The 118,791-nt window shown below is 38.5% G+C and overlaps 7 protein-coding genes, 1 long non-coding RNA gene and 1 other non-coding gene across 37 annotated transcripts in view; 6 read left to right on the forward strand and 3 right to left on the reverse strand.

Moving 5' to 3' along the window:
• The window catches only part of LOC131022416 (DNA-directed RNA polymerase V subunit 1), a 13,631-nt gene extending 10,160 nt beyond the window's left edge, over positions 1 to 3,471 (forward strand). The window contains exons 18-20 of the mRNA XM_057951884.1: positions 258 to 1,888; positions 2,064 to 2,178; positions 2,601 to 3,471. Coding sequence (XP_057807867.1) covers positions 258 to 1,888; positions 2,064 to 2,178; positions 2,601 to 3,197 — 2,343 coding nt within the window. The 3' untranslated portion in view covers positions 3,198 to 3,471. The remainder of the gene's footprint in view (positions 1 to 257; positions 1,889 to 2,063; positions 2,179 to 2,600) is intronic.
• Positions 3,472 to 6,995: 3,524 nt separating this feature from the next.
• LOC131022899 (uncharacterized) lies at positions 6,996 to 9,854 on the forward strand. Its single transcript, XM_057952442.1, has 5 exons — positions 6,996 to 7,524; positions 7,603 to 8,680; positions 8,782 to 9,168; positions 9,257 to 9,603; positions 9,706 to 9,854. Exons 1-5 carry the CDS (start codon positions 6,996 to 6,998, stop codon positions 9,852 to 9,854), a joined length of 2,490 nt encoding a protein of 829 aa, XP_057808425.1.
• Positions 9,855 to 25,070: 15,216 nt separating this feature from the next.
• On the forward strand, positions 25,071 to 36,934 carry LOC131022417 (uncharacterized). 3 transcript variants are annotated; one of them, XM_057951885.1, is made up of 18 exons: positions 25,071 to 25,221; positions 26,486 to 26,637; positions 27,145 to 27,384; positions 29,123 to 29,269; positions 29,396 to 29,474; positions 30,258 to 30,441; positions 30,702 to 30,767; positions 31,388 to 31,666; positions 32,290 to 32,496; positions 32,587 to 32,890; positions 33,577 to 33,736; positions 33,836 to 33,944; positions 34,433 to 34,568; positions 34,647 to 34,702; positions 34,779 to 35,078; positions 35,172 to 35,294; positions 35,491 to 36,174; positions 36,462 to 36,934. In XM_057951885.1, the coding sequence occupies exons 2-18, from the start codon at positions 26,508 to 26,510 to the stop codon at positions 36,633 to 36,635; spliced, it is 3,378 nt and encodes a 1,125-aa protein (XP_057807868.1). In that variant the 5' UTR covers positions 25,071 to 25,221; positions 26,486 to 26,507; the 3' UTR covers positions 36,636 to 36,934. The 3 variants fall into 3 exon arrangements, with proteins under 3 accessions (XP_057807868.1, XP_057807869.1, XP_057807870.1); XM_057951886.1 differs by having other exon boundaries at positions 25,191 to 25,221; positions 26,471 to 26,637; XM_057951887.1 differs by having other exon boundaries at positions 25,216 to 25,618.
• Positions 36,935 to 40,767: 3,833 nt separating this feature from the next.
• LOC131022418 (uncharacterized) lies at positions 40,768 to 46,048 on the forward strand. 2 transcript variants are annotated; one of them, XM_057951889.1, is made up of 9 exons: positions 41,124 to 41,247; positions 41,377 to 41,441; positions 42,608 to 42,892; positions 43,235 to 43,294; positions 43,381 to 43,590; positions 44,516 to 44,634; positions 44,722 to 44,819; positions 45,476 to 45,600; positions 45,682 to 46,048. In XM_057951889.1, exons 3-9 carry the CDS (start codon positions 42,803 to 42,805, stop codon positions 45,820 to 45,822), a joined length of 843 nt encoding a protein of 280 aa, XP_057807872.1. In that variant the 5' UTR covers positions 41,124 to 41,247; positions 41,377 to 41,441; positions 42,608 to 42,802; the 3' UTR covers positions 45,823 to 46,048. The 2 variants fall into 2 exon arrangements, with proteins under 2 accessions (XP_057807871.1, XP_057807872.1); XM_057951888.1 differs by lacking the exon at positions 41,377 to 41,441 and having other exon boundaries at positions 40,768 to 41,247.
• Positions 46,049 to 47,623: 1,575 nt separating this feature from the next.
• LOC131022419 (uncharacterized) lies at positions 47,624 to 53,549 on the forward strand. 16 transcript variants are annotated; one of them, XM_057951895.1, is made up of 7 exons: positions 47,624 to 47,834; positions 47,927 to 48,044; positions 48,406 to 48,504; positions 48,807 to 48,917; positions 51,287 to 51,467; positions 52,524 to 52,694; positions 52,869 to 53,549. In XM_057951895.1, exons 5-7 carry the CDS (start codon positions 51,306 to 51,308, stop codon positions 53,283 to 53,285), a joined length of 750 nt encoding a protein of 249 aa, XP_057807878.1. In that variant the 5' UTR covers positions 47,624 to 47,834; positions 47,927 to 48,044; positions 48,406 to 48,504; positions 48,807 to 48,917; positions 51,287 to 51,305; the 3' UTR covers positions 53,286 to 53,549. The 16 variants fall into 16 exon arrangements, with proteins under 16 accessions (XP_057807878.1, XP_057807880.1, XP_057807884.1 ...); XM_057951897.1 differs by adding an exon at positions 48,155 to 48,243 and having other exon boundaries at positions 47,932 to 48,044; positions 48,406 to 48,917; XM_057951901.1 differs by having other exon boundaries at positions 47,932 to 48,044; positions 48,377 to 48,504.
• Positions 53,550 to 70,340: 16,791 nt separating this feature from the next.
• On the reverse strand, positions 70,341 to 71,291 carry LOC131022900 (uncharacterized). The gene has a single exon (XM_057952443.1). It carries the CDS (start codon positions 71,289 to 71,291, stop codon positions 70,341 to 70,343), a length of 951 nt encoding a protein of 316 aa, XP_057808426.1.
• Positions 71,292 to 81,830: 10,539 nt separating this feature from the next.
• Positions 81,831 to 102,504, forward strand: LOC131022422 (uncharacterized). Of its 11 annotated transcripts, XM_057951906.1 has the most exons (6): positions 81,831 to 81,922; positions 82,018 to 82,172; positions 82,265 to 82,721; positions 83,059 to 83,164; positions 100,000 to 102,161; positions 102,241 to 102,504. In XM_057951906.1, the coding sequence occupies exons 5-6, from the start codon at positions 101,149 to 101,151 to the stop codon at positions 102,404 to 102,406; spliced, it is 1,179 nt and encodes a 392-aa protein (XP_057807889.1). In that variant the 5' UTR covers positions 81,831 to 81,922; positions 82,018 to 82,172; positions 82,265 to 82,721; positions 83,059 to 83,164; positions 100,000 to 101,148; the 3' UTR covers positions 102,407 to 102,504. The 11 variants fall into 11 exon arrangements, 2 of the variants coding, with proteins under 2 accessions (XP_057807889.1, XP_057807890.1); XM_057951907.1 differs by lacking the exon at positions 81,831 to 81,922 and having other exon boundaries at positions 81,929 to 82,172; positions 82,265 to 82,734; XR_009101280.1 differs by lacking the exons at positions 81,831 to 81,922; positions 100,000 to 102,161; positions 102,241 to 102,504 and adding an exon at positions 83,791 to 84,392 and having other exon boundaries at positions 81,930 to 82,172; positions 82,265 to 82,734.
• On the reverse strand, positions 83,234 to 84,163 carry LOC131022423 (uncharacterized). Its single transcript, XR_009101289.1, has 2 exons — positions 84,025 to 84,163; positions 83,234 to 83,942 (listed from the first exon to the last, which is right to left on the reverse strand). It is a non-coding gene; the product is annotated as an uncharacterized LOC131022423 (long non-coding RNA).
• On the reverse strand, positions 91,016 to 91,122 carry LOC131023982 (small nucleolar RNA R71). The gene has a single exon (XR_009101580.1). It is a non-coding gene; the product is annotated as a small nucleolar RNA R71 (small nucleolar RNA).
• Positions 102,505 to 118,791: the final 16,287 nt, after the last annotated feature.

A 118,791-nucleotide genomic window follows, 5' to 3' on the forward strand; every position in this document is an offset into this window, starting at 1 on the left:
GCACATTTCACATTTTTTTCTAGTTGCGGCTAATCGTGGGGGTTCAACCTCTTGCACTTGTGAGAATTTTCTTCTATCATTTTGATTAGAGTTGTCTGATCCCCTAATTATTTATTTGGATAGGATCACCTACATGTAGAGGTGATGTATATAATTTTAAAATATTGTCTTTTGAGTGTGTGTGATTAAGCAGCCATAGCTAGTCAATTTACTCTAAATCTTCATTGTGAAATCTTAAAGTTGACTTTTATGTACAGGATGATGGGGGATGGTCTTCTTGGGGTAAAAAAGTTGGCTCAGGGGTAAGCGATTGGGCAACAACAGCTGAAGATAGTGCCTGGGGTAAAAAAGTAGATTCTGAAGAAAATGGTTGGGCGGCAAAGTCAAACAAGGCTGAAGAAAGCAGTTGGGGTAAAAAAGTAGATTCTGAAGAAAATGGTTGGGCAAAGTCAAACAAGGCTGAAGAAAGCAGTTGGGGTAAAAAAGTAGATTCTGAAGAAAATGGTTGGGCAAACTCAAACAAGGCTGAAGAAACCACTCGGTGTAAAAAAGTTGATTCTTCAGAAAATGATTGGACTAAAAGTTCTGAACAGAGCACTTGGGGTAATAAGACTGCTGAGCAAAGCTCTTGGGGCAAAAATGTTCGCTCTGAGGAAAATGATTGGACGAAAAAGCCTGAGGAAAGCACTTCAGGTAGGAAGGTCAATTCTGAAGGAAATGATTGGAGGAAACAGCCTGATACATCCAATTGGGCTGAAAAGGTTAATTCAAGGGGAAATGACTGGAACAAAACTGCCGAACAAAGCTCTTGGGGTGAAGAAGAGAAAGGTAATTCAACCTGGGGAAAGAAAGTAGATTCTGATGGAGGAGGCTGGGGAAAGAAGGATGACCGGAACAAGTGGGCTGCTAGTTCGAGTCCAACAAAGCCTCGTGATCAGTCAGATTGGGCAGCTGCATCTGGTGGAGAGGGCCGGAGTAAAATAAATGAGCAGAGCAGTAGTTGGGGTGCACCTATGACTGATACTCAGTCTACTTGGGGTAAAAATACCACTAAAATAGACGATGGAAAATCTCAGGAAGGTGGCTTGTGGTCAGCTCCTTCTGGAGCTCAGAGAGAGGCAGCTCGTCATGAACCATCTAATGCTGCTGGTTGGGACCAATTAGGATCTGGTACTGACTCTCTCCAGTCAGATTCAAAGGATAATCCATGGGGAAATTCTAAAGCGGCTGATGAATCAACCCACGCGAAGGCTTCTGGTACTTGGGGCTCTTCAAACGACTGGGATAAGTTTATATCGCAGTCTCCTGCAGGAGAAAACAAAGAGTCTCAATCAAATAACTGGGGTTCAAGCCAGAAACAATCGAACGTCTCTACACCTGCGCAGGGTTGGGGTTCAAAGGACGATACCTGGGGAACTAAGGTGGCTGATGAATCAACTCACTCAAAGGTTTCTAGTACTTGGGGATCTTCGAATGACTGGGGTAAGTCTGATTCACAGTCTCATGCTGGAGAGAACAAAGAATCTCAGTCAAATAACTGGAGTTCAAGACAGTCAAGCGACACTACACCTACTCAGGGTTGGGGATCTCCAAATGTTGATACTTCCACTGACAAAGATGCAAGGCCTCAGTGGGGGGGTGGTCGTGGCCGAGGTCGGGGTAGAGGTTGGGGCCGAGGTCGTTCCAGAGAAGGTTCACAAGGTAGGGGCCCTTCAAGTGATGGAGAATGGAAGAACAGGAGACCTCGTCCAGTTGATGATCCTAATGCTCCTGGGCTTTTCACTGCAACAAGGCAGCGGTTGGATTCATTCACTGCAGAAGAACAAGATGTTCTTGTGGAGATTGAATCAATCATGAAGAGCATCAGAAGAGTAATGCATCAGACAGGGTAAAATCTTCTTCCTCATCCTTTTCTTTTCTTCCCGATATCTGTCCTTCATGTTGGAATATTATTCAAAGATTTCAGGTTAGATGGAACTGAGCCAACTGTATTTTTCCTCAATTGTTGGTTTTGCTCTAAATTGAACCAAAAATGTAACTTTCCGTTTTACATTTATGTGAAGGTACAACGATGGTGATCGGTTATCTGCTGATGATCAGACATACATCGTTGATAATGTGCTCAATTATCATCCTGACAAAGCTGCAAAAATAGGAGCTGGATTAGATTATATCATGGTATGGTTGTTTAATTTGCATTAATTTTATTACATTGTCATAATCCTGAAATTTATCATCAGAAGATAGAAATCAAACTTTTGTTACAGCTTTCCAAAGCAACTTCAAATTCCAGCCTAAAGCATTTGCCTAGTTTCTAGAACTTGGATCTCTCTGTTTTCTTATATAAGTGAACCCCAAGTTATGCCTATAATGTGTTCTCGGTCCCAATTCATTCTGTCTTGCGACTTTCTGTAGATTACCTGTTATGTTTGGAGTTTAATCACATTAGTTCTCCCTCAATTCACAGTTTTGTGTTGTCGAAATGAATCATTAATTTCCGATGGTTCTTCTGCTCAAAATGAGGCTAATTTTGGCCTTTGATGCGTTTTCATTCATGTAAATACATAAAATAAGCTAATCTCTTGGGACTCACCTCACAGGTTAGCAAGCATAGTGAGTTCCAGGACAGCAGGTGCTTTTATGCCGTCTCTGTTGATGGCGTGGAATCAGATTTCTCCTACATCAAGTGCCTCAACAATTTCATCAAGGAGAAGTACCCCGACAAGGCGGAATCTTTCATGCCCAAGTACTTCAAAAAGCAACAATCGCGCCCTGGGTGGAACAAAGACCGTGGTGGTGGTGGTCCTCCTCGTAGTGAAGCTGGGACGCCCCGTGGCTGGAACAGTGATTCCAATGAAGCTGGGACACCATCAACATGGGCACGGACCCCGGGCTCTCAAAGTGAAGCTGGGACGCCCCGTGGCTGGAACAGCGATTCCACTCTAGCGACAGAGGAAGCCGGGACACCATGGGCGCAGACCCCAGGTCCTCAAAGTGAAGCTGGGACGCCCCGTGGCTGGAACATTGATTCCACTCCTGCAACAGAGGAAGCCGGGACACCATGGGCGCAGACCCCAGGCCCGCAAAGTGAAGCTGGGACTCCCCGTGGCTGGAACAGCACTTCCACTCCAGCAACAGAGGAAGTGGGGACGCCGTGGGTGCAGACGCCAGGCCCCGATGACGCAGCTACTGGTTGATGTACAACACATCACCTTTGTTATTGATGTACAGCTTCTTTAGCTACTAACAAGTTGGAATTTTCCAGAATTACTGATCATTTTGTGGTTAGGTTGGTCGATGACATGAAGTTTTTCACTTCACTTTTTATCTCTTCATCTTCATGGCTGGATTTTTGGTTTATCTATGAACTTATTGTTACCATCTCCAATCTCATGCAGTGCCATTCATCGTGTTTTATTACCTTGTATTACTCTATTTATTTATGCAGGAATTGCTTCTTTTTCCATCTTATTTCATGTCTCTGTATTTTATATCGATGTGCTTATTTTGATATTGTGTTAAACACACTAATCTGTGGTAAACAGATAGCACATTCCTTACATGGTAGTGGTTCAAGTCCATAGATAATAATATAGTATTATTGGCAATTTTTCTTATGCTTGGTCGTGTAAAACATGAAACTGAAATATGATAAGGAGCAGAGTTTGGATCTCTTAACATTTAATTTTGTATTCCCTCCGTCCATGATCAATGTTACTCACTTTTTTCGGTGTGAATTTTAAGAAAAATTAGATGAGTGTATTGTGAGTGGAGTTTGGGTCCCACAATAAAAATGGTGAGAATTCCCACAAGTAATCAAAATGAGATAGTTTGTGACTTATATAGCCACCAAACATAAAAGATGACTTTAGGGGTCAAAAGGCATTGAAATGACAAACACACCCTTACTAATTAGTAATAAAAATAAAAGAAAAATAAAATTGACTTTAGGGGTCCAACAATGGCTCTCTCTCTCTCTTTCGAATGACTCTCTCTCTCTCTTTCGAATTCAGCAACAATGGCTCTCTCTCTCTCTCTCTCTCTCTCTTCGAATTCACCTTCTTCCTCATAAATGACTCTCTCTCTCTTTCGAATTCAGCCAACAACTCTCTCTCTCTCTTCGAATTGAGCTGATTTCTCATAAATGAAGTTATCTTCCTCAGCCATGAGAATTTCGCATGTTAAGGATTCACCGTACAAATCAATAAATGTGATAGTAAATGCAAATGTTAAGGTAGGTTGGTGAAGAAATAGATGAATATTTGGGTGTGTGTTCATTCTTCATCTCTTTCTTTATTTTTTCTATCGAAAACCCTCGAAAATTCTGAAAAAAGTATCGATTTTTTATTTGGAAAAGCTTGGGTCGGACGAAATTGTTTGGGCATTCTGATTGTATTTAGGTATGTATGTTAAATTCATAGCAAATGTATAAATTGTATGTTTTATTTTCTGATTTTGGTGAGAAAATTTCAGTACACAGTAGCCTCTGCGTAAATGACACAGTTAAGACTATATTGGAATCAAAATCGAGATTTATTGTTGCGTATTGATAAAATTTAGTTTTTTCACGTCTAAGACCACGTTGAGTGTGAAAAATATAAAATAAATGCTTGATTTTGAGGACACAGTTGGGAGATATGAATGTGTTCTTAGCTACACAGTTGAGCTAAATTGCACAGTGTAAATAATATGCACAGTTGAATAATATACACAGTTGGGAGATATGAAGGTGTTCTTAGCTACACAGTTGGGAGATATGAAGGTGTTCTTAGCTACACAGTTGAGCTAAATTGCACAGTGTAAATAATATGCACAGTTGAATAATATACACAGTTGACTATAATACTTAAATAGTTGTATAATAATAAAATTCACTAATCAATACTATTTAATTTATTTAATTTAGCTAGTTAATTAAATTAATACGTGCACAATAATTGATTCTATTTGTACACGTTTGATCAAAATCAACCGTATAAATGTTGTGCACATTTGACTATATACACAGTTGACATATTATTAATGAATTATCTTAATTATTTCTTATTAAAATTTAATTAATATTTAACTTTGTTAATATATCTAGTTAATTAATTTACTAATTAATCATATTATTTAATTTTATTATAATATTTATTTTGAGCACATTTGACTATAATGCGTACACAGTTGATTCAATTTGTACACGTTTGATCAAAATCAACCGTATAAATGTGTGCATAGTTGAACAATATACACAGTTGACATATTATTAATTAATTATCTTAAATATTTATTATTAGAAATTAATCAATATTTAACTTTGTTAATTTATCTAGTTAATTAAATTACTAATTAATCATATTATTTAATTTTTTATTAATTAAGTTACATATTTATTTATTATTATTATAATATTTATTTTGAGCACACTTGTCAATAATGCGTACACAGTTGATTAAATTTGTACACATTTGATCAAAATCAACCGTGTAAATGTGTGCATAATTGAACAACATACACAGTTGAGATATTATTTATGAATTAGCTTAAATATTTCTTATTAGAAATTAATCAATATTTAAATTTGTTAATTTATCTAGTTAATTAAATTACTAATTAATCATATTATTTAATTTTTAATTAATTAAGTTATATATTTATTTATTAATATTATAATATTCATTTTGAGCATACTTGACTATAATGCGTACACAGTTGATTCAATTTGTACACTTTTGATCAAAATCAACCGTATAAATGTGTGCATAGTTGAACAATATACACAGTTGACATACTCCCTCCGTCCCGCTAAAGTTGGCTACATTTGTTTCGACACGGAGATTAAGAAATGTAGTGTTATGTTTTAATTGAGTGGGGCCCATCAAAATTATTGAGTTAATTAAAATCTGCCAACAACCACCACAAATCTGCCAACTCACCGTCGCCGGCGACCGGAGCACCACCCCCTCCGACCACCCTCAGATTTAAGAGCACCAACCTCTGAGAACAACCACCACCACCGTAGCCAACAACCACCACCCTCAAACCAGCCGCCTGAAAACAACCACCACCCTCCGACCACCCTCTGAGAACAACCACCACCCTTCGACCACCCTCAGATTTATCGGCGATGGCAGAGCCACCACCTCCATTCACCAGTTCCACAACTTCGCCTCTCATCAGCCTCACCTCGATCTAGGCGAATCACCCCCAAATCGCGCCACCCTCAGAGAGGGGAAAGGTTCGGCGGTGGTCGCGGCGCAGACCCGAGAGGCGGCGGCCATGGGGTCGCGGCGCAGACAGACAGACGGCGGCCATGGGGTCGCGCCACCTCAGATCTGGGCGAACCATCCCTAAATCGCGTGAATCGAAACCCTAAGGTAAGCGATTGCTGCCTTGCTCACCGGAGACGACGACAGATTCAGATGGGGAAGCCGGCGGTCAGACGAGAGAGAGGAGAGAAGCGTCCGACGAAGAGAGAGCGGGAGAGCAGAGGCGAGAGAGGTCGGGGCTGGGGCGGAAGCCGACGGCCGGCGACGGTGTCTTCGCCGAAGAAGAAGAAAGAAGAAGATCTTAGAGAATGGCGGCTAGGTTAGGTGCAAATGATGGAAACATAGATTTAAGTAGGTTAAATTAGGGTTTTCTTAATAACTTAATTAATGACTTTAATTAAGTTAATTTTTTGCCATTTTTAGAAAGTGGCCAACTTTAGTGGGACACCCAAAATGAAAATGTAGCCAACTTTAATGGGACGGAGGGAGTATTATTTATAAATTAGCTTAATTATTTCTTATTAAAATTAATTAATATTTAATTTTGTTAATTTAGATACTTAATTAAAATACTAATTGAGCTTATTATTTAATTTTTTATTAATTAATTTATATATTTATTTATTATTGTTATAATATTTATTTTGCGCACACTTGACTAAAATGCGTACACAGTTGAGTTTAATTCTTGTGCACAGTTGAAAACACATTTACTAATTTATATGCACTTCTTTTGCAGATATGTCGTCAAGACGTGTAGCAATTCGCCATGGTGGTCATTGGGAGAGATCCAATTACATAGGTGGTGACGAGGTTCTTTTATACATGCCTGTGGGTTTGTTATCCTATGATAATCTAGTACGAGGGATTAACGAGCAATTGGATTGTGATGAAAGCGCCTCTGATTATTTGTTTCATTATCTGATGAGCATGAGCGATGGTAGGAGAACAAAAGTTGCCTTGAAAAGTGATACAGATTTTTTTCGACTGCTTTTGGAACAGAATGACTATCCAGTAGTCTATGTTGTCAAGAAAGGCAAGCAGCCAACCGGAGATGTAGAAAATCGCACAGAGTCAAGGTGTTTTGGTGATGGCAAGCGTCAAACAGTCGACGCGCATGCTCAGATAGTGTCTTCCGATGATGAGGTCGTCGACAAGCGTCGTGAAGAGATAGTGTTGGCGGCAATCCATGAATTTACAGGTTGGATTCGCCAACCTGGTCACCTCGAGAAGATGATTGGGAATCGTAAATTTTCTTCTGATGATCATGGTAACAAAGATGTGCCTGCTGAAGATGACGTTCCTCATTCAAGCAATGAACTCCGCAATTAGTTGATTGTTATCCCAGATTTTGATAGTACCTTACCATTGAATTGGGCTGAACCATCGTTTCCAGATAAAGACCAACTTGCGGTGAATGCCACATTTCGGTCTAAGGATGAGTTGGCAATTGCTGTAGGGCTTTATCACATGGAGAAAAAAGTGGAGTACGCGGTGGATCGATCCACCACCGAACGTGTGGGTTATATCTGCAAACATGACGACGAATGCCCTTTCATGTTGCGTGCAGTCCAGGAAGTTGGACTTTGGAGAATCATTAAGTTCATTCCAAACCACACTTGTCGTTCGAATTTGACTCGCACTGCTCCGAGAATGGTGCCGTCTAGAGTAGTTGCTGCATACTTTTCACGAAAATTATCGGTGGAGAGGATTGTTCTAAAACCGAAAGAGATGATGGATGAAATGCTTAGGCTATTTGGCATTCAGATGGGCTACAAGTTTGCTTTGCGGTCCAGGGATATTGCTCTAGAGATGATGTATGGTGGGTTCGAGCAGTCTTATCAGAGGCTCCCGACTTATCTATACTTGTTGGGGGAGCGTAATACTGGGACCATATATGATGTTCAGACTACTCAGACGGGTGAGTTCCGCTACATGTTTTTAGCTCTTGGACAGTCTATTCACGCCTTTCAAAATCATCTTAGGCCTGTCATTGTAGTAGATGGAACCCACCTTAAAGGAAAGAACAAAGGGGTTCTCTTTGTCGCAGTTACTAAAGATGGTAACGAAGGGGTCTTTCCACTTGCAATTGGTCTTGGTCCGATCGAGAATGACGAATCATGGACATATTTTTTCTCGATGTTGCGTGCGAGCCTAGGAGATCCACCGGATGACTTACTGATCGTGTCTGATCAACACACGAGCATCCGGAGTGCCATTGAGTCCATATACCCGAATGTTGCTCACGGGTTGTGCTTTTATCATATACAGAAGAACTTGGCGCGATTTGGCCGTCACGTAGCTGAAATATACAAAAATGCAGCCTACAGTTATCGACATGAAGTATTTAACTTGAGCTTTGCTGCTTTGGAAGCCCACCACCGGGCGGGTGCTTACAAGAGACTGACAGATATTGGGGTTGAAAGGTTAGTTTTTTTATTCACATACTGTACACAGTTGATTCACATAGCACACAATCAATTGAATTCTTCATACACAGTTGATAGATTATTATTGATTTAATAAGGTGGGCAAGATCGAAGTGTCCGGTACGGCGCTACAGTTTTATGACGTCTAATGCAGCTGAAAGTATGAATGCTCGATTGTTATGGGCGAGACGTCTGCCGGTTTGCGCCATGTTGGAAGTGTATCGCTCAACTGTAGAACAATGGTTTGACCAACGACGCGCAGAAGCTTTAGCCAGAGACCACGAGATGACAAAGGAGGCTTTCAGAAAACTATCTTTATCTGTAGAATCGGGTCGTCGCTATACTGTTCGGGGAACAACGACACATGTATTTAAAGTCGAATTAGAGAACAAGACAACCTTTGTTGATCTACAAAGCTGGACATGCGATTGTCGTGAGTTTGATTTGGACATGATACCGTGTCGTCACGCTTGTGCTGCTATACGGTATCTCAGTTATTTATTTCGTATAATGTTTCCAAGTTATTGATCCTTTTTACAATTGATCCTTTTTTATTTTTTGTTTTTATTTTAGGCATGCCAACCTCAACGTCTATGACTTTGTGGGACGTTATTTCAAACAACATGCCTTATTACAAACTTATGCAGCTCGGGTAGAGCCAGTTCCACAACCTGACACGTGGGATGTGCCGACTTCAGTATCTGGCTACATTATTCGACCACCGGTCATTAAGCGACAATCTGGACGACCGAAAGACAGCAGAGCTCAATCACATCTTGAGAAATCGTCGTCCACCACACCGCGTCAAATTTGTGGCAGGTGTAAAGGCCATGGGCACAATAGGAGATCATGCGCGGCATCTCTTCCTACCGAGGACGTGGACCCTCAACCACAGAAGGGCCGACAAAAGAAGAAGTGCAGTATATGTAAGAGTACGGATCATACGAAGAAAAAATGCCCTCCTCCTCCACAAGATGACTGTTAGCAATTGTGTATGCATTCAACTGTGTACTCTATTTAAGCGACTGTTATTGTGCACCGGATAACTGTGTATGCATTCGACTGTGTTCTATCATTGTGCACTGTCATTGTGCACCGTATAACTATTCCTTTTGGCCGATTTGAGGGCGTTTGGGCAATGGAAATTAAGAACTTGAACATCCTAAGTTAATTTCAATGGTCTACAATTCAAATTGGATAGTTGTTTTTAATGAAACACGTGTAAATTACTAAGATGCTATTATATGCACACTAACATATACACTTACTACACTTAAGTTACATATGATATATGTTCAATATGTTTGAGCGAGTGATGGATATGAACACAATTAACTCATTTTATTGAATATAATGTTTACCAATACATTTCAATACTTAATTTCACTTAATTGCATCTCAATTACTAAAATATGCCCCGTTTAAAGGGTAGTTAGCCCGCAGCTGTGTATGCATTCGACTGTGTACTATCATTGTGCACTGTCATTGTGCACCGTATAACTATTCATTTTTACCGATTTGAGGGCGTTTGGGCAATGGAAATTAAGAACTTGAACATCCTAAGTTAATTTCAATGGTTAACAAATCAAATTGAATACTTATTTTTAATGAAACACGTGTAAATTACTAAGATGCTATTATATGTACACGAACATATACACTTACTACACTTAAGTTACATATGATATATGTTCAATATGTTTGAGCGAGTGATGGATATGAACACAATTAACTCATTTTATTGAATATAATGTTTACCAATACATTTCAATACTTAATTTCACTTAATTGCATCTCAATTACTAAAATATGCCCCGTTTAAAGGGTAGTTAGCCCGCAGCTGTGTATGCATTCGACTGTGTACTATCATTATGCACTGTCATTGTGCACCGTATAACTATTCCTTTTTGCCGATTTGAGGGCGTTTGGGCAATGGAAATTAAGAACTTGAACATCCTAAGTTAATTTCAATGGTTAACAAATCAAATTGAATACTTATTTTTAATGAAACACGTGTAAATTACTAAGATGCTATTATATGTACACTAACATATACACTTACTATACTTAAGTTATATGTGATATATGTTCAATATGTTTGAGCAAATGATGAATATGAACACAATTAACTCATTTTATTGAATATAATGTTACTAATACATTTTAAATACTTAATTTCACCTAACTGCATCTCAATTATCAAAATATGCCCCGTTTAAAGGATAGTTAGCCCACAAATGTGTATGCATTAAACTGTGTATTGTCATTGTGCACTATTTTACACAATTGAAGAATCGTACACACTTCAGAATTTGGTACACAAATGAAAATTGGTGCACAGTTTATCCAATTTGTACACATGTAATTTAATTTCCTTAATTAATTAGTACACAGTTCAGTGGAAGACTCGTACACACTTGAGAATTTGGTACACAGCTGAAAATTCATGCACAGTTCATCCAATTTGTACACATGTAATTTAATTTTCTTAATTAATTAGTACCTAGTTCATTCAATTTGACCACAGTTAATACAATTAATACAAATGAAAATTCGAAAACAGTTGAAGACTCGTACACACTTGAAAATTTGTGCACAGTTAATTAGCACAAATGATGTAATAAGTGCATAATTGATAAATTCAAAATATGTGCACAGTAGCTAAATACGTACACAGTAGCTAAATACGTTCACAGTAGCTAAATACGTTCACAAAAACAGCCCACAATCCAAAGCAGAGTTCAACATCCAACCTAAATATCAAATAGTAAGAGAAAATATCCGACGAGCAACACGATGCCTATACTGGGACAAGTATATCTCGTCGATAGCCCCTCGGTGATGCTCTGTGCGCGTCAAGAGACGATCAAGTATCATGGTGCAAAAGGGGCCGCAACTAACCGAGTCCGTCTGACAAAATTGATCACGCGAAGGCATCACGGTCAATGGGATCTCGTACAGTTGCTCCAGTTTGGAATCGTGATGCTGCCAGTAACCTGCCTGCCTCAAGAGTCGGGGAAGGAGACGAGTAACCTAACCGAGTCCGTCTGCATGCTTGCATGGCAATCCATGCAAGCAACAAGAAGTAGATGGTTGTGGTGGCTCTGGAGAATGTGTCCTCTGCCGCTTCTCGGCTGCTGCACTACGGCGTGAAGAATCGCTGAGTCGGCGGGTGGACTTACGTGCAGTCTTACGCCCTGGCTCCTTTCTTCTCTTCCTATTCGGTCGCTCTTCTTCAGACCTCTCAATGATTTCAATGTCTTCATCAACAAGTTGTTTCTTTGCTGCATGCCTCTTCGAGGGCTCAAAGGTAACCGCCATGTGATCATCTCTCCTAACGCTCACATAGAACTCCTGGGCTTCCTCCATAGGAGTAGGAACCATAGGCTCAATCGTCAGCTACACAAAATCAATGAAATGTGTTAACAATTATCAACTGTGTATCAAGTAATCAAATGTGTAACAATTATCAACAATGTATCAAGTAATCGACTGTGTAACAGTGTAATCAATTTTGTGTCACTGTGTAACAGTGTAATCAACTGTGTATCAAGTAATCAAATGTGTTAACAATTATCAACTGTGTATCAAGTAATCAACTGTGTAACAATGTAATCAATTTTGTAAATGTATTCAACTGTGCAACCGTGTATCACTATCGAAAAACATAACAAAAACTCAATACCAATAAAACAACTTTAAGAAAGGTTACCTGACGATCGAAAAACTCAGAAAAATCATCGGAAGGAGCAGCATGTGTGTCCCAATGCAGACAACGAGGAATGCCCATCTCGCTGTCACGCTTCCCACAAGTGTTTCCTAATTTTGGTATCACCTCATAGGACCATATCTGCAATGCCCACACAGGACCGAAGATATGATACGTCTTTCTACTATTCTTGATGTAGTTTGGATGTTTCACCACCACACTCAATTGATAGCATAAAATAGAGAAAGTGTAGGATCCCCATGGAAAACTCGCCCAACCATCTTCGTCCTCTACTAAGGCCCATACCCAGTCATCAATCCATATGCTATCTCCACGATAAATCAAAAGGTTATATAAGCATAGTATGTTGGCAGCCTTCAACAAATCCTCCGGATCCTTCAATGATTCGGCATTGAAGTCAAATTCCAGGCCGCAAACCCTCACTTTTTTGCCTTTATAATGGCGCGTGTAGAGGCTGCTCTCGGGGGCGACATGGTCATCTTTATGGTCGAAGTCGGAAGGGCCGAACCTAAGACCCGTGACCAAGGCGTACTCCTGGGCGGTGAATCTAATCTCACGTCCACCCACAAAATATCGCTTCTCGAACTCTGAGAAGCTTTCGTCAGTTATTTCCCGAGCAATAAGCTCGGACAGCGCATTATTAGCGCTAGCCGAGCGCCTCAACTGGACCAGCCGTCCAAATACGTCCTCTAGAAACCTTTCTTCTAAGGCATGACCACCAACGTCGTAGAGTTTTTTCCTAATTCGATTGACCACCTCAACTCGCACATAAAGATTTATGCGCGCTTGGTATCCTTGCATTTGTTGCCTAACCCATCGAAATCGGCGCTGCAATGAAAAAATAACAACAATTAAGCATAATCATTTCAACTGTGTACGAAAATGTGTAACTATGTACTCACAAGTTCAACTGTGTACTAAGTATTGATTGTGCCCTCATTTGATTCAACTGTGTACAAATTTCAATTGTGTACAAGTAATAAATTGTTCATTATTCGATTCAATTGTCCACAAAATCAAGCATAATCACATGCATTGCTTCAAAATTACCCCCAAATAAATTACCCTATTCAACTGTGTATTAAAAGTGCAACTGTGTACAAGTAATAAATTGTTCATTACTAAGTATTGATTGTGCCCTAATTTGATTCAACTGTGTACAAGTAATAAATTATTCATTATTCGATTCAATTGTCCACAAAATCAAGTATAATCACATACATTGCCTCACAATTACCCCCAAATCAATTACCCTATTCAATTGTGCCCTAATGTATCAATTGTGTAGAACCAATTTCATTAAATCAATTGCAATATCTCTTCAAACACCACATGCATTGTAACACAAATCATCTAAACAACACCAAATCCTCATATTACAACTCTCAAATAGTCAAATTCGAACTGAAAATAAAAACCAATAAAAATTGAAAACTCACTTCTCCAATGGCCGTTTGCTCTTCTGATTGTTGCTTCGATGGAGCAGATGCCGTCGCCGTCATGGATGGTGCTTCAACAGCGGTGGTGGGCTGCTCCGATGGAGCAGATGTCGTCGCCGTCGTGGATGGTGCTTCAACGGCGGCGCTGGGGTGCTTTGATGGAGCAGATGTTGCCGCCGCCTGGGATGTGGTGGTGTGCTCCGATGGAGCAGATGTCGCGGTGGTGTTGTGCTCAACCATCTTTACCCAGAGAGAGGCGAGCGGCGAGAGGCGAGTGGCGAGAGGCGAGTGGCGAGAGAGAGAGGCGACGGGCGAGAGAGAGAGGCGATTTCTGGGAGGGAGAGTTGGAGAAGATGAACCGCGAAGAGAGAGAGAGAGAGTGTGACAATGACTGCAATTCAAATCATGTACTCTTATTTAGGCTTTAGTTTTCTTTTATTTTTATTCAATAATTAGTAAGGGTTGTTTTGTCTTTTCAATAGCTTTTGACCCCTAAAGTCATGTTTTATGTGTGGTGGCTATATAAGTCCTAAACTATCTCATTTTGGTTACTTGTGTCTTTCTCCCATAAAAATGAGTAGTGTTTAAAAATGAGTGGTGAAGGAGTGGAGTTTAGATCCCATATTAATAAATTATGTTGTGAGTAGAGTTTGAGTTACACATTAAAGGTGTTATTGTAGGGTAGTGTTTAAAATATGTGGTGTAGGAGTGAAGTTTGGATCTCAAATTAATAAAGGGTCAAAATTTAAAATACCCACCTTCATAACTTATCTATCAAAAATACCCACTTTCACAAAACATAAATCAACCATACTTAACTCATAATTAATGACAAAATTACCCCTTAACAAATCCTCTACATATTCATCATGAAACAGTTTCAGTTTTATAGATTAATCAGGCCCAACATGCTTCCGTAACACTTCAAAATAATTCTTAAATTTAACCAACATTATACCTTTGTCGACTGGTCTTCTTCAGGAGTCGGTCTTGTTGCGTTTTACGGCTCGTCTGCCCACCCAGCACGCACCAACCACACACTCGCAAGAGATGGTTGCAACCCTTCTCCTTCACTAAGTGTCGACTCAATACTTTGTTGGAAAAATAAAGAAAATATTTCTACTCAACCGGAATAGTTGGACGTAAACAAAGTGTTTATAGAGGAATTATATAAAATTTAATTTATTTCATAAAATACTCCACTAGGGAGGAGACTAACTTGTTTAGCTACCTATAGTAGCTAATACTTGTGTACATTAAAATAAAAAGGAAACTAAAACTAAAACGAAAACTTTGAAAACAAAAATTTAAATTACAAAGATAATTTTTTCTAGAGAGAGGAAGTGGTGTATGAAAATGTGTTGTGATTTTCGATGCCTTCTTCTCTCCAGAGCCTGTGTTTATATAGAGGTTTGAACCCCTCTATTGTTGCTCGGTTGTTGGCCTCGGATTCTCTCTTCGTGGCCAGCTTTCTTGAATGTGACCTCCACCTTCTTTTGTCGGCCATAATTGCCGACACTGGTTAGTGTCATCACATGGTGCTGGACCCTTGCTTTATCGCTTTGTGATAATGCTGGTAGGGGCCTGCTGCTTTTCTTTCCACTCACGTTTGTCCTGGAGCGTTTGGTGAGTGGTCCTCCTGTCATTCCACCCACTTTTGTCGTTTCTTTTTTAGTGGGTGGTCCTCCTGTTCTGAGTCACATGACTCCCTTTTCTTTGTCGGGCCCCTTACTTTTTTGGTGCCCGAGGTGCTCGTCCACGTGGAGTCTTGTGCTCCTCGTACTCATCGGACCAGAACTTCTTTTTGTTAGGCTTTGGAAAGAAGCCTTTGCCGAACTCCGGTTCTTTCTGCGTGGGACACTCCGCGCAGATGTGATCTGTCCAATAGCCTAAATGAGCCATGTTACAGAACTTGTGACGAGTTTCTTTGCTTCCCGCCACCTTGTTTCGCCAGAGAGTCTGCCTTTTCTCTTCGAAAGCCTTCTCAGCGAAGCTTGTAGTTTTTCCTGTCATAGAATTTAACAGGAAAGATCCAAGTCCTGCGTTATTAGAGAACTTGAACTGGTACTTCACTTTGTCCATCTCTGTGAGACAGACCCATAGTCCCCATGCACGTCTCGTGGAGATTTGATCCTCCGTGAATGTTGTGACAATGGAAACTTCATGATTAGGTGCCTTAATTCGGTTTAAGGCCTCCGTGTCGGGTCTCCGAAGCTTAATAAAATGGAAAGCTTCATGATTCCCTTTTCCTGCTGGTTCTGGAGCGGCGCTAAAAAAGTATAGCTCCAGGACATCTCCCCGGTTGAGGGACTGGTTGTTCGCCCAAGCATCATAGACTGTCTCTTGGATCCACCTGGGTAGACCCTTGATTTCGCTAAATGTTGGCGAAGTAGTATAAACTGAGGCTAATGCCCCGAATTCATACCACTCTTTGACCTCCTGAGGATTGGCTCCGGTGGTCATCCATATGCGAGGATATTTTCCTGCAATATCAACCCGGCAATAGCTCGGATTGAGCCCTTTTCTGGTATTGAGTTTTTCCCATCTGGACTGGTACAACTGCCAAACAGGAGAAATATCAATAATGTTAGTATCAATCTTAGATTTGCCTGTCAACGGCCTAAGACTGATCTCTCCCTCTTTTACCCCAGAGGTGGAGGGTTGACATGTTGGTTCGGGCGGTGAAGCCTTAGCAACATCTTTTTCTCGAGGATCCGGTTTTAACACCTTAGCCTCAGAACTTGTGCTAGGGGTATTGGAATCCCCTGCTACAGGTAATCTGACCTGTACGGTAATGCCTGCTTCGATCATGGGAGCCATGATCCCGCGCAGGAGCGGCTTATGGGTTGCATCATTAAGATTTAACATCTTTTTGATACATTCTCGTATGCGGTTGGTTACTTTGGATTCATCATCCGTTTGTATCCTTCCCGCTTGTTTGGCATGGAGTAAACACTCTTGCCATTCTTGTTGTAACATCTCCAGGTTGTCCAGGAGCTGCCTCTGGTTCTCCATGATAGAGTCAACCTCAGTTGGCTCCATCCCTTGTTAAGAAATCTGCAAGAACATTCTGATCAGATTTCAAAATGACAATATCATAATCATAATATTGGTATTCTGCTTGCCATCTAAGCAATCTAGCCTTTTCAGGTTTAGATTCAATCTTTTTTGTTAAGAAAGCTTTAACGTTAGTGTTATCTACTTTCAAAACGAATTTTTTAGCAAGTAAGAAAAGCGGCCATTTTTTAAACGCCTTTCGCACTGCAAAGAATTCCTTCTCGTTGATGTGCCATCGCACAGCTTCGTTGTCGGAGAAAATGCCACTACAGTATCTGCAAGGTTCTTCTCCAAAAGGGGTGATCTTGGTAAGAACAGCTGCCCACCAGAAATCACTCGCGTCAGTGTAGAGGACCAAGTCATCCTCGTCTTGTGGTATTGAAAGCTTCGGGAGATTTTTGCAAATCTCTTTCAACTTCTTCATACCCTCCCGATGCTCCTCCTTCCATATGAATGGAACATCTTTCTTCAGTAGTGGACTGAAAACCTTTCTGTGTTCTGCAAGGTTTTTGATAAACATCCCTGCAAAATTGACAACTCCGAGAAAGCTTTGGAGCTGCTTTTTCTCCTTGAGATCCTCCGGAAATCCCTGGACTTTTTCAACAATATGATCTTGTAGAATTATCCCAGATTCATCGATCTCAATCCCCAGAAACTCCATCTTCTGGGTGGCTATGACTGCCTTCTTTTCAGACAGCACTAGTCCTTCTTGTTGACAAACATCCGCAAAGATCTCCAGATGCCTGACATGTTCATGAATGTTTTTTGATGCAATAAGAATGTCATCAATATAAACAAACATAAACGAAGAATAATCTTTGAAGAGATTATCCATCTTCCTTTTGGAATATCTGAGGCGCATTGGCTAACCCCATTGGCATGACATTCCAGACATAATGTCCTTGTGGAGTTGAGAAGGCTGTGAACTTCTTACTCCTTTCCTCCATGCGAATCTGGTAAAAACCTGATTTGCAATCGAACTTTGAGAATACCCTTGCACTTCTGATGCAGTTAATAAGGTGTTCTCTGCTCGGGATGAAATATCCGTCAAACTCAAGAATATCATTAATTCCTTTGTAATTAATGACCAATCTTGGTTTTCCCCGCTTGATCTCCCCATGATTTCTCACCAGAAATCCAGGACTGCTGTAAGGCGACTTCCCTGGTTCGATCAGTTTTAAATCAAGGTGTTCCTTGATTATACTCCTCATATCCTGTTGATCTTGAGTGTTCATCAGGATAGGTCTGAACCTAACGAACTCATGTTCCTTTCCAGTTTTAACTTTCAAGGTTGCTCTGAGCTGGTTCTTGTTCCACCATGCCAAGGGATCCTCGTGGTAACACTTTTGAATCCTCCTTTTGACGTCGGCAATGGACACCTGTTCTTCTTCCTTGATATCTTGGTGTGATATCAGGGAGACTTTGAGGATTTGAATTTCTTCCTCGGAGAGATCTGGGAATCCCTCAGTTATGCATTTGAGCAAAACTTCTCCGAATCTCCTTTGATCCTTCATCTGGGGTCTCCGGAGTCTGCCATCATCACCACGCTTGCTGCGGAATTTGATTGGCATCGATCGATGAAAAGCTCCATTGAGCCTCTGCACAATGATCTTGTGGTCACAATTGGTTGTGAACACTAGCCTCCTGGCTTCATTGTCTTGTATATACCGCTTGAAGCTTTGCAGAAAATTATTTCCGAATAATATATCTGCTCCGGTATCATGGAAATAAATTGGTGGAGTCTTGACCTTGTACCAAGGTGTCTGTTCTGCTCCGCCGATCAGTATTTCCGTTTGTTTTACTCCTTTTGATAGAAGTAAAATCTTTTTGGAGAAATCCCTTCCTGCCATTCGAGGTAGCTCTTCTTCCCCTTCTGCTGGAAAGACTCCTCGTTTTGCTGTACAGATTCCTGCTCCCGAATCTACGTAAGCAGCAAAATATTCTGCTTTGAATTTCTCATATAACATCCCTACAGAGATGTATATCGAGAATGGACTTGTCATTGGATCATCACTCTTTGGCGTCCAATTGTAATCTCCATTCCCCCTGATTTCCATGACCATGGTTTATATTTGTCAAGGAAATCTCGTCCTAAGATCAGGACGTCCGCTTCTTGTCCGGCTTGGCCTTCGGTCTGAATTTCAAAACCTCCAACCTCCAGAGTTCCGATGTATCGATTGTTTCCTGGATTTGCCAGATAATACAACGAACTACAAGGAAACTTGTTTTCCCTGCTTGTTGTATCAAATCTTGTGGAAACTTGTCTCCATCCTTCGGGACATTTGAGCTTGACTCTCATGTCCGGAACTGGTGTTTCCTGGATCACCCTTCTCTCATACGTATGAGAGAAACTTCTTGTTATAGGCCCTGAAGTTAGCCTATTTCCTTGGAATGATAGCCTTGGTGCTCCCAGTCTAAGACTCTGGGTATGGTTGAGCACCTGCTTGTCTCCAATGTCGATGTCGATTTCTCCGATCTGAGGAATCTCCACTCGGTTTGGATTGACTGCCTTGGCTACCTCCTTGAATATTTCTGGAATTTCAATAAATTCTTTTCCCAGAAATAACTCGTGTGATGGGAATTTGATAAGGCATACGAGACTTGGTAAGTCAGTGAGTATGGCCTATTTCCTCCCGTCATAAGCTCCTTCTTTTTGTAGTCCTGATAGAGAGTCAGGGCTCGACTGAAGGATGAATCCTGCAGATTATAAGCGATCTGTGGGTAGAATTCGGTTATAATCCTCTTGGCATAGAGATTGCCCGAAAAGGCTCCAAGAACTGATGCTCTTGTATCTCTGATCCTTTTGTCGCAAAGTGCGACATCAATTGGTTGGTCTGTCCCCAGGGAGAGGGACGATTTGATTACCAACTGAATTGCTCCAATATGAATCCATTTCATCGTACTTGCGACTTCTGGCTTCATTTTCTTAAGATCCTGCATAATATCTTCGGCAGGAACCAGCTGGATCTCCACCTGATTACTTGTAATCTCAATTGGAAGCGTCATTTCTCGATTTGTGACACCAAAATAGACATGATGCTTCCTCTTGGATGGAATCAAGCTATTTAAAACTCGATTCAATCTCCCATTGGAAAACCCTTGGTATGTCTGTACCTCTCCAGTTTCCCTATTGAGTTTCTTCACGAGCTTTTTCACCACTTCTTCCTGTGGAATCAGAAAATGGCTAGTGAATCCATTCTGATCCTCCTTCTGGATGTGGTGGACCTCGTGTTCTTCTTTAGTCTGACTCGTCTCCGGTTGATCCATCGGTCATCTCCGAATCTTCAGAACTAAAGACTTCTTCTTGTTGTCGGGGCAATTGGTAGAGATATGCCCCTTTGCACCGCACGACCAGCAGTTGCAATCCTTGAAACTTTCATTTGCTTTGGCCTGGGTACGCCTGAAAGTTTTTCTCGCCGGGATTCTCTTTTGATTTGAGAATCGGTTCCTTGATGGTCCGCTCCGTTGGCCTGATTTGTAGGAGCGCGCCTTCTGTCTGGTCCACATAGTTCTTGGTTTCCAAGAACTTCTTCTGGACTTTCTTTCATAGGGTTGATACCTATGTTTCTTTCGACTCTTCCTTTGATATAGCAGTTCAGCACCAATCTCTGTTGGAAGATCAATGTTGTCGCACATCAATGGAGATTTCTTATTGAGTCTCCTCAATTTCTTGAGATTCCTCTGGTCCGCTGCCTTCTGGCACCATTCGGACAGCTTCTTGTGTACATAAGACCTCCTTCTTGAAGCGCTATCAAGTGGATATCCTCCTGGTGATACATACTCGTTGATGAGCATCTCTCTCCATGGACTCGGAAACTTTGGGAAAAAGAGGTCCATGGCTTTCTGATCATCAACCACCCCCATATGGACATATAGGGTGTACAGGCGCAGAAATTCATCGAGAGCTTTTGGTTCTAGCACCATCAATCTTAGATTGAATAGTGCCTGTTGATATTTCTTGCGCTTCTCCTCCGCGGATCCTTCGAAAAAACCCATTCCCAAGAAATGGATTTTTATTTGTTTAGTAGTCTCCTTTATGATTTCATAAATTGATGTGCTACTAAACATATCTTCCCTTGCTGAGACTTCGATTTTATCCCAGTATTGTTTTGCCATGCCTGCCAAGCTTGCTTCGAAGATTCTGGCAAATTCTTTTTTGTCGTAATCTATTGTGGCAATCACGACATTCAATGATGAAGCCCATTCGTCGATGAGACCCTCCCATTCTTTGAAACTGGCTTCGTCGAGGTTGAGAATCAATCCATATGGATGGATTGGTTCTAGTGTGACCTTTCCTACAGGAGTATCCTGCATCTGAGGCCTCCGTCTTTTGGTCCGCCGGAACTGGCTAGTATCTTCTTGAGCCGGTCCTTTCTTTGACGGTTCTCCTTCTTGAGGCTCGGTTTTAGGCACCTCATCTCCTTGGTTCATCTTTAGATCAACCATATTGAGGTTAGCAAAAGATTCTGCTAACTCCTGTAGATCTTCTAATCCGATTCTGTCAAGGCTATTCATGATATTTGCCTTTCATGATTCGGATTATGTCCTTCGGCTGCAACTCCTTGGGTACTGCATCGAATAGAGGTAGATACGTTGGGTCTTTGGACCATTGATTCCGAATTTTTCCGGAACATAGTTTTCGCCTTTCGATCTCCTCCACCATTTTCTGGATATCACGCAAGAGGGTTAGTATTTCCTCTTGTTTGAGTGATATTTTGCTCATCTCCATCGGTAGCTCATACAGCTTGTTGCCGTAATACTCCACCGTCTTTTGAATCTCCCGCAGGTTGACATTCTCGGAAGAGTCTGGCTCGATCTTGTGGTAGCTTGGATAAGCTACTTCCGCCTTGGTTTTTGGTTCCATCAATCGTGTGACTGATGGGCCTCGTCCATAGCTCGTTCTATCGCCATTCTGGTTGCGGCGAATCTCATGAGGTTCTCATGGTAGAATTGGATACTCGCGATGATCTCACGAATAAGCTCGATATCTCCTCCTCGTCGTAAGTTGGTAACGAGGACTCGATTGTTCCATCTGAGGTCGCCTATTAGGCGACTGGTTTCTTCCTCCAGATTTTGGAGAGAATTCCTGTAGTGTACACATCTCGGACACTCATCCGGATCCATGTTTTTCAGTGGAGTCTCCTCCCACATAGGTTAATTATAAAATAAATAAAAAATTACATAATTCCTCTATAAAAACCCGCTCTGATACCATTTTGAGAAGCGCGGGATCTAACTGTTTTAAACTGTTTTTTGCTTAAAAGTACGTGGCGTTGTCTCACAGTCCAGACCCAGATTACAAAGTAATCTATCGGGCACGAGGAAAGTTTCCAGCCGATATACCATTTAAGCTTAATCAAAATTATTAAGAGAGATTAAGTATAAGGGTAGGAATGGTATTTCACTATGAAGTGGGTATTTTTCATAGATGTTTTATAAAGGTGGGTAGATTTGATAGATGTATTATAAAAGTGGGTATTAAAAACCATTTGCCCATTAATAAATTGTGTTGTAGAATAGTATTTAAAAATAAAAAATGAATATCTTTTGTGAACATACTAAAATGGTAAAAAGGGAACATGGCATATAAAGGTATACTACTACCCCAACCACTTCTGACTTTTCAATTCAACAGTATAGCTTTCAAATTCAAACCATAACCTAGCTCTTGGTTTTCAAAGTAATTGACATGATAATTATTTAAAATAAAAATAGCTACTTACTACTTACAATAAAACAAAGATAAGAGTGATTGTGTGCGTGTGTTGGCCAAGTGGTAGGGGGTTATAATGTCTAATGTTGGGTCTTGGTTCGAGTTTCCTGTGACGTGGTCTTTAAATTTCTTTATTTAATACTGTTAATTAAAAAAAAAAGATGATTAGAGTGATTCAAGTTTCATCCTCTTTTCTCCTTGCCAAAGGAGGGAAACATACAGCGGATATAAATAAAAGTGTCAAGCGTTAATGTGCATCCGTTTTAATTAAATTCTAATTATAATATTAATAAACTTTAATTGATTATTGATGAATTCTAATTGAGGTGGATGGGTGTACATGTACACAAGTTGTTGCCAATTTCTTTTGGGCGATGAGAAAAATCTATATCCATTATATGAACATGCACTCTAAGAGCATCCACTATGGGGGGGTAGTTGTCTATGTGGAGGGGAGAGAACCATAGTGGGAGGTGGAAATTGGGGTAGCAGAGAACGAGAAGGTAGCAAATTTGCTACCTTGGTAGCAGCAGCAGGCGGGCCCCACGAGCAGCTGCAGCAGACGCGCGGAGGGAGTTCAAACGCGGCCCAGCGCGCACAGCTGGAGCGCGTGCATTGCACGCGCCCGCTGTGCGCCTGGGTATGACAGCAGACGCGCTGGCCCACCTCTTTTCCCCCTTTCGGCAGTTAGGCAGTTTTGGTTTTTTTTTTTTTTTTTGTGGTATATATATATATGTGGTGGTAAAAGTAATAATGATAGTGGGGTCCATGAATAGTTGAAAATGAGGTAGTACTATAGTGGAGAAAATATAGGGTAGAGGTAGTTGTTGAGGTGGCACATATGTGGCACCACTATGGGGTAGCACCACAGTGGATGGCCTAAGTAAATTATGATAATGTGTAATAATATGCAAACAACATATGAAAAGTAAATAGTAGACATTAAAAAATTCTAGTGCACTAGTGTTGGTTATTCTTATCACAAGCCACCCACTCCATTAGTAGGCCACCCTAAGAAAGTGTCGATTTTTATTTTATTATTAATTCAAGTTACAAACTGAATAAATATAATAAAAAAATCAAAGGGTTAATACTAAAATCAGTTTCAAAATTTATCAATTTTATCACAATCTTTGAAATTGATCAATTCTATCATAATCTTTAGCAATAGTATCCATTATATACCAATCTTTCCAACTTATCATTTCTATTCCAGTCTTTTCAATTTGTATCGATTTTATTAATTAATATATTCGTATACAACTTATTTTTTAATAGATCATCATTTGATACATCATATTACGATTCAACCGATGGAGTGAAATTCCGATGATAAAATTGATACTCCTACTGTTCATAATATAATTTCTACTTTTGTTATTTTGATTCACACATAATATTATTTTCACTTTCATTTATTGCAATAGGTTCCACAAACTCTATTCACAATAATAATGAGACTCAAACTCCACTCATAACAATATCCATTACCGTCAACTACTATCCATCATTTTTTCAAAATTAGTATCGTCCACAAAGCGAAAACAATATCGTGTACAGATGGAGTATACTTCAAAAAGTTGCCATACAATTGATAAACTTTAAAGATAGAAATAAAATTGATAAAGTTCGAGTCAACTCAAAAAAATAATTTCATACATAAATACGAGAGTCGATTATTTGATCAAATGATTGCAACTGTTATTCAGGAAATGCAACATTTAATTGATTGATTCAGGGGCGGATCCAGGATTCAACCTTCAGGGGCTGAATCTATTGGACTACGGCGTCTGAAAATATTTACACGGGGGTTCGGGGGCGGGAGCCCCCGAAGCAATTTTTTTTTAGCATTCCGTACACTTTATGGTCATGCATTTTTTTAACAATCACTTAATATAATAGATAATTGTTCGCAATTCAATTAACTCAACATCAAGTAGATTGAAAGCATATAAAGACATACTTTTATGCATTTTTTTTTTAAGAAAATGTTTCATCTTCTAAACAAATAAACTAATTTTCATAGTTAATAATTAGTAATTTTACTTTTACCTCTAGAATTGACTCAAATTCAACATTAAAAATTAACTAAGAAAGAAAAAATGATAAAAATAATATAAATGTAACAACTCAATGTGTTAAGCAATCAATATGGATAATTGAATACTATAAACAATGTATTACTATATTTTTCCTTGTATTTCTTATTTATATACACATATATATAGATATAAAATAAAATATATATCTATATTATTTATTTAAAAAAAAAAAAACTCAAAAAATGGGAGGGGGCTGAAGCCCCCCTAGCCCCTCCCGGATCCGCCACTGGATTGATTTGTATTAGTGGACGGTTACTTAGCCTCGTACCAAAACTAGTATATATCGATAACGTTTCCCACGTGACAGATACGCTGCTAATTTCTTAGAGATGCTTTTGCGAGATCCGACAAAATCCGAGGATCAAATTCGAATACTATACAAACAGAGGGATCGAAAAATAAATATAGTCTGCTGAGAGGGGAGTTTCGTTAAATTGAGCCCACTAACAAACACTCCACTCATCATTCCTACTTCAAATCATCTTACCTTCTGCTTGGTATACTTTCTCTCTCTGTTTCTCTCTCTCGCGATGTATGATTTGTGTGACTTTCTATGTTGGATGAAAATACAATATCCGACTCTCCTCATTGTTTGATTTTTTTAAAAGATAATTTTAGCTTCTTCAGCAAATGATTGTTGATTCTGATTCATAGCTTGACTGTTGATGTTTCCGAATTTCGTATACACGTTTGGCAAGTTCCAGCTGAGTTCAGTTACTTGGGGAGTTGTTTGTAATGTAGTTGATCATCTTATGATTTATATAACCGATGTATATGGCAATATAATTGCCATTAACTGGTGAAGAGTGTTCTAATTCATGTGATTTTCTGTATGTGTTGGTTAGTCTTTCTCGCCGTTAGCATGGATGGTATTATAGAACTGATTGTGTATTGGTATGTATTCCTGGTGGTTTTTGAGAATCATTCCGTTTCTAATTTTGTGGTTAGTATGGATGGCTGGGAAGTGTCTCAACAAATTTTCATTTACTATGTGCCAAGAAAGAACATGGAGTCTGGTCTCTTTCATCTTTGACATATTTTATGGACAAGAAACCTAAACAATCTCCTGTTTTGGAGATCCTTTATACTCGTCCTTTTTTAAAGTTTTACATTTGAAGAGTTAATTATGAATGAAGCCTTCATTTTGTATACAAATTGAGCTGAGATATGGAGCCTTCAATTGAGCAAATATGACATCCGGATTTTTATCACCTAATCTGACTGGTGTCCCATTTTGCAGCCCTTTCTTGATTGATACGCCATTTTGTTATTGTGATGCTTTTGTTCTTGTTGTTAGGGATTTGGTTTCCTTTAACTAATGAATTGATGAAGGAAAATTATTATTTCCTCATATATTTAGCAATTTATGTATTGATAGAGGAGATCATTTTTCTACATCAATGCATAGAGTACAGGACATAACAATTTCCCTATTAGTGCATCTTCAGATAGTTAGGGCATGTTTGATAGCCCTAGATAAAGCAAAATAGATAAATAATCATGTCTTATCTAAGCGTTTGATAGCAATATTTTGATTAACAAGAAGGCCCACATTAAGCGAGAGGCCCGCTCTCACTGTTCCACTGCGAAATTTAATATCTCCTCCCCCCTGATATTATTTATTTTATTTATCACCCTTTATCTCAATTTATATATCAAACACATCCTTATGATGTATATTTTGACAATGCTACATGTTTATTTTTTTTTATCCTTTTTTGCTTTTGCTGATTTACTCAAACAAAGTTCAAATATATGCAGCTATAGGTTTTGATTCTTGTACATGGGCTCATTGGTTGGTCAACTTGCTTTAACTCCAAAGAATGGTCACAAGATATGGGAAGATCCATCTTTCATTAAGTGGAGGAAGAGAGATGCTCATGTTCCTATGCACTGCCATGAATCTATTGAAGGTTACATGTTCTTTGGGTTTTCTCATATTATTCTGCGGTTACATTTAGATTGGAGTATATGATTTGAGGAGAGGAATTTCATCATATACAGTGGATATAATTCTTAGATGATCACAAAAATGGAGATTCTCGCATGGGGAAAAGCGAAATGTAGTTAAAAATGAGTGTTACTGGTTCAAAGTTCAAACTGCTTATAAGACGAGTTCATCCAAACATTTCAAAGGTTTTTTTGCTATAGATTTGAATTATTTTTCCTAAAAGTTCTTCAATCAAAATGCAGCCTAAATTATTTTTCATCCTGCTATAATCTGACTTGGCTGTAGAAAGAAAGATTGTCCATTTTATGATTGATTAGATCATGTTATTAAATGCTCACTAACATGCTATAATACCATAAACAATTCTGATTATTTTGTTGGGAGAGGTGGGTGGCAGTTGGGTTGTGCTTCATAGGATTTGAACCACGCAACCCTAATATTACCAAAATTTGATGTTGTTACTGCTTAGGTTCTTTAAAGTACTGGTATGAGCGCAACAAAGTGAGTATCTTGGTGTCAAAGGAAGCCGTTTGGGACGATGATGCTGTTGTAAAGGCAATCGACTGTGCTGCATATTGGGTCAAGAACCTGCCTTTCGTCAAGTCTTTGTCTGGAGATTGGAAATTTTTTTTGGCCTCCAATCCTAGTGATACTCCTTCTGAATTTTATGACAGTTCATTTCAAGATTCTACATGGAATACTATGCCAGGTAAATTTATGCTTTATTTGTATACTTGTAGTAACAAACATTTAAACATTACATGTTCTGCTAGTACACACTTACTTTACAATGTTCTTTAGCCTCTTATACGGGGAAACAATGCCACCCTTTCTGCTTAAAGGAATTCGGTACAAGTGGCAATTTTTATTGTATTATAGATTAGAAAAAACAAATTAGACTGGTTGCATTTATTTCTAGAAACTTGCATAACTTTTGGAGCTTATAAATACTTAGTTCATGGAATACAAGGATTGTGAATAAAGTTGTTACCCGTACATTTTACTTGTATGAATTCAATATTTATATACCGTTACTCAGTGTTCATTTCGCAAGATATGTATTGCATTGCATGGTTAAACTCTGGCTATTTATTTAATCACTTGACCTATCTAAAAGTTTTCATGAGAAATAATCTTCTTTGATTAGTAAATCCTCTATGTGACTAGGTTTAGGTAGAAACAGATTTCAGTACACTGGTTAGGTAACGACCCATATAAATCCACATGTTATCTATTGTACAAGAAAGAGATATACTTAAAATATCAATATTCCTATTACCTAGAAAATAAAATCCTAACCTGTAACACTCCTGCACTGACCAAACTATACACATATACACAGATAAAACCTACACTTCCCTTCAAGTTGGTTTGTATAATACTATGCTTCATGGAGACCCGACTTGCTGCTTATCATATCAAAATGTGGCTTAAAGAGTCCCTTTGTGAAGATGTCACCAATTTGTTGACCACTTGGTACAATGGCATGCATATTTATCTTCACCTTCAATCTTTTCTTTGAATGAGTGACGATCTATTTCTCGGATATGCTGCATGGGGTTATTAGCAATGCTAATGTCTGTCTTCTTGTGAAATAGTCAAAGTATGGTCTCGCCTCATAAGTGCTTTACGTGGTAGTCTAAGTTCAACCAATTAGCCATAGCAGTTCACAAATTCTGTTTGCCATTGCATGTAACTCAGCTTCATTTCTACTTCTAGCTACCACATTCTGCTTCTTACTTTACCTTGTGGCTGAATTATCTCATACATAAGAACAATATCCAGAAAGGGACCGCCTGTCAGATAGAGATCCTTCCGAGTCTGCGACTCTGCATCAGTGTAGATTTCTGTGCTCCATTGGTTGTTTTAATGAATATTAATCCCCTTCCAGGTGAATCCGTTCAATGCATAAACTATCCTATAAGGCTCATAGCGAAGGCTGTATTTCAGGTTTTGTATGGGATAAAATCAATTTCCCCAATCAGTCTCTGGGAAATGGACTGGTATGCCCAAGTTTATCATCCTTTGTATTATGAAGGAGACAACATGGTAAAAAGTTTCAGGTCCTAGGGTCTTGAAATCCTTGGATTGTTGGAAGCATGTAGTTTCATGTAGAAACATATTTCAATATATTGATTTAGGGTAAAGAACCCATATGAATACACATGAGATATCCCTAAAACATCTATATTCCTATAACCTTCAAGTAAAACTTATTCTGTAACACTCCCACAGATATAAACGCTACACATATTGACAGATCAAACCTACAGTGACATATAAATTAGCTCCTACGAAATTCTTTTTGTAAATATGATCTCCAACTTGTATGTCTCTTTTAGTATGGAATTGGTTCTGGCAGTGTCTGTTGTATATTTGTGCACTGAAATGATAGCGCCAGCTTTATTACTTATTCTGATACCTTTAATATTTTCCTGTTGAGCCAGTCCCCTCCAATTGGCAGATGCATGGATTTGACACGCCAATCTACACAAATGTTGTATACCCCTTTCCTCTTACTCCACCTGAAGTCCCAGAAGATAATCCCACTGGCTGCTACAGGACTTACTTTTTCCTTCCTAAAGAATGGGAAGGTGAGATTTTAGGGCTAGGTTATGTGCTGTAGATAGATTATTCTAGTTCTTATAGTCTCCCATAGATACTGAAAGTTGTTGTGCCATTTCCTTTGGCTGTCAACCATCCATCAAACTGCATTGCAGGTCGGAGGATATTCTTACATTTTGAAGCTGTTGATTCTGCCTTCTTTACATGGGTGAATGGACACCCAACTGGATATAGGTCTGTTTCATTTGCTCAAGACTTTTGAATGGCAATCTCATACCAAGATTTGATTGAGGAAATATTTTTTAGTTTACTAATGCTCCAGGACTAGTATGAACCTACTTTTTCATATCAATTCTCTAAGTGATTGAAAGAAGACAAAATGATAATTTGCTTCTAGTTGTAGAAAAGTATTGGAAAATATAGAGGGGAATATCCATGCAAATTATACATAGATTGTGTGACAGTCTTTTCTATTTCTCTATTATGGCAATATGAGTTATTATGTTTGATCGAAGCTGCTTGCTTGTATCACTATTTTAAGAGGAGAAACAAAATTTCTATAATGCATTGGTGGACGACAAGACAAGAAAGAGTTTGTCATCACATCAGTATAGATGGGAAAATGGATAAGAAAGTGGACAAAAAACTAAGAAGAATTACTGTATAGCGTCTTTGTTTTGTTATTTTCTTGGTTGTTGATTGGCGGCACTTCGTCAAGAAAGTTGTATGTTCCCTTAAAGGTGGAAGTATTCCAGTAGTTGGTTGCTGTCAAGTTTAGAGATATAAAACCAGTTTCGTTGTTCACACTTTGACTTGTTAGCATAATAATTAATAAGGGCCGGGGGGATGTCAAGCTCATATGCAATGTCTTCATTTACTAGCTTATAAACACTAGTTTTTTGCAGCATGTATGTCCCCACATACCACCCCCAGTCATGCACAGATACCCATGTATGTAACTGCATTGTTTTAATAGTATGTTCTTTAACACTAGAAAAACTATCCTTCTGTTGTCAGTCAAGATAGCAGACTACCAGCTGAATTCGAGATCACCGATTTTTGTTATCCATGTGGATCTGACCAGAAAAATTGTCTGGCTGTTCAAGTGATGAGATGGTCTGATGGTTCATACCTTGAAGATCAGGATCACTGGTGGTTATCTGGTATCCATCGTGATGTTTTACTTCTTGCTAAACCGAAGGTTTGTCCTTTAATACAGCGGCACTTAGTGTTTTGGCAATTTTGTTAACTTTGCTTAAAGAAAATGATATAGTGATTTCTACACTAACGTTTCGAATAATATATTTTGTGTAATGGGTGACGTTATTACAATGAAAGAAAATTTTTGAGAATTTATAGCATTAATATTTGAATGCAGTCCTTAAACACAATAAGCCAACTTTACAGAAGAGTATTAATACTTGTATAAGTGATCTGATCCACGTTTCAATGAATCTTCAGGTCTTTATTGCTGATTACTTCTTCAAATCGAGTTTGGCAGAAGATTTTTCTTTTGCAGATATACAGGTAAAATAGACAAACTGTGTGTTTACTAGCATATTGAAACTAACTAAAAATGGTCTCATCTCAAGTAATCCTCACTGGCATATCAGCTGACTGGGGCTAGCCGCATAGATTATCTAATACATTGAAGCCACTACTTGTTCAACCAAACTCTTTTCACACTTTGTGACGTATTAGTAACTCACAAGATGTTTCTTGGCTGGTGCTAAACTGCTGCTATCAATGCAGTACTATTATATAATTTCCTGATCATCTAACATGTAATTTTGACACAGAAAAATTAAAATTGATTAGAATCATCAGGGTGTCCTTTTTCTTCCACTATATCTACTGGGGAGAAACATAATTTAGGAAAATGAAGTATAAGAATTACATGCTACATAACTCATTAGCAACACTATCGAAATCTAGAGCTATTTCATCTGCCTTTGCATATTTGAATCATTGTTCTAAGCGAGGCAAAAGCTTATAGTTTGAGTTGCCAAGAAATCCTAATCCTATGTAGTATGTACAAGTGTTGAAACATGTCTTATTCTTTCTAATGTGAAGTGTAGCAAAATGTGGAGATAATGTGTGGCAAATGTACGAGTTCGCTAACTACGCTTTACTAATTTTCTGTTCAGGTTGAAGTGAAAATTGACAAGTCAGAAATAAAAACTGACAGCTCGGCAGAAAGTGGGAATTTTTTCAAAATATCTGAAGACAAGTTTATTGCAAGCTTCACCGTTGAGGCTGAAATTTTTGATTCAGAGAGTTGGTACTCCAGCAATGAACATCCCAATCTGCCAAGTACAAGCGTGGCTCGTCTAGAATTAACGAATTCTGTTGATTATTACCTTGGCTTCATAGGATATCAACTTAAAGGGAAATTGCAGATGCCCAAGCTGTGGACTGCCGAGCATGTAAGTATATTTTGACCTAGAATTTATATAAGCTTTCTACCTGCAGTATGTAGCTAATTATCCATCACCACGTAATTATATAACTATACAGGACTCTGTTTTTTGCGAACTCCTCAGGGCATAAAAGCAACCTGGTTCCTTTGCATGTAGAGAATTCTAGAAATATCATCAATTTTAGTAATTGCTTCTATGTTCTTTTGAATATGCTCATGCTAGTGAATTCAAGTATAAAAAAGTTGACACCGAACAGATTTTGCTGAACAAAATGTCAGTTTTGAGAATATAACCTTGGCACCTTGCTGCATACTGTACCATGCTGGAGAAGCTAGATCAGGAATCATGCATCCATGGATACCTAAATATGTTTATGAAATCTCATTATCTCAGAAGTTTAAACAGTCATCTATTGAGTAACCGTCGTTCAGCCATGCTGCTCTAGTCCCAGAAACTTCAATTGACACGAGATTTATCTTAGGTCATCTCATTGATAAGATAGGTATATTTCTGCCAATGTGTTTACTTGATCCCATCAATAGTTAACCCAAGTATACATGCATAGCTGAATTTCATAAATTTATAATTTCTTTTGTTGGACTTCTTATCATTAATTTGTATTATGACAGCCAAATCTTTACACTCTTGTTGTCACCCTTAAAGATGCATCTGGGAACATTGTTGATTGTGAATCATGCCAAGTTGGTATAAGGCAAATATCAAAAGCCCCAAAACAACTCCTTGTAAATGGACAACCTGTGATGATAAGAGGGGTGAACAGGCATGAACACCACCCTCGTCTCGGTAAAACAAACTTGGAGTCCTGCATGGTTCAGGTAATGGATCTTTTATTTCTGAGTGTCTATGCCTGCTTGCCTTTTCATAGATCTGGTGCAATGCTCACTGACATGCTTGTTTTTGTTTAGGATTTGATTGTGATGAAGCAAAACAATATGAACGCTGTCAGAAACAGCCATTACCCTCAACATCAAAGGTGGTATGAGTTGTGCGATCTGTTCGGCATGTACATGATTGATGAGGCCAATATTGAAACGCATGGTTTTCATCTTTCCTCCAATGTAAGGCATCCTACTAGTGAACCAATTTGGGCCGCTTCCATGTTGGATCGAGTTATAGGAATGGTTGATAGGGACAAAAACCATGCTTGCATCATTTCTTGGTCTTTAGGAAATGAGTCAAGCTATGGGCCCAATCATGCTGCACTTGCAGGTACCTTTTTTTCCCTACTTTAGTCTTGCTTGGCCTTGACTGTTTTTAAATATATTGCAAAGTTGCATGCCTCCGTAAGCACTTTGTCAGCTGGCTGTCTACTCCCTCCCTCAATATGTTTGGATAAAGTGTCCTATGCCTGATCTTGAATTCTTTACAAACATCATTGTTTGAAATTGAGTAAATTTTAAACTAGCTTCAGCTTCATATAGCTCTTAACCTGAATCATAGTGACAATTAAATTACTAGTGGAAATTAAACTGCAACTATTTCATAGTTTCTCACATCAATCTGCTTCTGATATTGTGGTTTCTGTAATATTTTCATGAGACGCCTTGTGAGGAGCAGAATGGCCACAAAATACACCACTATTTAGGTTTTGGAGAACAGAAATACTTAAAAAGAAATAATTATAGTGATATCCTGGAAACTTGTGATCACATTTGTGTTTATCAGGAATGTGTTATGAGTTATTGTAAGTGTGATTGTTTTCATAGTTGTTCATTCATTCATCTCTGATGTTTCTGGTATGAGACCACTCTTTGTCCTCTTAATTAAAGTTTTTAGACAGTTGATATGTTCATAAAGGTTAACATGCATGAGTCAGCTCAATATTTTCTGGTCATTTGGTAATCAAGATTGAGGATTAGCTTTAGTAGTTTGAATATGACTTTATTCAATTTTAGGTTGGGTTCGAGGTAAGGATTCAACTAGGGTCTTACACTATGAAGGTGGGGGAGCCAGAACATCTTCAACAGATATTGTTTGCCCCATGTACATGCGTGTTTGGGATATGGTTAAGATCGCTCAAGATCCAGATGAATTACGTCCGTTGATACTGTGCGAGTAAGTTCCTCTATTTTTTAAATGCTCGTCTCTAGAAATAGAATGATTTTTCCACCCAATCTCATACAAATACTGATTGAGATGCTAAAAAACTGCCAGATATTCACATTCAATGGGGAACAGCACCGGGAATATTCAAGAATACTGGGAAGCAATTGATAGCACATTTGGTCTCCAGGGAGGCTTTATCTGGGATTGGGTTGATCAGGTTCATATCTTATTAAGTTTTACTGTATGCCGCCTTTAATTAACCATGCTTGATTTAAAAGATTCAACTATATGTTGTATATCAGAGAAAGTCAGGAAGTTAGTGCAAAAAGATGCATGTCATAAGCAAATTCATCCTTTACTATTTCTTCAAAGACGAAATGATGCAATTTGAAGTTGTAAAAGATGATGTGATGGCTAAAGTTTATCAAAAGAGGGGAATAGTGGGATGGAAGCTTTGCCAGCGAATGTTATCTGTGCTTACAAGGTTGTTTTCTAATTGAATATGGAGGGTGTGAAGGACTTTTAGTTGAAAATAAAGCAATCTTATCTCTAATAACTAGATATTGCTTTCAAAATCTGGGTTTGCATTGCTACATTTTGGAGGTAAATTGAGAAAGATGGAAGCATTTAGTATTTACAATAACAACCATTTATGATTCCTTTCTTGTGAGTTATATAATTACTATTTTTTTTTGTTCTCTAAAGGCACTACTGAAGGAGAGTGCAGATGGTACCAAACACTGGGCATATGGAGGCGATTTCGGAGATACCCCTAATGATCTGAACTTCTGTCTCAATGGCCTTGTATGGCCAGATAGAAGCCCACATCCAGCTCTGCATGGTAATGAGTTCTCATCTTCCATCATGACATAATTTTTAAGTAGTGATCTTTATTCGATTCCTTTTTCGTAATTTTCAGAGGTGAAATTTGTATACCAGCCCATCAAGGTTTCACTTATGGAAGGGATAGTTAAGGTGGTAGCTTATATAATCATGTCATTTTCATATTTCCTTCTTAATCATACTCTTGGAACTGAAGTTCACTTTGTAGGTTACAAACACACACTTCTTTTCTACAACGCAAGATGTGGCATTCCATTGGGTGGTGCATGGGGATGGAAGTGAGCTAGGTTCAGGGATCCTCAGCCTTCCCACTATAGATCCCCAGAAAAGTTATGACATGAAATGGGAGGCTGGTCCTTGGTATGACCCATGGTGTACTTCAGATGCAACAGAATCTTTTTTGACAATTACTGTAAAGCTCTTGAGCTCCACTCGCTGGGCTGAAGCTGGCCATATAGTTTCGTCTGCACAAGTCCAACTGCCAGTAAAACAAAACATTGTTCCTCATGTAGGTGTTCTTGCTGTAATTGGCGATGGCCTCTGGAACTTTTCATGGTTGTGTAATTATTTACTAATATTTGATGAATGTTATGCTTTTCAGATCATTGATGCCAACCAGCATGCCTTGTTTACTCAAGTTCTTGATGATTCTATAGAAGTTAACAATTCAAAGCACTGGGGGATCAAGTTTAACAAACAAACTGGAGTTATCGAGAGCTGGAAGGTAATGTAACATCGAGCTACACTATATTCCGTGCTATCATTTCCTCTGTAACATTTTGGACATGCTTATATGCGTAGCTAAGCATGTCCTATATGTGATATGTTGTTCACATGAAATTCCAGTGTATGCAGCCATGCTGTGTGACAAACATAAAATATTGCGTATTAACCCTTCTGTGCAATGGAATGAACGATAGGTGGATGAGGTCCTGGTAATGAGCAAAGGTATACAGCCATGCTTTTGGAGAGCACCCACGGATAATGACAAGGGGGGTGACACAGAAAGTTATCTTTCTAAGTGGAAACTTGTGAAACTGAACGATTTGACTTTTGTGACTGAGAGTTGCACGGTTGTTGATGTTTCAGAGAATCTAGTGAAAATTGCCATAGTCTATCTTAGCATACCTAATGATGCAGATAAAAACTCATGTCAATCAGAAGCATGTTTATTCAAGGTTGATCTGTTATACTCAATTTACGGTTCCGGAGATGTTGTACTGGAATGCCATGTAAAACCAAATTCTGATCTACCACCTTTGCCTCGAGTGGGGATTGAGTTTCACTTGGACAAATCACTAGACCAGATCCAATGGTATGGCAGAGGACCTTTTGAGTGCTATCCTGATCGAAAAGCGGCTGCACATGTTGGCTTGTACAAGCAGGATGTTTGTAGCTTGCACGTACCATACATAGTTCCAGTTGAATGTTCGGGAAGGGCAGATGTTAGGTGGGTAACATTTCAGAACAAGAACGGTCGTGGGATTTATGCTTCCACATACGGAGGGTCTCCACCGATGCAACTGAATGCAAGTTACTACGGCACTGCTGAGCTTGAGAGGGCAACTCACCATGAGAAACTAGTTAAGAGAGATGACATTGAGGTACTGCTCTCTTTGCCCATCTCCTATATAATTTCCATCTTCTCCTAGTCAATTCTTTACTGTTTATGTTCCCACAAAACCATCATGTGTATTCGAAAGAGAGAAAGGAGCCATAGGATAGGCCTTAACAAACTCTTTGGTGATCAGAGCATTTCTCATTGACATTCTTTAGATGACTCAAGGTCTCTGGACAACGACAACCATAAACGTGTGGTTGTCTTGCCCAATGACCTTGAGTCCTAGGACGTCTGTATCCAAATTTGTTGGTGACATTGGTGATTGCACAGGTGCATCTTGACCACAAGCACATGGGTATAGGCGGAGACGACAGCTGGTCTCCTTGTGTCCATGAGAAATATCTTGTGCCTGCTGTGCCTTACTCATTCACCATCAGGTTATCCCCTCTGATTGCTCCCACTTCAGGCCAATCCATTTACAGATCCCAGCTCCAAGTTAAGTGAATTTGCATACTTTGTTTTCGTCTTACGTTTTATTTTCGTACTTTGTCACATGCCCTCTCTAATAAGATGAGCCATCATCAATAGCTTCATGTAGTTCTGTTGAGAATAAAGTGTGTTTAATTCCATTTTCCATAGTTTTTGGACGTTTGCTTCGTTGTTGCCTTTGTGGAAAAAAGCTACGCTTTGCTGTTGTATCAAGTATCGCAGAAGACATACTAACTCAGAGTATGTATATAATACATTATACTTTCTATTAATTTCTTTTGGAAGATAAAAAATAAAAAATATTTTTTCAATTATGTCACTAGAGCAAGCTTACGTGTTATTTCATCCAAAAATTAATTATAAAGGTGGAATTGATGTTTTCAATGCGAAATTTGGATGAAATACACCGTCTCTGAGTCTCTGACATGCCATGACAAGCTAGTGGCTTGTTTAAGGCTTCGTTTAAAAACGGCCACTTTCTTTTCTTCTAGATTAGGGGTGGATCGGTACGGTATGCCGAAAATTTTCCATCATACCGTATACCATACCGTAAATTGCGGTATGAGAATTTTCATACCGTTGCCGTACCGTACTCTTCGGTATACCGAAGATCGGTATACCGCAAATTTCGGTATGAGAATTTCCATACCGTTTTCGTACCGATAGTGCGGTATACCATACCGAAAGTCGGTATACCATACCTTACGGTATATTGAAATTATTAGTATATTAATATCAATATATGTAATATATAATATGTATATAGTTTTTTATTATATATAACATAATATATACGTAACCCTATAACTTTTAAAATTATTTTAGTACACTATAATTAAGTTAAATTATCAAATTAGATAACAATGAAATTATATATATTATGTATCTAATATTGCACTTAATAAATAGTTATATTATTATTTATCTTTTTATGAGATATATTGTTAAATAATGCATTATATTATTTTTATTTTTATTCAAGGATTTAATGAGTATTGAATAATAATTTAATGAAAATATAGTAAGTATTTCATTGTTTGATATTAATTGCTTTTATTTATATTAGGAAAATAACATAATTATATATTTTTTTCCCTTAATTAAATGAATCAAATATTTTTGGTTCAGTTTGGTATTCAATTCAAAGTTTTTATATTCGAATACAAAATTTTGTGATTAACTCGAATACAAATATGAATATTTGTTTGATTTGATTGGTTATCAAATATTATTTGAAAATCATAATGCTCGATTCAGTATTTAAAAATAAAGAATAAAATAGATATAAAGTAAAATAAACAAAAAATTAATATTTACTTAGATAAAAAATAATATTAATCAAAGCATTAAAATCATTGATTTAAAATTCAATTTATACGAAAGTATTTCATATTTTGAGTTAAATAGTAAGAAGTCAAATGAAATAGTAGGAAGTATTTTGATTTATATTGTTTAAACTATACTTGTAAAAATTGAAACGGATATTTGATTCGATTCGAATATTCGCGAATCAGTGTACGAATCAAATATGAATAGCAAATAAAATTTAAAAGAAATTCGAGTAACCATTGGAATATGCAATTATTTTTACGAATGTGAATCGAATCCAATAATATTCGCTTCAATTCGATTTGTTTACTTTACATCCGTAGAATTAACTTATTCTAAAATTATAGTTATAGTCTACACATATAATATAACTATATAGCTCACACATATATGTTATATATTCTAATTTACTATATATTGATATTCTAGTTTCATCAATAACCTAGTAGATCTTGTAATTATTGTTTGAGTTTTATATTTAATCAATTTATTTACTTTTCAAAATTTACTTATGACTTATTATTATCTATTAGTTTATTTTTTTTATAACATAATGTAACTTATTCTAGAGATATAGTTATTATAGATTTAGAATTATAGTATGTAGACATATAAGTATAGATATATATATGTAGCTCATACTTGTTATATAATATACTTGTATACTTTTCAAAGTCCTTTAGTTAAATAACATAGATGCAATTTATTTTATATTTATTCAATTTATTTACATGTTGTTAATTATTAATATATATATTTTATAAGTTGTCATTAATTTTTTAATAATTATGAAAAAAACTTTTTAATAATTTACCACTAATTAAATATATATAAAATTTATTTTGACGGTATACAGGTTTTTTCGGTATATACCGAAACAGCGGTATATACCGTAGCACGGTATATACCGGTTTTTCGGCATATACCGCGGTATCGGTATATATCGGTATACCGCGGTATGAGAAAATTGATACCGTTGCCGTACCGAAAATTTTCGGTACGGTACAATACCGTACCGAAATTTTCGGTATACCGAAATTTCGGTATTTTCGGTATTTTTTCGGTACGGTAAGTGCGGTATACCGATTTTTCGGTATTTTGCTCCACCCCTATTCTAGATAAGGAGATTAAAAAGAGGATTATTATGTTTTAATTATGTGTGATCTATCAAAATTAATAAATTAATTAATACTTCCTTCAACTTAACTTCTTCTGTTCACTGCAAGACAACAACCATTGTATTTGGCTATTTGCACACTACACCTTAATTTCGGCACACTCTAATGGATTCTGTACTTGCACGCTCTACACTTCAACACAACATTTTAATGGATTAATACTTCTCTCTCGCCTCCCCTTTGATTCCGGCGACCGCAACAGCGAGTAGAGCCAGCCACCGCACCTCCACTCTCAGATCTAGATATTGACGCCGCCCCACGCGTCGGCGACGGTGAAGATGCCGCCACCTCCCTCTACACACGACACCCCCGCTCCAGAAGCCACGACCACCGCCGCTCACGCTCCGGAACTCCAGCCGAAGCTCCCGCAAGCTCTCTTCGCCGCCTCGCTACACACGACGGCCGGAGGCCAGGCTATGTACAGCCGACCTCTGCCCTTCTTTCTTCGTTTGTGACGATCGAGAGCCGCCGATCTCGCGCTCTCTCTTCCCCTCTCAACCGGCAGCCGTAAGCTCCATCGATGAAACGTCGCCGATCTTGCCGAAGTCGAATAAAATTTAAATATGGAGTAATTAATATCCTCACAAAAAAATTGTGATGATAATGACGGCTTCCATTAACAAGGTTTGTCGGAGGTTTGTGGATACTCTTCAAGTTTCTTTTTTTTTTTGGGGGGGGAGGGGTGACGATGATGGCGTGAGGCTGGGTTGAGGAGATACGAAAACATTGAAGAAAAATTAATTACTACAGAAAGAGTTATCTCAAACGTTAATACCTAGCTAAAATTAAGAAAATAATCAAATCTTGCCATAATATATCAAGATATATTCGGATACCTCAGAATATGTTATTACAATTGTAACCTTTTCGCATATAATTAATTCAAATATATGGTTTAAAGATCAGCCGTCAGATTGCATGATTTAAATGAGTGAGATTGTTTCTTCATTCTTCATATATATGCCTTTCTTTTTTGATCCATTCCCTATATATATATATAGGGGAGGGCTAAAATAAGAGCATTTCTTAAGATATAAAATAAGAATCATTTTCAGCCCTTATATCTACGGTTGATTCGTAATCCTGTTTGATGGATTTATGGTCCTGAGTTTGAATCCCAAAAGTAGCAAAAATTTATTTTTCTCAATTCATACCTTCATACAGCGAATTCATACGTGTTCTACATAAAATTCATACCATTAAAAATTGCTCTTATTTCTTATTTTAAAATGTGCTCTCACGGTAGCCCACCCATATATATATAGGTTCGGTCGGTTCAAAAAACCGACCGAAACCCGAACCAATCGAAACCAATTAGTTTTGCCGGTTCGATTTAGGATTGGTTTTCCCCATATAAATCGGTTGGTTCGGTTTTAATTTTCTACCGTCGGTTCGGTTTCAATTTGTACAAAAATGGTTCGATCGATTTGTTTATGAACTGATGCACACCCCTGCGTGTATAACTAGTGTTTGCATTCAATTAATACTTTAAATAAAACTACAAAGTAGAGTGTTTGCAAAAAAAGAGAAAAAAAAACATTTTTAGTAAGAAATGATAATTTGGTTGGCTTTCATTTAAAAATTTAATGCGAGGAAGAGTGTAAAAACAAGCTTCGACACATGCTTAAAAAATGAGTATCGTTATTCGTTACCAAATTTTCACGTTTTTTCTACTTTATACTGTAGAATTTGAACTTAAAAACATTATAATAATGGCTAAAATACAAACTAAAATACTCCGCAACTCTGATTTGGCCGTCGATCATTCTCTCTCCAGATATTTCAGAAAAAGACAATATAGATATTTAATTATCCTGATTAAACTTATTTCACAAAATTACTAATTCATATGTTGAATTTGTAGTAGCTCAATAATCCCGGGAAATAATTAGTTGTCGATTGCAATTATGGCGTTTCCATGGATTTTATCGAACAGCTTAGCATTATCTTCCTCATCAACTTGCAATTTTCTTCCATGGACTCTGCCCAAATTCCAATTCCATCCTTCCACACGGAGCGTGAATTGCCGCTGTAAATGTGGATTATCCGCTGAAGATGATTTGAAATTTGTGCTTCATGATGCGCTTGATTTTTCCGGCATCGACACGTCCCACGCGAGGGTGAATTCTTCTTCCGATACATGTCTTATATCCAGTTATGGATTTTATCTGCTTTAAGTTTCCGTAATAGTAGTTAGAGAAAGTTCTTTTATTTTTATTTTTTTAATGGTTTGTTGATGAGTGGAACAGTTTGTGAAGTCAGCTATTCGATCAATTCTGTTGCGAAATTAGCCATTCTGGAAGGATAATTCTAAGTAGGTCGTGATCAATACTGAATGCTTTGATATTTTTTTTGGAAGCTTTGTTATGGTTTATAGCTATATCTAAACTAAATTCATAATGTACAGTAAATTGAGTGGGCTTGTATCTAATAGAAACCGCGGCCGGTCTTCTAAGTTCATATTTGATTTTATTGTACTTGGTGTGCTTGCTACAGGATCAGAATGCTACCATTGGTTTTGTGTTGGTTTTCATCACACTTAAAATTCTGGATTCTGTTAGCAAGTTTTGTGTGATAAGCTTTGTTGATGGTGGTAGATTGTGTTGATTGTCGCACTGAGAGTGATTACAGAATGTGCTGTGGTTCTTGTAGAGGAATGAGGTGGAAAATTGAATGATGTAGTCAATGGTAGTGTCCCTAACTAACAAATAAATATTTGCATATGGATTGAAGATAAGAACATGATGGCAAGGTGCTTAGACCATACTAACCTTTTGGTACTATACTAGATGAAGATTAATGAAAGAAGAATCACATTTTGGGACGAGAGTTTGACTGAAAAAATAATGTATCACACCCAGGGGGTGCTTGATAGGGGAATGATAGTGGTGATTGTGAGGAACCAGAATGGGAAGGATTTTCATTCTCCTCCATTTTCTAGGCGTGTGATTAATTGCCCACATTTTGAGTATCAAAAGTAGTATGGGGGAATGATTATTCCACGTAGAACCTTTTTCTTTCATTCCATTCGCATTACTAGTCCCCCAAACCATCAATAAGCCCCCCGTAAAATATGCTTCCTGTGAACTCACGTCCCCCTAGATGATTAATCTAGATTAAGACTGACTAGTAAGGTTGAGTCTCTTCTGTAGTGTTGTTTCATACACCTCCATTGTGTTTGGCCAGAATATTTATACTACTTTTCGACTTTCTGAAGTAAATGAAAGTTTGAGTTTGATAAAAAAATGCGCCTTTTGATGTCATGCAACTTGTTAAGGGAATTTACATTATGCACATAATGGATGTGGTTGATATTATATCACAAGATTGATATTTTGTTCGGTAGACTAAGAACATAACTTTAGTTCATTTGTTAGTTAACCCTGCTAACAGAGGCAAAAAGAAGATATTGATGGTGGTAGTAATTATTTTTATGTTTTTCTTGTGGGATTGATATTTGACTATGTCTCTGTTGAATAGGCTGCAAGGGTAGGTTTTTGCGCGCAGATAAAAAATTTCTCTGACCTTGAGAGAGGAACAAGTATCACTATAAATAGAGGGGTTGATTTAGCCAGAGCTGCTCTTCAAATTGCAGCTGAAGATGACTCCCTTATCTCGCACTCTTCTGTTCCACTTCCAGTTGATGATTTCATTGAGAGATTGGATACCCTTTCTATGGGCTATTGCTCTCAATACAGCTCCTCATTTAGATCCTCACCGGAGAATTTTCTTGACTGTTTAGAAAGATACCTCTACCTCAACAAAGTAAGTTAGACTCTCTTTTATGCATGACACAATTATAGTTGATTCTGTATTCTATTTTATTTTTTTCCCCACCGCAAGTTGCAATTTGGAGGTATTAGCTGATTATATGCCCTAACAATAAGCTTTTCCCTCTTGTCTGAATCTTTAAGAAACCCAGCTTTCATGGAACCATAATGACTTCTTCTTTCTGCCTTGGGAATTAATTGTTGTTCACAGAAAATGAGCATGTTTCTGGGATAACTGGTCTCTTTAAAGCTACTTTCGCGATGGTGTTAATCAGAATCTGTATATCTGACGCTACTATTCAGAGTGTCAACTGTAATGTGGCCTTGTCCTTTTCAGGGTTTTCGAAGAACAAGTACAAGAAACCATGTTGAGCACCGCGCCCTATATCTCAATTCAGTATGTGTCCTTTCAACATTCATGATTACTTTGCTCTTGATTCTAACGTATGGTTTATCATCCCTATGAACTGATTTCCTTTACAGGTCTTAACACATCGTTCTGGCTCTGTTACCATGCTCTCCCTTATATACTCAGAGATCCTAAAGATGCTTCGCATGTGGGGAGTCCTGAATTTTGATGTGGAAATCTTCTTTCCTCATGATTCACATAGTTCTCCAAGAGGATATCTAAAACAAAAGAGCAAAGAATCTGACCAGTCACATATTATGACATCACAATCTTTATTGGTGGAGGTAATAATTTTATTATTCATTTTCTAGTTAAATTTGTAGCATCCTTTTGAACATTTCCTGCATAAACTTGGGCTAGACTGTGTTTGATGGTTGTGTTCACTTCGCTTTTGTCTCTGGGTATTTGAAATCACATTGTAGAACCTTCTAGTCAAACCAAGTATGTAGGAGGACATTTTTGCTGGTTGGTTGTATTAATCTTTCATCTCAATTCAATTGTTTCACACCTTTGTTAAATATGACAATTAACGTGTTGGTAGGTGTCCAACATTGTGTTATTGTGCTTCCAGTTCACCTAGGCCAGCCAGATGTCATTTTTATCCTTTGCTGTAGAAGGAGCAGGCCTCTGACTTTGAACTTTAAATCTAATCTCTGATATTGTTTACCTGGGTAAATAACCTTGAATTTTTCTCATCTAAGACCTCAAGATTTCTGTTTATCCTTACATGTTTTGACCTAGCTTTAACAAACCGAGTCGACAACCAGTTTATTTTTCATCAAATTTCAAGAAATGTACTAGGGCAAAACGACAGTTCCTTAATTTACTCTAGCCATCTTGAAATTTAAAGATTTGGCGGTGACCTTAAGTTTTATGATGAGAAACTAGTCACACGTGCATGCTCTTAGGTTGATTCACTCTCTCTCTTCTTCTCACACACCCACAGATCATACCTGCTTGTATCATATCAATCTGTAATGCTTCAACTTGTTCTGTGCTTGATGTTTTAGATTTAATTGTTACTAATTTTGTGCAATTCTTAAAATTCTCCTCAAGATCAAGTTCCTGGGAAATTTTATACTGCATTTTGATCTAGTTATGGAGCTCTTTGCTCTTGTATGTCTTTAAATCTAGTCAGCTGTGCAGGATTATAATGTAAACATGCCTGCAACTATTTACATAAACATAAGTTGTTTCCATTTTGTGCAGATATTGAAAGATTTAAAAAATGCTTTCTGGCCATTTCAACTTGATCATGCTAGGAGTCCATTTATTAGGGCCGCTGAAGCTGCTCATTGCGTCACTGGTGCCAACAATGCTAACGAAAGGTAGTATCATAACTTAAGGACCCAATTTATATAACGAAAGATGCTTTCTTTTCTGTGCACCATCTTCCACTTCTTTGTTCAATACAGTGCCTCACAGCTTGCCTCTGCCAAGGCTGGCCGCCATCGGCTGCAACGAGGTGTTTGGACTAGTGTTCATTTTGGAGATATGCGTCGTGCATTATCAGGTATCTTACTATATGGATTCCTGTTCCAGTCACTTTAATTGGCCATCATCTACTGAACATGGCGAATGTTGAATTCTAACATAAATTTGGTCAAGGTTTCTAATAGACGGACTGATTTCAGAACTAAGCCCTAGAATAAAATACTAGAATTTGTTTGGTTAATTTTCTTTATTTTAGGAACACTTTCCTATTGCCTAGTTTACTTGAGTGACCACTTACATCTAAAATTTTAAGATATTTGTGAGGAAAATTGTCTAATATCCAGTGAATTACTTGACATCAAAGCCTTTGTAGTGGAATCCTTACAATAAGTTGGAAGTTCTGAGATCTAATCATGTTAACTTTTACTGAGGCTTCGTTGAATAATATCTTATTCAAAAGTTTAACTATTGGCAATGAGAACCATTGGATATTTATCGACAATGATGGGATGTAATCAAATTATTTGGTGTTTTTACCATCTGAACAACATAATATACCCCAAGATATGGTCTTCGAAGATTCTAGCTTGTGGATACCCATGTTCGTGAAAGTAGTTTTCCAGAGGGGAGATACTTGAATAAGTGCACTACTCAATTAATTAGAATCCATATATTTTCCAAGATCGTACTACGCCTTCTTTCAATATCATCTTAACAAATTATGCCTTGTAACAGCGTGTGAACGCCTTATTTTACTCAAGCATGATCCTAAGGAGCTAAGAGACTATGGTGTTCTCCTCTACCATTGTGGATATTACGAGGAAGCGCTGCAGTTCCTTAAGCATTACCGGGACACTGAGGTATGCTTTCTCAATTCCCAAAATCTGTACTTATTTAGTTGTTTTCAGGTGAGTGACTCAACGTTGCATTTCGTTTTGCAGCAATCTGGTTTGATCGACAATGTCGAGGAAGACGCTGTGGAGAAACTAGTAGTACGACTGAACCTGATCTTGATGGAGGTTGGTTGGTCTAGACAGCCGAAGCACAGAAATATCCTTTTCAACAACTCTGAACCATGGTGATATTCAGGATATCAGGTACAATTTCATGTAGTAAATGTTGTGCTAAGATAATGTATACATATATGATATATGTACCCTTGTATTTGTATAGCTGATGAGTTAATATATATAGAAAAGGGTTCAAATGAGACCCCTTCTTATTGTAGAATTGTGATAGCTACAATAATTTATTTTATACAGTGCAATCAATTATACCCGTTGTGTAATAAATTAACTTCGTGTTGTATATCATGAATTTCTCTAGAATAGAGTTATATTCAAGACCCTTATAACAACAAATATGTGCCTACACACCGTCCCCTTCCTAACAAGTAAGTTTCATGAATATGAAATGAAATCATCCAAGACATTGTACTTAACCTTGAATATGTCGACCGCATCTTCGTCGACATCATAACAATTTTCACCTTGAGATTTACAAACGAACAGAGCTACTCGCAAGTTATTCGAGATTCGGCACGAGAAAAGTTTGTTCGGAGCTCGATTTGATAGTAAACGAGCGGAGCTCGAGCCTAATTTCGAGCTCGAGAATTTTATCGAGCCGAGCTCGAATTTGACAGTACTCGGCTCGCTGAGCTCATGAACATGTTCAGATTCGATTGTATGCGAACATGTTCACGAGCCTGTTCACGAACATTATGGCGAGCCTTCAATCAAGCCTTAGTCTGCCCGTGGGTTGCTGAATTAAAAAAAGGGTTAAGGTGCAGATAGGCCCCTCAAGTGGAGGCCCTTAGAGCGTTTCAGTCCCCTTACTAACTGTGTGTGCAAATTGGCCCCCGAACTCAAAAAAACGGTGCAGATCGGCCCCTCTGACTTAACACCGTTATGGGCCGTTAGTCAAGGGGGCGATCTGCACCGTTTTTTCGGAGTTCAGGGGCTAATCTGCACCTTTTAACTTTTTAATTAATTCATTTCTCTCGCTCAAAATTTGATCGTCGTTGTCGCTGATTCAAGCTCCGGCGAGGCCGGCGGAGGGCGCCGCCCCTTTCTTTCTCTCTTGGGCCCTAAACCTCGGAGCTCGCTCGACTGCACACGCTTAGCGTCAAGGACGAGCCCTAATTCTCCCATTCCGTCGGAAATCGCCGCCGCAATATCCGGTGAACCCGCCGCGTGGCTTTTCTCGATGAGGAGTCGCCTAGTTTTTCTCGATAAGGAGTCGCCTCTTTCTCTCAAATCCGGCGAAATCCGGTGATAAAGGCCGACGATGCCCGTCGCCATCTACACTATCGGCGTGCTGTTGAAGAAGGACGCCTCCAAATCAGAGACCATGGCCAACATGATCTCGATCTCGATTGGGGTCACGATCACCGCCTACGGCGAGGCGAAGTTCGATTCGTTGGGGGTGATTCTGCAATTGGGGGGCGGTGACGTTCGAGGGAGAATTCGAGTTTTCATTTCGATTATGTGATTTTCGGGAGCAATGACACCGATTTGGAATTCCCGATTTGGGGCTTGGGAACTTGATTTCGTAATTTTCCTCATTTGACGGCGATTGACGCCGGAAAAGTTGGTCGGAGAAGATGAGATGTGATTTTTTTTAATGAACGGTGTGCAGATTAGCCCCCGAACTCCAAAAAGGGAAAATGTGCAGATTAGCCCTTGAACTCCAAAAAAACGGTGCAGATCGCCCCCTCTGACTAATGGCCCATAACGGTGTTAAGTCAGAGGGGGCGATCTGCACCATTTTTTTGAGTTCGAGGGTTAATCTGCACACACAGTTAGTAAGGGGACTGAAACGCTCTAAGAGCCTCCACTTGAGGGGCCTATCTGCACCTTAACCCTTAAAAAAAATATAATTAAATCAAAATTTAGGGTTTGCGCCTCCATTCTTCATACCCACCCAGGCCACATATCCACAACTCTCAGCCACCGACCCGGCACCGGTTACCTCGACTCGCTGCACCACCAGCTCCACTACGACACGGCGCTGCCTCAGCCACCACCACATCCGTCTCACATCTGCATTTGCCCGCCTCAGCTATCACCAGCACTGTCTCTCCCTAAAGCTTAAGGTATATGCAATATTTTTGTTGGCTGAATCCATTATACATCACAAAAATAAATCTCTCGAACTTCACCTAATCGGTCTTGCTGGAATGCATAGAGCAGATTAGTTCATTTTGCTGAATCTCAGGCACTTGAATATCTCTGTTGACAGCAGCCCCACCGTTCGGCCACTCCGCAGTAGCAGCAGTTTCCAACGCTCAACTAACCAACAACAGGTAAGCGGTAGGCTATTTGGGTGTTTTGGAAGTTTGATTTTATATTTTTTTATCCACCGTTTGAGTCGAGCATCTTTTAGATCTGAAAAAATACTATGAATATTTTGTAGGTCTATCAAAATAATCCAACATTAGACAAAGAAAACAAATTATGGTGTTGGAAATTCTTCAATGCAAATCTAGTTAGTTTAGATTTACGGTAAAAATTAACTAATTTCTTTCTTATGCGTCTGAATCTTCAGCAATAATTGTATTCTTTCTATTTTTTATTTTTGTGCAGACTAGAGAGTCTTATCTTCATTGCTTAATTCATGGATAATGTTGAACAATAGGTATTAACCAAAATTTAGCCAACTTTTAGATTAAACATTGTACACTGGGCAAACCGCTAGAGAATTTGGAGTGGATTGACACGCGGCCACCAACTCCGGTTACTCTACTTGCTCCAGCTATAAACAAGGTTCCACACCCAAATACGTCGTCGTTTTGCTACATCACTTAGATGTTGTGCCTTCTTTTCTCATTTCCCCCCTGTTGTTGTGGATTTTTTTGACAGAGAAGTAATTTCGCGGTTCAAGCATGTAAAATATATTGGACTTCACGCTGATGTAGCAGCTCGAATACTTTCTTTCTATTACTGTTTTAATTTCGCGTGTCAAAATGCTGAATTTAGCTGTTTTTAATTTTGTTCGGTGCTTGAAATATGAAGTTCGAGTGAATCTGCCACCAAGTACAATTTCTCTTTGTTTCTTTTACCAACAGATCTATATGAGAATATGAAGTTTCCCAAAAGCATGAAACAACTAAGAAGATGCGTGTTTGCTAACTGCATTGTTGGCATGGGCGGCATTGGAAAAATACGACTATCATCAGGTAATAAAAACATGGATTAGTTATGTTATTTGCTAAGTCGTATACACAACTTGCTACTTTTTTTTATTCAAACAATATGAACATCTACAAATCTCCATGTTTGTATTTAACCACATATAAAAACGGGAGAGTCCATCCTGCATGTAATGCAATACATGAGGACTGTTGGGATGTTGTCACGTGTAAAGTGCATTTGAGTGTATTTTTGCTTTAGTTTTAATGCTTTAATTTTCTTTACCATAGTCAACTAATCAACCATGGTCGGACACGTATTTCAAGAATGATTGCTTCCATTTTAATTTTTTTTTTGGCTGCAGATAGAAGTTGTGGTTTTACTTACACGTTTTTTCGCTGCTTTGTTTTATTTAACTAACTACTTTGATTTTATTTAATATGGTAAAAATTGTTTTATTACAAAATGTCCACTTTCATATTGTAAAGATAAAAAATGTCCACTAAAATAAAAAACATAAAACTGTTCTAGAATTCACAAGATATAAGTAGGGCTTTTAGTTGTCAAACTTTTCCGCCCAACCTTCGCCGAAACCCCAGCCTTCACCGCCATTAAAAAACTCGTGGGTGCAGCTCCGGTCTCAACTCCTCCAGCTTACCTCCCGTCGTGACCGCTCCACCGGCACCAGTGCCAATAAGCTCACCCCCAGTGCCGACGATGTGTCGGCGCCGATGGAATCCCCTTCGAAACAGCGCTGTATGCGCCGATTGCGATGAGATCGACGTAGTAAGGGGAGGAGAAGGAGATCCCCTCTCCACCGCCGATTGGGATCGAAATCACGTCGACGCCACTTAGAAATTAAAAAAAAAAAGAATTTAAGTTAACTTGCGCGTATACCCCCCATTCTTGACCTTGGCTCAAATACACCCCCAAAGTCTATAAAAAGGGTGCATTTAAACCTAACAAGTAAAAGGTAAGAAACGGCCGTTAACTTGCTAGGTTTAAATGCACCATTTTTATGGACTCTGGGGGTGTATTTGGGCAAAGGTCGAGAATGGGAGGATATACGCTCTAGGGGTGTCTAGTTTAGGAGTGAATTTGTACCTTAACCCTTATATATGAAAATTACTAACTAAAAATTGTATATTGCAGTAGAAGGAAAGACTTGAACCTGATGAAGTAGAAAATGAACTCGCTTATTGGTTATCTGTTGAAAAAGAGGGAACTCCACTTTGCTTTGGTTATGGGAAAGACAATTATGTCTATGTTCAAGCACCGGAAGATGAAAGCTAACCAACACAAGTTTCAGCAAAATTCTACACACCGAAATCAACACCAACAAGAGGAAAACTCACAGGACGACCAGCCACAAGAAGTTGAAACACAGGACGACCAGCAAGAAGAACATGAGGACACACAGATGGATGTCGAGGAGAAAGTACCAAAGAGACCTACAAGGGGAAGAGAAAAGAAAAGGGCATGAGGACACCTGTTTTCACTCCGATTGCCACTGAATTTTCAATCAAGCCAGAGGACATCGATAAGATTTCAAGCAGTGTTCATCAAAGGATAAGAAGCGACCCTAAATTCATAAAGGGAATAGCTTACAACACGTCAACATTGATTCTGACAGAATCGATACTAAACGAGAAGATAGCGGAATTTGTCTCCAAAAAAGTCTCTGAAATGATCAAAGAAGTTCAGAAAATGGCAAGAAAAGGAAAGCAAACAAGCACACAAGAAGAGGAAAGCAGACAATCACATAAAATTTCTACTATATTAGGTTAAATTAGTATAGTATAGCATTGCATTGATAAGTTCCTAAGGTTCAATTATGAATTAGAAAAAGTTTTGGTTGTGAATTTTGGCTTTTATAAGTTTTTAAGATTAAATTCACAACTACAAAAATCATTGGTTGTGAATATCACCATTTACAAGTTTCTGAGGTTGAATAAAATTTTAATGTTAAATAGTTCATTGTGAAACAAAATTTATTCATTGCTTATTCTACTTTAGCATATTTCTGTTGATTGTGAATTAATATGAAAAAAAAATTAATTCACAGCGAACATTTCTGTTGGTTGTGAATTCAAGCTATAAAGCTTCAATTCACAACTAACAGAAGAATTGGTTGTGAATTAAGTAATTTATAATTCGCAACCAACATTTATAGGAAATTCATAACAAACAATAATTGCGAATTTATTGAATTGGTATATAGGCTGAAACATTTCCTCGTGCCAAAGGATCAGTTTGTGATCTAGGTCTGGAATGCCACGTACCTTCAAATGAATTCACAACTAAAACTCTTACTGGTTCTAAAGCTCCAATTCACAACCAACAATATACAGACAGTGTTTTCTGTTGGTTGTGAATTCAATTTTATGAACATATATTCACAACCAATAAAATGTAGGCGAAATGTTGGGTTGCCCATGGCTGTTACGTCTTTTTTCTTCAAGCATATTGCGGATCCGAAAAAGCAAATGGAGAACATACACCTTGATGCATACTTGACAGTACTCTACACATCGTCGGAAATGGCTGGACTGAGAAGTTTCAAAAGAAGAGTGACAATAACTTCTACAAGCTTCATGGTAAGTAAATAATAATATAAGTTGAATTTATTTATATTTTATTCTATTTTTTCATGTTAAATTCAAAACTGGAATAAGTGTTATAGTTATGAAAGCTTAAATTCAAAAATTCACAAAATACTTGAAGATTTTAGTTGTAAATTCAAGCATGAAACTTAAATTCACAAACAACATTTCTGTTGGTTGTGAATTAAAGTTTGAGTGCATGAATTCACAACTGAAATACATATGCTTGTGAATTCAAAATCATAAACTAAATTATAGTTGTGAATAGGGATGACAATCTACCCGCGGGTAACGGATATCCGCGAAAACTCGAATCTATTAGGGTGGGTTTGGATACCATTTGATATCCACGGATAGTTTCGTGGTTGCAATTCACTATCTATTTAGTTCGTGGGTATGGGTTTGGATACTTACTATCCATACCCGCGAAACCCGTTTACCCGTGAAAAATATCCGTCAATTACCCGTCAAATATCCACAAAAATTTTCATAAAATATGGGCTTTGAATATATATTTTGAGATTATGAGCTAGCATATTATATCTTAAAATAGGCCCAAACAGAAACTGAACTAAGGCTCAAACTCTAATAGTCTAATTTAAATTTGAATTTTATTGAGCAATTATAGAATTTTGTTGGATTTTATATTTTAGTTGAGAATTTAAACATTGTTCTTTTTGGATTTCAACATGTGGATTTGAACTATGTTATTTGTGTTGATTTTTTTTCTATTAAATTTGTTGTAAATTTATATTTAAATTCTGTTTCATGGGTATGCAGCGGATAGTAGGTGGATTTGTGAATTCAAAATCAAAAGTAGAATAAGTGTTATATTATAAAAGTCTAAATTCACAAATTTAAAAACACTTCAAGATTTTAGTTGTAAATTCGAGCATCAGACTTCAATTCACAAATGCACAAAGACTTGAAGATTAATGTTGATTTTCAACTAAAGTTTGTGTGTATGAATTCACAACTGAAGTGTATTTCAACACTAAATTGCATTTGATATAAACTATGAATTAACAAAAAAATGTATTGATTTCGCAGGCAACTATCTTCCGAATGTGGATGAAGTACAACCGTGAGGAAGACACGCCCGAGTCAAGCACACAGAACGAACTTCAAATTGCAAACGAGGACTTGTTCGAGATGTCTCAATTCATCATTGGGGAGGAACCATCATGGGGCCATGTTAAGCCATGGCATGATTATGACAAGGTAAAAACAAGTTTACTATAGATTGTAGCTTCTGAATTACAGTTTATTGGAAATAACTAAAAACTGAGAATATGGTTAGTTCTGAATTCAAAGTCAAAAGCTTGAATTCACATAGAAAAATAGCATGACAATTTATTGGAAATAATCATTTCTTCAATAGTATTTTGATTTCAGGTTATTGCAATAGCAAATATCCTCAACCATTGGATAACACTTTGCATTAACCTCAAGGAAACATGTGTCATTGTGTATGGCTCACAACAACATGTATGGAACAAACAAGATTATGAAATCAGCAAGCAAAACAAGGTCCTGTTGGCAAGGTTGCTCCCACATGTCCTCGAGTATGCAGGTTTCTTTGACGCCAGAAAATACGTAACAAAATCTCTGAATCAGTGGAAGATTGATCATCCAGAAGAGGTCAATATCTACGAGCTAACTGATGACGTCAACTGCGGACCATTTGCACTGAAGTTCGCTGAAGTAATATTGACTGGAAAGTGGGAACATGGATTTGACACAAAGAGCTTGAAGAAGTACATGCATGACATGGCAATGAATGTCTATGGTTTCAGCACCAACTTTGATTGATTTTTGAATTTGCAGGTTTTAAATGGAGTTTTAATGGGTGGTGAATGGGGTTGGGAATTTGGAGATTTAACTGGAGTTTTAAGGGTGGTGAATACTCTCAACTGTTGTGAATTGTTTTTATTTGGTTTGCTTGACTGATATGAACTACTGGTAGGTAAGTAATTAGGTACTTGAATGGTTAGGAATTTGAATGCTTGGGTATGCTTTTGAAACTACTTATGTAATATCCAGGTGTTGCTAAAAATATATGATGCTTTTGATAAATTTTGTTGTATACCATCTGTACTTTATTAGGTGTTCAATTCACAACCAGCAACTACAGTTGGTTGTGAATTAAAAGCTTAGGGCTTCAATTCACAACCAGCAAGTACAAATGGCTGTGAATTATGAGTTTAGTTATTCAGTTCACAACCAGCAACTACAGTTGGTTGTGAATTACGAAATTAGGTCTTCAATTCACAACCAACAGTAGTCGTTGGTCGTAAATTCTACTTACATGGCTTAATTTACAACCAGCAAAACCAAAGGCTAGTGTTGGTGGTGAACACAAGCTTCAAAGCAAAAATTCAAAACTAAATTTCTTATTAGTTGTGAATTAAAGCTTTAAAAGTGGAATTCAAAACCAACGACTACTGCTGGTTGTGAATTGAAGACCTAAAGTTGGAATTCACAAACAAGGCCAGATGTTGTTTGTGAATTCAAACTTATAGCAAGAATTAACAACCAAAACTAGCCACTGGTTGTAAGTTCTCAATTCACAATTATTAGTATTATTGGGTATGAATAACACATTTGAGCTATGAATTCACAACCAATAACTAATAATGGTTATAAATTAAAGTTTTATTGTTACTGAGTAATGTATAGGCATGAATTAGCAAGCAGCAAATTTACTGATTATGAATTCATACTTAAAAATTGAAATTCACAACTAGCAATCTCTTTAAAATTTTAATTCACAACAACTAATTATAAAATTGTGAATTAACAACCTCTAATTATAATAGTTGTGAATTCAAAATCAACTATCAGTGTTGGTTATGAGATAAATACTAAGTCACAAATTCACAAATAACAACAACTAGTGAGTTGTGAATTAAAGTTTAAAACCTTAAATTCACAGCCTAAAATGTTCACAATTGAATACATCACCTGTTGACAATTCACACTTTAAAAATGAGATTCACGACCTACACTGTTAGAAATTGAAATACAATAACAGTGCACATTAAAAATTCACGACATAAACTGTTGGGAATTCAAATTCACAACCATAACTGTTAACATAGAAAATAGAACATAGTGACAATAACAAATGTCTTTAATGATAATATGTCTTAGAAAATTCAACCAACAATTTCTTCAAAAATAATAAACTCCAACAAAGACTACGAACCACTAGGATCAAATGACGGATACTTTCTCTTTGTATGTCCGGTCTCATGGCAAATACTGCAATGCTTAGCTCGACGATGACGAGAAACTTCTTGCTCTTCACTTTGAATTGGAATTGAAATTTCTTCCTTGCAACTTGACCTATAATGACCTCCTTGGTGGCATCGTGAACAAAAATTAACACGTGACTTTGTAGACGATTCTGCTGCAGAAGAAATTCTTGTTGTCTTTGGACGCCCTGCCTGTGAAGGATTGTTCGGTGTACCAACAACCCTTGTCCTCACATCAATATGAACATCCCACTCATCTTGATGTGGGATAGGGTTCACATCAAGAGAATACATCTCACGTAATGTGTCTGTGTAATAGTAACTAGACACATATGGAATACAAGACTGCTTCAATTTGCTGCAACATTAAAAGTAATCAATTTGAAAAAAAAAATATAGTGTAAAAATAACAAAAATAAGGAAAAAAAACATAACAGTTGTGAATTCACAGACCATTACTACTGCTGGTTGTGAATTTAAAGAATTAAGTCTTAAATTCACAACAAAAACTGTGAAATTGTACCTATCCAACAATCAATTGTCTCGGCCACACACAAAAAGAGTAAGCAGTGATACTCAAAGAAAATCAAGCGGAAAGTAAAGAACACAAGACACCAACAATGATTACCCAGTTCGGTGATAACACACCTACGTCTGGGGAGCCACGCCCAGTTCCAACAGTTCACTAGTGAAGATAAGAAATACAAAGGACTTACACGCGAAGACTCGATCTTCCTAGCCTCTATTTCTTCCCAAATCGTCACCTATGTGAACTACCGAGAGCAAGATAAGACTCACTCTCACAAACGTGATTGATACTCAATCCACGTTCAAACCAACAACAATAAACACTCCAACAAGCTGGAGTACAGATGAACGAACATAAAACCAACTCACGCTTCCAAAGAAAATTAGCAGGAATCAACAACACACTTACACACCAACTGTATGCTCTCCTACTGCACGAAAATACTCTCTCAAAATAATGAGAATAACAAAGAAAGCAGCAGCCCATTCGAAATCTCTTCATCACCAATAAATAGCCAAACCCTAGAAGAAGTTTGGGCTCTTGGAAGTATGGGCTCTTGGCGGGCTGCAGGCTCCAGAAGGCGGCTCATCGAAGGGATTACTTGAGGTGGCACTGAATAGGGTTCATAAAAGCCCTAGGAATAAAGACTCCTTAGCAAACTTGAAGGTCCAAGCCTATCTCAAACTAAAAACCCGTAGAGAGAGAAAATTGCCAGACAAGAGACTGAAGAAGCAACTCTGGTAGAAACAGTTCGAGAAACTCCTGAAGAGACTCACTTTAGTCTACACAATGACAACTAAAAAATTGTTAGGTCCTGAGGGTCTCGAATAGGTGTATGGGGGGGGGGGGAATACACCTATAGGCTATTTTTGACTTAATCTATTGACCTCAATCAGAGGGATCTCAGTCAAAGATCAAAACGAAACTTTGCACGCAAACAAGGACTTCTGTTTTACTGAAATCAGTTTTGACCAACAGGGTTGTCGACTGATACTGAAAGCTCTTCAGTAATGAGTTATCAGTTAAGTTACTGGAACTTAACTGATTCAAGTAAGGGCTTCAGTCGTGTTTGCAAAGATAGAGATGATATCACTCTTCATTACTATCAGAGGATAGTTCAGTCAGATTGATATCATACGCAGCGGAAATTAAACTTAGTTTCGTAATAGCCTCGGTGGAGCAGGTTGTTGGATTAAGGTTTCTCTTTGCAGTTATTCAGTGTTTAGTTTTATCAATTGAAATAGCACAAGTAAGAATGTAAAACTGAAAGCTGTAAATAACACAGAGACTTTTTACGTGGTTCGAAAAAACCCTTTCCTACATCCACGGTTGGTTGATCAGACCAATAATCCACTCCGCAAGTGCTTCACTGGTGCACTGCAAACCGTACCCGTGTGCTTGCCTGGTGCACACAACCGTAAACTGAAGAAAACCCTTCTTCAGCACCCACACACCTCGCGTAGGATTTCCCTGCTAAGCACACCTCATGCTCAGACTTTTCACTCAGAGTTCAGAGTACCTTCCTGAACTCCGAACCACTCAAACACTCTTATGGGGAGGAGGTTTGAACGAGTGCCAACTATACTTACAAAGAACAAGTTCTTTGAAGCAAGTTTGACCTTTGGCTTCTGGGTAAACAGATATATGCCTAGGGTCTAAGAGAATGTATGTAATCAGCAGTGACTGATTTTGGCTTCGGAATTCTCTTCTTCGATTCAAGCTTTGGGGCGGTTAAGCTTTAGGCTGAGTAGCAATTTTGGCAGGGCTTCAGCTTATGTCGTTGAATCGCTGAAGGTTGAAGTGATCCTCGAGCGCTATTTGTAGGAGAACTCTTGAATAGATCCGTTGGCGTAAATCGTCCTCAAGATTTCTTCCGTTGGAGAGCAATTCGAATTTGGGCTGAGGCTTCAATCTTCGAGGTTCCTTGTCTGTGTGGAAACGACTCTCTTTGATGGACAGGAGATGTGACATCTCTGAAAAGTAACCACCAGATAGGAATGACCTCTGCAGAGATAAGATATTCTGAGATCTCTGCATTTAATGCGGCTGTACTTGTGCGTACGTGGCTTCCTCTGAACGTTGGAAGATCAGTCCTAGGAGGAATGTTCAACTGATACTTGACTTTAGTATCAGTCCTTTGCGCGCATTAAATAATCAGTCTTCAACTGATTCTTCAACTGATACTTCAGTTGGTATCTGCAGTCTTCAGTCTTCAGTCTTCGTTCTTTAGTCTTCAGTCTTCAGTCTTCGACACCGCAACTAAACTAGAAACGAACTCTAACACTTGAGTTCAAAACGATTCTAGTCTATTACATATAAGTCCTATGAATTTTGGTATCATCAAAACAAGGGTTAGGATATTCCACAAGGTTCCCAACAATTTCCCCTTTTTGATGATGCCAAAACCACACAGCAGTTCTAGACAGCAAAAAGACTGAACTCTCAGTACAAGTTCTAAACATGGGGTGAAAACAGTTCCCCCTTAACAATAGAACCTAAAAACTTGTACTTAGAGTAAGAACGAAAACAGTTCTTAAAATAGAACAAAAAGAAGACAGAAAAACCATAATTAGAGCCTGGACAAAGAGTCATTGTCTTCAGGTTGAGATCAATAAGAAGTTGTTCTTTTCATTACGGAAAGACTGACAAAACATCAGTTTAAATTACAACTTGAGAACAGAAAAAGAACATTACAGAGGACATTCAACTGATTCAAGGTTTCTGATTGTAGAGTTTGAAGACTGCTTCCCATATCTTTCTGCCTTCCCTGGAGTATGGATGAATGCTCCAAATTCTGCAAACTGTTCTGACTTCTTTCTTGATCCTTTCTCTGTCGACTCCATTCTTGATCCTTGGTGGAGTCACTACTTTCTTCTGAGGGTCAGGAATGCCTTTTCCATATTCCATCTGAGCTTCCAGCATTCGACGAACAAGATCTCGCTCTTCCATTTGCATCAGGAAGTACTTCCAGGCTTCATTCCTGCGCTCCTTGTCACCTTGGATGTTTGCAAACACCATCCATTTGGTGTAGCGTTCCTTGATTTTCTCCCACCAGTCATTCAACTCTGACGGTATCCATTTATCTGGTTGCTCAAACTTTTCCAGACGAGATACAATCAATCCATTCTTGAGGTAATGTTCAAGCTTCTGTCCTTCCTCCAGAGTTGAAATGAAGTCGACAGTTTTCTTCTTCTTCAGTTCAGATTCATTTGAGGAGCTTTCTCTGCTTCTCTTTCTGCTGGCTTCTACTGAGGTGAAAGTGGAAGCAACCCTTGCAGTGATTTCCTCAGCCTTGTTTTCCACCCTATTGAAAATAGAGGGGAGCATTTTCGCTTCTCTTCGCATGCGCTCCATTATATCCTCTTCCCCCTTTTTGGCATCAGCAGGAGGAAGTCGGCTTTGTAACTCTTGAAGATCATTGAACATCTTCTGAAGGAGAGCGGAGTCAGGAGATTCCTTGGTTCGTTGGAGTTGCCTTTCCACATGTGACAGTCGTTCCAGGATAGGCTGTACTGTCTTTACAACTAGTTCCTTGACTTCGGTTCTTGGCATGAACGTCTGTAGGAACTCAAGTTCCATTTCCCGGATTTTGTCAGTTAGTCCAATGTATTGTGTCTTCCTTTCAATCTCTGATTCGAGAAAGAGTGTGTACAATTCCGCGTGATCCTTCTGAATTTTGGGGAGACCTTTCTTTGGGTCAAGCATTTCAACCTTGTATCTGAGTAGAGCTTTTTCTTCTGCCTCTATCCGTTGTTGGAGCTCATTGATCAAGCCGGCATGATAGACCATGTCTTCGGTTGCTTGTTTCTCGACTTCTTTAAGCTTCTTCACGAACTTTTTACCATAGATTTGCTGTAGTTCGAGCTCGTGTTTGAGTGAGTCAATTTCAAGCCCTTGATCAGCAAGCTGGTTCAGCAGTATATCCATTGGTCTTTCTTCACCATCAGAGATCCGTAATAGATGTCTGTGCGGCCGATTGTATTTCCAGATGGTGAGACGCACATCGGTTTCCGTATCCGAATCAAACAGAACAGGTCCTTCTGCGCGAGGAAGCTCGACGTGTTCTATTGGAACATCTGATTCGGCAGGAGAATTCTGCTCTTGCTGACGCTCTTCATTGGTTTTGGATGTGGAGGCCTCGGCTTGACTGGTTGAAGCATGGCGATCTGTTCTTTCTTCAAAAGACTGCGGAATTGTTTGCTCTTGACTGATGTCCTGGCCTTCATGTGGAATAGTTTCATCAGTGCTCAAGAGTGTTGACGAAGGCGGATGAGACTTGAGGATGTCGTCAGCTCGTTCTTCAGAAATTGGACGATCAGCATTGTCTGCTGATCTCTCTTCTTCTACTGAGAGAGGAGCATCAACTTCAGTGATGCTAGCCTGGTCTGCTTCAGCAGGAATTGTCGGATGAGAAGATGGTGACTCCGGTTGACTAATTGAATCAGTCATTGGTTGTACATCGGTGGCAGGGTCAGCAGCAGCTTCCGCCGGTTGTGCAGTGTCATCAACTGGAGAGCTGTGAGCCTCAGTAACTTCCTCTATGATGAGAGGCTCGTCAAACACCTTTGATGTCCCAGCATCGTCGTTGAGTGACAAGAGACGTCTGAAATGTTTGGAGGAGTACAAGTAATTCATGGCAAAGCTGTCAAAGTCATAAATTACATCCCAAACACTTTCAATTTGAAAGAGGCTGATCAGGGAAACCTCTTCCATCTCGAACGAGTCTTCAGCTTCAGGGCAGAGAAGACTGTTGATTCTTGGGCATGGCACTGTCTTTAGTAGAGTATACGTGAGGAGTCTATGAAGGTCCCGGTAGACTCCTAATGACGTATCGACATCACCAATTATGCGTTGGAGGTGATTGGTGGCATTTTGTTGAGCTTCAGACTGAAGTTCAACAGCTTCCTGAGTGCCTTTGAAAAAGGAGGTGAAGGCTGGTTCTGGGACATCTTCCATAACTGCTCTGCCTTTGGATTTTGGAGAGAGTTTCCAAGGCATCTCAGTTGGTATTGAGGGTTTCTTAGGGAGAATGGTACGTACATGGCGTGGCACATTTGTGCGAGCAGGAGGATTTGATGGAGGCGAATCAGGGGCTTCAGAATCAGATGATGGAGGAGAAGAGATATCAATCACTTTTGTCTTCAAAGAAGGTTTGGGATCCCTTCTTGCCAGTTTGAAAATACGAAGGCTATCTGTGAATGCGATCATCTTTGGCCATTGCACAAATTTGTGCTTTTCTGTTCCCTTGATAATGATCTGGGAGACCCTGTTCCCTTGTCGAACCATCGTCGACGGCCTTGTGTTGTGAGCCTCGTTGTAAAGAAGCTTCAGGTAAGCTTCTTCCCAGTTGAAGCATTCCTTTTCCATAAGAGCTGCCATGACATTCTTCTGAGGTTGAGAAGCTTTGTCGGGCGTCCCTGTAGCACCTATCCAGCACTTCTGGATAATTTTTCCCAGCGTGGTAAACTCCAAATGAAGATGGGATAGAGTAACTTGACTCTCTGTAGATTCGGATTCATCCTTCATTGCAGACTTGAGAGTTTGGTTTGCGTCTTTATCAGTCAGTTTGGTGAGGGAAGACCCACCGTTTGGTAGATTGAACAAATCCCTGACAATTTCGGAGACGTTGAGAGTCTCTTCAATGCATTTTGCCCCGTCGATGATGCTGACCTTTGAGATTAGTTCTTAGGAGTTGTTGAATCTGAGATTCTCGTAGAATTCTCTGACAGCGTCGTCGAGTAGGTACTTTGGTTCACTAGTGACAAACTTCATCCATCCGTTCCGGTGAAGAATTTCTGAGACCTTTGCATATTCTGGTTTCTTTTCAAAAGATTCTGTGTGCACCGTCTGCTCGTATCTAACATCTTTCTCTCTTGGAGTATCCTTTTTGTAATCAGTCCTCTTCATGTTTGTCTTGGCCATCTCGAATAAGAGATCTGAAAGAAAATTACAGGGTGTGTTCTCATAGTAGAGTGCTGTGGATTTTGAAAGTTAGAGAGAGAGAGTGAAAAATTGATGGAGAAAAGATGAATGGCAGTAATGGAGAAAATGTGATCGTGGGAGATGAACAGTTTCCTAGGGCAATCGAAAAGACGTGGGCGGTTTGAAATCTGCGCGCCAAATCAGTTTTAATGAATTTTGACGTCCGTAATAAATGCCCGTCAGAAAAGTGTCTAGAAAAATGAGATATGAAGTGATATAGAATATTTGTCATAATCTCTTGCTGAAAATAGGCGGCGTATAGTGCATGCAATGATTCGAAAAGATATGCTCAAAAATAGATTTTGGAAATTGAAAGTCTAATGTAGAACGCAATCTCGTCAGTTAATCATTAACACTCATAGGCCCTATTTTCATTACTAGTCCAAGTAATAGAAAATACGAACAAGTTCCCAACAATCAGTGAAGACAACAGACAAGTACTGAAAAAGCTTAAACATAGTTCCCCCTAAATTATAAACCATAGTCATCAAGAGTAAATTAGGCAAGGGGAACAAAGACTGAATAATCATGAATCAGCTTAATACTCAGTAAAGGACAAAGTTTCAAACTAAAGTGCTGAAGAACATAACAAAGAAAAACGAACTAAGACAATCTAAGAACATCATATTCAAAATAATGAGTTTCTGTTTAGATGACATTCCTTGATCTTCTTTAGTCCTTAGTTGATGCGGAGTTATTTGCTTGGCTTCCTTGGAGGACTTCCTTTTGGTTCTTCAGTCAGCTTCCCTTTTCCTTTCCTGACCTCTTCTCGTTTGTCTTTGTCATCAGACTCAGGAACCTCGCTGAATTTATTCTGGATTTTCAGTTGCTGTTGAAGATGAGTGACTGTTGATTCAAGAATTGCAATTTTGACTCTCAGCTCATATGAAACTTCTTCTTGAATGAGAAGCCTCTCGTCCAGCATCTGAACTTTTTCATTAGTGAAAGTTTCAGCAGGTTCTTGCTCTTCAGCTGGCGTTCCTTCTTCTGTTGCTTTGGCTGGAGCAGTCTTATGCGGTGGTGATTCATGGTGGACTTTGATGTCTTCAACATTATCTTCTTTGAGAAGACCTCTGGAAGTGAGGTACAGTCTGAAGTTGGGTGCCCAGTCGTGGATGCCATCCCAAACATTTGTGACTCTAAATTTCTCAAAGATGTTGTTCTCCAATGTTTCCATCTCCCCTTCAGTGAGAACTTCATCAATCTCCTTGTATTGAGATTTGGGTAGGGTTTTGACGAAGATAAAGAAGAAGTAACTGACAAGAGCCTGAAACTCTTCAGGGTTTAAGGAAGCTAAGACAGCGGGAAAAAGGGTTGTGACACAGTGTTCTGACAATTGTGTCACGAAGTCTTTGAGAAGGGTAGTTTGATTGACCAAGGTTGAGGATGAGGATGCGGCATTGACGTCAGTAACTTCATCAAACTTTGCCTTCTTGTTGAACCCTTCAAGACAGTAGTGAAAGAAACCTCTGAGGGGAAGTTCTTTAGAATCAGTTTCTCTGTCATTGGTTGCTTGTGTCTCCTCTGTCGGTTGTTTTCCTTCATCTGGTGGAGGGACAGTAGGAGCCTGTTGTTAAGGAGTTTCCGTGCTTGGCAAAAGAGCTTCATCAGAAGATTTTGGTGTATCTTCTTCATATTCCTCATTGTGAGATTTCTGAGGAGTATCCAGTGAGATCTTGACTGGAGACGACACGCTGTCGAACTTTCTTTTGGTTGAACCTCGAGTCTTGTATCGTGGCTCAGAAGTGAGGAGAGGAATTTCAGTTGAGATACTGATATTCCCTCTGAGTGAACTTTTCTGTTTTTCAAACAAATGAATGGTGGAAGACACTTGAGTGTTCTTCCAGAAACAAGGTGTCTCCTTAGCACTATGAAGAATGAGTGCAGAAACTCTGGTTCCTTGACGCAGATGCCTGGTGGAGTGGGATTCCTTCTTCTCTTCAGCGAGAATCTGAATGTAGGCCTTCTCCCAGTTGAATGGGCCTTTCTGCATCAGGGCGATCAACACTAATTTGTGTGGTCTAGAGAGATGACCTGGGGATCCAAGAGTGCCAAACCAACATTTCTTGATTATTTTGGCAATGAGTTTGAGATGAGGATGAATTCTTGAGATACTCAGAACATTGGTGATGGCGCGGTCGGCAGATGTATTGTTCATCAGCGCCTCTCTCATATGCTCTGTGGCTTCATCATCGGTGAAGAATGGGGCTGGTCCATCAGTCGGGAGGTTGAACATTTTCCTAGCCTCTTGAGATATGTTGATAGACATCTTTGTTGATTCTGAGAAGCCTTCATTCGTGAAAACAGAAATCTCTGTTTTGAGTTCACCAGTCAATTCATCTGTTTGGATGTTGTCATAGAATTCTCGGATGATCGACTCATCGAGAAGAAACTCAGGCGAACATTGAACGAACTTCATCCATCCATGTCGTTCTAATATCTCGTTGATCTTGTTGAAATCAGCAAACTGTTGGAGTGACTCCAATGTGACAACAGATTCGTAACAAATAACTTGTTGTGATGCTGATTTTCCCATTTGGATCTTTAAGAGGTTTTCTGCAAAAGTCTTATGGCTGATTCTCACAGAGGTAAAACTGTGGATTCTTACTGTTAGTCTTGCAGAAAAAGTCACTCTCAAGGAAATTTGCACACAAAGATTTCTCTGAGATTAAGTAAATCTTTAGTTGAAGATGAAACGTTTTTGAAGAGAGTGTGAGAGATCGTGCAAAAGGCGGTTTCAATAAACGTTTGAAATCCGTGCAAATGGAGTCGTGACACGTGGATCACTCCGCTTGTTAGTAAAAAGGGCGGGATCGTGTGATCGTGTGACAACCGAAAAAAAAAATGTGCACGTGTCTATTATGTAAAATAAAGAAAGTAAATACAGAGACACGTCAGACTAAGCACAATACAGCCGAGAAGTAATAAAGAAAAGCAGTCATAGATACAAGTGAGATTGTTGAGAGAAGCTTACACAGTGATTATCACTAGTTACTACGAGGTTTGTAGTGCAAGTTCCCCCTGAGTTTTTATGACTGATTCTCCTTTGATTTCAAGTACTTTAGCTGTTGTTGCACGTTCCTTTCACGTTCCATCTTTCTTCTGTGCTGAAGTGATTCCTCACGGATCACTCTTTCAAAAACTTCCGACGCCAATTTGAATTCTGTCTCTGTTTCCTTGAGACGTTGTAGAAGTTCTTGTTTCTGATACTGAAGAAGTTTCAGTCTTTTGATCAGTCTGCGCTCCTGTACATCTCTTTTATCTGCTTCATCTTCATCTGTGATGAAGTGGCGCATGACGATCCTTCGAGCATCTTGCACTAGATCAGTCTCTTTGATGATCTGTTTGTGCTCCCTAAGACGATTTTCAAATCTCGTTCTTAGGTATTGATATTCTAGTCGTGTTTGATCATATCTGCTCGTTGCTTCTGATTGTGAGTGGGTTGGACTCTGGTTTTCTTCTGGAAAGATGAACCTTTCTTCTTCATCAGAATCCAATGATCCCATCTCAAGTCCACTGATTTCTCGAAAATATGTATGAACATAATCGCTGGAGGAATCTTTCTTGTTCCTATACAGTGTAAGAGAAAGCAGGGAGAAACACACAGGAAATAGGAAACGAACACAGAGCAAGCAATCTCAAGAGTAAACTTGAGAAAAGATTTCTGATCAAAAACAACGATACCCTCAAAAGGATCTAGTTCAAATAGAACCTAGTCAGATGCAGATAGTTCTTGCGAACAACCCGCTCTGATACCAATTGTTAGGTCCTGAGGGTCTCGAATAGGTGTATGGGGGGGGGGAATACACCTATAGGCTATTTTTGACTTAATCTACTGACCTCAATTAGAGGGATCTCAGTCAGAGATCAAAACGAAACTTTGCACGCAAACAAGGACTCCTGTTTTACTGAAATCAGTTTTGACCAACAGGGTTGTCGACTGATACTGAAAGCTCTTCAGTAATAAGTTATCAGTTAAGTTACTGAAACTTAACTGATTCAAGTAAGGGCTTCAGTCGTGTTTGCAAAGATAGAGATGATATCACTCTTCATTACTATCAGAGGATAGTTCAGTCAAATTGACATCATACGCAGCGGAAATTAAACTTAGTTTCGTAATAGCCTCGGTGGAGCAGGTTGTTGGATTAAGGTTTCTCTTTGCAGTTATTCAGTGTTTAGTTTTATCAATTGAAATAGCACAAGTAAGAATGTAAAACTGAAAGCTGTAAATAACACAGAGACTTTTTACATGGTTCGGAAAAACCCTTTCCTACATCTACGGTTGGTTGATCAGACCAACAATCCACTCCGCAACTGCTTCACTGGTGCACTGCAAACCGTACCCGTGTGCTTGCCTGGTGCACACAACCGTAAACTGAAGAAAACCCTTCTTCAGCACCCACACACCTCGCGTAGGATTTCCCTGCTAAGCACACCTCGTGCTCAGACTTTTCACTCAGAGTTCAGAGTACCTTCCTGAACTCCGAACCACTCAAACACTCTTATGGGGAGGAGGTTTGAACGAGTGCCAACTATACTTACAAAGAACAAGTTCTTTGAAGCAAGTTTGACCTTTGGCTTCTGGGTAAACAGATATATGCCTAGGGTCTAAGAGAATGTATGTAATCAGCAGTGACTGATTTTGGCTTTGGAATTCTCTTCTTCGATTCAAGCTTTGGGGCGGTTAAGCTTTAGGCTGAGTAGCAATTTTGGCAGGGCTTCAGCTTATGTCGTTGAATCGCTGAAGGTTGAAGTGATCCTCGAGCGCTATTTGTAGGAGAACTCTTGAATAGATCCGTTGGCGTAAATCGTCCTCAAGATTTCTTCCGTTGGAGAGCAATTCGAATTTGGGCTGAGGCTTCAATCTTCGAGGTTCCTTGTCTGTGTGGAAACAACTCTCTTTGATGGACAGGAGATGTGACATCTCTGAAAAGTAACCACCAGATAGGAATGACCTCTGCAGAGATAAGATATTCTGAGATCTCTGCATTTAATGCGGCTGTACTTGTGCGTACGTGGCTTCCTCTGAACGTTGGAAGATCAGTCCTAGGAGGAATGTTCAACTGATACTTGACTTTAGTATCAGTCCTTTGCGCGCATTAAATAATCAGTCTTCAACTGATTCTTCAACTGATACTTCAGTTGGTATCTGCAGTCTTCAGTCTACAGTCTTCGTTCTTCAGTCTTCAGTCTTCAGTCTTCGACACCGCAACTAAACTAGAAACGAACTCTAACACTTGAGTTCAAAACGATTCTAGTCTATTACATATAAGTCCTATGAATTTTGGTATCATCAAAACAAGGGTTAGGATATTCCACAAGGTTCCCAACAAAAATAGAGTATAGAAATACTCTAACAATCTCCCCCTTTGTCATTGGTGTAGACAAAACACATTTCTGCACAACTCATGAAGCACAACAGAAAACAAAACAGAGTCATCATTAATACTCCCCCTCAATGTCATCAGCACTACTCCCCCTCAAAGCATACAACCATAAGCAAACCATAAGCATAAAATATATACTCCCCCTTTTTATCACAGCAATGACAAGGGACACCCATAACAGAGATGAACACACCCAACATCCAAGATCAATAATCACGCTAAAAAAACCGGGGATGCCATAAGCATCAATAATAAGAGACTGAGTCACCAAAAAGAAATTCACTTTAGCAACGCATGAGTTAATAGTGGTCCAAAAACAACAATCTTGACCAGATTGGATTTTGCTTGATAACAGATGCTTGATGAGAAAAATCACGATCTTCAGAAAGATAGAACATCGGAGAATACTTTTGATAAAGCACGAATATAAACTGATACCTTTGCTAGAACTCCTCAAACAACAGCAAGGTTCCCGTGCTTGATGAACAGATAGTCATAAGATGCAGAGCCCAAGTCTTTGATGCCAAGATTCTGTAGGATCTGTGTAGGCCTTGAAGTGCGAGTTGTTAGTTGAGACAATATAACAATTATCACTTGAACGCTTTCCAGTTATAAACATTGTCTGACCATTCTTCACAATGCACTTATCCTTGTCAAAGCTAACACTCATTTTAATATCACAAAGCCGACTAATGCTGATTAAATTAGCTTTTAAACCATTGACAAGCATAACATTCTTAAGCTTCGGCATACCTGGAACATTTAAAGTCCCTTTTCCAATAACTTTCACCAGAACACCATCTCCAAAAATGACTTCTTCATCTGCCACAGCATGAATATCTTCAAGATATTTTGCATCTCCTGTCATATGATTAGAACAACCACTATCCAGATACCATGAGTGTTGAAATTCAGACCTCAATGAATTTTGAGCCACATAACTCCTGTTCATCCTTGGTCGATGGTTTTGTGAGTTTCTCATGTTGATCTTGATGTCACGAAGAAAGAAACGACATCTGGGTCTGATATGTCCGCGCCTTCCACAATAGTGACATGTAGGAATAAAGGCTCGATTATGATTCTTCTTAGGCGGCAGATTTCTATAAGTCGCTGGCCTGTGAGTGTTTTGAGGAGGTGGACGATTTGCTTCTTTGGTTGGGATATCATTACTTTTGACACCATCATTTTTAGGAACCCAACCTTTTCCTTGAAATCCCAATCCAGTCTTGTTGCCAGCATCACGCCCATGTCCAAGTATCTCGTCCAGCTTGTCTGTTCCAGAGTTCATCATCTTGACCAACTTCTGTTGATGCTCCAATTATCCCATCTTCGATTCCATGGTCTGCTTAAGAATTCAAGTTCTGTCTTTTGCTTCTCATACATCTCCTTATAATCATCGCGTTCTCTGGAAACATCATTAAGTTGCGTTGAGAGAGACTTGTTTAATTCTAGAATCGCTAAACATTTCTTATAAATCATCTCATAATTTTTCGCCAGGTAGCTTTCATCAAGTTCCTCATTGTCACTTTCAGTCTCTTCCATAGTAGCAACGTCCAGAGAGACTTTGGCAGAAACTTCATCCACTTTCGCAGCATAAGCAACAGTTTTCTCTTCAGTGTCTGAATCAGTCTCAAGTTTCAGAGGATCATCCTTAATCTCCTCCTTCTTAGAAAGATCAGTAGAGCTTAGAAGTGCAACCGGTTCATCCTCTGAATCGCTCCCACTGTCATCCGTTTCATCATCACTTTGAGATGCATTGAAGGATTTATTTTGCTTCTTCAATGTATTCGCACATTCAGCTTGAATGTGTCCATAACCATGACATTCATGGCATTGAATTCCAGATTTTGAAGCAGATCCTCGTTCATTCTTCCCTTGAGATAGTTGAAATTTTTTTGCATTCTGAAAACCTCTACCTCCATCATTTCTCTTTTTGAACTTGTTGAAAGCTTTACCAAATTTTTTGGTAAAAAGAGCAAGAGATTCAATTAAATCATCAGAATCATATTTGGTAGAGACCTTCTTGCTGTTTTCGGAATCACCGACAAACGCAATACTCTTTTTCTTCTCAGTTCTCTCTGGCCGAAGATTCATTTCGAACGTCCTTAAAGAACCTATGAGTTCTTCAAGCTTCATATTACTGACGTCTCTTGCTTCATCTATGGCAGTGAGTTTGTAGTCAAATCTTTCAGGTAGAGCACGCATCACCTTTCGCACAAGCTTTTCCTCAGGAATTCTTTCTCCAAGAGAGAAACTTTCATTAGCAAGAGCAAGTAGTTTGCCATGAAAGATGCTAATATCCTCTTTCTCGTCCATTCTCAGTTTTTCAAACTTCGTAGCAAGTTGCTGGAGACGCTGTTTTTTAACTTTAGAATTCCCCTCATAAGTACTCATCAGAACATCCCAAGCCTCTTTTGCATTAGCACACATGGATATAAGAGCAAACACTTCCATGGTTACTGCATTTTGAATAGAATTCAGCGCCTTTTGATTGGCATTGGAAGCTGCCAATTCAGTAGTCGTCCACTAGTTTCTGGGCTTCAGTTTTCCCTCCTCATCACTTGGGGCAGCCCATCCTTCTTCCACAGCGGTCCATGCATTCTCATCAACCGCACGAATGAAGGAAGTCATTCGCATTTTCCAGTAGATATAATTGCTTCCATCAAGTAGGGGTGGTCTCACAACAGACCCACCTTCTCTTTGCAGCGCCATTAAACACACGAACACAGCAGCGGAATGAACATGATAGATACATCAGGAATCAACACCGATAACTTGGGTGATCCCGCTCTGATACCAATTGAAATTGTACCTATCCAACAATCAATTGTCTCGGCCACCAACAATGATTGCCCAGTTCGGTGATAACACACCTACGTCTGGGGAGCCACGCCCAGTTCCAACAGTTCACTAGTGAAGATAAGAAATACAAAGGACTTACACGCGAAGACTCGATCTTCCTAGCCTCTATTTCTTCCCAAATCGTCACCTATGTGAACTACCGAGAGCAAGATAAGACTCACTCTCACAAATGTGATTGATACTCAATCCACGTTCAAACCAACAACAATAAACACTCCAACAAGCTGGAGTACAGATGAACGAACATAAAACCAACTCACGCTTCTAAAATTAGCAGGAATCAACATCACACTTACACACCAACTGTATGCTCTCCTACTGCACGAAAATACTCTCTCAAAATAATGAGAATAACAAAGAAAGCAGCAGCCCATTCAAAATCTCTTCATCGCCAATAAATAGCCAAACCCTAGAAGAAGTTTGGGCTCTTGGAAGTATGGGCTCTTGGCGGGCTGCAGGCTCCAGGCGGCTCATCGAAGGGATTACTTGAGGCAGCACTGAATAGGGTTCATAAAAGCCCTAGGAATAAAGACTCCTTAGCAAACTTGAAGGTCCAAGCCTATCTCAAACTAAAAACTCGTAGAGAGAGACAATTGTCAGACAAGAGACTGAAGAAGCAACTCTGGTAGAAATAGTCCGAGAAACTCCTGAAGAGACTCACTTTAGTCTACACAATGACAACTAAAAAATAGAGTATAGAAATACTCTAACAAACTGTTCATACAAAATCATGTGAATTAACATCTAATATTTAGTAAACTGCTGTGAATTGAAACAATACTCATATATCAATTCAAAAAACCAAAATATAGTAGAAAAATAGCAAAAACTAGAACAAAATTAGAAAAATTTACAAAATAGCAGCAACAGCAGCATGAGGGCAAGGAATCAAGTCAAGATCAAATTGATGACAAGAACAACTCATAGCACGAAGGTCAACAACATAACTCCGATCACTAGAAGAAACTGTGAATTTGAATTCATTAATGGGATTCACCTCCATTGTGCGACCTTCCTCAACTAAGATATCCAATTTCAATGCCGCCCGCTCTGTAAGTGTATGAGATCTAGACAAAGCCTTGCCGCGCCTCTCTTGAAACCAATGAGCTATCAATGTCCTCACAAACTCAAACAAGGTACATACAGGCAATCTCCTACCCCATCGAAGCCTACCATTGAATACCTCGGAACAGTTAGATGTCATGAAATTATATCTACGAACTGTAGAATGACTACACGCCCATCTAGAAGGCTGAAGATCCATTAACTTCGTATATGCACCTTTATCACAAACCAAGGCCAACTGACCACCATGCAAATCATATTGTTCCCTCTTGTAGCTATTCGCAGCCCTCTGAAACACAGCTACAGTATTTGCACCATATCTTGCAAGATTCTTTTGCAAATGATAAGTGCAAAGACAATGATGAATTCTAGGAAAGACAGCTTCAATAGCATTCTTTATGCTCAAATGCTGATCAGAAACAAACAACAAGTTATTTGGAACACCAAAGGCACGTCTCAAACGTGTAAAAAACCATGACCATGACCTATCATTCTCCTTATCACCAAGCCCCATAGCTAGTGGAAAAACTTGTTCATTGCCATCTTTAGTCACACCAACAAACATCACACCCTTAAACTTACCTTTCAAATGTGTAGCATCAACAACTATAACAGGACGACCAGATGATAAGAAACCATGAATAGATGCACCAAGAGCCAAAAAATAGTACCTAAATACACCATCTCCATCAGTCTCCAAATCAATAATCGAGTCCTTATTGCAGTGCTGCACCATATGTAAATAAGAGGGAATCTTCTGAAAAGACTTATCTGGATCGCCATAAATAAGGTTGATGGTGTGATTCCTCCCGGCATATGCAACTGAATAGTCGACATGAAACCCGAACTCTCATCGCAACTGAGCTGCCATCTCCTTAGGTTTCAGAACTGCACCATTGTCCATCAATCTTGGTGCAAAAAAAAGCATCAATAACCTTTGACGACAAAGTACGGGGACCATGGTGGCTAAAATCCATCTGACATGTATGAGGTGCACTCCATTTAAACACCTTCCAAACAGCCCCCGAAGCACTGCCACGCATCAAAAAATGGCACTGATCTGGATACTTGCAAGTAGCATGGTGGACGTCGTTTTCCACCAAATAATTCCTACAGAATTATCAAAACTAATTAGTATAATGACAAGCAGGGTCGATCCCACAGAGAGCAGGTAAATTCATTCAATTCCCTAAAATCTATAATTTTGGTGATGCCACCACACCTTAATTTTGAGAAAATATTAATTAAACTAAGAAAACAAAATTAATCAAATAAAAGACTCTAGAAAAAATATCAATAGAAAGGTAATTCGGCTCAAATAAATCCACACTAATTCAAAGCTCTGATCATCGACGCAAAGATTAATTAATCCCTATCAACCAACCAGTTATAGGATACCGTGAAACGCAATGGACGTACCCCAATTCCTACTTACTGTGTCGATAAACAGCTGGAGACGCCAGACCTGCTTATTTCCCTTATTAAAATATAACCTAGCTGGAGACGCCAGACCTAGATTTAATATTCTAATAGCATTAAGATGAAGGAACCCAATTTATATCAATTATCCTAGATACGCTAGTAATAATTAATATACCAATTTATTCCTACTACGAACACGGTAGTTTTATCACTAATCAGCCATATTCCAACAATTACAGATTGGAGGTGCTAATTGACTGTAATCCAATTTAATCTAAGTTGATCAGGCTTAAATAAAATCAGAATTATCTTTAAACCCTAGGAATAAATCGAAATCAATATGAACCAATTTTAAAACCAATTAGGTCTCACAGATTAATAAATTAGTGCTTCATTATTCTCGCCGAATTAAAGAATTAGCTACTCATAATTAAAACTAGAACAATCAAAATAATTAAAAGCAAACATAAACGAGAAAATAAATTGAATTAAAATATTAAAAGTCACCACTTTGAATAATCGAAAGTAAACCGTCTGCTCCTTTTTTTTTTGAAACCAAACCATCATATTACTTCAAATCTGTCAATACAATAGCCGTAAGCCAGCTAGGGAAAGAAGATGTCCAGACAACATAATCCGGACAAGAAAGCGAAAACTGGGCGAGGCAATGCGCAGCGCTATTTGTCTCACGAAACATGTGACTCATGCGGATAAGGCTATTCTCTCTGGCGAGCTGCAAGATCTCGCAGATATCCTGAGGAAGCAGATTTTCCTCTTCATCTTCGTTAGCCATTACTCTAGCAGCGAGCATTGAGTCAGTAAAAATTTCAAAAGGCGTGATATTATGCTCCGTGCTCGTGATGATCCCTTGAACAACCGCCATGAGCTCACTGATGAGTGGACTGGACATGGTTTTGAATCTCTTCGAAGCTGCCACCAACATGCGGCCCTCATGGTCCCGAATGATCACTCCTGCACCAAACACATTCCTATCTCTATCAAACATAGAGTCAACATCCACTCTGAACTGCCCTTTCTTTGGTCGTTCCCAAATTCTCTTGCCCAACTTCAGTCCCATAACCTGTTCCACCGAAAATGAGGGTTTTGCCGCTGCAAAAGCTGCTAAGAATTCTAATGCCAAAATTCTAAAAACAATAATCTAAAGCAAAAGTCAAACTTGAATATATATGGTAATTGGCGTCTAGTGCTAATTGGTTTGATCACCAATCAAAGTAATTCCCAAAAGCAAAATAAATCTAAGTTCTAAGAAGTAAAAAAAACGTCTACTGCCTTAAGGAATTCAAAGGTAATTAAAAGTCAACAATTCTCCTCCTTATAATCTAAAGTCGCGGCTAATGCTAAGGAAACAAAATTAGGGAATCAATCCCATATAGTGGCCGACCCTTAGCCCACAAAATTGGGTTGTTTTCGGCCCTATCAAAACTTAAGCACAAAACTAATAAAACAAGAGTTTTAGACTTTAAATAATTATATAACAATTAATCCAAAAGTCTAATATCCAAACTTCTTTTTCATAGTCCACCATCTTCACCAAATCCATACAATGCTCGATTAATTCCATGCAAAATTCGATCAACGTCTACTTCTTCCATCCACAAGTTCCATCTTCAATTTTTGCTCAATCCCTATATCCAAAATACCACAAATCATGTAGAAGCATATAAAATCCATAGCAAACACACACTAAACTAGGTAACTAAAATACACACATCATAACACTAAACCTAGAAGGGGAAGACCGCTTAACAACATATTCCACTCTATTCTTCAAATGATATAAACCCAAAGTAGTCACCATACTATCCTTGTCCATAAAAGTCGACCCAACACACAAACCATCCCGTGAATATAACTCCAAATCAACAGCAACATCAACAGGCAAAGAAGCTTGATAGATTGCACCTGGAATAATCCACTGACGTCGAGCACTAGTATGAACAACAAAATTTTGATCCTCCACAACATCATTAACAGAAGAACGTGGCAAAGCAGGAACTATATGTCGACTTCTGACTCTAGAAGGAACATCATCCTCTAACTCATCATCCTCATCATCAAGACTATCACCGTCAGAAACAAATTCAACATCATCAACATTAAAATCACCATCATTCATATTCTCATTCAAATTATCATCAACAAAATCACGTCCAACAGAAGGTCGAGCCAACGAAATAGGTGCAACAGTCACAAAAACTTTTAGAACTTCAGAATTATCAATAACATACTTCAAATCTAAATCATTCATAAGATTCATCAAAATCTTATCTCCATCAGGTGCTATAACAACAGAACTAAGCATATACGATGACGAGTTCAAATCAGCTCCAACTAAAACGTGAATATAACTAATCAAACTGGAATACTGTGATCCACAAGGATGAATCAAGTGTAATCGTCTTTGTCCTCCAATATACTCTTCATTCACCAATTCACCACCATAATGTATAATAATCCCAACTTGACTCATCTGTAAAACAAAGACAGTAACATATAATTAATAAGACATTAATGAAATAAAATATAAAAGAAAAAAATAAAAAATTTAAAACTAAAATAGTAAATTCAGAACCAAAACAAATAATTCACAACTACTTATATAATTCACAACCAGCCCTAGTCCTGATTCACAACAAAAATTATTACGATTGTGAATTTAATCTGTGAATATATAATTCACATAAGAAGCCCTAATTGTGAATTCATTTACTTTCAATAAAAAATTAAAACACTCGTGAATTCGTAACCCTAGACGTGAATTGAAGAACATTCATAGACAATACATTCGAAAACCTCTAACCAAAATGTAGAAATTGATAAATAATAGCAATTACATGACAGTATGATAAATATAACAAATCTATAATAGTAAACGAAGATATCGAGGCAACACGATAAAAAAGGAAAAAAATAAAAAAATTTCAAAAATCTGCAACGACGGCGGCAATGGTAACAAACACAACTATCAACGCTGGAGAATCACGAAAAAACTAAGAAACAACAAAACAAAATCGGAGAATCGACAAAGTTTAAAGATTGAACCTTGAAAAATCAGCAAAAAATGACGCACCGCAGCTCAAGGCGAAAAACGACGCGGCGAAGCTCACAGCAAAAAACGACGTGACAGTCGGCAAGAAACAGTTGAACGGCAGTGAAGCTCACGGAGAACGAAGCGCCGCACACCACCGGAGGAGAGGAGAAGATTCCAATTTTAAGTTTTGAAGATTCAGTTTTGAAGATTTGAAGATGTGGTTGATGGTTTGAAGAACAACTTGCGAAATTCCCAGCTTAAGTTTTAGGCGTGAATTTAGGATTTTAGGCTGAGGGGCATTTCCGTCCTTTTAACCATAAAGTGGAAAATTTTTATTATTTTTATCTTAGTGGACATTTTTTATCTTTACAATATGAAAGTGGACAGTTTTATATATTTACTCTATCATTACCTCTATATTAGATTAAAGAAGATTTTTATCTCTCTATCAAATCACGGCAGCCTTTGACTGACTATAATACAAATAACTTTCAACATTATTGGTTGTACATTAGACTAATCAATTCTGAAATAACTTTTACACTATGATCCAAGGTGTGATCATAGAAACTTGGTACTAGAACTTGGAACTTGGATGCCTTGACAACCAAGGGCATTTGTGAGGATTTATCAGCCGCTTCATGACAAAATCATGGGCTTCCTCTTCAAGCTGGGCTTCCTCTTCTAACACTTCTTGGCCTTAGTCTGCTCTAGCCCAATAGTTGTATCATTGTCTTTTTTTTCCTTTTGTATTTAGGAAATTTTTGTTTTTAGGAAACTTGCAATGCATTTAATTATATTGAAATGAGACTACTCAGTCATTGATCGGCAAATGGTTGATCAAACACTAAAAGCACACACACACACACATACACACACATATATATATAAGGATGGAATTCTATGGAGACCACAAAAAATTCAAAGAATGAAAACCAAATCCTGTGCGTTGATTCTTGGCAATCTAACAGTCAATAATATAGCTGATGCATTGAGGGTTTTTTACTTTCACATTATAATTGAAGGTTAGCATTGTAATTTTGGTTTCAGAGAATCCGTTTATTTCATAGATTAGATAAAATCAAATCAATTATATATGGTAGATTCGTTTGTGAGATATGGGTAATACGTGAATAATGCTGCAATCAGCCGTTATTTTCCTTCTTCATCGTCGTTTGCAGTTTATCACTTTCGAGAGGATTATCTGCTCCGAATTATGATATGGATTCTCAAGGTAATTTGTATGTTTCCGTTGCGATTCTTATCTGCGTCGATCATGTATTGCAATTGCAATTCTTATCTGCTCCGATTTTTATCTACGTCTATCACGTATTGCAATTGCGATTCAAATTCTTAGTTTTGGTTCACAGTTGTGATGCTTATTTATAGTTCTTCATCACTCTTGTGTCAAAAGATTCATTCATTATATGTGTTTCCATGGAAGCACTCGTTGACAATCTTAAATATTAAACAGATTGTAAATTTTTTTTATGAAAAACACATTATGTTGGTGTGGAGACCATGATTAGAATAGACAATTTCGTTGAACACCACATCACCAGAGATTAAAATTAAAGTTTTTTAGATGAATTACATTATGTTCGTTTAATATGTTCATTTAACTGCAAGATTCATTCATTATATGTGTTGCCATGGAAGCACTCGTTGACAATCTTAAATATTAAACAGATTGCAAGAAAAATTTATGAAAAACACATTATGTTGGTGTGGAGACCATGATTATAATAGACAATTTCGTTGAACATCAAAGCACCAGAGATTAAAACTAAAGTTTTTTAGATGAATTACGTTATGTTCGTTTAATATGTTCATTCAACTGGGAGTTTATGTAACTTAGTTTAACATGTTCGTACTGCCTGAATTATTCAGTGTTCATAATAAAAATTCTATTTTATAGAATGATAATTGCAGTGTGGTGCATCAAATATGATTAATATTTGTCAAGAACAAAGTCTATAGAATATTGTGTTGCGATGTATATAAGGTGTTCATAGTTGTGGATAACTGTAATTAATATCTTCTTCTTCACCGCAGATAACATTCAACCAAGCACACCAGACGAACAATTGTGTTATCCCAGATGTCCAGATTCTATAAAATCACATCCTGGGATGATATTTCAATCATTGCCTGAATCTATAAAGTTTTACAAGGATTATGCAGAAGCATGTGATTTTGAGGCTCGCATGAGCACCAACAGGAAAGCAAAAGATGATACAATCACCAGACAATATGTTGTGTGTAACAGAGAAGGAGTCTGAGCAAAGGCGAAAGAACCACTCATCCGCAGCAATGGTTCAACCTCTATCAAACGGAAAACAACATCTTGCAAGGTTGCATGTAAAACTAAAGTAATATTTAAGCTTGTGATGGGAACATGTTACCAGATTTTTCAATTTGTTGAGGAACACACGCATTCCATGGTTCCTTTACCAGCACGAGATCTCATGCCAAGTAACAGGAATTTGGATGAATTCAAACAAAGATTCATTCTCTTTCTGGTATCAAAGCTAACATTGGTCCGATGCGTTCATTCAGAATGTTCGCAGAGATAATGGGCAGTTAGTTATGAAGGAATTGGTAGCACGCCAAATGACTTCAAGAATTTTGCGAGGGACTTGAAGGTGCACTCCAAAAATTCTGATGCACATATGTTGCTCGAGACTTTTACAAATAAGCAAGAACTTGGAAACGGTTTTAAATTCTTCCATGATGTCGACGAAGACAATAAATTGTGTCGAATCATTTGGGCCGATGAGACGTCGGTGAAGAATTTTAGCTTGTTTGGAGAGGCCGTCTCATTTGATGCTACCTATATATATATATATATATATATATATATATATATATATATAGGGGAGGGCTATAATAAAAACACTTTTAAGTGTATAAAATATGGATGAATCTTATCCATTAAATCTTGATTGATCTAATGGCTTGAAATTAACTTAATCTAATCTCTTAAATTCACGCCTAATGACTAAAAGGTTAAGTATGTAATTGCTCAATTTAATTTCTAATTAGTAGATTTGTTTATCCCATCAAATCTTTATTTCCATATATCAAATATTTATATCAACTATTTATTTAACACACGTCTTACATTTATTAAAATCACTCTAACCTAAATCCTAATGCTTTCTCAAACGTAAAACACAGAGACTTTATCATCAACAGAAGCAAAAAATTTTGGATTCATCATTGTATAAATCGTGGATAATCTATGTATGTATGTTCTTTATTCTTTTTAGCATTTTGTTACGAATTTTCTATGATTATGTCGTGTGTATGAAACAGAATTTGTTACGAATTGTTTATAGGTTATGTTAAGTAGTATTTAGTACGAATGTTTATGTATTTGTTACGAATTATTGTTTTTTGTAATACATTTGTTTCAATTTTTTGGTTTGGTTATTTTATTTTTTTGTTAATATGTTATAATAATTCATTTAGTATTAGTTCATTAATAATTGTAATATGATTTTGGAAGTTTGTGGTAATCTCCTCATTGAATGTTATTATTTTTGCTACAAATTAATATTTCATAAATTCCAGACGAATTTTTTCAAATAATATTACGCATTTGTTTTTTAGATATTTAGAATTCGTAACATAACACTTAGTAGGCCAAAATTCATGTTGTTCATAGCCAAAAAAATGTGTATAATTCTTATCCCAAAAATGTAAGTGTTGCGAATTTTTTTAGTTACATTACACATTTGTATGTTACGAATTTTGTTAGATACGTTACGCACTGTAATTAATGTTCACCCAAAACAATTACTAATTCAGTTTTTGTATCATCAATCTTGAAATATTAACGAAAGCTTTCTGAATTGATCATTTTTAACATCTATCCCAGTATGTCTGATGTTGTTTCTAATATATATATGTATATATACTATTTTTTATTATTTAATGTACAACATTTCCCATGGATTTACTTAGAAATCCGTAATATTATTACGAATAATTCGTGACTACATTAAAAATTTCTAAGGTTATACATTACTTCAGATTCGTGCATAGAATAAAAATTTCCATGAATTATTATAAAATTAGCAACTTAGCACCTCTAAAATTCGTAACAACATTACTTATAAGTCGTGACTACAAAATATGTTTGGGGTTTTCAGTGTTTTTCGCCGGAAGTTTGTAGCAGGTCAAGAGAAAGAATGGGAGAAAACAACACTTATGCTTTTAAATTCAAGGAAAACGTAATTACTTGAGGAAAACGCAATTATTCGTTTAATTAATTCTACATTGAATTCATTTCAGTGAATTGATATATGATATGAAAAATAAATCTTTCCAAATTCCCGGGCGCCAGAATCGGGGCATACAAAGTTAGACGAAAGATAATTCGTAACAATACTACTGATTCGACCATAAAAATATTACTGATTCGTAACAGTACTACTGATTTGACCATAAAAATACTATTGATTCGTAACAGTTCATATTCCAATGTAATTGGTAACAGTTCATATTCTGACTTGTGTTTACATTAAAGATTACACAAATTATAACAATACTAAAAATCATAATCTACCTACTTTACTCTATGAAGAGCTAATTCAGATTCTAAATGATGAGTGTTAGATTCTCACTTATCCAATGCTTCGAGGTACTTCTGCTTTCTAATCTCAAAAAACAACTTCGTCGAATAGCGATTGTCGTCTACTTTCGTGAAGCCAGAGAGGTAACTTCTTCACGTCGACAACAGTGAATCCCGTAACGGCAAGTAATTCACTCTCAATTCCTCCAACAGTAGGTAAATTAGCCGATGAACCACCCATTTCCTGAGCTTTCCTTTTACGAATGTTCGTTGTACAACATTCAAAATTTAATTATTCAATGTGAAATTTTATTAAACAAGTTACAAATCCCAAAAAAACACAAATAAACCAACACATGAATCAACACAATAGTCATTGTACCCCAAATCAACATTGCAGGCATATTAAACTTTCACAATAGTACATATCAAATAATAACTCACAAAATACCTTCACTTTCTTGGCAGGTATTTTCCTCATGTTCATGCAACCCATCTACTTGTTTCTCTTTACCCTTTGATTTGTTGTTGGCTGCGAATAAAGTTTTCAAAATCAAATAATATACAACAAATTAAAAATAATATACGATATAAAGTTCCAGCAATAAACCTCTAAATTCGTAACAGTTCTACTATACCTTCAATTCATTTGGTCGACCATTATGCTCATCGAGTTCCAGCGGTAAACCTCGTCGTTTTTCTTTATCCTCTGATGTGATATTGGCTGCCAATAAAATTTTAAAGATATATATTAATAATTATTATAAGGGACATATCAAATGAAGAAATTCGTGTGACAACAAAATCTTTCACTCGTCCTCTGCGATTCGTAACATCCTTCATATATGAAAGTTCACACAAACATACCATTCGTAACCAATCCAAACAAAAAAAAAGGACAGAAACAAAGTATTTCTTTTGCCGGCTTCACATTATAAAAACAAAAAAACAACATAAATAAACGACAAAACACGATTCATCTAAAAAAATAACGCCAAATTCGCAAGGTTCCAAGGGTTTACAACAACCCACGCACATACACTCAAAAGAAAAAGAAAAAGAAAAGACGCAATTCATACACAAAATATGCAAAATACCCAATTTTGAACCACAAACATTCAAAATCAAAGAATCCTAAAATCAAAGGCACGAATTTTTCTCAAGAATGATAGTAATTAAAGAAATTTTGCGAGAGAGGTTGTAGATCAGTTCGATTCGCTATATTCGAGAAATTGTTCGAAAAACTAAACAACACACACACACACACACACAACAACAACGAACCTCGTCTCCCATTCTTCGCCTTTGCCATTTCGTCTCCGACTATTGCCGCCGAATCTCTGCGCCGTGAATTGGATCGTCTCTCCAAAGCCCTAGATTAGTAACCCAAAAGACGCGCCTGGAATGGAAAAATGTAGAAGATTTTTTTTTCGTTTTATAATTTAAGAGAGAGGGAGAGAGAATTTTGAGAATTTTTTGTATATAGATACTACAAAATTCAGTATCAAGACGGGAAAATATTGTATAATTTTTTATTCTTCTCTAAAATGCAGATCTTCATTTTGTTCATTCAATTCACTCCAACAGAAATAAATTCTGATATGGAAAGAGAATCGTTCCATATCCTTGGGCGATAGAATCGGAGCAGACATAGATACGCAAAAAGTCAATATTGTTGTATGACATTTATACCCTTTTTATGTTTTCTATTACGAATTACAAGTGCATAATACACGAATCATCTATCTAACAAATATAAGATCTGGGCCGTTAATTTTACATACATGGACGATCAAGATTTATACATATTTTATACACTTAAGAGTGTTTTCATTGTAGCCCTACCCTATATATATATATATATATATATATATATATATATATAGGGAAAGGTTCAAGAAAGAACCACTAAATAAAAGAAGAACGGAGATCCACTTTCAGCCATTCGATCATCAAGATCTACGGTGGATGCATCATCTTGTTGGATGAATGTAGATCCTGGGTTCGAATCCTGAAGGGAGCAATTTTTTTTATTTTTTTGAGTGCATTAATTTTAATAGCGAATGCATTAATTTTTACAGTGGATGCATTAGATTTGATGGTTCTCACGTTATCACAAATAATATAGTTCTCTCTAGAACCACACCATATATATATATAAATAATATAGTTCTCTCTAGAACCACACCATATATATATATATATATGCGACTTTATCCAACGTATTAAATGATTGTAACCACTAACTTATCGATTTATTCCCTTCATTTGGCCTTTGATTTTTCGGGGGGAACTCTAGGGTTGTAAGCAACAGGTATGACGGCGGTTGGGTTTACACAACATTGTGGTAGAATCAATAATTTTGTTTGTTGATTCGAAATCTAAACCCTTGTTCAATTTAATTGCAAGAACTCTCGCCTCAAACAAGCAATGGTCGGTAAAAAGAGAGGTGTGCCTCTGGCTTCTCATACGCGTGCAGTCGAGGGAGCACGAAGACTATTTCCAGGAAGCCCTTGTTTTCTGTATGGTTGAAGAAGTATCATCTTGTATAGCCCTGTTACGTTGTAAGTTATGACAGCCTGTGCCTTAGTTCCTATATTTTGAGATTCGAATTGAAGGTGCTAATTTTTTAAGAGTTTTATTGTGGTGGTTTTAGTGTTTGCCCGTCGAAATCCAAAACTTGATCAAGAAGAAGACTCTCACTGGTAAACTGATGATTGGTTGGACTAATCGGACTGAGCTCGAGACTACATACAAGGCCAACAAAGGCAAGCAATATTTTTCGATCAGGCCTTTGGTGGACTATAAGAAGTTCAAATTGGGGGTCGGGGACGGACTTGTGTTTGTGATGCAGGATCTTAACGAGAATCGGCTGCTTTTAAAAGTTTGCGGTATAGAAAATGTGAAGCGAAAGAGTCAAGGCCCATTCTGCGAGTGTTGGGCACATTCTGGAAAAGGGCATTCGGAAGAGAGGAAATACTGAGTTTCCGGCGAAGGTACTTTTGGTGTGAAGGTGAAAGAAGAACCAGGGTCCTACTCCTACTGGCTGAGATATAGCCGTGATGTCAGTGTCGTCGGCCGCCATGAAGACAACCCCATCATCCTAGATTGAAGTTATGTTAATTAGTATGTTTAATTAGCAAATATTATCTAAATATTAGTGATGTATTATGGGTCCTTTTGCTTTTTTATCTATGATATAATTATGAACAAATTTGACCTATAATTATGAGTGCTCAATGTGTTTAATTTGCTAGTTATTTGTGTTCAATAAAGTAGTAGTAATACTTTCTTTATATTACTGTTTTAATTTCGGGTGTCAAAATGGTTAATTTAGCTGTTTTTAATTTTGTTCAGTGCTTGAAATATGAAAATGTTTAGGTTTTGAGTGAATCTGCCACCAAGTACAATTTCTCTTCTTACAATTCTCTTTGTTTCTTTCACCAACAGATCTGTATGAGAATATGAAGTTTCTCAAAAGCATTAGACAACTAAGAAGAAGCGTGTTCGCTAATTGCATGTTGGCATGGGCGGCATTGGAAATACGACTATCCAGGTAATAAAAACATGGATTAGTTATGTTATTTTCTAAGAAATAAAAGCTCAACTAGGTAATTAGTTAATAGTGATTTGCACCTTCTTCTTGAAAATTACATGCTGTTATGTGTTGTTGCTTGCTTCGTGTATTATGTGATTTGTTGTTGGTCGCAAACTTTGTGCATTAGTTGTTCGTGTTTGATTTCTTGTTTTGTTGAGCCATGGCTTGAATGGCAACCATATGACATTGAGCATGTCAGATATGCATGTGTTAGGTAGATGTAGGGTTCATATGTTTTAGACGAATATTTATTTAGTTAGAACTTACGAAATCGGGCTCCAAAATTGGCATTTTCTAGAAAATTCGTGTCTAATGCCCAATTTTAGCTGAGAATTTATTCTAACACTTTAACATGGCTTCATTTACATATGTAGTTTGTGTTACCAAGTTTCTTTAGATTTTAACGAGTTTTGAACCACCCTTTGAACCCACGAAGTAGCCTATTTGGAAATTGTGTGTTTATTGACAATAATTAGTGTTTTTATATGCGTTGACAATATTTTGGTATGTATGAAATTTAATGTCTGAACTATTTATTTTTTGGCTTGTCCATTGTCAAATTCTGAATCCACCTTATTTCTCAGGCTTATTCATCTATTGATGGACCTGATCCTGTTGTACAGTGGATTCATGTCAACAGTTTCAGTAATTGTTGATTTTTATATCTTTCATAATACAAAGATTACATCTTGTCTGGTGGTTGATCCTCCTTACAAGGAGGATGAGGTTTCCCTACCTTATGCTAACACTGGTGGCTGATTGTCCTTACAAGGAGGATGAGGTTTCCCTGCCTTGACATTGACACGTCCGATGGAGACCTTTCTTGGCTATTTTAGTGTTCAATATTGATTACTGAAATTAGACTTTAGCATTATATTGTGTTCCATATTCAATGTGCCCAAGTTTCAATGTAATCATTTTGTTAGTATACTTAATAGGTACTCCTTGTACCTAATAAAGCTCTAGCAAACTTGGATCACTGCCTTTTAAGTAGGGGTGAAAATACGGTTGCGGTCTCTCAAGTATCGGTGCACTGATAACCCGTAGGCAGTTACTGTTCGGTTATTGGTAAAATAATTTTTGTTGAAGCGACACCGATAACCGAATCGTTTAACCAAATTATTATGTGATTATAATTCTAATTATAATTATAATTCATATTTATGATTATTAAATTTCAACTCTACATATTAATAGTTATTTATTATATGAAATATTTGTGTTATTGACCTTTTGTCCCTTGTGTTTTTTGAGAACTAACCCCATTATATTTCCCTAACATCGAGCAAAAATAGAGAAGTAACTTGAAAACCATTGATGGAACACTCGCGTGTGGAAAGAGAAGAAATGCAATATTTCAAACTTATACTTTAATTTGCGTTTCGTGAACAGTGAAAACGCAAATTTGGGTTTTTACTGTTAAAATTTGTGAGAAAACACCATTTAAAATAGGAAAGTCAATGGGTTGGAGAATGAATTAGTGCAAATATGCAAAGAAGCATAAATTAAATAATATTTACGTGTACCTGATAGCATCCTGGAATTTCAGAACCATGAGTTAGTGCCTCGACTAGGAGAGATGTGTCTCGAAATTTGTACTTGAATATATGAAGCATAGGGCTGCTATTTCACCTGCAGCGCTTAGAAATGGACCCGATCAAGGCTTCAACGACATCTGCTACACTTTTACTTGTCATCTGTCGCAATGTAAACTTTGCTAGATGCAGATAATTCGTCTTCTACTAATCTATGCCGGGTATCATCCACGTCATGAGATCAAACGACTGAAATGCATAACTCAACTCATCAAGATACATCTCTCCCAAATAAAGGAAAGAAAACCCAATGAGCAAGAATATTTCGTGAAAGATGTAGTTGTTTAAGTAAGTGTACGGGTCGAGTTGGGTCGTTATCGGGTCAACCTGATAATGACCTGAGGTGTAAAAGTCAAACCCTAACCCAATCTGTTAAGGATTTGCCAAACTTGAACACGAACCCGACGCTGACAAGAAATTATAATTTGTCATAACGGGAATAAATTACACTCCATTTGTCCCATTTAATACATCCCGTATTAAATCCTAAATAAATGTTAGAAACGAGTAAAAATAGAAAAGAATGATATAATTATCCTCATATAATCATATTTGGTTCCTTGCTTTTATTAGTGTCAATTAGTAATACTAGACTTATGGATGTGGGAAATATGTGAAATTCTCAACATTACTGCCGTCGACAATATTTTTCTTTGAGAGCTTTGAGAAAAAAAAAATTGTGTGATTCAACCTTACTACACCATTAAATAAAAGCCTATATAAATGGGCTGAGGCCCACCAAAAAAAAAGAGAAAAAGAAATAATTATTGTCTTGGGCTGTTATAAAAATGTTCATGGGTCATGCTACACCGTTTGAAATGACCCAATTTATCTTTTATTTTTGTTGTTCTATTTTCTGCCGACAGGAATGTGTGGAAAAGGGAGCATACAGTTCACCAATTCATACATATCATGAAACCTATGACCAAACAAATCAAATTCATTCATAATATCCTACCACTTCCCTTTGAATTAACACGTTAGGTTCATCCATACATGACCAAACTATATAATTAAACTTCTAAGATAAATCTCCAAAATGCAAAATCAACTTCATTATAATGTGCCACACGCAAAATCGATGCCGTGTGTTGGGAAATATATCAACAACAATAACTTTTATTCCAAGGTCCTGATATGTAATCAACATATTCGGAGGTGCTCCCATACTTGCTACGAATTTTGCATGCAATCACGAATAAGGATTTGAGTTCTCTTTCGATATAAGACCAGCCCCAAAATTAACACACTTTCCATGGTTATCCCTCTAAGGGTATACAAACTTGAAATGCCCGTAAACAAAACCACACCTCAAAATACTCCCTTAGTCTCGCGAAACATGAACAACTTCTTTTTGGCACAGGTTTTAAGGAATTAGTATTTTATGTGTTAAGTGTGGTAAATGAAAGAGTGAAAAGGTGAATAAATGGAAAAAACTTTTATCATATAAGAAAAGTGCCCAAATTTCGCGGGACGATCTAAAAGAGAATTACTGCTCAAACTTCACGGGACGGATGTAGTAACAATGTTGATATCTAGTGTTGGGAACCTTGTGGAATATCCTAACCCTTGTTTTGATGATACCAAAATTCATAGGACTTAAATGTAATAGACTAGAATCGTTTTTGAACTCAAGTGTTAGAGTTCGTTTCTAGTTTAGTTGCGGTGTCAAAGACTGAAGACTGAAGACTGAAGAACGAAGACTGAAGACTGAAGACTGAAGAACGAAGACTGAAGACTGAAGACTGAAGACTGAAGACTGCAGTTACCAACTGAAGTATCAGTTGAAGACTGATTATTTAATGCGCGCCATGGACTGATACTAAAGTCAAGTATCAGTTGAACATTCCCCCTAGGACTGATCTTCCAACGTTCAGAGGAAGCCACGTACGCTCAAGTACAGCCGCATTAAATGCAGAGATATCTCAATATCTTATCTCTGCAGAGGTCATTCCTATCTGGTGGTTACTTTTCAGAGATGTCACATCTCCTGTCCATCAAAGAGAGCCGTTTCCACACAGACAAGGAACCTCGAAGATTGAAGCCTCAGCCCAAATTCGAATTGCTCTCCAACGGAAGAAATCTTGAGGATGATTTACGCCAACGGATTTATTCAAGAGTTCTCCTACAAATAGCGCTCGAGGATCACTTCAATCTTCACCGATTCAACGACATAAGCTGAAGCTCTACCGAAATAGATACTCAGCCTAAAGCTTAAACCGCCCAAAGCTTGAATCGAAGAAGAGAATTTCAAAGCCAAAATCAGTCACTGCTGATTACATACATTCTCTTAGACCCTAGGCATATATTCTGTGTACCCAGAAGCCAAAGGTCAAACTTGCTTCAAAGAACTCGTTCTTTGTAAGTATAGTTGGCACTCGTTTAAACCTCTCCCCCATAAGAGTGTTTGAGTGACTCGGAGTTTCAGAAGGTGTTCTGAACTCTGATAGGGAAGTCTGAGCACGAGGTGTGCTTAGCAAGGAAATCCTGCACGAGCTGTGTAGGTGCTGAAATCCTGCGCGAGGTGTGTAGGTAGGGAAACCCTACGCGAGGTGTGTAGGTGCTGAAGAGAGAGTTTATCTTCAGTTCACGGTTTGCAGTGCACCAGGGAAGCACTTGCGGAGTGGATTGTTGGTCTGATCAACCAGCCGTGGATGTAGGAAAGAGTTTTTCCGAACCACGTAAAAGTCTCTGTGTTATTTACAGCTTTCAGTTTTACATTCATAACTGTGTTATTTCAATTGATAAAACTGAATGCTGACTAACTGAAAAGAGAAACCTTAATCCAACTATCTGCTCCACCGAGGCTATTCGAAACTAAGTTTAATTTCCGCTGCGTATGATATCAATCTGACTCACTATCCTCTGATAGTAAGGAAGAGAGATATCATCTTCATCTTTGCAAACACGACTGAAGCCCTTACGTGGATCAGTTAAGTTCCAGTGACTTAACTGATAACTCTTTACTGAAGAGCTTTCAGTATCAGTCGTCAACCCTGTTGGTCAACACTTATTTCGGTTAAACAGGTGTCTTGTTTACGTGTAAAGTTTCGCTTCTATCTCTGACTGAGATCCCTCTGATTGAGGTTTGTAGATAGTCATAAAAATAGCCTATAGGTGTATTCCCCCCCCCCCCCCATACACCTATTCGAGACCCCCCGGACCTAACATCTAGCACAATCTTAATCCATTAAAATGGACGGTTGAACGAAATATAGTTTTGGAAATAGTCAGATCAGTGAAATTTCGTGTCGACGTTGCGTGACAAATAATTGGCGCGACATAATCAACGAGATAATAAAATGCCATTGTTTTCAAGTTAAAATGGCACAAACATGTACAGACAGAATTAGGGATTCTAAATAAGTAATATATAAAGGGGGATTTGCAAAAGTACCCAATTCTTAAAAAATGTCTACAACTTTTAACCACTTTTTCAATCATCTACAAGTTTTAATCATTTATATTTTCTAATATATTTTGTCATCACACATCTACACGGTTATCTATGGTTGTCAGAATTCTCCAATAATTGTTCACGCGTGAGTTGAAGCAGTGTACTACGATTCTCTATCATTTGTCCTCTTATGATTCCCCATCACCTTTTGTGCCTAAAATACCACCGAAGGATATCAGTTTGAAATACCGCAAATATCTAATATAACACGAAAATAATATTTACAGGTTAAAAGGATGCAAAAAATTCTTTACACCTTAGAGAATACTATCTTAAAAACTTAAAATACCGTCGAAACAAATGAGAATACTGCCAGTCGATATTCTCAAATATTCAGACGGTATAAGGATTATGACGACGATATTTTCTTTTTTCCACGACGGTATTAAATTTATTTCCAACGGTATTCGAAGTATGTCTGATTTATGCTTAATTTACTATATTTTTAAGGGTTTGTTTGTGCGTATTTTAAGATAATCTTCTGGAAATTGGTGCGTTTATGGTGTATTTTATGCTTTGCAGGAGATTTAGGCTTTCGAGATGAAAGAATGCAATTTTGGATGATTTTGGCGTTTTCTAGGTGTTTTGGTTTTCAGAGCAGAGAAATCATCATTCCTCTGGAAGACCAGAGAAATCAAAGCCCAGATCAGCGAAGTCGAAAGCCAGAGCAGAGAAATCAATCGCTAGAGAAATCAACATATCAGAGCAGAGGAGTCGCTATTCCAGAGGAGTCGATGCCAGAGGATTCGCTTCCCCGCTGCCAAAGCGGAGGAATGCCAGAGCGGAGAAATGCCAGATCGGAGAAATGCCAGAGCGGAGGTCCATTTCTCTGGCGCAACCTATTCCGCTGGCGAGGTCAGAGAAATCACCTATTTCTCTGGCAATACCATTCCTCTGGCGATAGCAGAGAATTCGTCATTTCTCTGGCGTGACTCGTTACCTGGTGACATCCGTTCCTCTGGCGAGAGCTGCGAAGTTGGCGATTGGTAGGAGTATTTTCCAGAAGCGCACATCCAGCTGGAGAGTTGCCTTATTTCACACGATTCTATTACCTTTAGAATTCTACTTTGCATGGCAACTTTCATGGTGATCCGAAGGAAATCTGAAGCTTATAAATAGGCCTTCCTTTGACCTATTAGAGAGACCCCAGAACCCAAGCATTCATATTTTTAGTTTTATAGCGTTAGAATTTCATAGCTTTCTAGTTTTCAAGGCTTGGATCAAGATTGAAGATTCAAGTCGCTACTTCAGTTTTTATTCGGTTTTTTTTATACAATTCAGTTTTTACAATTGCATTCAATTTAATTATGCTTTTGTTTTATTTTGCTATGTCTGGCTAGTTTCCTTTAGCTGATTCTAGGGTTTGTAAATAGTTGATTGAATTTATGTGATTTATTTGTTAATACTTCTGTGCCTTCCAGTTTATGATTCATAATTCCTGGTGCTTAATTTCTTGTGAATTATTTGGCCAATAGTTTGCATGTTTAGCTATTCGGTTTGAGACCTAGCGGAGATAACTGTTTAGCGGATTCAGGAATGTATGATATGATTTTAACCTTGAGACCTAGCGGAGATAGGTGGATCATATGGAGCTATTCTTAGGAGCTATTGGGAGTTAGTAGATTTTCTTGAGACCTAACGGAGATAGATAATTTACAAATCCACGATCGTTGCTGCTCTAGCGAGAGTAATTGATTAATTAAGTGATCTCTCATCATAACTGGATTAAACTGGTACATAGGATTAATAGATTTATTGCATAGATTTAATTAATGAATTTACTACCCTAGGATCAGTTGCTTTTAATACTTGATTTTCTCCTACGTACTTTTAATTATTATTTGCGTTTTAGTTTAAGATAATTGAATCTTCTACTTTCGCTTACCTGTCTACTATTATAGTCTGTTTAGGAGATAGATAAAGTCGTTTCGTTGTGTCAATCCCTGTGGATACGATATCTGGTTACTATTTCTGTGCTACAATTACACCGTGTTAGTTGTGGTATTTTGAGCTAATAATTTAGTGATCAACTTTTTGGCGCCGTTGCCGGGGATTTGATAAGAAATTGCTTTAATATTTTCGATAGGACTTTATAGTACTTCAGGTTTTTATTTGTTTTTATTTTTGTTCTAATTTTTTTTTAAAGTGTGTTTCTGTAGGTTGCGTATGAACACAAGATCTCACGATAATCCTCTTTTTGAGCTTGACCCTGAAATTAACAAGACTTTGCGCAATCTTAATAAGCAGTACAAAAGAGACAACCACGAAAAAAAGAAGCAAGCAATGGCAGAACAACAGAATAACATGGACCTTGAAACTCTTGTGCGAGCCGTGACTCACCTTCAGAGGCAGCTAGACGAAGAGAGAGAGCGCAATCGGGCTCCTCCACCAGAGCCACCACTGAATCACATGTATCAGCCTCGGGTTGATCAATTTCAAAGAGGCAGATGGGGACCAACTGTGCAGGCTAACACGTTCGAGCTGAAGCCGGGATTGATAAACATGGTGCAAGCTGAACAGTTTAGTGGAGCAGCTTCTGAAAATCCGCATGCTCACATCACTCAGTTTCTAGATATTTGCGACACTATTAAGCAGAATGGAGTGCCACCTGATGCCATCAGAATGAAGATGTTTGGATTCTCTCTCAGAGACAGAGCTAAGGAGTGGTTCAAGAGTCTGGACAGAGGTGCTATTACTGGATGGGAGGATTTGTGTAGAGCTTTCCTGGTAAAATACTTTCCTGCTTCTAAAGCTCAGAAAATCATTGTAGAGATTTCTCACTTTTCCCAGCTAGGAGATGAGACCATTCATGATGCCTGGGAAAGATTTCGCGAGCTGCTCAGGAACTGCCCACAATGTGGTTTCACAGAGGATCAGCAAATCATTCACTTTTATAATGATTTGACTGGTCTGACAAAAAGTATGGTGGATGCCACTGCAGGTGGATGTCTTCTCCATAGAAATACAAAGGAAGCATATCGTGTGATAGAAGAGATGGCCTCCAACAGTTACCAATGGCCGAATGACAGAAATTCCACGAGAAGAATTGCAGATGTGAATGAGGAGAGAGATGATTTTAAGGATAAATATGAAGCTCTTCAAAAGCAGTATGAGTTGGAGAGAAAGACACTGCTAGCTAAAATTCCTCAGCAGCCGAGTTTACCTGATGTGTCGCAGCTGGAAGATGCTAATTATGTCCAGCGGCAGTACCAATTCAATAGACCAAACTATCAAGGACATCAGGGCGGAAATCCACCGTATCATCCAAATAATAGGAATCATCCAAATTTTTCCTATTCAAATCCCAACAATGCTTTGCAACCTCCACTTGGATTTTCTGTTTCTAGTGGGGGAGTCATCAATGAGCCAAAGAAAGATTCAATGGAGGAAATGATGAAGCAAGTATTGGTAAAAGTCACCGGGATGGAGACAAACTCGGCAAACTTGGGAACCAAAATGTTCAGCATGGAGCAAAATGTGTCAGCACTTTCTAAACAGGTGCAGATGTTAGAGAATCAAGTTGGTCAAATGGCTAACCAAGCAGCTGCACAGCACAAGCCGGGCCACTTTCCCAGCAACACTGAAATTAATCCCAAAAATCAGTGTAATGCAATTCACTTGATAAGCGGGACCCAATATCAGAATCAACCAGAGCAGAGGGATCGGCCAGAGCAGAGGAATCAGCCAGAGCAGAGGAATCACCATTCCTCTGCAGAGCAGCGGGACGGCAAGAATGGAAAGGAGACAAATGTCGAGATTGTTGAGGAGGATGACCTGGAGACGATTGTGCGCGATTCACAGTCAACTTCTAAGGCATCGTCGAAAACCTCTGATGCTAAGAAGCCTATTCTTACTCCTACGTTTCCCAGGCCAGAGTATAAGCCTGTAGCACCCTTCCCGAATAGCCTGGCAAAGCCGAAGATGGATCAGAAATTAGCCAAGTTCATGGAGATGTTTTCAAAGCTTCACATCAACATTCCTCTACTTGATGCTTTAAGAGCTATGCCAGGCTATGCCAAGTTCCTCAAGGATGCAGTTTCCAACAAGAGAAAATTGGGGAAATATGAGACGATTAATCTTTCCGAGGAATGCAGTGCAGTGCTACAAAGGAAGCTACCATTGAAGCAAAAGGATCCAGGGAGCTTCACTATCGCTTGTGTGATTGGAGGGCAGAACTTCTCTCGTGTTCTTTGTGACTTAGGGGCGAGCATCAATCTGATGCCTCTCTCTATTTTCAACTGGTTGGAGATTGGAAATATCAAGCCTACCTCTATTGCATTGCAAATGGCAGATCGTTCCATAACATATCCCAAGGGCGTTGTGGAGGATGTTCTTGTGCAGGTGGAGCAGTTTATTTTTCCTGCAGATTTCGTAGTCTTGGACATGCCGGAGGACAAGAATACTCCATTAATCCTAGGATGACCGTTTCTAGCTACGGGACGTGCGTTGATAGATGTGCAAGAGGGAGATCTGACTTTCCGCGTCAATGATGAAAAGATGACATTATCCATCTATGATGCAATGAAGAAGCCAGCTGAACCACAAATCGAGGATTGCAACTTAATCGAGTCTGTAGTGGATTCCACTGCAACCGTGAAGGATCCTTTGGAGAAGTGCATCACACAGTCCTTATACCCTTATTCCAATCTAGACGAGGCATGTGATGAGATTTTAGATTATATTGCAGAGCTGGAGGCCGTAGAGAAACATCCCATCGATCCTGTGCCTTACATGGATATTCGTAAACCTGTTGATGGGGGAAGGAATTCGGTGGAAAAAGAATTCCCTGCGCCAGCGGATTCAAACAGGCCAGAGGAGTCAGCTACGCCAGCGAAGTCAGCCAAGTCAGAGGATTCAACCAGGCCAACAGAGTCATCCAGAGCTGCCGCCACACCCAAAATTGAGCTGAAACAACTTCCAGAGCATTTGAAGTACCAATTTTTGGGTGACAATGAAACTTTTCCTGTTATTGTTTCTGCCTATCTATCTCCGTTGGAGTTGGAGAAGTTGATGCGAGTTTTGAGAAAATACAAGTCTGCTATAGGATGGTCTATCTCCGACATAAAAGGAATTAGTCCTTCTATTTGCATGCATCGTATCTTAATGGAGCAGGAATACAAGCCTAAGGTGCAGCCGCAACGACGTTTGAATCCGGCAATGCAAGAAGTTGTGAGAAATGAGGTGCTCAAGTGGTTGGATGCAGGAATCATTTATGCCATCTCTGATAGTGAGTGGGTGAGCCCGACGCAAGTTGTCTCTAAGAAGGGAGGCATGACTGTGGTTAAGGATGAGAAAGATGAGCTCATAGCTACGAGGCTGGTCACAGGATGGCGCGTGTGCATTGATTACCGAGCGTTGAATGCAGCCACACGTAAGGATCACTTTTCTTTGCCGTTTATTGATCAGATGCTTGACCGATTGGCAGGATATGAGTATTACTGTTTCTTGGATGGGTACTCGGGTTACAATCAGATTATGATAGCCCCGGAGGATCAGCATAAGACCGCATTTACTTGTCCCTATGGCATCTTTGCTTTTAGGAGAATTTCTTTTGGTCTTTGCAATGCTCCTGCCACGTTTCAGCACTGCATGATGGCGATTTTCCATGGGTTGATTGAAAATATCATGGAGGTATTCATGGACGATTTCTCTGTCTTTGGATCTTCCTTTGATAATTGTCTGGACAATCTTGCTCAAGTGTTGCAGCGTTGTGAGGAGACGGCACTCGTGCTCAATTGGGAAAAGTGTCACTTCATGGTTCGTGAGGGCATTGTTTTGGGACATAGGGTCTCTGCCCAAGGATTGGAGGTGGATCGTGCTAAGATCGTGGCCATTGAAAAGTTGCCGCCTCCCACTTCTGTGAAATCAGTGCGGAGCTTTCTTGGGCATGCAGGATTTTACAGGCGCTTCATCAAAGATTTCTCCAAACTGTCCAAGCCACTTTGTGCTTTACTAGAGAAGGATGTGAAGTTTGTCTTCACCGACGAATGCCGCGTCTCCTTTGAGAAGTTGAAAGCCGCGCTGATTTCTACACCAGTGTTGATCACGCCGGATTGGAGTGCTCTGTTTGAGTTGATGTGCGACGCTAGCGATTGGGCCGTGGGAGCTGTGTTGGGGTAAAAGAGAGATAAGTTATTCAAGGTAATTTACTACACTAGTAAAACTTTGGATTCTGCTCAGAGGAATTACACAACCACGGAGAAGGAGCTGCTAGCTGTGGTGTATGCCTTTGATAAGTTCCGTTCTTATTTGATTGGAACTTATTCAATTGTCTACACTGATCATGCCGCCATCCGCTACTTGTTCACAAAGAAGGACTCCAAGCCCCACTTGATTCATTGGATCTTATTGCTACAAGAGTTTGATATGGAGATCCGAGATCGAAAGGGATGTGAGAATGTGGTAGCTGACCACTTATCTCGATTGGAGAATCCGATCGAGGGAGATGATCCAAAGATGGCCATCAATGAGTCCTTCCCCGATGAGCAGATTTGGGCTCTGTTATTTAAGGATCCTTGGTATGCTAAGTATAGCAATTACTTGGTTATTGGAGCTCTTCCCGAGGGGTTGTCACATCATCAAAAGAAGAAGTTCCTCCATGATGTCAAGTTCTATTATTGGGAGGACCCTTACCTATACAGAAGATGCACCGATGGCTTTATTCGGCGATGTGTTAGAGAGCATGAATGGCCCAAGATCATTGAAGAATGCCATAGCTCACCTAGTGGAGGCCACTTTGCTGCCAACCGCACTGCCATGAAGGTAAATCATAGTGGATTCTATTGGCCTTCAATTTTCGCAGATTGCCATGCCTTCGTGAAATCTTGTGATCGTTGTCAGCGCATGGGCAACATTACCAAGCGGGATGAGATGCCACAAAACATCATTGTCGAGGTAGAACTATTTGATGTTTGGGGAATTGACTTCATGGGTCCTTTCCCTACTTCTTGCGGTTTTTCCTATATATTGCTTGCTGTGGAGTATGTGTCTCGATGAGTGGAGGCGATCCCAACTACCACGAATGATTCCAAGGTAGTCATTAAATTCTCGCAAAAGAATATTTTGGCTCGGTTCGGAGCACCGAGAGCGTTGCTTAGTGATGGGGGGTCGCACTTCAACAACAAGTTACTAGCAAGCGTGTTGGCAAAGTATGGAGTAAAGTACAAGTTGACGACTCCATATCATCCTCAAGCTAATGGGCAGGCAGAGTTAGCGAATCGAGAGATCAAACAAATTTTGGAGAAGAGCGTCGCCAACAAGAAAGATTGGACGAAGCACCTAGATGATGCTCTTTGGGCGTATCGCACTGCCTACAAAACTCCGATTGGTATGTCTCCCTATCAGCTTGTTTTTGGCAAATCATGTCATTTACCTGTTGAGATAGAGCACAAGGCATATTGGGCGACAAGGAGAATCAATTTGGAGTTCAAGGAGGCCGGTCATACAAGGCGAGATATGTTGACAGAGCTGGATGAATGGAGGAATGAGGCCTATGAGAGTTCCCGCATCTACAAAGAGAGGGCCAAGAAATTCCATGATTTGAGCATCCGCACCAAGGAAATCAAGCCAGGAGATGAGGTACTTTTATACAATTCGAAATTACGTTTGTTTCCTGGCAAGCTGCAATCAAGATGGACAGGGCCATATGTGGTGCATAAGAGCAATTGGAATGGGACGTATGAGTTGTTTGCCGCTGATGGCACTACCTTCACTGTCAATGGTCATCGTCTCAAACCATACTTCAAGTCAAACGTGGATCGTGGTCTTGAAGTTATCAAATTCAATGACCCATGAGTTTGAGGTATCGTCGAGCTCTAGACGTTAAATTAAGCACTTGTTGGGAGGTAACCCAATTGTTTTTCTTTGTTTTGTTTTCCTTTCTTTTCGTTTAGTTTCGTTTTGTTTCTCTTTGTTTTGTTGTTCTGTTTGGGGCGGGTATTTCTCTGCCAGATTTCTGGAGGTCTTCATGTTCCAGCGCGACCACTTTCCACGCTGCACATGTCCAGCGCAGCCCTTCTCACCTCTGAAAAAGATCGCAAACCCACCTTTTTCACCGCCTCTCACGACGCTTCAGTTTGTCAATGCCGATAATCAGGGACGTTTTTTCAATTCTCCTTATTTCTTTTGTGCCCTGAGGACATGGCATGCTTTAAGTGTGGGGGGGGGGGTGTTTTGGAGCTTATATTTTTCAAAAATTAGGCAAAAATTGATTTATCTATACTTAGTTTTTAGTCTCGAATCTTGCTAATTTTTATGAATTTGTGGAAGAGAATATGGTTTTCGATGTGCATTTCGGGTTTGTGAATGAATGGAGGATATTCTTGTTTTACTTTTGATATATGTTTCTTGTTTGTGCAAAGAATTATGAGTTTTGTTGCAACACTTTTGTAAGTTAGTAAAACGTGATTTGTCCGGTAGATGCTAGAAGGAGTGTTGTCATTGTGATTGCCTACGATCGTATCTTATCTGTGAAAAATGTTGGACGAATGGCCAACTTCAAAATTGCCAGCTCTGAAACATCTGGCCTGTTCTGAAATGTGATAGCTCTGAGTCTCTGCTCCTCTAGTCTAACTATGAGCATGGGAAACCACATGAAAAGACTTTGGATTACACCCAAATGGTTTTATTTCATGAATTATGGCTCAACTGTCGAAATCTCAAAGCACACAAAGTGTGAAAATTGGTGATATTGATTATAAAGGCGATCACATTAGGGAATTCACTTCTAGCGGAGAATTGGGTCTGATCGAATTACTTGCATTACTCTTTTGTTGCTTCTTAAACTTTGAGATACTTGCATGATCGAGAGATGTGTGTCGATTGTAAAGTTTTGAATTGACTTTGTGAATGATTGGATGGAAATTTACATTGTTGAAATCAATTTCTTCTTATGATTCATATAGATTTTGCTTGAGGACAAGCAAAAGGCTAAGTGTGGGGGAGTTGATTTATGCTTAATTTACTATATTTTTAAGGGTTTGTTTGTGCGTATTTTAAGATAATCTTCTGGAAATTGGTGCGTTTATGGTGTATTTTATGCTTTGCAGGAGATTTAGGCTTTCGAGATGAAAGAATGCAATTTTGGATGATTTTGGCGTTTTCTAGGTGTTTTGGTTTTCAGAGCAGAGAAATCATCATTCCTCTGGAAGACCAGAGAAATCAAAGCCCAGATCAGCGAAGTCGAAAGCCAGAGCAGAGAAATCAATCGCTAGAGAAATCAACATATCAGAGCAGAGGAGTCGCTATTCCAGAGGAGTCGATGCCAGAGGATTCGCTTCCCCGCTGCCAGAGCGGAGGAATGCCAGAGCGGAGAAATGCCAGAGTGGAGAAATGCCAGAGCGGAGGTCCATTTCTCTGGCGCAACCTATTCCGCTGGCGAGGTCAGAGAAATCACCTATTTCTCTGGCAATACCATTCCTCTGGCGATAGCAGAGAATTCGTCATTTCTCTGGCGTGACTCGTTACCTGGTGACATCCATTCCTCTGGCGAGAGCTGCGAAGTTGGCGATTGGTAGGAGTATTTTCCAGAAGCGCACATCCAGCTGGAGAGTTGCCTTATTTCACACGATTCTATTACCTTTAGAATTCTACTTTGCATGGCAACTTTCATGGTGATCCGAAGGAAATCTGAAGCTTATAAATAGGCCTTCCTTTGACCTATTAGAGAGACCCCAGAACCCAAGCATTCATATTTTTAGTTTTATAGCGTTAGAATTTCATAGCTTTCTAGTTTTCAAGGCTTGGATCAAGATTGAAGATTCAAGTCGCTACTTCAGTTTTTATTCGGTTTTTTTATACAATTCAGTTTTTACAATTGCGTTCAATTTAATTATGCTTTTGTTTTATTTTGCTATGTCTGGCTAGTTTCCTTTAGCTGATTCTAGGGTTTGTAAATAGTTGATTGAATTTATGTGATTTATTTGTTAATACTTCTGTGCCTTCCAGTTTATGATTCATAATTCCTGGTGCTTAATTTCTTGTGAATTATTTGGCCAATAGTTTGCATGTTTAGCTATTCGGTTTGAGACCTAGCAGAGATAACTGTTTAGCGGATTCAGGAATGTATGATATGATTTTAACCTTGAGACCTAGCGGAGATAGGTGGATCATAGGGAGCTATTCTTAGGAGCTATTGGGAGTTAGTAGATTTTCTTGAGACCTAACGGAGATAGATAATTTACAAATCCACGATCGTTGCTGCTCTAGCGAGAGTAATTGATTAATTAAGTGATCTCTCATCATAACTGGATTAAACTGGTACATAGGATTAATAGATTTATTGCATAGATTTAATTAATGAATTTACTACCCTAGGATCAGTTGCTTTTAATACTTGATTTTCTCCTACGTACTTTTAATTATTATTTGCGTTTTAGTTTAAGATAATTGAATCTTCTACTTTCGCTTACCTGTCTACTATTATAGTCTGTTTAGGAGATAGATAAAGTCGTTTCGTTGTGTCAATCCCTGTGGATACGATATCTGATTACTATTTCTGTGCTACAATTACACCGTGTTAGTTGCGGTATTTTGAGCTAATAATTTAGTGATCAATGTCTGACGCCTTTTATTTTTACTTTCACGTGAATATAAAGTTCTTCCAAGTACACTCATGTGAATATAAAGTTATTCCTAGTACATTCACGGGTGGGTAAATTAAACACAAAGGCCTCCATATACGTTGAAAGGATGAATTAACTACGACACACTACAATATAAACAAGTTGTTTCAAAGGCCTCCATATTTGTTGAGTTATAATTCTTCTTCTTGGAAGCTTTCGGGTTCTCAGCTGCCATTTCATTGGAAAGCCAGGAGAAAAAGAAATTCCATCGCATATCATCTATCAACTAAAGGTAATTTTTACTTTCATTTTAAATACTGTCACATATTTCGTAAATACCGTTGAGTTAATATCGTTGCATATTTATCATTCTAGTAGTGTACATAGAAATTGTTGCTAATATTAGGTGTTTTTTGCTTGTGGAAAATGTATCTTCGAGTAATAGCATATTACCGTCGTCTAATATGTTAATACCGTCGTCGAAATGTTAAATACCGTCGTGTAATATGTAAATACCTTCACATATCTATCATGTTAGTGTCCATGCAATTTTGTCTACAATTAAGTATTTTTTTCAATGATTTGTAAATACATTCGATAATAGTTAAATACCTTCGTAATTTTGATGAATACCGTTGAATACTTGATTAATACCATCGCCTAATAGTTTAATACCATTGCATATTTATCATTGTAGTGTACACAGAAATTGTTGCTATTATAGGTGTTTTTTGAATGTGGAAAGCATACCTTCGACTAATAATGTAATACCGTCGCTAATATTTAAATACCGTCATCTAATATTAAAATACCCTCGTCGAAATGGCAAATACCATTGCTTACTCATTTAATACCGTTCGATGTCTTTCATTTTAGTGTCCATGCAATTGTGTCTTTAATTAAGCGTTCTCTCAATGATTTGTAAATACCTTCTCATAGTAGTTAAATACCTTCGTTATTTCGATAAATACCGTCTCATAATTGTTAAATACCATCGTCTGAGAGTTTAATATTTTCGCATATTGTTGAATACAGATTTAATTGATGGGTGCTTCATAAATAATTTTTAAATATTTTGATTTAGAGCGATTAATAATGATTTGTGGTATAAACCAATTTATAGGAGAATACATTATTTTATTTTATTTTATTTTATTTTATTTTATTCGTAATTTACAGATGACGGAGTGAAAAAACGTCCTTGTGAGATATGGAGGATATTGGAATGATGTCTTATATTGTGGTGGAGGTGCTACATTTGCTTATGTTCAGACAAATAACATAAGCATTTCGGAGTTAAGGCAAAATATCAATTACTACTTGATGGCAAATTTATTGAGTACCGTCTAGAATTTATACTATCTATCGAGATCTCGAAGTGGCAGGATCATCCGATCTCTTTTAAGTACTGATGACCAACTTTCTCGACTTTGTGCTTTTGAGGTCGAGCCAGAGGTTTATGTGACTCATGATGGTGGCACTTCCCAATCGGAGCAAGAAGTTTATCAACCTTCGATCGAGATACCGTATGCATCTACTTATGAGCACCCTCTTCAGCCCACTTCATTCGAGGAGCCCATCTCAAACCACATGAGAGGTTTTGATTGGTTTGCTGATAATAATGATGATGAAGAGTATGTTCCATCAACAGAGTCTGATGATGAAGAGGATGAGAATGATGAAGAAGTAAAGGAGCGTGAGTCTGTCCGAGTTGATTATGGCACATTTGTTGAGCATATTGCTTGGATTCGTCTGGAGGGAGGAATCGGGCAGCTTATGTCCATGATAATGCAGACAAACCCGCGAGGGCTTGAAGAAGAGTTGGGACCCGAACAAACTGCGGAAATGAGCAATTAGCTAGTTCCGGTGGTTCCGAAGGATTTTTCAGTCAATTTATTTACAGGTAAACTTGACAACATACCAGATCCCGACGGCTTGAGCGAAGGTTCTATCTTCGAAAGCAAAGAGGAGCTGAAATTAGCGGTGGGGTTGTGGCATTTGCAACGTCGTGCAAAATTTGTCATTCCTCGATCGGACTTGGATAGGATTACGTTCAAATGCAGATATCGGACTCAATGCCCATTTCTGTTGCAAGCTACTCAGCATGGTGACTTTTGGATGGTTCGAAAGTTTGGGCCTGCCCATACATGCACTGACAACCTCGTAAATACTGGAGTGAGGAAGGTACCAGCTCGTGTAATCGCAGCATATATAGCAAAGAAAATGCGCGAGGATGGGGACATAGTGCAGCCGAGGTCCATTGTTGTTGATCTGCAGAGAGAATACGATGTTCAAACCAGTTATAATGTGGCGATCTGAGCCCGTAATATGGCGGTAGAGATGATATACGGCGGACACGAAGAATCTTATGGATTGTTACCAGGCTATCTTCACATGTTGCGGATGTGCAATCCGGGATCGTTGACCGACTTGGAAGTTGATGAGAATGATCGGTTGAAGCATCTCTTCGTAGCACTTGGTTCTTGCAGAGTCGCGTACACTATGTGCATGAGGCCAATAATTGTTGTTGACGGCACACACTTGAAGGGCCGCAATAAAGGTGTTTTGTTTGTTGCCGTCACAAAGGACGGCAACGAACAAATGTTTCCGATGGCTTTTGGGATTGGTCCAATCGAGAATGATGAATCGTGGAAGTGGTTTTTGTATCAGTTGAAGATGGCTTATGGTCAGAATTCTGAGACGTTGATTGTTTCCGATGCCCATATTAGTATACAGAATGTGGTTAAGGAAGTTTATCCACACGCTGCACACGGCTTATGCTACTACCATTTGTTGAATAAAATTACTCGGTATGGCAAGGCAGCCGTTGCTTTCTACCAAAAGGCGGCTTATGCATATCGAGAGAGTGATTTTGACAAGGCAATGGCAAGCTTAAAGGCATTAAACAAAGACGGGGGAGCATATACCAAACTTATGCAGGTTGCTCCTGAGAGATGGGCTAGATCTAAGTGTCCTGCTCGTCGTTATAGTTTTCTAACCTCAAATGTTGCTGAATCTTTCAATTCTCGATTACTGTGGGCAAGACGTCTACCTATATGCTCTATGGTTGAGGCGATCTGTCATATCATAGAAAAATGGTTTGATGAAAGACAGGAAGCTGCAAAGACGTTTTCTGCAGATGTTACACCAGAGGCTCTACGAAAGCTGACTGCTGAATTGGAGAGGTCGCGGAGATATGAGGTGGTTGCCATGTCTCCATCTACTTTCAAAGTAAAATATTCAAACATGTCATTCAAAGTGAATGTACAAACGCAGTCATGTACGTGCTTCGAATGGGACATGAACCTGCTACCGTGCTCGCATGCTGTTGCAGCTATAAGGTACGCGCTTGTTTTCACTTCTACGATATAATTTTTGCTAGCTTCTTAAACTAAATTTTATTTTAAACAAATAATTCAGGCATTTAGGCGATGACTTATATAAGCATGTTGGAGACTATTATCAATCAGCAAAGCTACGAGAGGCATACTCGTATCGGGTAAACTCTGTCCCGCCACATGCTTCATGGATAGTCCCTACAGATGTTGCAAGTATTTATGTTTTACCTCCACTATGGAAGCGATAGTCTGGTCGGCCAAAAGAAACGCGACATTAGGGACCCACTGAGAAAGGTTCACAAAAGCATAAGACGACACCAGGCAATGCGGCATCCACAAGCAAATCCACAAGCAAAAGTCGTGTTCCTAAGACGTGTAGTTTGTGTGGAGCGAGATCGCATACATGTCCCAATTGTCCTTACTTACTGCAAGATGAATGAGTGTTTGTTGTAATTCTACATTCTAATAGTGTTTGTTGTTATTCGTGGATGCATGTTCTTATGGTTTTCTAGTATCTTATTGGTTTATTTGATAATACCATCGTACTATTTTATAATAACATCGACATAGTTGATAATACCATCGTGCAAATTTATAATACCTCCGATGCAAAACATTGAATACCGCCAATACCTTCCCGACGGTATAATTACACACCGCGGTAATATTCTCATTTTTTACGGTGGTATAATTATCTCATGAACAAAAGTTGCATTAGGAAACAAATGTCTTAACAATACAAAACATGCTCATAAGGTAGCAAATGTCTTGAGCATAAAAAACATGTTCATATGATAAATAATGTCTCAAAGATACGTGCACTACTCCTCCACTACACCCATATCAAAAATGCTAGCAGCAATCAATTCTCTATACTTGTTGACACGCGTGTCCCCCCATGTAGTACTTGGCTGACCAGAAATGATACGTTCCACTATCATGCATGCAAATGGGCCAGATGAATACAAGTCCTTTTGGGTAAACTGCTCTTCTGGACCCGGAATGTATATCTGTAATGGTCGGGTCTTTCTCGTCAAAGCTAACTCGTTTGTAGCCCAGTATCCAGTAGATTCCAATACTCGAGATAACAAAGTTAGTAGTGGCTGTAATTCATCGGCACGAATTAGTTTTGATTGTTCATCCAAACCATGATACTTTGGATCGAACAAATCTGCTTGCCAAAGTCCGGGATGGATTCGAACAATAACATAATGTTCTTTGATAACACATGGAACAATGATCTGCATACAAGCATGATATACCACAAGATCATGTTAAAGAGATTAATTGATAATAATACCGCCAAATAAATTAATAATACCGCCGGAGTAGTTCACAATACCTTCGTGAAAATTATAGAATACCTCCAGCCGGTATTTTGAACTATTCCGGAGGTATTCTATAATTTTCTAGGCAGTATTATCAATTTATAAGACGGTATTAAACCAAACGAGGATCAAAAAGCAGGAGAAATGCAAGATTAAGATCACCAAACACTCCCTCAACCTCTAATTATTTTTGACCAAGTATGATATAATTCCAAACTAGCAAATTCACCAAATATGATATAATTCCATAACTTGACCGTGCTTTCACTACCGATATTAGCCCTTCGTGAAAATTGATAATAATACCGCCAAATAAATTAATAATACCGCCGGAGTAGTTCACAATACCTTTGTGAAATTTATAGAATACCTCCAGCCGGTATTCTGAACTATCCCGGAGGTATTCTATAATTTTCTAGGCGGTATTCTCAATTTATCCGACAGTATTAAACCAAACGAGGATCAAAAAGCAAGATAAATGCAAGATTAAGATCACCAAAAAGCAAGATAAATTTATCCACCACTTTTTTAGGAAGAAGACATGGCTCTCTAGTTGCTAGATAGGGGGAATCTAGCAATCGAGAGGGAAATCTTTGACGTTCACTCATTCGGGGCATCGCTGGTGTTTGGAAATGATTGAACAATAAATTTTGGAGGCCCTCAGTGGTCACAACACCCATCCCGGATATCAGTCCCTTAACAAATCAAACAAAATAAAATTGTTAGTATAAATATATATATATATATATATATATATATATATATATATATATATATAGGAGGCAGTTATTCAATAAACCACTCTTATTTTAAGAATTACGAACCAGCAAAAATGCATGAATTTTATGTATAACACGCATGAATAAACTATATAAAAGTATGAATATCGAAAAAATAATTTTTTGCTACCTTTGGGATTCGAACTCATGACCATGAATATATCCAACAAGGTGATGAATCAACCGTATATCTTGATGATCTAAGGGCTGAAAATTGTTCTTAATTTATATTTTAATAAGCGTTCTTATTTTAGCCTTCCCCTATATATATATATATATATATATATATATATATATATATATAGGAAGAGGTTCTAATAAAAACCTCTGTTAAAATGAGAACTAGGAACCTAATCTTGACCTTTTAAATATTAGATCTAATGGTTAGGATTTAGTCAACAAAAGAAACTGTGCATCTATTATATTTTACTGTACACTTAAAAAATATGCAATTTATGCAATTGAAGCCAACAATGCAAAATACTCAAGCAAATCGAAATTATGCATCTATGCAATTGAAACTGTGCATCTATGCAATCGAAATTGTGCATCTGTAGTTTAATCTCAACCCTCTATTTTATTTAAATCAATGGCTTTAAATTGGTTCCTAGTTTTCATCTTAAGAGGGATTTTTATATTAACCCTACCCTATATATATATATATATATATATATATATATATATATATATATATATATATGAAGATTGAAATGTTTGCAAAAAAAAATTGAACTAGTACCTGTGCCACATGCTCCATATATCCTGGATCAAAATTGTAATCAGATGGATTTTGAAGAGAAAAATAGGATTGCTCGTGATGAGAAGTAGATGTTCTTACATACTCATGCACAGAATGTCGATGAGGCACCTACAGTGGCTCATCATCATGAGGTGACACATCACCGGCCACTGGACCACCATCGTCGGGTTGGCCATCATCAGAATCTCTGGTCTCTGGTGCAGGCGTGCGACGAGGGGCAGGAGAATATACACCCCTAGGGTGTACAGACTCACAGCCGAAAAACCCCTTCAAATCCTCCAAAAAACCCTTCAATGCCCTATTCACTCGACTCTCCATATCTTTGTTATGCCTTCTCATTCGGATAGTGACAATGCCCTCTAAAAATTCACGGTCTCATCCTCGGAGCCCGTGCTCTCCACTACTAGATGATGATGTGGTAGGTGGAGGTCGACTACGCTTATCTCAAGACGTCGTCGCCCTCGTCCTCATTTCCTCTCGTCTCCTCGACAGTTCATGCTCCTAAACACTCCCTCAATGGGTTCATCGATCGCTCATAGTGAACACCAATGGGCACGGGCATGACTGTTGTAGCATAATAATGGGTCGTCATCTCATAATCGTCTGGCTGGATCGCCAATATATGACGCGGCTACAATAAAAAAACAAACAAACAAACAATCAAAAAAATTGATAATTATACCGTCGGATAAATTGAGAATACCGCCGGAGTAGTTCAAAATACCTTCGTGAAAATTACAGAATACCTCCAGTCGGTATTCTGAACTGCTCTGGAGGTATTATCAATTTATACGACGGTATTCTAGCATGTTCAAGATGGTATTATCAAGCATAACATTGAATTTATAATGAAATAAGTACCTCTTGCTCGAATAGGAGGCATAAATCTGACACAGTGGGCCTACTTCGAAACCTACACCTCAAACATCTGGGGTGTGCACCGCCATCCAAGTGTGTACCAACTGCAGTACCCAACTCGGGTATGATCTCAAGGGACCATACATGTAATGCCCACACAGGCCCATACAATTTATACCTATTATGTGTACTAGAGTTATTCACATACTGACATAACAGCTGATACGTATAAGCTGCCCACGAAAATTGGGCAAATGCATCAAGATCATTCACCAAAGCCCAAACCCAGTCAGCCACGTTCTTATCAGACTCATACCCTAGTAGCATGCCATACAGTACTATCACGTGGCCCGCATGTAATAGTAAACTCCCATCCTGATCATCAATATCATAATTCTCGAAAAGGTTAACGAGAGTCTCCACCTTAACAGTCCTCTGCCCACAACAAAATTTTTTGAACACTTCAACATTCCGGAGATCGTGGTGTGCCCTTGTATCTGTAATAGCCCACTCTTTTATTTTATGATTAAGATCAGTAAAGTCATGATTATTATTTTACAAGTGATAGAAATATTATTCTATTATCTTCTTGAAGTCGTGGATTAATTTTGACTTATTAAGCTAATTAAAGCTACAGATTTAATTTAGAATTATTTAGCACGCAAGAAATCAGATATTGAAGTACGAGATTTATTAGAGTAATTAGTATTCGACTATGAATGCGCAATATTACAGATACTAATAATCAGTTACAAAATGATCGAATTAGAGGGATTTTTGTATCATCACGTCAAAGCTTTTACACTTACAATCACCATATTTCCTACTCCTACAATAAGACTACCCTATTCCATCAAAAGGAGGAAAAAGGGGACGTGCGGAGGAGTGCAGAACAGCTGCAAATTTTGACCATGTCACTCAACCACCTACAGCCCATCATCTCAGCCGCAACCTATGACTACACCTACTCTAAAGGCAGACACAATTCACACCCTTGTAGTATCAGCCAACAACTTCATCTTTTAAATCATCAGCCAAGCAATTATCATCCACTTCTTCACACGCCAACAAGAGAATGAGAGAGAGAGAGAGCTCATTCAAGCTTCTGCTTAAACTTAAGGTAAGCCTTGGCTTGATTTTTCACCTTCTTCCATATTTTTTTTTTCCTGCAATTGTGACAAAGCACATCACAACTTATTTCAGCAAATCCCCACTGAACTAAAGAAAAATGCATCAGCCAACCAAGCACAAAATACGCAAGGTATTTACACCATCTCATTTCAGTTCAATTCCATGCTTCATACCCTCAAGCATATGTTTTCAGTTGTATAGAAATACAAATACTACAACTATAGAATGATAGAGAACTAGATGATTAGCTCAACCACAACCAGAAAGAAAACAAGAAAACTTTACCTTGTTTAACTGCATCCTATTACTTTAGTTTGAAACCGAGCCGAGAGAGCTCGGCTTAGGCTTGAGTGTTGAATTGAGGACCAGTGACTGATCAACAAGGGGGAGGTGTGAACTGCCGAGAATGATGGTTCGGAGAGCTAGAACCAAAGGGAATTTCTGTCCCGATGGATAGAGTGGCAACGACTCGAGACGGCGTGGCAACGCGGCGAAGGAACCGAGCAGAGCAGCGCCAACAGTAGGGCACGGCCTCGCCAGAGAGGTGCAGCGTCAGCGGCATCCATGGCGAACAAACTCCAGCGATGATGACCGTCGTAGAAGACGGCGAGAACCCACAAGCTTCGGCCAGCCAAGGGGAGAATGAGGCCCGGCGGCGTGGTGAGTTTCAGGCGCGACGAGCCTAAGAGGTAGAAATTAGGGCTCCTTTGGAGGTACCTGAAAGTGAGGAGCGCCGAGAGGACGGCGCCGTAGTCAGGGTGCAGCGTCGACTCGCCGGAAATGACAGAGCAGTGACGATTTCAAACAGAAAACTAGGGCTCGACTAAGGGTTGAGAAATCGAGGGTGTGGAAGGGATAGAGAGAAGAGGATTAGAGAAGAGAATGAGACAGGGATGAGGACGCAACTCGTTCTCGCCGGCGGTACGAATTTCAGAGGCGGCGACTCTCTCAAAGAGAGAGAGAGAAATTGCGAACACAGAGAGAGAATTAGGGCTAATGCTGTGTTGAGATAGAAGAGTAGGAAGAAAGGCGTCAGACTCAGGCGGCGCGACGTCGCCGGACGAGAAGCTGCGGCAGCAAAATTTGGGGGAGGAGAAGGGGCGGCTGCTTCGGTTAGGGAACGAGAGATTGACAAGCACAAGCAGCCGTGTGAATTGTGATAGAGAAGAAGGGAATTGGGCCTTTCTAGGTGGGCCGATTATTGATTGTTTGGGTTGCCTTATTGTATTTCGTATGGGCTGTCTGATTTAATGATTCTCAATTATGTATTTATTAATTGGGCTTCCTTATGTTGCACCTATTTCATAATTAGATTGCACTAGTTTCTTTTAGCCGATTAAAGGCTAATTTAGATTAATCTATTAATTGGATTTAGTTAATTTTAATTATGGATTAATTTAGAACGAGTTTATTTAATTAGTAAGCGAGTTAGTATACCCTCAGATGAGTGAATTAATTAAGATTAATAATTCGATCTCATAAGACGAGCTCAAACCCTATAGTTTGGATTATTATTAGAATTTTTAGAATTATTATCTCAGTATAATAATTAAAGGAATATGAGTCATGCATATTTATTTTACGCATTCTCATTTAATTGAGAACTTCACTCGAAGTTAAAATCTTACCTTATATTCTCGGATTAAGGGTCAAGCACAAGAGTAAGAGCTAATCAAGGAGTCACTGCACTGTAGTAAAGTCTTGCTAGCAGGTAGGCATTACTTTCATATATATCAAATGAGTTTCATTTACAGTTGAACAATTATTTCATTGCAAAATCCTTGAACTGAAAGTTATTTTAAGTATTGTCTTGCCATAAAATGTTTAAATTTCAGTATGATATCTATCTGATGTGGCTTTGCCATGTTATGTAATCGAATTCGGGTCCTGAGCAGTTGATAGCTATCCTGCCAGGACTAGTGTACACCAGTGACCGTGAGTCATCTAGCGGGTTGGCCGGTCAAGTGACTGTGAGAGGTGGCCACCTCTCCGGCACACAGTTCCAGATATGATAGATTACAAGAGAACTTAGTCTGCAGACAAACTTTAAGAATCACAAAAGAATTTAGTAAGCTTGGGCCTTTTTAGCGAAAAACCCCCTTGTTGTACTGTTTATGATGGCATGACAATTTACAACTTTACGAAGCATGTTATATTTCATTATAGGCTTATGTGCCCACTGAGTACCTTTGTACTCAGCCCTGCATGTATTTATAAATGTGCAGGTTGAGCAGTAGCCGATGGTGATGAAGTGATGAGCAGGATCTTCTTTTGTCTCGATGTTATATGTTTTGAAAAACTCTTGGGTACATGTCTTCATACATGTAATCAGAAACCTTATTACTTCTGCTGCGTATTCAAAGAAGTCTTATGTTATTTTGGCTAAGTCGGAGATATCCGAACTTACTAGTTCAATCGAATCATTGCAACTAAACCTTTGTTATATATATATTAGATGTTTCCTTCGTTATTAATGAAAAGTACGATCCTTCTCTATTTATTCACTCCCATTTTCTACTCCCGCTTCTTATCTCCCTCCCTTAGTCATGGTTTCCGGTTTAATTATCCTTAATTAAGTCCGGTCGTGACAGAATGGTATCAGAGCTGTTCGTTTGCTCTGAATCCAAGAGATTATCCAATTATCTTTAGTTTGAATATTTTTATAAAAGAGTCAGTCGACAAAAGCTCAGCACTTCATCACATCGTTATGCTCAACAAGAAAGAGAGAGGTAATAATTTTCAAACATTGAAAAGTTCACGTTTCATGTGAATGTACTGATGCTTACATTCAAGTTTTATGTCTTAGTGATTGATTAGATATCTCAATGAACTTAGATGTGTTAAGAATGCATGATCACTATTACGAGAAGAACAATAGGAGCTAGAAACTCAGTTATCTCTCACTATAGCTATAGTGGAGAGTCAAGAAAGATGAAGAAAATCAAATATCACTTGAAGAGATGCGAAAATTCAATGAGAAGAAATGCAATGAGATGAAAAGATGAGTGTCACGCACGAATCAACGACACGGGCATAGTTCTTTATTCGGGTCATTCACACGTGATAGAATACCGAACCAACTATGCCTTATCCGACAAGAACATACTTGAAACACTACTCATAGCGATGAGTGTGACTTATGTAATTAGCTAACAGTTGTGTAATGAGCTAAGCCTCATTTCAAACCTTATTTATCACCAATTATGGCATGAAGTGAACCTTCATGATTTTCGTTCGAACTTCAGTGTTAGACTCACATGGAGTAATAATGCTTTATGTATGATGTTATTTATTGCGATTAGAACTTTCAGCTTACAGTTTCAGATATTTGGAACCTTTCCGATTACAATTACCTATTATATTACACGTGAGCCTGATTTAGAAGCCCTATCGATTATGATCAACTGCTACAAATTTGAAGGACGAGATGTGACATGAGTAACTAGAAGTTACCAACCATTATGATTGACTAGAAAAATCTATACAAGTGAATAAGACAGGATGAGTTCCAAAGATGGTTCAGAGTTTAACAAGAGCTAGAAGTATCGAGAACAGTTTGATGCTAAAGTTAAGATATGGAGATTCTGATGAGACTCTAAGAGTATGCTGAAGATAAGTTTACATACCTTAGCCTATCAGAGACATCGCCCCACTTAGAACGTCATAGATTAGACATTCAGTTTGCTAACCAGAATGAAAGCATTAACTTAAGTCATTCCATAGCTTAGCACTATATGTGGTGACACATATCTTGTAAAGATACTCAGAGAAGCAAAATCCATTTTCTTATGGAAGATATGATGATTTGGAAGGTCCTTCGCAAGGGCGCGAGTATGCTTCAAATTACAGGGTTGCATCCAAGCGCTATATGAACGAATGCATTTGTTAGAAGCACTGCATTAAGATTTGTTAGAGGAAGATTGTTGAGTAAGTTTGAGTACAGTTGAAAGGTCTTGTTTTGCTACAAGAAACTTTTAAGAAATGATGTTGATTTTAGATGTTAAGAAGAAAGTAGAGACTTTATACCAGAATCACCTTTTTGCATCCAATGATATGGACCTACCAAGTTCGAAAAAGCATTTTCGTGTGACTGAGAAGTAATTGTGTTGGACCTGGCCAGTCCACATGACCAAAATCTCAGTAGTCGTCATATATGGGTCTCTAAACCTATATATTTAAACTTTCATTTGAAAAGCCATATGGGTTAAGACTAATAGGTCAATTCATTTCAATCTTTTGGTCAATTCATTTATACCCCATGGTTATTCCTTTTTAGTTGTTAACAAATTTTTGAGACATTTTGTCTAATTATCATTTATTATTTCAATCATGGTGAGTTATTAGGAGTCAGTGGATTTTCTTTGACCTAAAGATAAAAAGGGTATCCACCAGATTATATTAGTCAGACACTTATGTTTCAACCCAAAGGTTAAGCACGTGATGCAACTAGACCATCTCTTATGTGTTTAGTAGGATGTTATTATTCTTGGAAACGTTAATTGTCCTGATGCTTTTGTATGCCCCTATGTTGGCTTAGTTATTTTGACTAGTATTAGTACAAAACGCTGGTCCAGAAGGTGTTCCATGACCAAGTTCCTTGTGATGGCTTGCTAGACAGTAAGTTCATCATGTGTAATACCTGGATAGATCAGCAGATCCAGATTCAGATGTTGAGGAAATAATCTCTATCGAAGAAACTTTCCATATTTATTTAGCGACTTTATCGATCTTTTGCGGCAAGTCACTTTTGTCATGTTTACTTACATGCTTTCATAAGAAAGAGTACGAGCAAGATTTGAGGATTAAAAAAAAAAATAGTTTACAGATTGTATGTCAACTCATCAGTCTGCCACCAAAACAAGGGCGTCCAAGAAGAGGGGGAAGAATTCCTCGAGATGATAAAAGTGGTCTAGTACTGGGGCCAGAACAAGCCCCACTACCCATACAATCAGAATGTAGAATAGAGGAACTATTTCTACGACAAACCCTTCCAGTCTTTCGTGGGATAGAAGATCCAGTGGAGGCTGAGACTTGGGTACGAGCTATTGAGCACATTTTCAAGTTCTTACGCTGCACAGACCAGGAATGTCTTACGTGCGTGTCCTTTCAACTGACCTCTGGTGAGAAACACAGAGGAAAATGATGACAACAGAGCAATTAGAGATTATGACGTGGGAACTTTTTAAGACATGAATATATGATAAGTATATGTCCAGAAGCTATCGCAAAAGAAGGAAATTGAGTTTTATAATTTAAAGCAGGAAAAGATGACGCTAACTCAGTTGAGTATTCCCTCCGTCCCATTAAAGTTGGCAACATTTCTATTTTGGGTGTCCCACTAAAGTTGGCCACTTTCTAAAAATGGCAAAAATTTACTTTAATCAAGTCAACAATTACTCACTAATTTGGTCAACAATTGTAGGCCACTTTCTAAAAATGTCAAAATTACTTTAATTAAGTCAACAATTACTCATTAATTTGGTCAACAATTATAGGCCACACTCTATTAAACATATAACACTCAATTTCTTAATCTCCGTGCCGAAACGAATGTTGCCAACTTTAGCGGGACGGAGGGAGTATAATGTTTTGCGACATGTCGAGATATGCGCCAGAACAAGTGGATACAAATGAGAAAGTGACCAAGAAATTATATCAGTCTAAAGCACGAGATCAGGATGGCTTTAGCAAGCCATTGGGGATTAAATTATACGAAATCGCATAGCAGAGCGATGGACATTGAGGCAACAATGCCGAGAGGAGGACCAGTAACAACGACAACAGCATGGACGACCCTATCATGTTAGAGCCTATGCTATGAAACGTAGGCAGTCCAGGAAAAACCAAGGGAAGCTAGAATGAAAGAAGCTAACAAGTCTTGTGGGATTAACATGGGTAGGTGAAAGATGATCATCTCCGTCCAACAAGCGACAATGTTAAGAAAATGGTGTCAGGCCTGCTTTGTATTTTTGCACGGAGAGCTAAGAATCGAGAAAAGTATAAGAGACGTGACATTGTTCGAGAAATTTCGAATGTTTCCCAGAGATTCTGCTAAGGCCACCGCCGAACCGACAAATTGAGTTTACCATCGATTTGGAGCTAGGCTCAGCACCCATTTCGAAGGCACCATACAATTAGGCCCTGAAGGAATTGGAGAAACTTAAGATACAACTTCAAGAACTATTAGGTCTTGATCTCATCAAACCCACTGTAGCGCCATGAGGCGCAACCGTTCTTTTCATAAAGAAGAAATATGACACATTGAGAATGTGTATAGACTATAGAGAGTTGAACAAGGCGATGCTCAAGAACAAGTATCCTCTACCAAGGTTAAACGATCATTTTCAATTAGCTTAGAGAAGCGAGTGTATTCTCAAAGATAGATTTAGGGTTTGGGTACCATCAACTAAAGATTCGATCAAAGGATGTATCTAAGATGACCTTCCAAACTAGATATAGCCATTAGTTCATAATAGTGCCACTTGGATTGACCAATGCACCAACCGTGTTCATGGACCTCATCAACCGAGTATTTCACCCTTACGTAGACCAGTTTGTCTTAGCTTTCATAGATAATATCTTGATCTACTCGAAGAATGAGAAAGACCATGAGAGACACCTAAGAATGGTCTTAGAATGTTGAGAACATAGCGTGTTTATGCCAAGTTCAGCAAGTGCGAGTTTTAGTTCATCGAACTCGCATTCTTTTAGGCATGTTGTGTCATCAGAAGAGATCAAAGTGGACCCTGAAAAAGGTACAAGTCGTACCTGAGTGGAGACCGCCTACTAATCCCAATGAGATTGGAAGTTTCTTGGGATTAGCAAGTTACTATCAGGAGATTCATAGAAGGATTTTTCAGAATAGCAATGCCAATAACACAATGACTCAGGAAATTAATCAATTTTTTTTTCTTGGACAGAAGAATATTAAAAGCTTTGAAGAACTCAAGGAGAAGTTAACTACCACACCAGTGTTAGCCGTTTCAACGGCTGACAAAGAATATGTGAATTATACGTACACGTCCAAGAAGGGACTTGATTGCATGTTGATGCAAGAAGGAAGAATGATAGCTTATGCTTCACGACAACTTAGACCACATGAATTGAACTATTCGATACGTGATATGGAATTGGTTGTGCATGCACTAAAAATCTAAAGGCACCGCCTATATGGAGTTAGGTGTAAGATAGTTACAGACCATAATAGTTTGAAATACTTTTTCAAGCAAATGGATCTTAATATGAGACAAATGAAATGACTCGAATTAGGGAGGATTATGATTGTGGTATTAACTACCATCCAGGCAAGGCTAATGAGGTAGCTGATGCCTCGGGTCGTAAGACTCAATCTATGCTGGGATTTCTCCTCACTCTGGAGGAGGAACTCATGAAAGATTTTTGTAGAATGAGTTTAGAAATGGTATATACTACCAGAATTAGTGGAAGATTTATTGCCATTATGGTCGTAACACCCAATTTGAGAGGAAAGTTGTTAGATGCACAGAGAAATGATAAGACCTTGGGGAAAATATGTTTAATAATAAGAGCATGCAAGCTTGCACATTATCACGAGACGTTGGATGATGCGTTAATGTTTGAGGACATGTTGTGTATCCCACATGATGAGATTCTCAAAGATGAGATGATGAACAAAGCTCAGGACACGCCATATATATACTGGCCACCCGAGAAGCACAAAATATACAAAAACTTGAAATAAAATTTTGATGGAAAAGGTAGAAAGAAAGATATAGCTTCATTTGTTGAGAGATGCCTAGCAAACCAACAAATGAAGGCTTTGAACCAAAAACTACATAGAAGGTTAAAATCATTGGAGATTTCATAATGGAAATTGAAACACATTGCAACACATTTTGTTATTAGTTTATCGAAGTTGAAAGAGGAAACACTGCTATTTGGGTAATAATGGAGCGACTCACGAAATGCGCTCGATTTATAACAACACCGATCACATACAGATCGGACAAGCTAGCCCAATTATAAGTTCGAAAAATTGTGCGTTGCACGGCATACCCGTTTCAATCACTTCAGACAGAGATTTGAAGTTCATACCCAGACTCTGGATGAACTTGCAGAAGGAATTAGGCACAAGGTTTAATTTCAGTGCCACCTTCCACCTACAAACAAATGGACAGTTTGAGAGAATGATTCAAACTCTCGAAGACATGCTAAAAGTAGTAGAACTGGACAGAGGTCGAAGTGAGAAATCAGTGTTACCATTGATTGAGTTTGCCTACAAAAATAGTTAGCGAGCAACCACCGATGTGACACCTTATGAGGCATTACATGGAAGGAAATATAGTGCATCACCTTACTGGGATGAAGTAGGTGAAAAGAGAATTTTAGATCTAAGCACGATAAGTGAGATGATTGAGGTAGTCCGACAGATCAGAGAATGAATAAAAGAGGCACAAGATAAACAGAAATCTTGTGCAGATACACGCCGAACTGACTTATATTTTAAGTAAGAGACAAGGTCTTTCTAAAGATATCTCCCTCCAAGGGAATAGCTACGTTTGACGTCAAAGGAAAGCTTACACTACGACTTGTGAGACCATACACGATTCTAGGAAATATGCCTAAAAGCCTATTATGGATAGACGTCACCGCCAAGTTATGGGAATGCCCAATGTTTTCTCCATATCCCAACTCAGGAAGTCTCTTTTAAATCCAAAACACGTGTTTAGTCCAGATTTGTATAAAAAAAAAATAATAAAAAAAAAACCATCTTGGATTGATAAGTGCAACTGATTAGGAACTAGTCCATCACTCAGTGAAAATCTCATGGAGACACCATAAATAAGGGAAAACTACGTGGGAGCTTGAAAGCAAGATGAGAGAGAAATATTGGAACTTTTGCAACGATATGCAAATTTCGGGACGAAATTTTTGTTAAGAGGGGTAGTATGTAATAGCCCACTCTTTTATTTTATGATTAAGATCAGTAAAGTCATGATTATTATTTTACAAGTGATAGAAATATTATTCTATTATCTTCTTGAAGTCGTGGATTAATTTTGACTTATTAAGCTAATTAAAGCTACAGATTTAATTTAGAATTATTTAGCACGCAAGAAATCAGATATTGAAGTACGAGATTTATTAGAGTAATTAGTATTCGACTATGAATGCGCAATATTACAGATACTAATAATCAGTTACAAAATGATCGAATTAGAGGGATTTTTGTATCATCACGTCAAAGCTTTTACACTTACAATCACCATATTTCCTACTCCTACAATAAGACTACCCTATTCCATCAAAAGGAGGAAAAAGGGGACGTGCGGAGGAGTGCAGAACAGCTGCAAATTTTGACCATGTCACTCAACCACCTACAGCCCATCATCTCAGCCGCAACCTATGACTACACCTACTCTAAAGGCAGACACAATTCACACCCTTGTAGTATCAGCCAACAACTTCATCTTTTAAATCATCAGCCAAGCAATTATCATCCACTTCTTCACACGCCAACAAGAGAATGAGAGAGAGAGAGAGAGCTCATTCAAGCTTCTGCTTAAACTTAAGGTAAGCCTTGGCTTGATTTTTCACCTTCTTCCATATTTTTTTTTTCCTGCAATTGTGACAAAGCACATCACAACTTATTTCAGCAAATCCCCACTGAACTAAAGAAAAATGCATCAGCCAACCAAGCACAAAATACGCAAGGTATTTACACCATCTCATTTCAGTTCAATTCCATGCTTCATACCCTCAAGCATATGTTTTCAGTTGTATAGAAATACAAATACTACAACTATAGAATGATAGAGAACTAGATGATTAGCTCAACCACAACCAGAAAGAAAACAAGAAAACTTTACCTTGTTTAACTGCATCCTATTACTTTAGTTTGAAACCGAGCCGAGAGAGCTCGGCTTAGGCTTGAGTGTTGAATTGAGGACCAGTGACTGATCAACAAGGGGGAGGTGTGAACTGCCGAGAATGATGGTTCGGAGAGCTAGAACCAAAGGGAATTTCTGTCCCGATGGATAGAGTGGCAACGACTCGAGACGGCGTGGCAACGCGGCGAAGGAACCGAGCAGAGCAGCGCCAACAGTAGGGCACGGCCTCGCCAGAGAGGTGCAGCGTCAGCGGCATCCATGGCGAACAAACTCCAGCGATGATGACCGTCGTAGAAGACGGCGAGAACCCACAAGCTCCGGCCAGCCAAGGGGAGAATGAGGCCCGGCGGCGTGGTGAGTTTCAGGCGCGACGAGCCTAAGAGGTAGAAATTAGGGCTCCTTTGGAGGTACCTGAAAGTGAGGAGCGCCGAGAGGACGGCGCCGTAGTCAGGGTGCAGCGTCGACTCGCCGGAAATGACAGAGCAGTGACGATTTCAAACAGAAAACTAGGGCTCGACTAAGGGTTGAGAAATCGAGGGTGTGGAAGGGATAGAGAGAAGAGGATTAGAGAAGAGAATGAGACAGGGATGAGGACGCAACTCGTTCTCGCCGGCGGTACGAATTTCAGAGGCGGCGACTCTCTCAAAGAGAGAGAGAGAAATTGCGAACACAGAGAGAGAATTAGGGCTAATGCTGTGTTGAGATAGAAGAGTAGGAAGAAAGGCGTCAGACTCAGGCGGCGCGACGTCGCCGGACGAGAAGCTGCGGCAGCAAAATTTGGGGGAGGAGAAGGGGCGGCTGCTTCGGTTAGGGAACGAGAGATTGACAAGCACAAGCAGCCGTGTGAATTGTGATAGAGAAGAAGGGAATTGGGCCTTTCTAGGTGGGCCGATTATTGATTGTTTGGGTTGCCTTATTGTATTTCGTATGGGCTGTCTGATTTAATGATTCTCAATTATGTATTTATTAATTGGGCTTCCTTATGTTGCTCCTATTTCATAATTAGATTGCACTAGTTTCTTTTAGCCGATTAAAGGCTAATTTAGATTAATCTATTAATTGGATTTAGTTAATTTTAATTATGGATTAATTTAGAACGAGTTTATTTAATTAGTAAGCGAGTTAGTATACCCTCAGATGAGTGAATTAATTAAGATTAATAATTCGATCTCATAAGACGAGCTCAAACCCTATAGTTTGGATTATTATTAGAATTTTTAGAATTATTATCTCAGTATAATAATTAAAGGAATATGAGTCATGCATATGTATTTTACGCATTCTCATTTAATTGAGAACTTCACTCGAAGTTAAAATCTTACCTTATATTCTCGGATTAAGGGTCAAGCACAAGAGTAAGAGCTAATCAAGGAGTCACTGCACTGTAGTAAAGTCTTGCTAGCAGGTAGGCATTACTTTCATATATATCAAATGAGTTTCATTTACAGTTGAACAATTATTTCATTGCAAAATCCTTGAACTGAAAGTTATTTTAAGTATTGTCTTGCCATAAAATGTTTAAATTTCAGTATGATATCTATCTGATGTGGCTTTGCCATGTTATGTAATCGAATTCGGGTCCTGAGCAGTTGATAGCTATCCTGCCAGGACTAGTGTACACCAGTGACCGTGAGTCATCTAGCGGGTTGGCCGGTCAAGTGACTGTGAGAGGTGGCCACCTCTCCGGCACACAGTTCCAGATATGATAGATTACAAGAGAACTTAGTCTGCAGACAAACTTTAAGAATCACAAAAGAATTTAGTAAGCTTGGGCCTTTTTAGCGAAAAACCCCCTTGCTGTACTGTTTATGATGGCATGACAATTTACAACTTTACGAAGCATGTTATATTTCATTATAGGCTTATGTGCCCACTGAGTACCTTTGTACTCAGTCCTGCATGTATTTA

The sequence above is a fragment of the Salvia miltiorrhiza genome, chromosome 4 (genome assembly GCF_028751815.1).
Source record: "Salvia miltiorrhiza cultivar Shanhuang (shh) chromosome 4, IMPLAD_Smil_shh, whole genome shotgun sequence".
Classification (NCBI taxonomy): domain Eukaryota; kingdom Viridiplantae; phylum Streptophyta; class Magnoliopsida; order Lamiales; family Lamiaceae; genus Salvia; species Salvia miltiorrhiza.

Coding starts and splice junctions, on each gene's coding strand:
- LOC131022900 (XM_057952443.1), bottom strand. CDS start 71,291: ATGGTGCAGCACTGCAATAAGGACTCGATTATTGATTTGGAGACTGAT.
- LOC131022419 (XM_057951902.1), top strand. CDS start 51,306: ATGGCTGTTACGTCTTTTTTCTTCAAGCATATTGCGGATCCGAAAAAG. Junction 51,468..52,523: donor TAACTTCTACAAGCTTCATG/GTAAGTAAATAA, acceptor TTGATTTCGCAG/GCAACTATCTTCCGAATGTG. Junction 52,695..52,868: donor CATGGCATGATTATGACAAG/GTAAAAACAAGT, acceptor TTTTGATTTCAG/GTTATTGCAATAGCAAATAT.
- LOC131022418 (XM_057951888.1), top strand. CDS start 41,035: ATGGCGTTTCCATGGATTTTATCGAACAGCTTAGCATTATCTTCCTCA. Junction 41,248..42,607: donor TCGACACGTCCCACGCGAGG/GTGAATTCTTCT, acceptor TCTGTTGAATAG/GCTGCAAGGGTAGGTTTTTG. Junction 44,820..45,475: donor TATGCGTCGTGCATTATCAG/GTATCTTACTAT, acceptor GCCTTGTAACAG/CGTGTGAACGCCTTATTTTA.
- LOC131022422 (XM_057951906.1), top strand. CDS start 101,149: ATGGCGGTAGAGATGATATACGGCGGACACGAAGAATCTTATGGATTG. Junction 102,162..102,240: donor CATGCTGTTGCAGCTATAAG/GTACGCGCTTGT, acceptor CAAATAATTCAG/GCATTTAGGCGATGACTTAT.
- LOC131022417 (XM_057951885.1), top strand. CDS start 26,508: ATGGGCTCATTGGTTGGTCAACTTGCTTTAACTCCAAAGAATGGTCAC. Junction 30,442..30,701: donor TACTTCTTGCTAAACCGAAG/GTTTGTCCTTTA, acceptor ATGAATCTTCAG/GTCTTTATTGCTGATTACTT. Junction 35,079..35,171: donor AACAAAACATTGTTCCTCAT/GTAGGTGTTCTT, acceptor TATGCTTTTCAG/ATCATTGATGCCAACCAGCA.
- LOC131022899 (XM_057952442.1), top strand. CDS start 6,996: ATGTCGTCAAGACGTGTAGCAATTCGCCATGGTGGTCATTGGGAGAGA. Junction 7,525..7,602: donor ATTTTCTTCTGATGATCATG/GTAACAAAGATG, acceptor TTGTTATCCCAG/ATTTTGATAGTACCTTACCA. Junction 9,169..9,256: donor CACGCTTGTGCTGCTATACG/GTATCTCAGTTA, acceptor TTTTTATTTTAG/GCATGCCAACCTCAACGTCT.